The 111957-nt window shown below is 39.8% G+C and overlaps 1 protein-coding gene and 1 pseudogene across 2 annotated transcripts; one reads left to right on the plus strand and one right to left on the minus strand.

Annotated features, from left to right (window-relative positions):
- Positions 1 to 34503: 34503 nt before the first annotated feature.
- LOC110295400 lies at positions 34504 to 35587 on the plus strand (annotated as a pseudogene).
- A 1994-nt stretch (positions 35588 to 37581) lies between these two features.
- On the minus strand, positions 37582 to 103789 carry Bard1 (BRCA1 associated RING domain 1). Of its 2 annotated transcripts, XM_021165834.1 has the most exons (11): positions 103504 to 103789; positions 90235 to 90291; positions 88855 to 88997; positions 82933 to 83870; positions 75525 to 75605; positions 74025 to 74197; positions 62147 to 62255; positions 56218 to 56350; positions 55264 to 55356; positions 39594 to 39691; positions 37716 to 38208 (listed from the first exon to the last, which is right to left on the minus strand). In XM_021165834.1, exons 1-11 carry the CDS (start codon positions 103641 to 103643, stop codon positions 37876 to 37878), a joined length of 2298 nt encoding a protein of 765 aa, XP_021021493.1. In that variant the 5' UTR covers positions 103644 to 103789; the 3' UTR covers positions 37716 to 37875. The 2 variants fall into 2 exon arrangements, with proteins under 2 accessions (XP_021021500.1, XP_021021493.1); XM_021165841.2 differs by lacking the exon at positions 75525 to 75605 and having other exon boundaries at positions 37582 to 38208; positions 103504 to 103769.
- Between the last annotated feature and the right edge of the window lie 8168 nt (positions 103790 to 111957).

Below are 111957 nucleotides of genomic sequence, written 5' to 3' on the forward strand. Positions count from 1 at the left end.
TGTGAGACTATGCAGGGGCCTAGCAAACACATAAGTGGATGCTCACAGTCAGCTATTGGATGGATCACAGGGCCCCCAATGGAGGAGCTGGAGGAAGTACCCAGGGAGCTGGGGTGATCTGCAACCCTACAGGTGGAACAACAATATGAACTCACTAATATCTCCCACCCCCAGAGCTCATGTCTCTAGCTGCATATGTATCAGAAGATGGCCTGGTTGGCCATCAGTGGAAAGAGAGGCCCATTTGTCGTGCAGACTTTATATGCCTCAGTACAGGGGAACACAAGGGCCAAGGGGTGGGAGTGGGTGGGTGGGGGAGTGGGTGTGGGAGGTTGTGGGGGACTTTTGGGATAGCATTGGAAATGTAAATGAAATAAATACCCAATAATAAAAAAAAACAAATTCAATTTTGTCTAGGGCTCTAAAAAAAAAAATCTGTAATATATTTCAGGAACAATGTTAATTTCCCATTATTATCATTCCATAAGCTTAATATACCCAGAATTCTCTCTAGATTCTATTTTAGAATGATTTCCTCAGAGAAGTATGATACCAAATTGTTGTCATTAAAAAAGAAGAACCAGAAGTTTGACATACTGGTTATGTTGCTTTGGGGGTAACAGGATACTTTATTAGTTTTATTTTATTTTACTTTATTTTATTTTTTGTTTTTACAACAGCTTCAGCTGTCATAGAATTTGCTTTGTATATCAGGATAGCCTTGAACTCACAGAAATCCTCCAGCTTCTACCTCCCGAGTGCTGGAACTAAAGGTGTGTACCACTACAACCCAGCTAATTTTATTATTTTTTAAATCTTGAACACAACTGAGTCTCCATGCCTATTTCTCACTTAGGAATCTATCAGGCACACATCCCCTAAACATTGCCAGTGGCCTTTCATCAGAAGAGATTCGAGGCCCTTAGGTCAGCCAACATCCAAATTCAAGGTGACAGCTGAGGTATTAAGAGAAAATATAGACGAGGTGTGACTTCACACTCCAGTGTCTTGTTGGTTTCTGGTCTGACAGGTGTAAACACAGCGAAGGAAGATTCATTCCCAACACATAAGTGGAGCAACTTCCCTGACTTCCTGCCCATGATTCATTTAACATTCATCCTAAAACAACAATGTTTAAAGCACAGAGCCTTCTGCCTATTGCTATAAAGAGAACTGCAACTCGACAACAGTTTTCTCTTAATGTAGTCAAAAGATTTTGTGTAATTTGAGGGGAGGCTTTAATAAAAGGGCACATTGGATTATTTTCCAACTTTCAGTATTTCCTAGTCTGTTTCTATGAAATCTGAGTGCTGTCATCATCCGGACTGTTGTCATCAAAACAATTCCAGAGGGATAGACTTCTCTATGCATCTAGTGATGGCACACATGTGTGAACCAGCACAGGGAACATGAACGGGTGGCTTGTTCTGCAAGTCACTGGGTCCAGATGGCCACTCAGCCACCTCCAGAAGCCCTGCTCCCTCACACATCTGCCCCCTCTTTTTTCTTTTTCATATCCTTTATCTCAATTGTGCAGAAATAAGTTTATAAGACCTCCCCCATTAGCTTATACACTTGTTTTCATGTCATGATCCTTTCTCATGTATTCCCCCTCCCTGACCTCTAGTCACCTCTGTTGACATTTGTGAAATAGACCCTCATGACTATCTTTATGTACGTACGTGGATAGATATATAGTCTTACAATACATCAGGGGATATAGAGCTATACGGACTACTGAATTCAAGTCTAATTTTTTAAGTTATTTGGGTTTCCTTTTTTAACTTAACATTGGTTGGTTGTCCTAGCTACACTACTGTTTTTTAATGTAGTTGATTAATACTGAGGCCACAAAGTACTACCTTCATAACACAGCTTGAGTGCTGAATCTCCTGAAAATAGCCATGTATCTCACACACACACAAGTGTTCCTCCAGGGCTTCTCCTTGGGAGTTCATGACTGAGTTTCTCATGTAGAATGAGCTAGTAGGGTCTAAGAGTACATCCATATCAAAAGTCACTAGGCTTGGCATTGCATGTCCTAAGGATCTCTAAGTTTTTATACAATGGAAAGCGGCTGGTAGGATCTGAGAGTATAGCCTTATTATTGTCACCAAATACCCAAGATGTTCCCCAGAGGACTGTAGTTGAGGAAACTGTCCTTCCCTCCATCCCCATCCAAACCAAGACTGGTGACACCTAGCAAAAACAAAACAAAAAGTACATACACACAAAAATAAATATGTAAATAAAATAAAATTTATTTTATTCATTAATAATAATAGAATCAATACAAATATAATATAATAGATATGATTATAATAATACAACTGATATAATAATAATAATGTAATTAATACAACTATAATAATATAATAGATATAATACACATGCATGCATTTTGTGTTGGCCAGAGCCTACCCTGGAGTGTGGTTGATATACTACCACTCTGATACTCCATTGGAGAAAACTGATCAGCAGCAGATGGTAAGAGTAAAGTTCCTACATTGAGACAGATGAGATAAAACCCAGTCATGGTTATAACCAGAGAATAAAACTAAGCTAGAGCCTATTTAATATAGAGTCTTAGAATAAAAGAGAAGATGCCTAGCCTGAGTCCAGTGGGACAACAGTGGCTGTTATCACAGGACATTGCTTAGTCCTGACAGACAGGCTACCAGGCTCCCAGAGGAAATTCATCTGTGGGGTCATGCAGGGAATGAGGGGAGCCTGCTGTCCATAGTGCTTCAGTCTGTTTATTAACTGAAGTAGCTAAGCCTCATTATGGATACATCAAAATATGCTTGGGTTTGCTCTTTCCATCCTCAGCGTGATTTTAAAAACACCTTTTTGATATGCTAAGAGTCTCTAATGAAAATAGAAAGCATCAATTCAAAAAAAAAAAAAAAAAAGGGAGGGGAGGCTTCCATAAAGGACAGCTTTGTCTTCTGCTGTTAGTTAGCAGGTTGTCCATAGGGACTGCAGACGGGATTTTCATTCAGCAGCAGGCCTCACTAAAGAAGGCAACAACTAGGACTGACCTTGGAGAACTCAAACCTGTATTTGCCTTTAGTTTTCCATGATTTTAGAAAATTCAAACTCCAGGTGTCTGGGAGGTAATGTTAAGTGATGATGTAAGGGGAAATGGTACTGAGTTTTGGTTTCCAGAGTCCAGTGTTGCTCAATGAAAAAGCAGAAGGATCATTGGCAAATTGTAGTTGTTTCTGTTTTGTTTAGTTTTTTATTTGTGTTTTTGTTTTGCTTTGTTTTGTTTTGCTTTTTGTCTCCTTATCCCTAAGAAGTTATTTCCCAATTCTCAGGACCAATGAGAGACCATTGGTTTCTAAATCATCTGATACATAAGGACACTGGATAAAGAGCACTCGTGAGGTTTACTCATCAGTAAAAAAGTAGAAAACGAGTCTCAGTTATAACACAAGGATCACAAAAAGAAAGCACTTTGGCAAAATGTCACTCCAAAACTAGCCAGGAGAGATTAAGTGGGAAACACACACATACACACACACACATACACACACACACACACACACACACACACACACACACACACGGGGGTTTACAAAGTCCTGTGGGATAGGGATTACAATCATTGTAAGCAGGTACTCTAAAGAAGTCAAGACTGAAGAACTTGTGTACACAGGACATCATGAACCATGTAAACTCTCCCTCTTGCTCAAGCATTTTTTAAAGGGCAGTGCACCCTGATGAATGACAATCAAAGCACTGAGAAACAGAGAAATCTCTTGATGGCAGGAAATAGAAATGGCACAGTAGGAAGAGATAATGCCATCAAGAACCTCTTCGTTTGGCCCAGTGAGATGACTCAGCTTTATACAAAGACACTTGCTACCCCAGAAACCCGCGTAGTGGAAGGAGGACATTGACTCCTCCAAGTTCTTTTCTGACCCTAATTTGTGCTCTGTGGCACATACACCAACTTACCACTAAATAAGCAAATAAAGAAGACATAATAAACTAAATGTGTTGATCAATTAATTAATGTAAAAATCTCCTACTCTAGCTCCCCCTGGAGAGGGTACTCAACATTCAGAAAGAATAGTTTGCTAAGTAAAGCCAACACTGTCACTCTTCACTTAACATAGCCCTGGATTCTACACCTGTGTCTTTGTGCCACTGTACAAATTACAACTCAGTCTGTACTTTTCACCCTCCGGGCCACAGTAGTACCTCTTTGAGGGACTGCCCTTGGGTGACTAGAGTCCAATATCTGTGCATAGAGAACGTCTCAAGTGTGTGTGCCTATAATGCTGGGGCACTATCTTGGTACTGAACACACAGAGCATGCACACCAGCTTTCTGTCTGGTGTCACACAATGTGAGAACTCACAGGGTGGGGGTGAGGGAATCAGGTACAATTTAGGACTTCATCGCATGCTGTTCCTCTGCTTGAGTCTTGCATCCTATGGCCTGCTTTCCTTATTCCTTTTGTAGTTTCCAGTGGGAGTGCCTTAAATACATCACTGACATATGTAAGCATCCTTATCTCAGAGTTTCCTCTGGGGACTCCTGCCAAGACAAGGAGCCACTGAAAGGATGAAAAAACAATGAAAGGGAATCTCTCTTTGTTTGTCAGAAGATCCTTTGTTTTGGTGCATTTGAGAATAAAAATATAATAATAGTTACAGGGAAAGAACAGGGTGTTTTGGTGGGATGATCTGTGTGATATAACAATCACACACATATACACACACACATGCACACATATACACACATGCACACATATACATACATGCACACACAGACACATACACACATACACACTCACACACACACGGCACATACAACTACATAAAGAAGTTCTACCACTTTCTAAGGTGCTCACACACCAGATCCTTTTAAAGAACTGGACTGAGTGTTGAGTTCTTCATTGGGATGGGTACACTGCAGAAGTGGAGAGGTTGGCCTTGTGGTCCAGTAAAGGAGCAGAGCCGATGGACACATTTCATTCTGCTTGCACATTAAAACAAGAGTTCAGCCTGTCATCAATACAGCAGAATGGGAAAGTGACAGAAATAATGCTAGCCTAATCTGAATCTATTTGCTCTCTGCTTCCATCAACCCTTTATACAAAATGTTTAAGCCATTTGTGCCAAGCTCCACATGCTGTTACACACAATCTGACATAATTAAAACATTTCCTTTTTTCCTTTGTTCAGTGATCAAATGCTACCCTCTGTATTCCTGACTCCCCAGTGACTTTTCTCCCACCTTTCCTCTCTTTCTTTCCTTTAGATGTCCTCGCATCTTCCCATAATTGAAAGCTGATGTCATCTGCAAGACACATGCACTCTCTATTTTCAGAGGCTCTGTCATCAACACAGCTGTCTGGCATCCTGTCATTGCCCATCGCTGTCAGTTAATACAGGAACACAAACCTTCGGTGACATTATGCAAATGTGTAACCTTCCCTGGAGACTTTCTGCCTCGATGCCAGCGTCTAAGTTGCCCTGAAATAGAACATTGTCCATGTAGACAGCTGTAACATACTCGGATGTGTGTCACAAAACAAGGAAAAATTATCTTGACCTCATTTGCTAAGGGAATCTGCAATGTCTACACTCAAGTAGCATGCTGGAAATAAAGGTCTCACAAAAACAAGAACCTGACTTTAGAATTCTATACCCCCCAGCATTTAGAAGGAACATGCAGTAGAAATAAAATTTGAATCTCAGTTACTGCAATCTCCATCTCTGTTACTTCAGAAGGCAGAGTAAGTTTTCCAGGATCTGTTGCACGCCCACCTGTAAGAAGATGATGATGCTCACTTTGACCTGTTCTGGTCAAGCACCTCCCTGCCCTCCTCTCCAACCCTGTTCTTTCCTGCAGGCTCATCAAGCCAATGTACATATTCTAGATGCATTAAAAAACTAAGATGCCAAGTTTACTATGCTCGCTATTGAAGCATCACAGGAGACTTTGCTACACCTGCTCTCCATGCCCATTTAAGCTTTCAATATCCCTAGTGTTTCCCTATGTCCTAGCTTCCTTTCACTCAACATATATTTTATAACTATCGACTGTGCTCAATCACTTACTAAGTCCTAGGACAAACACAACATTAACTCGCAAATGGCCTGCTCTCAACAACCTTGGGATCTATGCAGGCAGGCTGAATGACTGAGGGACTCTACATGGTGCTGGTGGCCCAGAAGTTTTTCAAGGAAAAGCCAACATTTAATAGCAAATATAGGATGTGTAGTTATTTTCCTATTGCATTTATAACAGTTGTGTCTTAAAATTGTACAAAATATAATACATTCAAGTTCTAAAGGCCAGACGTCTAGAGTCTGCCTTGAGAAGCATCAATCCTTCTGAACCCTTGTCTCCTACAGTGCTCCCAGGATCCTTGGCACTCCTGACCTTGTAATAACATCACCCCCTCATCATCATCTCCAAGTCTGCTCTCCTGTCATAGAGAGACCAACTGGGTAATACAGAATAATATCCCCATTCAAAAACCCTTAACTAAGTAATAACTACAAAATCTCCCTTGTGTATAACATAACCCTACATTCCAAGGATTAGGGCACAGATACCTTTGGGTTAGTAGGTATCAAGTATTATTCAGCCTTCCACAGAAATATTGCATGTGAGAGAAGTAAGGACGCAAGCATGTTGCCATCAGGACATGGTGAGAAAAATGTATGTAGTAGACACCTGGAATCTCCACAGCCACTATAGGACTGAAAATATTTAAAGACAAGTAGAAATGATCAAAAAAATGTGAAGCGAGATTGTTTTCAAATTTGAATATGGCAGTGATATACAGAGTGATTTGAGATCAATCTCACTTTTAAGTATGACAGAGCCCAACAGGCACCTCCAAGGAATACAATGATCTAGTGGAGGGAGAGACTAGTCCTGGCAGCAGAATGGAGGTCACGATGTAAGGAGCCGCCCTCACATTCGCCATTACAAGATGGCGCTGATGGCACTGACACCCGTGTTCTAAGTAGTAAACAAGCAAGCTGCGCATGGGCCGGGGTAGCTTTCCACGCCATGTGCTCTGCCTTTCCCGTGACGACAACTCCGGCCGATGGGCTGCAGCCAATCAGGGAACGACACGTCCGAGGCGGAGGACAGTCCTCCATAAAAGGGATGGGGCTCTGCCATTTTTCTCTCTCTCTCTCTCTGGCTCTCTTCTCCACTGGCTCCTGATGGGGTAAGCAATAAAGCTTGTGCTGCAGAAGATTCCGGTTGCCCTGAGCGTGTTCTTACCAGGGGGGACAAAAGCGCGGGCAATATCACGAGAGCACAGGCTCCATTCTGATAGACCATTACTGAGTAGCCCTGTGCAATCACTGTACTGTAAGGTGTGGGCACAGTGGTATCACAAATCAGATTTCTCAAAGGAAGCCAGAATTGAGCATGTTTGTATAGCCTAACTTTTAAATATCAATAGCTATTCAATTGAACAAAATAATTATAATATTGAAATAGTATATCTAGGACTCGCAAGCTACCTGTGGCAATTTGTAGCCTCTGGCTCAGAGGATAGCAATGCCAACTAGTAACTTTATTTGATGCTTAGGGCTCGTATCAGCTCATAGGTACAACTGAGATCATAGGTATCATTGTCAATCTAGTCCTTAGCCTTTCTATTGATTTCTCTCTGCCACAATATTCAGCTGCATATCATCCAGTTGGGAAAATAAGACAGAGGAATAAGATGAGTGACAACGAATGGTGAGAAGTACTCTGTCAGTGAGTGTTATAGTAACAAGTGCAACAGGGCTTGGCTAAGCTCACCAGGGCTTTCTTACGTAATCTTAAATTCTACAGCAAATTTGACCATCCTATGCTATAGCCAATCCTGTTCTGGAATATTCTCATCAGTATATTTGATTCTATGAAGAATCTGTGTCCACATGTTCTGGGGGAAGCTGGGCTTCCCCTCCTTTGGGATAAATCTTTTGTAGTGTAAGTCGGTTATCACAACTGTGTTTCTCCCCACAGTGACTGGTCATCAAATTTGCCTATCAGTTCAGCTCTAACCACGGAAATGAGAAGACAACTCTGCTGTGGTGACTCGGGAACAGTTTTCAGACACTAGAATCTGCCCTGTGACATCTGAAGTTTGCTGCAGCCACCTGTGTCTATGCCAGGGCAACTGAAAGAAGAACCAATATGTTGAATTTTGTAAGGCCAGATGATAACATAAACCAAAAGTTACACACAGGAACGCTACAGAAGGTGACATGTGCTTGGTTGCTCCTCTCACAATAAGGAAAGAAATATGCTGGCTTTCATTTTCCAGAAGGAGAAAAAGGACGAGAGCAAATGAGTACAGGGAAGAGTCAAGGGCACGATGAACAGGGCTGACTGCAGAGATCTAACAATCATGTCAGCACCAATAGGAGAGGTACTAACCACAGCCTCCCAGGAAAGGGGCAAGCTATAACTGCTCTGAGCCTGGAGGCATTCCTAGGAGCATAGCCAGCCATTGCAGGAGGCTAACTGGAGATTGTTTAGTGAAAAGGAATATTTTTAAAGGAAAAGCTCACTAACTGCTTAGATGACTTCAAACAGTGTCATGCTGTGATTAGTCACATCTCCTGGCCCTGTGACTGGGCACCTGACAAGAACAACTTGAAGGAGGAAAAGATTTCTTTGCAGCTTTAAAAGTCTTATCTCATTGGTGGAGGAAGCTGTGGCAGAGATGCTCATGTGCAACTGGAAGAAAGCAGGGCAAATCACAAGGGGCCAGAGCAATGCATAACCCCAAAGACACAACCCTGAGGAAAGGTTACCTCCAGCCATTCTCCACCCTGCACAGTTCTCCAACCTCCCTGTTCAGATTCTAAGTCTTCAGTGGATGAAGCCATTCGTTCGGTCAGAGCCATCGTGATGAAACTGTCCCTGGTAACCCTGGAGAAGCGTCACAGCCAGAAGGCTTTCTGACTAATCTTCTAAGTACTTCTCCATCCACAATCAAGACTGACCATCAAACACTGAGATTCTGCTGCCTGCCAGCAAGCTCTGGAGCTAATTATCAATATTCTAGCTTTCTCTTTAACAAGTTAAGTTCTATCAACTCAAATGTTGAAATAACTATGATGATAGCAGTAAGAAATGGCACATACCACGGCAGGAGAAATGGTAAAGCAATGTGAACAAGTACCTGTGTTCAGAAGGTAAATAAGTCATGAGGTGTTCAAAATCAAAAAGAACGCTGAGATTGTGGTACAGGTCAACTATAAGAACTTAGGGGCTGGAATGAAGGCTCAGAAGCTAAGAATTCTTACTATTCTTCCAGAGGGCCTGAATTCAATTCCAGGCACCCGCATCTAGTAACTCACAACTGCTGGCAACTCCACTTTTAGGCAACCCAGTCCCTTCTTCTGTCCTCTTCTTCTCATGGTATATGGCACATGCATGCATACATACATACATACATACATGAATGCATATATACATACCTACATGCATGCATGAATACACACATACATACATAAATTACAAAATGATTTAATAGGAAACAGCTTTCATTAATAAAAATTTACTCTATTGGAATATGCCTTATTGGTCAAGTGGAAATAGTTTAGTTAAGCTGTGAAAATCATGGCCAATAGAAGGCAACAAAAGATTCCTATGAGAGAATGTGAGCACTCTGGCCACATCTTTTTATACTTGGTTCTTAAGGGGAAAGTGAGACAAGTTCCCCTCTACTTTTTATTGATAAATGGATATATGTTGTGTTTTATGTCTCCCCTGTATAGTGTGTAGTTTCTGAATGTGCTGACACTGTCTAAGTTCAAGACAGCTTTGAGAAGTTTCCTGTGCTTGAGAAGAAAGGTGTAAACTAGGTGCTAAACAAGTTTCTTAAACTTCAGACACAATACTATACAATCTACCCATTCCACAGTATCTTAGTTCTATGCTAGGAAGAGACACCAGTGTCATGGCAACATTATAAAAGAAAGCAATTAATTGGGGCAGGCTAACATTCAGAGGTTTTGTCCATTATCTTCATGGCCTGAAGCACAGAGGCATGCAGGCAGACCAAGTGCTAGAGAGATAGCGGAGTCCCACACCCAGATTAGCAGGCACCAGGAAGAGGAAGAGTAAAAGGAAAAGGAAGAGAAACTAGTCCAGGCCTGAAACCCCAACGCCCACCCCCCAGTGACACTCTTCCACCAACAAAGTTATGCCTACTACAACAAAGCCACACCTCCTAGTCCCTGTCTTGTAGCAACATTACCTAATGGCCAAGCATTCAAACCTATGAGTCTATGAGGAGGAGGGGCATTATTATTCAAATCACCATAAGCAGGTTAAGATAGAATCTGTTTTAATAATTAATTTTCCCTGGTAGAGATCAGTGAATTACCTTCTTGGGGAATTTAATCAACATGAGATATCATTTGCCTAAAGAAGGTTTCAGGTGTGTCAGAAATAATCGTAACATGAGTAAGGGATCCTCAAAGTATAGAAAGATATTGTATTTGTATGCCTAGGCATGCATTGTTCTGTCTATTCTAATACATCGCAATACATACTTGTTTGCTTGTGATGTATAGAATATGGGATGAGCATGTTCACGTTACCATATTTGTATATTTTGCTGAACTCCATCCTCCACCTCCACCCCCGGAAAAAAGGTAAGAAAAAGAAAATAACTAGCTCATTTTTAAATAGTCCCATGAGTGTAATGTAGAAGAAGATATATTTTCCTATTTACAAGTTCTTTGTACTTAATTTCTTCCTTATTATAAATTTGCCCATTTGGTAAAATTAAGTAATAAAAAATAATTAAAATTGCAACTTACAGGAATTTAAATGATTTGTAATCCCCGAGGAATTACCAGCACATTAATAAGAGCTGCATTCCAGGGAGAAGGCTTTGAATTATGTACAACTTCCACCTTGCTAACTAATTATTTCAACTTTCTTTTTTTCTTCTAACCCAGAAAATTGGGGAGAGATATCAGTGGGTTCACCTTAACTTTTCACAGAAGATTAACTCTTTTTCAAACTCCAGTACTCCTGTTAGGGCCTCTTCTTGAGTTTAAAGCTTATTTCATTGTTATAATTTAAAAAAAAAAACTGTTGACTTACTAAGCACAGCTAGTATGTGTCTGCAGAAGAAAAACATTCAATTTTATGTGTTTATATCTACCTGTAAAGAAGTGTTCAGTGTAGTAATTCTGAGTCATTATAAAACATCAATTTGGAGACCGAGGTCAGCTTATAGTAATAATTTTTATTATTTCTTTTCTCCCAGAGTCACTGCGTTGATTCTGTCTGTGGATCAGATTAATGAATATATGAAATATTATTACAGAGGAAACTGCATACAAAAATTCATTTTTCATGCAGATCCACTACGCACTTTGCTGATCTCATTACAACCGTAAAAGGCAATTTCTAGGGTTTCTGGTGCTGGTGACAGACAGTGCTGCCTGAGAAGGGAGTCAGGAGCTATGGGGAGAGGGAGTGTCTCAGGGCTCAGCCACTTCACTTGATGGTGAAGCTCTGAGTGAATCAATAGGGGCAGGATGCAATCAAGGGACTCTAAAATAATCTTCATTAGAAATGTAACATCCTCAAGGGAATTCCCTGCCTCCCAGAGGTGCTTAGCTTAATGAATGGGTTTGGACCTCCTCTTCTTCAGTGCGGTGTGAACTAACTGCAATCAGAGAAGAGTATCTGTGAAGCAGGAAATGTGTGTGTGTGTGTGTGTGTGTGTGTGTGTGTGTGTGTGTGTGTGTGTGTGTGTGTGTTGGAGGGGAGGTTCCATACTAAGTGAAATAGACCAGTCACAGAAAGACAAACTGTGATTCCATTTATATGAGAGTCTTGAAGGTAGAAAGTAGCAAGCTTTTGGCCAGAGGCTGAGAAAAGAGGAAGTGGGAAGTTGTTTAATTGCCATGGAGATTCCCTTCTGTGAGACGAAGAAGTTGTGCAGATTGTTTGTATAAAGATATGAATGTACTTAATACTATGGATGGCTAAAATTAAAAAATAATAATTTTAGGTTATATGCATTTTAACACAATTTTTGAAGGTGTAAGCAAACTTATGAAAGAACTAAAAATATTTAATCAGTAGAAAAAAAAGAACTGGGACTCACCACCTGAAAATTACTATGTTTATTTTGTGACTTTAAGAGAAATCTAGCAGCAGTAAGAACTAGCTATTGAGCTAGAGATTCTGGCCCAATACACAACAAAAATGTATACAGAACAAAGGATGAATACCTGTGGCCTGTGGTATTAATGACCTGGATCAAGGCCTTCTCTGGGAACCAGTCACAGGAAGTCCGGTCTTCAATGTGAATCATCACTGTCACTTAGCAGCTATGTCTGGGTCCAGATTAATTTTCAGTTTCTGCTTCCCCAGTCATAGGTGGCCAAAGTCTGCTCTGCAGAAAGTCTATCCTTTTGTCTGTGGCTTTAGCCCACGTCACAAGCAGGAAATGAGTAAGGCTAATTCAACGTCAGGGAGGCACTTGAGAATTCTTACTTTCACAGTGGCGTGACTAATATGCAATCAATGGTTGGCACAAAGAAAGTTGAGCTCTTTTAATAAATAGAAATATATACATAGAGCCTTGAAATATTCTGTTCTTTGAACTACATCATCATTGCCATAATCCCTACTTTTTAAAAGTAATACACTATAAAAACACAATTTACCTGCTGGAAGTTTGACCTTTTAAAGTGAACAACTTGGTGAGTTTTAGTCATCCACACCATCACAGTCATTTAGCTTCAAAGCCTTTTACCTCCTAAAACTCTTACTATCCATTAACTATCAGTCCCAACAGAGCCCTCTGCAACCCAGCTCCTGTGTCCTGTGATGACTAGTCTAGACAAATGGCTTCTTTCACTTAACACAATACTTTCAAGTTTCTTCTATATCATGGACTTCACTCTATGGCTGAATGGTTTCCAGAGCATGGATTATTATGTTTTGTTTTGGCTATTATTAATAATGCCACTATAAATATTTATGCAAAGCTTTTGTGCAGACACATGCTATCATTTCTCTTGGATTTATACCCAAGAGTTGACGAGTGTATGGTAATATTACACTTAGTCATTGTGGGAACAGCCAGGCTGTTTCTCCCCATGGTTGTAGTATTTTTCATTGTCAGCAGCAGTGGATGAGGGGTCCCACTTCGCTGCAGCCTTCACAGCTATTACCATCACTTTTGCATTCTGGGCATCTTTATAGGTCTGAAGTGGCATTTTGTTATGCTTTTGTGTTTCCCTAATAACTAATGATGTCAAACAACATCCATATACTTATAGGCCACTCATTTCTCTTCTGTGGAGAAATATCTATTCATTGCCTTTACACATTTTTATTTGGGTTATTTGTCTCTTTATTGTGGTGTTGTACTAGTTCTTTAACTGTCATAGAGACAAGTTCTCTAACAGATACACTTCAGCTTTTTTTTCCTGTTTGAGCTGTTTTTCCATCTTTTTTTTTTTTAGTACCATTCTCTAAAGTAAAACCTTTGATTTTGAAGATGTCTGATTCAACTGTTTCCCGTTTTTCTACCCCTTATGGATTTGGTATCATATCTATGAAACAGCTGCTTATCTAAAGGTCACAGGAAGTGACTCTTCTAAACCTCTATAAGGATTGTATAGGTTTGGCTCTTACAGTTAACTCTGATCTGTGTTCAGTTAACTTTTGTATTTGGGTTAAGGGAGGTATGCTACTTCAGTTTGTTTGTTTGTTTGTTTGTTTGTTTGTTTGTTTGTTTGAGACAATTATTATTATAACAGCTAAGAAGTGTCAGGGAGGTCACCATACAGCACAGGCTGGCCTCTGACTCTACATCCTCCATGCGGGGAAAGAAGCCTGTGGCTGCAGCTGCCTCCATTCTTTGCATGTGGATATCTTGTTGTTTCAGCACTCTGTTATCTAACAGTCTATTCCTGGACTTTCAAATCGATTTCTTTCTTTGTCTTTATATGACTAGTAGGTGCCCCAGATCACACCTTGATTTTATTACTAATTGACCTAATTATTGAGCTAGGTTTCCATACTTTACCAGCCTTGAACTGATAAGAGATCCGCAAGCCACCGACTCTCAAGACCTTAAACTTCCTTTTTAAATAGTTTTTCCTGTTTCTGTCATTCTAGGAATTTGTACATTTCACGTATGTTAGAAAACCTCTGTCCCGATGTGTTCACACTGCTTATCATCTCATCTCGTTTTTTGTATCTTTAGTAATCTTTTTGGCTCATGCCTAATTTTAATAGTATTCTTCTCTTTTTGCTAGTCGGTCAAAGCTAAAGTTGCCTATTTTGTTTCTTTTCGATGTGTTTCTTATTCATTGTTTCACTTTCTCTGCCACTTAGAGCCACCATTTTTTGTCATTGTTGTTGTGTTATTTCGTTGCTTGTATTAGGCTGTTTGGCTCTTTTTCCTCCCTCTTTTGCAAAGGTGCATGGTTAATATACTGAACCATTGTCTTTCCTTACACATAGGAAATCATAGTTCCAGCCTCTCAGCACTTGACTTATTGGTATTCTGTATGTTCAGTAATTAGAGTTCTCATTTTTATTAATGCCATTACCATTTAATTTGTTTTGATTTCTTCTCTGAACCCATGGTTACTCAGGAGCATACCTGGTACTGCTATTAAGTTTGGGACAAGAAGAACAAACAAAAGCTAAAAGAGAAGGTTTACTAACTTATAGTAAGAGGTAGATCTTATGTAAGACAAGACACCCATGTTCACTTTCATCTTTTGCCAAGATTTCGTTCATATTTTCACTATCTTGATATCCTGTATTTTCCTAATTGCTTAACGATTGGTACAAAAGAAGAACATATCTCCTTTTCCATACTGAGTGGACAAAGAAAAATGAAGCAAATCCACATAGTTCAACAATTTAAAATAGTCACTTTCAGAATGAGAAAAGATGTTTAGTGGGTACGTTCTGTGGTCTTGCATGCCATTTTCATTAGTTATTCTAACACCATGTGCTAATTTGTTCCTATTTTCCTTATCAGATTCTGGAAAATAAAGTCAGTTTGCATTATTTTGTCACAATGACAGACGAAGTGCCTTAAACTGAGCCTAATTCTAAGTAGTGCCACAGCCCAGGATCCTTCCACTGACCTTTACTTCCTCAGAGGCAAAGGCACACGCACACGCGCACGCACAGGCCCTGCATGACTACCTTTTGAAAGTTTATATTCAACTGGAAGGATAGCCCAGCCATGCTGGTTGTACATTTCTTAGCTTTCTTAAAGCGCCTACTGGTTTAGTATTACATTAATTTTTATCTAAATGTCCCCCTCCAAATGATGGATTTTGAAATGTGGTTCATCATCTCTATATGTAGTTATTTTCACCTTCTATTAATCTGTGTTACTATTTCCATGCTTTCAGATTTGGGGGTGGTGGTGGTGTCCCTTGATAAAGTCTGCAGCATCCTTACAAAATTCTATCTCCATTTTGTTTCATGCTATGTCCCAGTGTGGCGGTTTGAATGAGACTGGCCCCCATAGGCTCATATATATTAAATAGTTCATCCCAGCTGGTGGGGCTGTTTAGGAAGAATTAAGAGGTGTGACCTTGTTGGAGCTATGTCACTGGGGGGTGGGCTTTAAAGGTTTCAAAAGCCCATTCTAGTCCTAGTCTCTCTTTCTCTCTTCCCCACCTCTCTCTCCTATGCTCTCTCTCTCTCTCTCTCTCTCTCTCTCTCTCTCTCTCTCTCTTTCTCTTTCTCTCTCCATCTCCCTCTTTCTGACTGTTGCATCAGAGCATCAAATCAGGTATGAGCTCTCAGCAATTTTTCCAGCACCATGCCAACCTGCTCCCTGTCATGATGATAATGAACTAAATCTATAAAAGTGTAAGAAAGCCAATTAAGTGCTTTCTTTTATAAGCGTTGCCTTGGTCATGGTATCTTTTCACAGCAATAGAACAGCAACTAAGACACCTGATATATTTGAAATTTCTGATTCAGATTATCTCTATTATCTGACCTTGCATTTTTCTATTCTCATTCTTTTTTGTTACAACTGTTGGGTTTCTGACTACCTTGTTATCATAGGCTCATGCTCTCCATTTCTGTGATTAGCTCAGGGCTATTGGGTTTACTCTATCAGAAGCCATAAAGTCAAATTTTTGTTCTACCACTGAGCCCAAGTCAGACGACATGGGCAAGTTACTTTATCCTTTAAACTTGACCTCGTGTGTTTACTGTGAGATTAAACTAAACAGTAGATTTATGAAATGCTTACAAAATTCAAGCACAAAATATTCAGTATCACTATTATTTATATTAATAATGTTTTTCTGCTATTGTTAATCCATATGAAGCAGCTTATGGGTATATACTCACATACACCACACACTTTTCAATGAGTTATCATCTAGAATCTAGTAATCTAATATACACATCAAATATATATAATATATGTATATATATAAAATCTCTACATACTTAGCCATTAGCTTCCCACTGTCTGTTTTCTCATATTTTCAGCATTTGAAAACATTTTTAAAAATTAATTTTTTTCTTCCAGGCATGTCATAGTATAAGAGACTAAACTTCTGATTTGAGGAAGAGTTGTATAAACTTGGAAGGGCCTTATTCCTTAGTAAGGAAGCAAAGGTCACCCAGAGATCCCACTTACATTTAATGGCGTGTGCTTAGGTAGTTCCACATAGACTTACTCCCTCACCTCTTTCAGTGGACAGCTCCTCGCAACATTTTGATTTTGTTGGAAACATTTTTCTCAGAACTCTGCATCTTCAGAATGTTCTAAGACAGGAAGATCTGTGTCAGAAAAACAAAGTGTGCAGTCTGCAGGACACTGACTCTTCTATTCAGCCTGCGGGTAAAATGGAAGCTGTTTGTACTACCCCATTAATGCAGCTTGCCTTGGATTGTACAGTGGGGGATTAAAAAGGAAACCTTTAGAAATGAACACTAAGATTTTTTGGTTGACCAAGTTCACACTTACTTCCTTACAACCTTCCGAGTAGCAACCACTTTCTTAAGCAATTGTACCAGAATTATAAAATTTGGGGTTACACACACACACACAATCCAAGTTATGCATACTTTCTGTGTCTCGGTTGTTGATATCTTGATAATAAATATTTTGGACAAGAGGGTTTAGTCTTCATTTTCATGTATGTATCTACCTTATAGAGACTTCACTGTCTTATTTCCAACTTTTCTACTTTAAAGTTTATTTGAAGAACAATAACTTGTCAGTACTTTTTCCCAATTATAACTCTCTGTTCATGTCTTATGCATGAAATACACACCCAATAGTCATTGTAATTATGGTCATACTTAAAGGATGCTATGATCCCTGACAGAAATATAATGGAGAATAAAGCAAAGTGTGATGAGGGTTAATTTCTCTGTGATATACACAAGCATATAACTCCATGTGATATACACATGCGTACAACTCCTGTGTGTGTGGCTTTTCTTCATTTTCTTATTGTTTTAAACCTGGCCCTTGAGCAACTTTTTTTATTGTACTGAATCTTGTTTTGTTTAAATGCCAAGTTACACCTTCTACCACTTTCTTCACACTGATCAACATTATTTCATCAGATTTTTTCTCTCTAAAAATGTACAGAAATAGCTTATCTGTTAAAGTCACACCCCTATTGTACCACAGGCCTTTAATCCTTTATCATTATATGAATGGAGATTCATTAAAAAGGGGAGGAGAGAAACCATATGCACAGTTGATTATCATCTTGGACAGCTGATCTACAACTGCTCTGCAGGGACAAAATTATCCCAAGTGGATATTTTCCACCTCTCCTAAGACTCAAACCTTGAATTCAGCTCTGGATCTTGTAGGTTAGCATAACGGTTGAAATCACACAATTCTCATTAATCTACTAACACAATCATCATCATTTTCACCTTTAAATCTATTACATTTAGAGTACATATGCATGTGTGTGTGATATATCTAACAGGATATAAGTGTGGTCAGAGGACAACGTCTAGGCGTTGGTTCTGACAAAAGTAACTTTTCTTTGTCTGAAGTAATCATCATCTCAGAGACTTGCAGCTGAATAATTCAACTTTTCTAGTTCTTTCTGAATTCTGTCTGGCTAGTTCAATTCAGCTGTTCTGGCTCAAAGCTCCTCTACAAGCTGACTGGTTCAGTCTGGCTTCTCTCGGCTTCTTACTGAATGGCTCTGTTTAGAAAAACTGACTGAATTCTGGAAACTGCACTGCACTGACTATACAGACTGAAAGGAACCGAGCAGAACTGAACAAACTCAACTGAACTCATCTGCATTCAAATGAACTGCACCAAACTGCACGGACCTGATTTCAACTGAATTGTCCTCCCTCAATTAGATGTCAGTTTCAAACTTGGCTGCTTCCTTCTGCACACTGACTTTAACCTACATTGTTTGGGATTAAAGGTATATACTAAGGGGATGTCTGTATTCTAGCCAGGCCATATAGCAAGCAATCCACGGCAGTGTCTGCATTCCAGCAGGGATCACAAAGACCTAAAAAGGTCTTTGGAGACGATCCCTTGCCAGAGCAGCCATGCTGCTGGAGTAAAATTCCTCTGCAGGTTCTCTCCTACCACAATGAAGGATCCCAGGGATCAAATGTGAGTCATCAGGCTTGGCCCACTGAGCCGTCTCGACAGCCCTGTTAAGTATCTTCTAACAAAGAAGCATCTTAGCTCCTCCTACACATAGCTAGCACCCCTCCCCCATGCACACACATATACACATTGGATTATTTGAATAGGGATGTATATAGAATTAGAGTTGGTTTCAACTGCCATATAATCTAGAAATTATTTCTATATACAATCTATCATGGGTTAAACCGTGTCTTTCCCCATTGATTCAATTCAAATATTAAAACCTTTATACCTAGTACCTGAGAATGTGACTCAGAGTTGGAACTATCACCTTTCAAGGTATAACATATACATGTATATGTATATAAAATAACCCATTGCTTTTTATAATAGCCAAAAAATACGTAAAAGTATTGATGCTTGGGGAAACACAGTAAGTTAGAAATGTGGTCATTAAAGTAGGCCCTATTCTAATGTGACAGATATTCTTTAGTTCAGGACACAGTTTATACAAATTAATAGGTTTTAGTGAGACATTTTCACACGCATATAACACACCTTGATCCATGTGCCCTCACTTGTCCCTTTTACAGTTATTCCTCAGCTGGTCTTTCTTTATCTTTGATGATTTGTTTTGTTTTGGGTGGGGGGCTGTTTGTTTGGTTTGGTTTGGTTTGGTTTGGTTTCTGGGTTTGGTTTTTTTTTTTTTTTGGTTTTTTTTTTTTGTTGTTTTTGTTTTGTTTTTAAATCTAGGTTCTCTTATAGGAGATGATATGGTCATTTGTTCTTATCAGATGTTAGGACATAGGCATACAGAGGGGAGACCATGTGGTGGCATCAAAGATGTCATCTCTAAGCATGGAGAAGGTTCCAAAAGAAAGCAACACTTTGATGTCAGAGTTTTACCCTCGGGAAGTATGAGAAAATAGTGTTTTGATGTGTACACTAGCTTCTGGGTGCTACTCAGTTATGAAAGCCCTAGCACACACATCAAGAATTCATGAGCAAGCACATGTAAGTAGCAACAGGTGGTGATGGTGACTTACACTTCAAACGTCTGATTTCCTTCTAGCACTCTGTCCTACTACACAGTGTCTGCTTTGCTAATGATTCCTTTCTAAAGAATGGGTTGTTCCAGGCTCACTAATAGCAAAGGCCTTGGGTGTCCACTGATGACTCCACACACTTCCGTCTTGCATTCTGTCAAACTGTTCTGATGTCAGTAAAACCCAATGGCTCACACTGATTGCTGCTAAATTTCCTGGAATTCATAGAACAAAGTCATTTACTTTCTCAAGGGGACCCTTTCCTCTTTTTCCCCCACATGCACATTCTTGGATCCTTCCTTAGTTTCTCATTCCTCAGTTTCTTTAAGGTTTGAGAGTAAAAGACTTGAATTCTGAGCTGGACCAGTATGGGTTAAGCTGATTTTTTTTTTAACAATAATAAATGTTCCAAGTTAAGGTGGCTTATTGAAAGAGAAGCTCAACTATCTCACATAAAGGAAATCCCAGGGCTGGCAACTAGGATCTGGCACAGGGGATCCAATGTCATGGGTAGAACCTTCTTCTGTCCTCCCTCTCCATATCTGGGCAGAGTCTTGACTGACAGTTCTCAACTTTGAAGAGAAACACAAGGGAAGAGAAAATAAGGGTTCTATACTTGTCAAGATGAATCTCAGGCTTGTAATCACACCACTAATTACTGCACACACTGGGAAGTAGTGCAGACTAGCTCAGTTTCAAGCTTTTAAGTTTCCACTAAGGAAGGAAGAGAAGATGAATAGGAAGAGGCAACATTTGGAAATCTCTATTAACTGTGGAGGCAACCATCTCAAAGTTCCTGCTGGTCCACAGAATGCAGGTAAGGAATGATCCCGAATTCCCACATTCATGTCCTGTCTGTAGACACTTCAAGTTTCAAGTTTTTCTTCTATTTTTTATGTGATGATGGCAATGGTTTGGCAGCCTTTTACCTCTATATTTTATTTCAAAGCTGTGTGACAGATCAAAAGATTTGTTTTAAACATTATGCAATGAGGGATGGTTGTAGGAAAAGCCGAGTCATAAGTCCCGGCCCAATCTGACACAATTTACAGGAGGCTGTGACACATTCTCACCAGACTCGGAGCATCTCCTCCATGTAGTTGGGTGACAATTGCCATAAATTTTTTTTGTGTCCTTCCTTTTCGTTGAGACAAAACTCTATTTTCAGTCTTAACAACTCAACTGACTTTGTAGTACAGGCAACACACTATAACCTCCGAGCCTAAGCCTAAGATTTATAGTTTCTTTCTTCACTATTTGAAATATGTCTTTTTGGAACCTAGCTGCCATATTCCTAAAAACTGAATCCAGCATGAGAGGCTGTGTGGGGAAAGAACCAAGATACAAGAGGATGCTCAGCTAGCTGCTGAATGCTGCTGGGTGACACGGCACAATCAAGTTACAGATGACCCCGGCTGACACATGGAGAAGCATCCATCTGAGTTCGTCAAGATACAAATTCATGAAATATGGCACATTTCAGACACAGCTTTCTATCATCATCATCATCATCATTAATTTTTTTACAGTTCAGTTTTCCTCATCCCATTTTTCCTCCCCCATCTCCAAGAGGATGTCCCCATACTCCTCCTACATACACACTCCACCATATCTCCTCCCTCCCTGGAGCCTAAGTCTCTCCAGGGTTAGCTGCTTCTTCTCTCACTGAGGCCAGACTTGGCAGTACTCTGCTGTATATGCAGACACAGCTTTCTTATATGATAATATCTGATGAATACACTACAATGTTCAAGAATAATAAAATACAATTTAGTTTCTTCTAAGTTTGACTTATAATATTGTCATTTTGAAATAATATTTAGGCTTATTAAATCACCAGGAAATAACAATTTCCCCTCTTCAATCATCTATGAATTCCCATTGCCTTTACTAGCAGCAGACCCAGTCATTACGTAAGTATTTATTGAATAACACGATGCTTTTCAAGACACATACGTTTATAATGTCAAAAGTAAATAAGGTATAAAAAATGAGGACTTTTAGATAAACGATGTAAAATTTTCAATAAAATATTTATGCTTTTGGAAATTATTTTGAACATTTTAAGGGAATGACATTTACAGATAAAATGTTTTCCTTCAATACAAAAATGCAAGAAAAAGAAAACCACTTTTGGTAATCTCTCATTTTGTTAGTCATACTGAATTGACCTTTGATTTCTGACTACTTTTCAAAACACATTTCCTGAACCATTGTGTAGGTTTTGCAGGTTTATAAGTTCAGAGCCAAATTTGTAGTTCAAATATTTTTACCACATTGAAAACACCAAAACCTCAGACTGTAGACAGCTCTGGGAGATCTTTCTTGTGTGTTTACTTTGTGAACTCAATAGTCTATGCCATTTAAAGTCTCTCCTCCTCATTTGTAAAGATGACCAGGAATTCATGAATGATTAAAACGCTAATGCAAAGATTCATCATGTTTGTTATGCTTATATGACACAGTGTGTGATTATGAGTGTTTTAGTTAGGGTTTCAATTGCTGTGAAGAGATACCATGATCAAGGCAACTCTTATAAAGGCAAACAATTAATTGGAGGAGGCTTATAGTTTTAGAGGTTTAGTCCATTATTATCATGACAGGAAGCATGGCAGCATACAGGCAGACATGGTGTTGGAGGAGCTGAGAGTTTTACATCTTGATCTAAAGGCAGTCAAGAGAAGACTCTCTTCTGCAATGGCTGGAGTTTGAGCATAGGACCTCAAAGCCCAGCCCCATGGTGACTCACTTCCTTCAACAAGGCCACACCTCCCAGTGGTGGCACTTTTCATAGGCAAAGCATATATTCAAACCACCAGAATGAGGAAATATTCAAGAAAATATTCTCTATATTCTATGAAGGCAAAATATATTAAAGGTTTAAGATAAAGAGAATATACATCTAAGTTTCTCCTTATTCAAGTATGTAAACAATCACTCAAGAAACTAATTACCATGAAAGCACATGAAAACATGAGACAGTAGTCTGAAGATACTCAATACTTCATATATACCAAAAATATTCCAGGGTTTTTAATAGTTCAAGGAATTTATTAAAGATAGTATTGATTTAACCTACATCTATGGAATACTTGCAATATAGCTTGGGAATATTCTGATAATAATATTATAATTATTAGAAATTTACATATTGGCCTAGTGAGCTTCTAGAAGGGCTATCTGTATCCAAGATAGCAGACATCATAGCAGTGATGCCAAAATCTTTTCCCATTCTCTTGATAGCTGAAAATTGGTCTGCCTTCATCATATACATCTATCCACTGTAGGTGGGGGGTTTTGTTTTGTTGGTTGGTTTGGTTTTTCAATTTAGTCAGAATTTATAGTGAGCAGTATGTCATATGCCTCCTAGATCAATGGAGGAATCTAACTATTTTCATGTATGTTATCTTACTTCACCAAAATAACCATATGTGAGTAATTACAGACCCCTATTTGTAAAGGGGAAGGGACAGATAGCAAGAAATATTCTAGAATTTTTGTACATCAAAACTTAAGAGGGAGACAACAACAGATGAAGGGGAAAATGTCCCAACGGAGTAAATAATCCCAGTTATAATGCTTATTTTCCAATCACCCTCATTAGTGTAGACTTCAGGGAACAACTAATGGTTCTGTGGGGTATTGGTGGGTAGTACAGCTTCTTAGTCATGAGACTGCAAAAAATTCAGAATATTTCAACAATAAAGTGTGTATTAAGAAGAAAATAAACAGGAAAGCAAGGCATTTTGGGTTGGGAAGATGGCTCAGGCATTAGTGATTGCTGTGCTAGTCTGGGGGCCTGAGTTTGACTCCCGATACAAACACATAAATTGCCAGGCATGGCAGGGCTGCCTGCAATTCCAGCACTGGGGTGTGGAGAAAGGAGGAGCCCTTGATCTTGCTGGTCAGTAAGCCTAGACAAACTGTCAAGTTCCAGCTTCAACAAGAGACCTTGTCACAAAAGTAGGGTCAGGAATGATAGTGTGCTATCATGCCTTTAATCTATATACTTTTCATTCTCAAATTAGTAGAAGCAGGCTGATCTCTGTGAATTCTAGGCCAGTGTTTGTTCACATATTGAACTTCAGACCAGGCAAGAGTACATAGAGAGACCCTGTCTCAAAAAAATTTTTTTTTCATACACACACACACACAGTGGCATATACACACTATAAATGCACACAAACATGTAAACACATATATGCCACAGAAGGAGAGAAAGCCAGAAAGAGAGCAAGAGCAAGTCTCTGCAGGCCTGGGTGAGAGCAGTAAGCCTCACCCTTGCACCTCAGACACCGAGCTTCATTTGTTGCTTTGTTGGTTGGCTTCCAATCACACAACGCACCATACTGGGAGATTGATCGCAGAACCTACAACTGCTGTCTTTAAAGGGGAAGTGTAAATGTATTTTATGTTGCATTAGAAATTTCAGAATATTATAAAGGACAGGAACATAAAGTGTGGTTATTGTCATAAAACACCTTTGCTAAACCTGTTTTGGAAGAACATATATTTCTTTCCCATGTGTCCCGACTCATGTCTGCTTAGTTTACTCAGAAAAAAATAAATATTTTACAACCACCTCCTCTGCTGAACTAATACTTCAACAAAAGAGGAAAATGCATAATATTCTGCCTCATGAATCAACAATATTGCTGACTAACCTCTGATTTCTGAGTCCCCATCATTGGCAGTGACACACAAGGCAAGAGGAAAACAGAATAATGTTTTCAATGCCGAGTTCTAAACATATAAGATAAATATAAATGTCAGGCAAAACATGAAATTTGAACTTTCTTTCAGGAATGCTTGAATTTATTCTGATGGAGACGGTAATACTTGACATCTCAAAGTCTTGGATGTGGGAATGCGCTCTGTGAGTGGCAGTCACAGATCTCATTACCAGGAGACAGAGATTTAATTTAATATATCCTTGACTTTTATGTGGCAGAAATATGTAGCAAAGCTCCAAGAAATTGAGAAACATTGTACGGGCCCAATCATGCCTAGCAGTGATTTGAAATTAGGTGCGGCACAATCTGTCCTACCGTAGAGAGCACATCTACATAAATATCAGGGGCTCACGGTGACTGCAGCAGCTCTTACGTTTATAATGGCAAAAACCCTAGCAGCCAAAGCCAGCACTCAATCACTGCCACCGTGAAAGGGGCTCTACTCTGAATGGCAGGGCCCAAGTGTTCCTATCTTTGTCCAAGGACAACAACAAGAACCTACAACCTTCAAGGTAAAAGACAAAAGCAGCCTGGCCTTTAAATTGCTCTTGAAATTTTTGAATGCTTTTTATTTAGATGAAACAAATCTTGGTCTCTCTCCCCCCTGCCCCACCTTTTTTTACTTTAAGCTGGAAGGAAAATGCTGATCTTATAAAATGGTAAAAATACAAGACTTGAAATAAAATGCACACACACACACATGTCTCAACCTCCCCTCCTCATCACCAACTCCTTTTTGAGATATGAACTTGCTATAAACCCAGGCTGGCCTCCTGCCTGTGCCTTCCAAGTGCTAGGATTAATGCTGTGGATCACCACACCCAACTAAGATCTGGCACACTGAAATTATGTTTCATCTGTGTTTTAAAGAAAAGAACCGTCATAAGTATCCTTTCAACCACCTATTTCCCAGCATTATAAAGTAATTACTATAAGCAGTGAACTTGGATAGTATCAGGATGTCAACTTTGGGAACTGTTCCACAGGTGATGTCCACTTTGGTTTGGTTTTGGTTTTTGTTTGTTTTGAGACTGGGCCAATCATTGCCAGAGATTGACTACTGGGCTAAGCTGGTTGGCCAGGAAGACCCAGGGATTCCTTTCTCTTCACCTCCACTGTGCAGGAATTCCAAACACATGTTACCTTTAAAACAGAACAATAGCGTGGGTTCCTTCTGGGTATCAGACTAGGCTGCTTGTGCTCAAATGGCAAGAACTCTTCCTACTCAGCCATCTTCCCCGCCTGAGCTGGTTTTGAAACACACTTGCCTGACACTATCATCTTTGCTATTAAATATTACACAATAGGATATTTTAGTGTAACTTTAAAAAAATCATCTTGCTATGTGGAATTGTCACTCCTTTATGTCAGCCTTAGGAAATGGACTTAAAATAACTAATCTGTATTTGTCTTCCTATGAAGCTGACTTACAAAACAAATGTCAAGTAAGCCACTAGATCATCTCAATGTTAAAGAGACCCCTAAACAGCCCCTCCAGAAACCATCCAGTCTGCAGTGGCTTAGTAAAGGAATTCCTCACAATGATGTCCACACTCCAAGCCAATGGTCTGTCATCGTAAAGTAGATCTTGTCTCCTAACCAAGAGTACGGCATCAACTGCTCTCTATTCAGTGAATAGTCTGTGGCTTCTGATTGTTTTCCCTTAGACTAGATTGAGAAAAAAAAATTCCACATTATTATTTAATCTAATTCATTCATGTGGTTCATCCAGGTTAAAGAATACAGTAACAAGCAATAACTCCCTGTGTAGTCTAAACCCAGCCAGGGCTTTCTCCTATCACTTCAACTTCAGATGTGAATGTGATCTTTTCAACAAATATCCTGTCATTATTTAGAAACAGCCAAGCTCCCATTATCTCTCTTAGTTGTTTTATTGTATGTAGAATGCACATCTTTTCACTCTCTCCAACCTACTCTGCCTGAATTGGCTGCTGCCGTTCAGGTTTGCTCCTGGCAGTAGGCCACTCTGTTCTGCCACCGCTTTTGTGTGTGTTGCTGCTTCCTTGGGTATATAATACACACATTTAGTCACCATGTACACACGCATATGCCAGCCTAGCCTCCGTGCTAATTTTGTTGTCAGTCAACACTTGGCAGATGGAATGCTCATGACTTTCTGGGCAATAAGACAAAGCAATTGTTAGGTGTGGCTGTTAGAGCTCCTTTACCTTCCTCCCCTCATCCTAAGTGTGGTGACTTGAATAGGTGTGGCCCCCAGAAAGTCATGGGTTGAAATGATTGGCCATAAGGAATGGTACTACTGGGAGGAGTGTGTGGCCTTGTTGGAGTAGGTGTAGACTTTTTGGAGGAAGTGGGTCACCATCGGCAGGTTTTAAGGTCACATATATGCTCAAGCTCCACCCCACCCAGTGCTGAAATCAGCACCGTCCTGCTGCCAGTGGATCAAGACATAGATCTCTCAGCTCCTCCTCCAGCTCCACGGCTTCCAACATGCTGCCATGCTTTCCACAGTGGAATCAATCTCTGGAACTGTAAGCCAGCCCCAACACAATGTTTCCTAAGAGGTGCCGGTCGCCTTGGTCATGGGCTCTTGACAGCAAAGAAACTCTAAGGCAAATAGTTTTAAGGAACATCTGGACCAGCGAGCTACTTTCCTTTGTTGCCTCTGATTCCGACCAGCAGAAAGGAACGACGACACTACGTTCTTCTCAAAGCAGTTTATTCAGGAACCTTTCAATATCATGCATGAATCTCTCTCCAGAAATCTATCTCTCCAGGAAAAAAAAAAAAAAATCAACCCGCCCCCAATCACAATCCCTTATATATCCTCTCAACCATGCCCCATCAGCCCAGTCCACGTAACAGCAGTCCATTGGCCAGAATCATCACTTGTCATATGGTCCGATCTTGCATCATGGTGCACCTGCGCAGTTCACCCAATGGACGTGGCTTAATCAGGGTGTATGAGGAAGTCAGGTGCAAGTCATAAGACTTGGCTGCAGTCCTGGGCTCCATCTTGGGATTGCTGCCACACCCGCTCCTCACATTTCTCTAGACTTCAATTCTCATAAGAGGAAAAAAAGAAGTCCTCTACTGTTTGCACTGCATGTGATTGCCTAACTCGTGAGATATGTACCATGTTACTGATTGCCTCCTCTATTAATCTTCGAGGTCCCACAAGGTATCACCACCATCCTTATAAAGAGGAGAAAAGTGAATGCCAGGTATGAACTTACTTGCCATAATCATTCAAATGACAAGTCTTAAGGCTGGTCCATCACTAAACACCATGGCACGTGTCTATACCTCTTCTGTGCTGTCTTTGAAATTTCATTCCTCTGGCTTTTCTTTCAGTATGCTCATGTCTTCAGGGCTGTTTCTCCTTCCCATCCTCCAAAGCCTCTTCAATAGGAAATTATTGTGGATGGCAAAGGTGGGTGGTTAATATTTCAAGCTCTTGAGTCAGAGGAATTAGGCTCAACTCCCAGAAAGAGTAAGGGCAGCTCATGACCTTGGCTAAGTCGTTCCAACTCTTAGAGCCCCATTTTCTCAGTCTAAGTGGGCCAAAAGTAGTCCCAAGGAAGTGAGGGGTAGTGTAAGAATCACCCCATGAAATGACCAAACACTGCCTGATCCAGCAGCCATGGGACAAGGCAGCACTTACTACTTGCTGTCAGTGCTGTACGGTCCTTGCTTTAAGGGGCTATGTCATTGATCTCAGCTGTTTTACTAAAAGCCAAAGGGCCACTGACTCACACCAAATCTTGGAAATACACATTTTGGTACCTTGGGCAGCAATACTGAGTAAATGTTGAAGTCCTATTTGGACAGTAGTGCAGAGAAGATAAGGGGACTAACACATGGCAAATAAAAACAGGTGTGTTCCACCCCTGAAGGCAGGTGACCTGGTGGCTTTATACATGTGGGGAACTCCGAGAATCCAATGGCACACTTTCTTTCTCTGGGATGACAAAGCCAGAAAGTAACTAGAGTATGTAAGCTCAGAATTTGACATACTATTAATCAACCGGGGCTAGAAACAGCAAAGAGGTGGTTGTAGCAGGGTAGCTGGACATCTCCAAGAGACAAAAACAAGTAAGAAGCCATAGGCAGTGGCGCCAGTCTTTTGTTCACTATGTAAGATGAGGACAGAGGCAGAAACACATGTAAGGGGAAGATCGCAATAAATACACCTAGTGACAAAGTTAGCAGTATCTGAGAAAAAGACAAAGGGGAAAGGAAAACCAAGGGAAAGCACCATTTCCTGACCTGCAGCACGGGCTGAGAAGGAGCTCAGCAACGAGGATGGCTTCTCTTAAATCCCTTGTTCTTCTCTGTGGCAGCCATCAAAAATTAGTGTATCATTCTTACAGTATTGCCCAGAGGTAACCATCTGAATGTTATTTCTGTGAATTATTTATTACTCAAAACAGACAAAGTGGTTTATTGCTCCTAACTCCCACAGTATAGAGATATAATGAAATTTAAATGCTTATATGTTCATAGAGGGAACTCACAAAAGCACAAACTTATCTTTGAGTAAAGCAAAGAGCCTACCCAATGGTTCCCAAGGAACTGCAATTGCATCAGACATCAAGCAGTATATCCATTTCTATTTGTCCCCCCCACCTCCTCCTTTGAAGATTAGCTGGTCCTCTGCTTAACACTTCATCCCTAGAATGGCCAAGTCATCACTGACTGATACAGCCTACTCTTTGAGGCCCTCTTAACCAGTAACTTCTGTTCTTACGCCTTTTAAGTGCCCATCACATCCTTACGCTCAGATGGTGTATACACGCACTTTAGGAGACCTGTTGTGAATATGGCCTAGATTATAGTGAAGATTTAACATTCTCTGCATACTAGTACTGCCTAAAGGCAAGTGCTTGTCAGGAAACATGAGACAGAAAGGCTTGCTGTTGACAAGACGAACCATGGAAATGCTGGCATTTTTGTATTCGGAATACTTCAGTGAGAATTACCAGCATTTTCTGGGCAGGAAATGACCCAAGAAATTCCAACTCATGGTCTCATGTGTCATTTGGGGTAAAAAAAATGTTTGCAAAGTTTTGCAGGCAATTTGTCCCGAGACCCACATGACCATCTTGCTTGTTTTTGCAAATGTTACTTTCAAAAAGCTACGCTAACTCATTTTCAGAAAAGACTGTGCTATCATTCCTAAAGGGCAGTACACTAAAGCACCATTAAATATACAGAGACAGTAATGATGTGGGGTTTTCAGAAAAATGAAAATGGATACGAAAGGTATTGCTTGCTTCTCCAGCTGGAAACATAAATGGCATCTCAACAACTGGATATGGCCCTCAACATAACATACAATAGTTAGCCGTATCTGCAATGGTCAACCATATCTGCCAAGAGCACCAAACGACAAGCCTGTTGACTCACCCCACAAAGCTTCACGTGGAGGGAAGCAACCACCCCTTGGAATTATTTGAGGCCCAACAGTCATGCTGTGATAGAAGAATAAAAATACAGTACTCACATGAAATCCTCAGAAAAAACTAGAACATTTTTGCAGACCAAATATTTACTGATTATAATCTTCCTGATGAAAATACTGAAGGATAAACTCCAGCAAAATAGAGATATGAACCAGGTAAGAGAAAAATTCAATAGAGAAGAGAAGCAATGGGGTCCCAGGACCTGGCTCACAGCATGAAGGACAGGAGAACAAATTCACAGTCTACATGGGACAGCAGGCTCCAGAAGAGACTCTTCCAGGAAAAACTAAATCTAGGGTATTATAGCAACAGGGTTATCTTGATGAAAATTTTATATTATGAGGCTTCTTACAAAGAACTAAGAAGTTATCTAAGTTTTCAAATGGATTTTTTTTAGGTAATAAAAGTTCAAGAAAAACACAAGATTTTATCTCTCAAATGAAATTCATTCATTGCAAATAACCTGAATTACAAACGTTTCCAGTGATCTTGGTAAAAATGCCACAAAAAGATATAAATGACCTGTTGGGAAGAAGACGAGAAGGAATCTGAGTTTTCAGACCATCATGCACTAGAAGAGAAAAACCAATGGTAAAACGACAACTCCAAAAACCACAGGACAGACTTCCCATATGGGAGGTGAATACCAAAATAGTAGAGAATGGCTGTTTCTGGACTGAGGCTGCGAGAGAAACAAGAAGCATGGCTTTAGGTTAAAACTGTTAGTTCCTCCCCCAACCTCTGTCACCCAGTCTAAATTCATAAGCACTTTCGAACCATTTTAAGTGTGTACAAAATCATTTTGGTACAAAATAAATTCTTCCAACACCAACATCCTATTTTAGAAAAAACTTTCTGACACTAGAAAAAGCCAAATGTCTCATCTAATAACTATATGTGGATTCATAGAAAGTCAGAATGAATATTCAGAAGATGCATCTTTAATGTACCTGTTACAGCAAATAGCATTTGTCATTTAACTTGAACTAGTCTTCTACAAAAGCCTATTTCAAGCCTAGAGAATCATTTCAAGGTGACTAAAACAAAAGAAAAAAAGCACGTGTTTTCATCTGAATACTTAAACAACTTCTAATGACATGACCTCCCATGGTCCATCTTTGTACTTTCTCCAAAAGAACCTGATAATGTCCAGAGCAAACACTGGGTAGCTCTTTTACCAGTTAAGGCACAGCTGGCAGATTGTTTATTGTTGCCCTAACACAACAATGAGTGTGAGTTTCCAAGGTATCCCACCTGCACAGGACAAAAGGTTGTCTTGCCAGGACCAAGACCTGTGCAGTCAGATGGCTTCCTTTGGCCCTTCACTAGAATACAAGGAACCCAGCAGAGGAGACCATAGCCATGACTTGACACCTGGTACCCAGTGGGTGTTCAATAAAATACTCGATGAATCAATGCACGGATTGTTCATAGAATCAGTGTTAAGATCCTTTTCCAATCTCCTTTTAAACTATAAAACCCAGGTCTATATTTTTGAGGGAATGGATGAAATGCCAAGGTAGAATCACATTCAATCTCTGCACTAAGCTAAGCAAGAATAGTTACTGAAAGTCAATTATGCACTCATCAGGCTTCCATCACACACAGGCAAAGAGCAACAGAAACAATTCTGAGGACTTCCTTTCTAGAATTCATCCTTTCAATTGATATTAAACATCACATGCCAATCAGTACTTCCATGGCTAGAAAAAAACAATGTGGATTTACCATCAGGTTCAGGACTGCAGTAGGAAGAGAAATGCTGCTATGGGAATGGCAATGGCAAAGACTTGAGAGCACAGCATCATATTCTACGGCACACTCTTCGTTTCCGAAATGTGTCCTGAGGAATCAGACACACGCATGCGCATTTGGTTATGTTCAGAGAGATGCGGTGTGTGGGCGCGTGCCTGAACACACACACACACACACACACAACACACACTTTTGTGTTCCCAAAGGTGCTTGAATGGCAAATACAACTTGTAAATTGAGCACCATGTTAATTCCAAAAGTACACCGTGTTAAAGCGGCAGCTTGCAACTGTGGAAACTACAGGCACAAAAAGCACCTGGGCAGCTTCTGTCAACCACTTGTCTTCCTGTTCTCTCCAGAAAACTTTTGAGGGTATATGTGTGCACATGTGTAGACGTGTCCTGTCACCTCAACTAAAGACACTAGCCCCCAGTTAAGAGCCACTTTGAACTGAGAGAGCCACTTAGAACTGACTGGAGTCAAGTTTCCAGTTGTTACTATATTTTTATTTATTTGCTGTGTGTGCATACTTACCATGGTGCCCATCCAGTGGTCAAGTGGGCTCTCTCCTTCCCTCATGTAGATTCTAGGGCACAAACTCAATGTATTGTGGCTTGCATGACAAGTGCTTCACCCAGTGAGTCACCTCCCTGGCCACCTTGCTGTTGCTTGTTTTCTGTTTTTGAGACATGGTCTCACTATGCAACTTTATCTGACCTAGGGTCAGCCAATGTGAATCGGGCAAGCCTCTAAACTCAGAGACCCGCCTACTTCTTTATCCTTAGTGGTGGCATTAAAGGAATGAACTACAACCTGTTGTCATTTTTTAAATTATTTTTTTATTTATTTCAATGTGAAGAAAACAATAAATATATCAATGTAAACACACCAGAATACTTTATTTAACATATTTTTAAAAGTTTTTATAGATGAATATACTGTATGCTGACCATATTCAGCTAAACTATTTCAGTTGTACTGTCTGATTTTGTTTAGCATGCATTAGGTTAGATCAGTGTTTTGGGGTTTTTTTTAATTTATTTTTTTATTAGATATTTTCTTTATATACATTTCAAATGCTATCCCGAAAGTTCCATATACCCTCCCCCCACCCTGCTCCCCTACCCACTCATTCCCGCTTCTTAGCCCTTGCGTTCCCCTGTACTGGGGCATATAGTTTGCAAGACCAAGGGGCCTCTCTTCCCAGTGATGGCCAACTAGGCCATCTTCTGCTACATATGCGGCTAGAGACACGAGCACTGGGGGTACTGGTTAGTTCATCTCTGGGTGGTGGCCCCTATTGAGGTAGAACAGCCCTTTCACAGGGGTTATATATCAAATATCCTGCATATCAGATATCTACATTACCATTCATAACAGTAGCAAAGCCAATTATGAAGCAATACGCTTATGGTTGGGAATCACACATGATGAGGAACTGTATTAAAGTCTGGCAGCATTAGGAAGGTTGAAGACTACTGGTTTTAGATTGTTAAATTCCAGCTAATAATCCAACTTAACCAACTAGCTGCAGATGTATAAAGGAGGATTTGAGAGATTATGAGATCAGTTTGGTCTTTAAACCAAAGCATAGTGATCAATGCTTGCTGAGGTAGAGGTGGTCACAGCAAATGTGGAATACCATTTCTGCTTCACATTGTCCCAGCCCAGTCCGCAATTCCCTAGGAATCTGTCAGCCCATAGACTCCTATAGCAAATGGTGTTTTAACAGGCAGCTGTGCAGAGCCTGCCCCTAGTGAGTGGCAGGACTTTGGACAAGCCTCTGGTGTTCCCACGCCGGTATCCAACACAAATTCCACACAAGCAAGGTCGTCCCAAATGATTAAACAAGATGAACTCACCCCTCCATCTGTACCCTGTAAAAGCTATAATGTCCTGAACCTTATACCCCAAATCTAATCAACTTGTAACATAGTAATCAGTCAAGCGCACGTTAATGTTTTAAGCCTAACTTTGGCACCTGACTGAAAAAGCAAAAGATGTGCAGTGTGTTCTGTAAAGATGCTGACTTACTTTGACAGCCTGAAAATACTTTCTCCATAAAAACTGACTGGAAAATATTTAACTGATTTATAAAGAAACAGTTCAGATAGCCAATCATAGAGAGTAAACTAAATAATGATACAGCCTATTGGTGGAGGGTTGTAACCACTTGAAATTTTATATGCAATGATATAGGGAATTTTATATACAAGGTTAATATCCTAATTACGATGGCTATTGTCAGTTTTCCATATTTGTGAGCTCTGTATGCATAAATTAACAGATCCAAAACACTTAGAAAAAACATTCCATCTGTTTATATATGGGTTTGTTTTTTTTATTATTTTTCTTTCCTGTCATTATTCTCTAGCAGTACTTCATGGTACTTGTATTGGCAGGGTAGGTAGGTAGGTAGCCAGTCTAAAAACAATGTAAAGAATACAAGCACAGACATGGGCTACATCCAAACATTACATCATAACATCATTTTCTATAATGCACTTGACCATCTGTAGACTTCAGTTTCCAAGGGGGTTGTTGGGAACAAATCCCCAGTGATAATGAGGATAGACCATATGCATACCTAAAGAGAAAAGTTAACTCTATATTTCCAAATATAAATATAAATATATAAATATAAATATAAATATATTAGCGTGGCCAGGACTGACTGTGGTGAGTGGATCATGTACGTGGCTCTTACAACAATATCAAGTTATTTTTGGCACTATAAAGTCACATAAAACTTAGTTTATAAATCTAGATTTAGGACAAATTTTTCCTAAATCTAAGATTTTTATAAACATTGGCCTGAATATATGTGTGTGTGACCCGAATGAGTCGAATGCTGAAAACGGCCCTGGAGGCCAGAAGGCATCCTATGGAACTGCAGTTACAGACAGTTGGAAGTCGCCATGTGGGTACTGGGAATTGTTCCCAGAACCCTGCAAAAGCAGCCAGGGTTCTGAACCCATGAATGTCTCCACCCCATCTCCTCTTACTCTTTTTAAAATGTCTACAGCAACTACCTGTACTTATAAACACCTTTCCTGAAAAAGCCAAAGCTAATAAAGTTAAATCCAGAAAAAGACCTTGAGAGCCCACTCACAGCGCCTCATCTAGGACACATTACTGTAGCCAGCAGGTAAATGCACCCCCTCCCCGCCCCCAATGTGTCTCACAAAGTATGAACTAACGTTAGAAACAAGGTCCTCTTAGCTTTTCTTCTTTGTGGATGTGTGAAATGTACCTGTTTGTGGCACCATGCCCAAAGTGGATAGACCAGGCCCTTGTAAGGTCCTCAGTGCAGTGTGGAGGCCTAAGCTTGGATATCAACAATGCTTACATTTATGGATGAAAGTGGCTTTGTGGAGCCACACAAAAACTACAGCTGGAAGACTTCTTTCTTCACAGGTCAGGTCGAGTCTCATTCTTCAATATCGAAATAAGTCATTTTTACAGAAGATACAGATACAAGCACAAATAGTTTTAATGATTTATAAGTTTAAATACATTAGGAAAAAATAAAAATTATACACATTTCTATAGAAGAAAGTACAGCCTCAAGTGTTAAAAGCTAATATAAACCAACTGCCGATGTGCTGATGGAAGGAAAATGGTGAATACTACCAGGAAAGTAATGGGACAACAAACAGTGATGCTGCTATCTCAGAAGCAGGTCTGCTGCAATCAGAGACTGGAGTATCCCTAAATGGAGAGAAGAGCAAACAGAGCACTTGGAAGCCCTTGATGCCAAGTCTCGGCAGCAAGCAGCAGTGTGGGAAGAAAGCAGTAATGGAGCTGAAGGGTAGTGCGTGAGACAGTGAGCAGCTGCAGAAAACAAAGGCAAACAGCCTGGCAGCACAGCCACTGTGAGGACACTGATGAGCTGTCCCTAAAATGGATGCGCAACTGTGTGACTTTAGCCTTAAGCTCAGAGAGTGGGCCAAAGATGTCTCCCACTTGCGCTCCATCCTTACCTCCCTGAAGCAGCCCTGAAAAGCCACCCTAAAGAAGCAGGACATCTGCGACATCTTAACCCTACTCAATGAAGCTGTTCACATAACCGGATACGTCACGCTAAGGCAAGCCTTTTGTCTTTAGAGTTGGTCATTGTGACTGCTCATCTCCTTCAACTGCGTTCTCTCTGGCATTCAGAGAAGAGGAGGAGGAGAAAGGGGAATGGGGTGAAGTTTCAGTGTAGCTCAACCTGTGCTTTTGTGAATTATTCTGAAAATACATTTCTGTTTTGTACAATTTTTTAAAAAAATCAGCATTCAGAGCATTCAAAAATGATTCTAGTAGGAAAGAGGGGAAACCAAGAGGAGGTGAGGCAAGAGATTAAAACATGAACAGGAACCTCGAAGGCTTCACAGCAACGAGGCTGTGACCCTGGGCAGGGGTGAGACGCCACACACAACAGGAAGGAGCTCAGCGTGTATGTGAAGTAAAGGGAAAACACACCCTACACCCCAACCCCATGCCTAAATGGCTTAATTCACATGGTACCCTTCTACCCACCCCTAGATGCAGAAGGAACTGTGTGTCAAACACAGACAAAACCTTATTAGACTGTCCTGTTGATCCTGGAAAGCCAGCATGGGGAAACATTGTGTTCATGTCAACATGCCTATTGGCATGAAAAAATAGTATGTCAAAGAAGGATTTATGCAAGGTGCACTTTCAAATGATCAACAGAATCTCAAATTTTCCTAGTAAGTGGATCTTGAAATGACTGGCATCCCAGCTTCCTGGTGTTCTGAGCTGGGGCAACTCCACCCAGGGCTTGTCAAGCTGCCCCGTTCTCCTAAAAACAGAGCTGATGGTTGTCTTAGCACCTCCTTCTGCAAACCGTAGTGCTGCCAACTCTTTACCTTCTGGGATGATGCATGAAAGAATCCTCTTCTTTAAGACCATTTAAAAGTATAGACCCTGTCCACTCACAATGAGGACCTACAGAACAGGCAGGGTAAGCTGCCAGTGTGCGCATGCTCAGGGAGTGCCCCCCACGTCCCTGCTGGGGCTGCTTCTGCATCAAGAAGAAGCTCTTCTTACTCCCACTGCCTGATTTCCTGCTACAGGGTTTGTGTCGGATATGGTAAAAATGTAGTAAATCAAGCAATCTCCAACTTTTGCCTACCCACCAATCTAGAGGCTGTATAAAAAATTAAAGCTGGGTGAGATCAGGGCTAGCTTGGCTAACTTAGCAAGATTGTCTCAAAGTTGGATATAGTTCTGTAGTAGGTAATTGCCTAGCATGCACAAGATCCTGACTTCCATACCCGGTATCACAAATAAAAGGGAGGAAAGGAGGGAGGAAAAGGAAGGAAGGAAGGAAGGAAGGAAGGAAGGAAGGAAGGAAGGAAGGAAGGAAGGGAAGATGGAAGGAAGAGAGAAAGGGAATGAGGGAAGGGATTAAAACCTTCAAGAACTTATTATAGTAATTTCCAGAAAGATTTACCAAAACCAGATTGCTTATAATCTAATGAGTTAACATTTGTCAGTGTTCTAAACTGGCAAGACATTCTAAGCAGTGATGCTAAAATAAGTTACAGAAAAAAGGTGTGCACAAGCGCACAGTAGGCAGAGAGCAAATGTACACAGTGAGAGCATACTGCTGATTTTACCACTAATATTCAGTGCTTCGAATCATGATTTCCTAATGCATACACAAGACTATTTTTAAATAAAAAAACACAATGGAAAGCCAAGAAAACACAAGAAACTAAAATACAACATAAGAAAAGGATAACTCCAGATAGAGCTTTTCACCTATACTGACACATTTACATAAATGCTCTATTATCATTATAAAAAGGGCAAAATAAATCATATGATGATATTCTGTTTACTAAAGGATGCTAAATTAATAATACACCACATAGATTTAACAAGTAGTTTGATGCTATCTCACTTATTAATCTTCGACCAATGTTGATAAAGTTGAAAGACATGATCAATCAAAAAAAAAAAAAAAAACCACAGGCCACATGTAAAATAAGTTCCTAGTGTGGAACCTGTGCCTCACACATAGGTGATGAAGACCCTAAGACTTGAGTTATAGCCCCCACCCTTAAAAAAGAACAACAAAAAAATCTTAAAAGCAGTTTAGGCATCGAAATGAATTCCTAATCTACTATCAATTGTTTTATTTTGCAATTCAAAGGGGGAAGAAATACGAATGGTTCTACCTATTCATAAAAACATGAATGACCAAACATATCACAATGGCCATTGTTCTCACAAACCATGCATGTTCAACTTAAAATGTTCACCTGGTATGACATTCAGCTGTCAAGAGGAAGCAATTCAAAGGCCATTATACAGCTGATAAGCCAGGTGGAAGGAGCCATCCAGACTTTGCCCTGCCGAACCCTCTCTGGGTGACAGTTAAACAGGTCTTCATAGACGATGTACTGCGTACAGAAGCGCTGATCCGACTCAGGCTTGGCATGGTATGCAACTGTGTTGATGGTCTGAGTCACATCACTGTCCGGCTTGGGCTTCCGACTGAGGACTTTGCCTCCTGCTGCAGCAATGAGCTTAAGGAGGTCATCCCTTGGATGATGCTTGAAGTTTCCCCCCAAAAAGAAGTAGCATCCATCAAACAGCTTTGGCAACTGAAATAACAAGAAAGTAACTGTTAAAAGAAGATCAAAATATTTTAAAACACTGTCTATGAATGAAGGACATAAGAACAACAGTCGTGTGTCAGAAAGAAGCTTCCTAAATGAGGTGCTGGCATAACCTGACCATCAATCAAACTAACCAGATAAGGAAGCATACTTAGGAAAATAACAGCTTCTTACTTATGGTTTCTTTTTTTTTTCTTTTTCATTTAAAATTCATACACTGTCTGATTCCTTTTTACTCTCTTAAAATTCCAGCATCTGTCGTTAGGCATAGCAGTATACAACTATATTCCTATACTGCAAGTTCCAGGTGAGCTTGTATTATACAGTGAGTCACTGTCAAAAAACAAAACAAACAAACAAACAAACAAAAAAACGCATCTTCATCAAATTCCCTCCATTGAGATGCTTGTGTGCATGGGTAGGATTTATCTCCCAAATTTTAAGACATCTAGAGTAAGCATCAGAGACAGCAGGCTGGATTTAAACTGTAAGAGTAGCATTCTCCCCACATACAGCTCAGTTATGTTCATCTACATTCAGGTCTCTACATGTTACCTGTGGTGGTTTGAATATGCTTGGCCAAGGGAATGGCATTATTCAGAGGTGTGGCCTTGTTGGAGGAAATGTGTCACTCTAAGGGTGAACTCTGAGACCCTCCTAGCTTCCTGGAAAAGCCAGTCTTCTGTCTGCCTTCAGACCAAGATACAGAACTCTCTCACCTCCTCCAGTACCATGCCTGCCTAGATGTGTCATGCTTCGTGCCCTGATAATAATGGACTGACCCTCAGAACCTGTATGCCAGCCCCAATTAAATGTTGCCTTTTTAAGAGTTGCCTCAGTCATGGTGCCTCTCCACAGCAATGGAAACCCTAACTAAGATAAAACCTAAGGTCTCATAGGCAACCATTGTTCCAGATATGCATTGTCAGTACACAGCAGATAATGAAGTCATGGCTAAAGAGCCAATTAGAAACTGTCTTTGTCATTTCTACTATAGTTACATATATCAACAGAATAATGGAATATTGTCCATTAAAGCTGCAGTATGTGGCAATAAAGACATATGGTAACTAAATCCGAGCAGCAGCTGTAAGTCTTCTTTCAAGCTACTTCCTGTATCTGAGATTTACCTCAGATTCTGAAAGCTTTATGGGAATGTTCAAGATGCCAAAAATCCATTAACAGTATGAAATTATTACCTTCTGGATTTTACTGCGCACCGTGATCATCTTTCAGAATCAAGTGCTTGAAATAAGCACAATTAAAATTTTAATCAGTCACCTGAACTGGATGAGAGGGCAAAGTTTTCCCGATGATGATAATGACAAGAAGCCCTAAGAACAAGCAAGTAGTATGTAAAAGGAAAATACCAGCTGCTCTCTGTTGAGCCTGCTCCTCTGTGGACCTCCAGGAACTTCATACTTTTCTTCCTGCTCACGTACTTTGCTGTCCAGACAAGCTTTCACCCCTGACAAAAAATAAGGTAGAATCAAATAAGTAGCACATGAGCATATGTGAAGTCTGTCTAATTAGTCTCTTCTTTATGGCTGGCCTAAATATTCTGAAGTCTTCCAACCCCAATTATACTAAAAGAAAATATAATAAAGGGAGGGCTGGAGAGACAGCTCAGCAGGTGAACAGTATGCCTGTAAGCACAGGGAGGTGAGTCGGATCCCCAGTGGGTGTGGCAGCTTGTACCTGTGCTAGAGTTTGGAGAGCAAGCAGATCCCCCAGAGGTCAGTGGTCAGCTAGTCTAGCCAAAATGATAGCTTCTAGGAGAGAACCTATCTCAAACAAATACAGTGGAGAATGACAGAGGAAGAGACCCTAGGTCAGCCTCTGGCATCAATGCATGAACACACAAGTCACTGCACCTACACACATAGTGATATCACACACACACACACACACACACACACACACACACACACCACATCCCACATAGAAAAACAGAAAGAAAATATGAGAAAGCTAGCTTTCTATACTTAAAATAAATGGAAGAAAGCCTTCCTTCCTATGTAAGATTTTAAGCAATTAGTATGCTCAATCCAGTCTGAACTGAGCATTTAACAAATGTTGGCTCATTTTGGCAGTTACGTGTATGGTTGGTCTGTTAAAAGTCCAATGATCCAATGAGAGTGCTTTTGTCTACAGCACCTCCCTCAGCCAACCACACAACAGGACCTCAGCAGGACCTGTGAAAATAAATACTGAGCAGAGACCACAAGCTGCCTGGGAACTGACACCACTCCTGTAGAGGAGTTGGCTTGATATTCCCTGGAGAAAGAATCCTTCTGATGGACTGCACCAGAGTGTTTATAGTTTAAGCTGAAAAAGAATGAGCTATTGCTGTCTAGTGAATAGGAAATCCCTAAGCAGGGACATCAGCAGTCACCCATCCATGCCTGGCTGTATTCTAGAAATAATACGCCCAATACTAATAACAGAGCAGAATAGGACCTAAGCAGCAACATCTTACCTGTGGAGGAGAAGGGAGAGAAACAGGAGAAGGAAGAGGAGGAGTCAAAGGAGGAAGAGGAGGAAGAAGAGGTAGAGATGGTGGTGGTGGTGGTGGTGGTGGTGTGTATGTGTGTGTGTGTGTGTGTGTGAGAGAGAGAGAGAGAGGGGGGGGGGGAGAGAGAGAGAGAGAGAGAGAGAGAGAGAGAGAGAGAGAGAGAGAGAGAGAGACTGCTAGGTTTAATGCATACAACTAAGTTTGAGATATGAAGTCAAATGGCTTAGTGCTTTAGTAAAACTTCATAAACTCATAAGGTTAGCTTTGTTGCCTGTGAAAGAAAAAAAGAATTAGGAATACCACCCATCTCACCATCCCAGCCATTGTTTTTATGCATAAACTGTAAAAAATGAGGTAACCTAGACCCATAGACAAATGCCACAGATCCTCTCCTGTCAACAGTTCCTAGCCTCAGCACCTCAGATTGAACACACAACAAGTCGTAACCACAGACATCAGGAGTGTATAGACCTTAGATGGGGTGGGTGGGGGCCTTGGTAGAGACCAGGATATAAGTGCAATGTAGTGGGAATTGCAGTAACAGTGAGGAGTTCCCACAAGGAGGAGGGAGAGTGGTCAATGCAGATGGAGGAGTAGAGGTGGGGGACAAATAATGGCAAGATTGCTTGATAAAGCCTCAAGGAATCATGTTATTTTATGTATGTATATATATATATAATATATATATATATAATATATACATACATGTGTGTGTACATATATACTTTTGTACGTGCATACATAAGGAGGTTAAGCCAGTTGGGCTGATAATACTCCCCCTGAAAAACCACAGACTAACCAAACCCCCAGTGCTAGACACCAGACTCCTTCTGAGGAATATCAGGGTAGTCCAAGTGACTTTCAAAGCAATATATCAATATCCAAGCTGAATTTGACCTGAAAGTGTCTTTCCTTCAAAATAGGTTTCATGGTTCCAGAAAATACTATGCAAGTTGCCAAAAGATGTAGGCAATTAAACTACCCAGCTACAACACATATGAGCCATGACAACTACTGGCATGGCAACATATGCATAAAGGTGTCAATCGACAGCTGTGCAGTTGGACTTCAGGCCCATTCATCAGGAGGGAAACTGTGCCCAGAATTGAAAACCTAGCCAGCTTTCTGAGGCTAGTGAGGTCATGGGCCTGAACTTAATAATGAATCTTCTACCCCGGCTTTGCTCGGCCCGAGTGATTCCTTACTATATTCCAAATATGATCCTTACACCCGCAGATAAGCTCAACAAGGCTTCTCTTTACAGCAAATGAGGACAGGACCATCACAAAAATTCACAGCAGGTGACGATACAGAGATCAAGATATTGTGGTGAGCCCACGGCAACATCTACATCACAGCTTCTGCATCTTATGAGTCAGGAAAATCACAGAAGGGGTAGAAGACTCTAAGACCCAGGATCCCAGGAAGTATGCTGTCTCTTGTAGACAGCGGGCAGGAGCCATAGTACTACAATGAACATGTGAATGTGGAAGAGGAAAAGTCATGAGGTCTCACCCTAAACAAAGAATTACAGGCAACTATAGCCTACTGGGAGGAGAATCAGCATCTCCCAGGGATGAGCTTCCTAATGGGTTGATCAGCCTTGAAACCACATATACACAAACAACAAAACCCGACTTGGCAGATTCTATTTATATCTCCTTGTGCATACAGATATTTATGTGTGTATTCAACAAATATAAAAGCAAATGAGATTATCAATTGAGAGTGGGAGACATTGAAGGGCTTTGGAAGACGGTGCCTAGGAGGGGCTAAAGGAAGAAAAGGAAGAGGAGAACCAATATAATTATATTTTGAGTAAAGGCATTATAAATAAACTTAAAAATAAAGGGTCTATCACAAAACTGAAAAAAAAAATCGCAAAATGGATCTTATAATATACTATTTTCACTATAAAAACAAACTCTCCAGACCATTTTCTATTTACCTTAGAGATTACTTCACTCAAAGATGTGAGTTTTACCACTGAGAAAACAACAGAAAAAGTATGAACAATTTAAAAACAAACACCAAACAAAAAACCACTGAATAATGTTTATCCAGAAGAAAACTTTATCTATACCAACATACACTGAGAATTAGAAAGATATGCTAGAAATATATGAACATTCTAATAGGGGCACTGCCAGTGATTGGATGCCACTGAAGGACGACACCTCAGTCTGCAACTCTGCAGAGGGCCATAAGAGGCTCACTTCTGAGCAGAACTGGCCCAGAACCAAGTGTCAGTCTGCCATCAGCACCACAACTGTCCCGTATTGTGATTAAAACAAACAGAATCTTGTGAGCGTGAGAAGAGAAAAGCCATGTTGACAGGACAGAGGTGACATGTAAGACAATCCATACTTTCCAAGAGTGAGTGACAGCCCACTTTGGCATGGCCTAGACTTCGAGGCACCCATCATTAAGGCTTCTTTTCTATTACCCCAAACTAGAAAAATGATAAAACATCCATGAGTTAACCTGAACATATGGTGGAAGGGACAGAAACTGAAGATCCTGACATCTTTAACAGAAAACAAAATAAACATGGTTTGAGCTCTGGTATGGCAAGCTCATTGATAAGAAAGCAGGCGTTGCCTACTGCTCACAGCCTTCCTCCACAGGGCATCTGCAGCTGTATTGTAAACACCTACTATTTACAAACTGAATTACTCATGGCTCTGTAGAGAACACGTTGTTAAGTTTTGGTTGCAAAAACTAATCTTCAATTTTCATTAAATTTGGAAGGCTTTAACAGAGTGCTCAACTAAAGTGAATCTATCGCCACAGCTCTCTCTTCCTCTGTCAATAAATACTCCATTATAAAGCCACTTCAAAGGCTCATTTGAAATCTTCCTCATGTCAAAGGTATGAAGGATGGCAGTCCTATGGATGGATGGATGAGCTCCAGCCGAGGCACTCACAGCCATTCACAGGGGCAGAGAGAGGGCAGGTCTCCTCCTCCTCAGCAGTTTTTAGAGCCCAGGAGGACTTGCATTTCTATTAGAAAGACAGTGGTGGGGCTCAGGTCAAGGATGCAGTCAGACACAAGCACAGCCATGCCCTTCACATTCACCTTTCCCTCTTGCCCAGTCTAATTGCAAACCTTCAGAAGTACAGGTTATATCTGATTGACAGACGTAATTTAAGAAAAAACATTTCCATTACATTTCACATTTAGTTTAGATATACTAAAAGCAAAAGTAATTGGACTTTTTTAGTAAAAATATTTGAATGCATACTTATTTCTAAAACACAATTCTAGACCAATTTACCTTCATTTAAAAAAAAATGCTGCTGATACATTCTAGAAGTATTAGTGGTTTTGCTATGGTAGAGAAGATGCAAAATTTGTAGTATGGCAAGAAATTATGCACAGCTAGAGTTTTAATTCTTTCATCTAATAAAATATTAAATATTGAGAAGAAAACTAGAATATCATTAAGGAAATATAAAAAGTTGAAGTGTTTATTGTTATTTCCTTGAGTACAGATGAATTGACTATGAAGAGAAGCATACTGTTTTATTCCTAACACCTGTAAATCTTTCTCAAAACATCTCTCTCACTCATTTTCATTAGTGGAAAGCCATCACACTAACATTATTTTATGAAATCTATGGATGTTGTGTAATCTAATAATTCATCCCGGGAGCAGGATGCACTGTTATAATCCAAATGCATAAACATTGTCTAACACTCTGAAAACATTAATTTCCCACTATTTAAATAATAAAATACTAATGAGCACGGGGCCTAACCAAAGAACTTTAAAAGGAATGTATTGCTTACGGATATAAACTATATACTAATGGTTTCTGATGAAATTACAGGGGAAAAAGACAAAACCCTTCCAAGTACAATGTACTGCACTGTTTTCCTTTTAGATAGCGTTTTTAACTGTTTTAGTCATTCTTACTTACTTTGTGGGTGTGAGCATGAGTGCACACGCATGTAGAAGTTAGAGACAACTCGCAGAAGCTGCTTCTCTCCTACTACAGGGGGCCCAGGGATCAAACTCAGATCATTAGACTGATAGCTCCTCCTCCAATCCTGGTGTCCTGTTTCTCTAGTTCTAATGCCCAACGATACTGCTACAGTTCCAAGGAAAGCCCTGACAATCTTACGGATTGCGGCTACTATGTATGTTTTATTGTGTGTACCAATAGTGGTTTGGCAGACACTCCTTACCTGCAGCAGTCCTGGTCTAGAAAGAAGCTGCAAACACTGAATACGGTGACTGGAAATGCTCTGCTGTGCTCCTGGACATTTTTGTAAACTGATGAAGACTTCTTGTTCTGGGTGTTTAAAAATCACCAAAGTTCTTCCAGGGTAGCTTTCATTAGCATTGGAACTACATTAAACTTTGGACCTGAGTAAGGTTCCCCTTCCAACCGCTAGGGGGCTACTTTAAGTGTGGACTCAACAACACAATCACATGTGAGAAGCATGCTCTGCACACTCCCCTGCTTACAACGTCCAGCTGAATGGAGAAGGCACAGAATCACAAGCTTGCTATCAGCTGGGAGAATGTTCTTTTGCACCCCAAACCCTAAGGTACCCCACATGTCTACAAAGGCTTTTAAGTACTGACTTGGGGATTTTCAAAATTTTAGCATGTAGAGCAAATTCAAAAATGTAAAATCCACAAACAATAGGATTTACTGTGTGCTCTTTCCATTTCAGGAGGAGAAATAAAGCACAAAGCACTTAGCTGGTTCCAAGCCATTCAGCTGGTGTGGCAGAATGGGAATCTAAACCCAAGCCTGCTCAGCTTTCTAAAGCCAATGCATTTTACATACAAAAATATATAATTTTTTGGTATGCAAGCTAAACTTTGGACTCTAAAAGGGGTGATTGTGAATATTTCAAATGATTTTAAGCTGCTTTTAATGTTCCAAGATGTTGCATATTATAAAAAAGGAAAATGCTAGCAACTGAATACCCCATTTCTCCCAAAGCTGAGTGCTGTCAATATAATGTTTCCCTTCATTTAGGATTGTTAACGTGTATTCAAATTCAACGCTGAGGGACTAGAGAGCTGCTTCAGAGGCTTAGAGACCTTGCTCTTATTGCAGAGGGTTTAGATTCCACACCGCATCAGGCAGTTCACAGCTGCCTGTAGCTGCAGATCTGGTGGATCCAACATCCTCTTCTGGCTTCTGTGGGCACCTGAACATACATGTTCATATGTGCACATAAATAAAAATAAAATACAACAGTTAAGAAACTTCCCATAATTCCTTACTTGTATAATTATTAATTTGTTAGGTTTGCCCGTGTTTTGATGTTCAATAATCTTTTGCCCAGTTTTTAAGATTGTATCATTTGAGTCTGCTGAGCTGAAGTCCTGAATCTTATTGTTCTAACATAAATTGTTGTTTGGCATGCAATGAAGTATTTTAAATAGCATTATTTTAAATAACTGTTGGTTAAAATGCTACCTAATGTAGTTAATATTAATATATTAACTTTGGTTGGGTATGACAGCTCACATCTGGAATTTCAACACTGGGAGGCTGAGGCAGGAGGACCTGCTGTGAGTTTGAGGCCACAGTAAGTTTAAGTACAGCCTCAGCTAAAGAATGAGACTATGGTTCCAAAAAATAAGGCAGAGGTGTGTGTGTGTGTGTGTGTGTGTGTGTGTGTGTGTGTGTGTGTGTGTGTGTGTGTGTGTGTGTGTGTAATGAAGTTTCCTATACATTGAAAATGAGACTCAGACGGGCGTGGTGGTGCACGCCTTTAATCCTAGCACTCGGGAGGCAGAGGCAGGTGGATTTCTGAGTTCGAGGCCAGCCTGGTCTACAAAGTGAGTTCCAGGACAGCCAGGGCTACACAGAGAAACCCTGTCTCGAAAAACCAAAAAGAAAATGAGACTCATAACCTGTGCCTACGTCAAAATACTACCCTAGCAATAATGCTCAGTATGCTGGTCACATACTGTTTGTATATAAAATAGGAACCTAAAAGGAATTATCAGTATAGCAAAATCATCAACAAACTCATTCCTTTATATGTAAGCTATTATTTTCATTTTTTTATCAGTTAGGCATACACGTGTCCACTCCTAATTCGATCTGCAGAGCAGTACTATCTTTAGGTGAACAACTACAACAATGCCTACTGTATCAGGAGTAGCCAGCAGATACTTACAGTGGACTGTGCCTATGGGCTGCTTTATCCGGTTATGAGTTTATATAGCTTATTATTTTAACTCCCACAATGGTATCTGTTGCTTCTAACAATGTGCTGCTGCAAGTGAACAGAACAGAGCATAGACAGAGCAGGGTCTGCTAAGTACCACACTGGGAGATGGGAGATGGGAGACAGAAAACACCAACAACTGAGAAGGCAGCTTGGTTTCCTATCAGAAGGGACGAGTGCTACTGTAGTGGTTGTGCTTTGGTTCATAAAATCTTCAGCTTTGTAGTAGTTGATAAGTAGACAAGTTAGTTTTTTATTTTTAATTGGAAAAAATAAGACGAGCATTTACAAGTTGGAAAGAAAACAGATACTAATTTCCTGAAGAGCAAGCAATGTTGATGGTTGTGCTAAGTCCACAGAGAGTCTACTGTGCTGGCTTCATGTCCACACATGTTCCTCTCGTAAAGATTTACTAATAATATGTGACAACCTGACATTGGTAGTACAATGCACATAGAACTAAGCTAACATGCTGAGGCAAGTCACCATGGTGTGGTATTGTCACCAAGGGGGCTAAACACCTGGAAATACAGAGGACCATCTACGACTAGGGCCGTGTTTCAAGATCATCCTTCAAACCATTTCTGCACACGACCCTGAAGTAAGCGAATCATTTATACTTTAATAACCAATGTGAAGCACAGCCTTAAGGGACAAGAGCACAAGGTAGTATGTGCAGATTCTCTGACATTCACTTTTGCTATATGAAAAAAGGAAATCACCCTTTTTCCTGCAAGAATTAGGGAGAAAGTACCTAGAAGTAAGTCTTCATTTGTTGTCATATGATCATATGCACGAGCTGTTCTGTTTACTCTGTCCATCCCCATCAATATCTTGAATCTCTAGCCATTTCATTTGTTAATTTTCTGAGTGTGTCATGTGATACAGTTCTGCTGGACTGACATGGCCATCACCATCCTTGTCAGAGACTTGGAACACTTTACAGATTTCTTCCTTTCTATCTGTATCTTTCCCTTTTCTAGCCACTATGACTTAGTATTTTGGGAAATAAATGGTGCCATTCCATCAACATGCATTCTTGGACCATATCCTGCAATTCGGCGTCTACTGGGTTTTAACACAGCAACCTCATGGCAACCCCAAGTTCCTTTGTTTCAGTGGTATCATTGCCATCCTTCCCAGACAGAGACTCGGCTGCCTTGAGTTCAGCAATCTGTTCTTTGTGATCAGCCTTAGTTTACGTAAGGGAAGAACAGGGGCAGGAGAGGGCAGCTGTACCGGCACAGGGACTGTGAGCACTGGACACCTCCACTGCCACAGCTATCCCAAGGGTGTGCTGTGTTATCCTCCCGAGACAAGAGACTCCAAATGCAGAAATGTTCAGTGGTCAGGTCTAACTGCAATTACTGAGCTGATCAAACATTCCTCTGATATTCTCTTATTCTAGGAAACTGCTCAAGTCTCTGCCACCCAGTACCAGCTAAGAATTTGAATTAAGTCTAGAAGATATTTGAATGGCAACAAAGTCCTTTTATAAAGTTGCTATCACAGCACAGAAAACCTTTGGGAAGTTTTGAAAGCCAAGCAACATCTCCTCCTAAGGTTCCAACTCAAACACCTAGTCAGACCAAACACTACAAATCCTCATGGATTTAAATGCCTTTCCTGGGGACTCAATGAGATTAAAACTTAAATATTCTCCGACTCCTGACCATCCTTTTTTTTTAGTCTCGTTATTGAGCATGTTAAAAACATCATCTAAACAAACAGCAGCTATCTCTATTTAGAATTGTTATGTAGTATCTTGTAGTAGATCACATGATCCATTTCTTAAGGATTAAAGAGGAAAACAGTCATTTTTGAGAGATTACCCAAAAAGCACAATAAACAGTAGAAAGTACTAAGGATTCTGAAGACAGAAGGGATGGAGAATAATAAATACATTTATCCCTGCCTTCAATGGTCAATGAGTTTATGTGATCTGCTACCAAAACTGTCCACTGTCAACCTGGTTTCCCAAGTTCTAGAATGAAAACACATGTGAAGATACACTATTCAATAGATATTTTCCATAATTAAAACTTCAGTGCTTGTGAACTTCCTTTTGAGATTAATCAACTAAACAGATTCACTAAGTAAGTAATGAACATACATGAGATACTCTAAGGTGAACTTTCAGAAATTAAATGACATAGTAATATCACCAATGAAATGAAAGCATAGATTAGCCAAATATACCCAGGGTAGGGGAATGCCAGGGCTGGAAGGTGGGAGTGGGTAGGTGGGGGATGAGCACCCTCATAGAGGCAGGGGGAAGGGAGAATGGATAGGGAGTTTCCAAGGGGAGACCTAGAAAGGGGATAACATTTGAAATGCAAATAAAGAAAATATGCAATAAAACAAAAATAAGAAGATAATGGATATTTCAAAGTTTTATTTATTCCACAAAAATTAGGCAAATGGCAACTTTCCCCTTGAATATATCTGCCTCTAAAATATGATCACTTAAAAACATTTCTATTCACTAACAAATATAAAGTATAATGTATACCATAATCCCTAATCTCTATACTTACACCATTAATTTAAAAACTAGCCTTTTACCAACAACTCAATACAACCTCTTAAAATTTAATCCTTTTTGATTGAGGTTGTTTTTCAAGACAGGGTATCTCTGTGTAGCCCTGACTGTCCTAGAACACTACTCTATAGAACAGGTTGGCCTCAAACTCAAGAGATTCACCTACCTACCTCTCTCTCTCTCTAATCCAATTATTTTATAACCATCATACATGCTTATTAATAAAGCCCATGATGAGGCTATGATTTGCTACTAAAAGTTTGGCAGAAAGATCTTATATATTTCCTTTACAAGAAAAAAGCAAAATTGAGATCACAATCTTGCTTGTTTTGTCCATGAGTAATTTTCAAAGAAAATTAACTTCATAGTTCTACATGTAAACTGAGACTTCCTCGTTTACCAGAACTATACACACTTTGAATGTGTCAAGCCACTATTCTTATATGATGTATGATTTATTTCATCTTTGTTATGCTGAATATATGCTATTAAGATTTTATCTGGAGTTATCACTTCACAGGGACAAAGGAACAAGTCACCTCTGCAGACACTTTTTTAGTGAATCAGATGAAGTTCTGACCATGCCTACTATTTATGCCAGTTTTCTTTGGGCCTGATATTGTGTGATTTTTCTGTGTGCAGGAGATGCACAATCCCGCAAGTATTACTGAGCTCAAATTCATTAATGCAAAGTCATTAGGGTAGCTCTGGCCACCATGGCAAGACCAAGGACCTTTGCATACTCAGGCACCTTATAACTGTTAGGGCTACATTGGTATTTTTAAAAAGAAATTTATACTATACAGAAAAGTATTCCTTTATTCTAAACTGTTAGCCTGCATTCTTGTCTCTAACTCATAAAAACATAACTTATAGATATATCTTCATTATAGATGCATGAACCAGTGATGATCATCAATCTATATTGAGCTGAATCGTTTTTCTCAAGTCTGAGAGAAAAGGATTAACAAATGAAATAGAGTAAAAAGAAGTGCCCTGAACCGACAATTACACAGATTAATAAGGAATGCAAACACATGAACAGAGCTAAGCTATGATCTGCTGAGTGTCCACACAAGAGAAGGTTTGTCTTACAGAGAAAGCAAAACCAAACACACAAACACCGTGTCTTCACTCTCTTCAAAAGCTACAACAACACAGGTGCAGATTTTAACAAACAGTTATCCTTCTGGGGCTTCTGGCTCTTCCTAAAGAGAGAACATGGAATTTAATATTGCAGTAAGCCAACAAATTTCCTTTAAGAAACTTAAAATACTAAGTGTCACTCCACCTCAAAGCCAACAGTCTAAATAGATATGGCATTAGAATTAAGTAGGAATTTATGTCACTCGAAATGACAATAAATAAACATCCATGGAGTTCTTGACTGATTCAGTTAAAAATCAACACTCAGGCTGTAAAACCAAAGGAGTCTTTCCTGGAAAATGCTTCTACATAGGTTCTCAGTCAGACAGGAAGAGCCATTCTACAGTAGGAAGACAAAATGGGAAACCCCAGGTGACAGTTAGCTCACAGAGTGAAAGAGCAAGAGTGACCCAGTGATGAAATGAATGAAGGCTCAGAGGAGAAAAGAAACCCATTCAGGCTCTGTTGCTGCAATCCAAGCCATGCGTTGGCCCTGGCTTGTCCAGAGACAAAAACTAACCAACACATAAGTCATCATCAACATCCACTTAGTATCACAAAAGAGCAAACATCCCATCATGAAATGTATTAGTATATCATAAAAAAATTTTAAACAAAACTTGGGTATCAGTACTGACACCTATACTATGAATAATAGTATTAAAATTGTCTTATGATTGGAAATGTAATTGAGGAAATACGTAATAAAATATTTTAAAAAATTGTCTTATGTTTAAAGAACAAATTGTCTAACACCCAAAGATTCTCATGATAATTAGAAAACTTTTGTTCAGTGGTTTTAAGTCAAATATCGTTTTAAAAAAGTGTTTATGTATTTTTCTATATCTGCAATATAAACTATTATCATCAGTTGGGTAACAATTACAAATTGTTACAGTTTACAAATGGCTCCCACCATGCATGTTTTCTGTCACATAGAGGCTTTAATTTCCCTTTTTAAGATCAAAGCCCTGAACTGTCCAACTAACCTTTGGAAAAGACCAAAAAGAATGATCTCATTTTAACTGGTATTAGAAACGTGAAGGTTTCAATTCATTCTTAAAGGATGTGGATTTAATACAATAAGCACATATTCTTTTGAAAAATGTTAAAAATTAATTACAATCCCAGTACCTTGACTGTAATCTCAGCATTTATTCTCAATGCACAGGCAGGAAAACCAGGGTTTGAGGCCAGTCTGGACTATGCAGGAAGCCCATTTCCAGAAAGAAAAGCACCGTCTTTGGTAGCCGCGGCCACGTATGTTTTCTGTCACACACTGACAGTTGCCAGGAGGAAGGAAACAACTGTTTCACTCCCATGCAGGTCATACCCCAGTCCTGCTACCATACAACAGACACCTTTCCCACTTGTATTGCTTGTGTTACTGACGTCAAGTAAATTATCAGAAAAATAGGGGTTATTTGATAAAATAATTTTCTTTATTCTTAGAGAATCTTTGATGGGAGACTTTTCCGTTATTTGCTAACTTGTTTTTTTTTTTTTTTTTGGGGGGGTTTTTTTTTTTTTTTTTTTTTTTTTTTTTTTTTTTGGGGGGGGGGGGTCTATGTAGAACAGCTTGCTGGGAACCCACTTGGTAACCAAGGATAGCTCTGAACTCCAGTTCGTCTTGCCTCAGCTTTCCAAATGCTAGAATTACAGGGCTGTGCCACCATGTTCTACCTGATGAGACTTTAGGAAACACACTTTTCTGATCAGTTCTACTTTACAGAAATGTTTTAGTATCTATTTACATTTTATTAGTTGGCAAAGTTTATTGGGCAAAACAGAAATTACATCAATCTTTATAACTCTCTACAGCACTTTCAAAAGTTCACTTAAAAAGGCAACTCTAATAGAAAAGAATGACTGTTAAACTGATCATGAAGTTACTTAGTGGCTGCCTTTTTGAGTCCATAACTCAAATCACCCAGCCAATGAGTAAACAATACTAAAGGGTATCCTCCCTGCTCTTCCTCATTCAGTTCACAGAAGTCTAGAGTAACCACGTTCAACCAAGTGGGGAATAGACAGACACAGGCAGATCTCCAGACGGAAGGTGAGCCAGGCCAGCTCATCTCTGAGTGCCTGGCTCACTGAAACTCCAGGAAACTGTCTCAAAAATTATGATACCAGGCTAAGATGCCTGATGTCAAGCTCTGACTTTCACACACAAGGACACGTATACATATGATAAAAATTCCTCTTCAATTCATTTGGTTTATGGAAAATACCACCAAAAAGTTAATATTAAAGCTTATACGTAGTTATTTCATTAATAATTCTATCTGCCAAGAAACTAATTCCTACAATCAAACAAACATTTAATAAGTCATGCACCTTTATAATTAATTCTGAACGCAGTAACCCCCATCATTTTCTCTAATATATATGATTTCTAGACAATTCTGAATTTCTCTGAAGTGCTTTCCTAAATCATTGAGGTGCTTGACACAGAAAAGAGACTGAGGTATTCTGTTAGCACAGAAAGACTTTGAGAGCATATGACTTATTTTTATAAACCCAGTGACCTAGTGACTACTTAAATACTTGTCTCAGACTTTGAATTTATTTCTCTTTGAGCTCTATATTAAAAAAAAATGAATATATGAACTTCAATAAGAGATCCTATCCATCTTTTATTCTAAAAGAACCATCAGTATTAGAGGATGTTATTCACTACAGTGAGAATCACCAAATAGCACACTATTAACTCAGCCTGAGTCCATCAGTGATTCTATAAAAATGACATGGCCAAGCCATTAAAGTGACAAAACTCACATTTCCTACAAAAGGTAGGTTTTATAGACATGGATTTCCGGTACATATAATCAAATGCCAGTTCAGCAAATTCTTAAGAAACAGACTCAAAGTTCAGAACCATCAGATCACTCAAAATTCCACAGGGTTTCTTTACTGATAAGATCTTGCTATTATGAAAATTGACTAGTTCTAGCCATTGGCAATGGTTCTGGCCCAGGTATGGTAAAAAGAATGCATAATCTTGGAGGCATTTGGTGTTTTAAATGCTGAGACTCAGAAAGACTTATTACAGACAGGAAAGGTAAAATTAAGTTCAAAGCAGACATATATTGCCAGTTCACACAATTAGACCTCCCAAACTGGTTTTGACTGAGAGTAAACTATTTTTCAGACTACTGACTATTTACAGATAATGAGCAGAAAAGAGAGCATAGCTCTTATCACAGGAAACCAAACTCAAGAATACTAACTACAAGGAGGAAGTGGAAGCCAGTTTTAATAGCTGATATCTCTCCAGGTCAAATCACTTTCAAGTTTAAGTTCTTGATAATCATTCTACCATAAGGCCTTCAAAGCACAAAGCTAGTATTTTTAGTGAATTTTAATAAGTGATGTATTTCTTAAAAACAATATCCCCATTGTTCTACTTTGGTCTAACTACCATTCCAGGAGGCTACAAGTGTCCATCCAGTGTTAGCATCTAGCTCTAGCACAAGCAGCAGACCACCCCAGTACAGAGCTCCCTGTGGACAACTGGGTAGCAGGCCTGGGAAATGCTGCCCTTCAGTCGTTCCTGACATAAGAAATAGCAAGACTCCCTGTCAGTCCTCTGCAATCACTTAGCTTTCCAAAGAAGTACTGAGCAAGAGTGGTGGATCTGCCATCATATTTTAGCTAGCATACCAAAAAGTAGATCGATCCATTAGGGACCAAGGAACCAAGAAACAGAAAATAATAGCAATGGGAGGGAGTTATGAAAAAGTTTGAGAGAGGAAAGGGAGGGGAGAAATGTTGTAATTAAAGCTCAATCTCAAACATAAAAAAAAGAAAATAATTAGGAATATGCTTTCTTCTTTTAATCCTAAATGACACAAGGTTAAGTAAGAATACCATCAACTACAGTATGTAAAGGAGCCGGCAGCTCTGAGGGTTGAATGCCAACAGAGGAGAGAAACAGGGACAGTGATGGAGGCTTAGGCAATGGCTGCTGGAAACCATCCAGATCGGGTAGAATCAGTCAACTCCCCAACAGATGCCTAAAATGACTGAATCAGCCACAAGATTAAAAGATATTATATGGTTATTATTATATGGGTAATACTGTAGAAATCTTAAATGGAAAACAATAAATTAATTTCACTTCACAGATGCACAAAGCAATGCATTTAAAACATGAGTATATTTTGTCAAAAGAACCATTTAGCATTAATATGGACTATTTAGACTTCAAAGTTAACATCAACGTTTATTCTTTATTAATATGCTTGATATTATTGAATAAAGCTACTTTAAAATCAAAGCATATTTATGCACATTTATTAAAAACAAAATCTGAGGGCTGGAGAGATGGCTCAGTGGTTAAGAGAACCTATCTGCTCTTCCAGAGGTTCTGAGTTCAATTTCCAGCAACCACATGGTGGCTCACAACAATCTGTAATGAGATCTGATGCCCTCTTCTGGTGTGTCTGAAGACAGCTACAGTGAACTCATATATATATATATATATAATAAATAAATCTTAAAAAAAAAAAAAAAAGAAATCTGAATGGCACCAATGATACATGAATCTTTTTCAAAATGGTGACTAACTAACTCCAAGGACAGGAACATACTAAATAGTCTAGTAATCCTCCCAAATCCAGTACTTACAGTCAAACTTCAGGATCCAGCATCCGTTGAGAATCCCAAGCATACACTTCAGAGTACTCTGCGCTTCCTCATCAGGAACAATGACATGAGTTACTAAGATGCAAACAAAGCAATAAGGAAGACAGAAAGAAAATAATCTACCTTGTATAATCCGTTAATTCTATTTAATTAACTGACACTTTAGCACTTTAGTCTTCTTCAAAGATAAATTTTATATTCAGTATAATGTTTCTTGTATTCAGTACTTTTTAACCTGGCCATCAACATGAAAAATAAGATCATAAAACACATAAAACATAAGGGCTGGAGGGATGGCTGTGGTTAAGAGCACTGACTGCTCTTCCAGAGGTCCTGAGTTCAAATCCCAGCAACCACATGGTGGCTCACAACCATCTGTAATGAGATCTGATGCCCTCTTCTGGTGTGTCTGAAGACAGCAACAGTGTACTCATATGCATAAAATAATCAATTGTTTGAAAAAAAAGAAAGTTAAAAAAAAAAAGAAAAACAAACCATAAAACAGTATTCACAAACACAAAATTTTCAGCTACTTTCAAATGATTCATGGTATTATACTGTACTATAATTTATTATTAACAAACTCAAAAAACCTGTTCTTCTGACAGTGCTCTATCCTAAAATGTGTGTAAGGCCTAACCTTACAGTTCCTGTTGAGGGTGGAGTTGAACAGTAGAGCACCTGCCTATTAGCATGTGAACAGCCTGGGTTTCTTCCCCAGTACAATAAAAACAAGCAAAATAAATACTTTACATTTCTTAAGCATATTAAACCTATAAAGTATAGATACATTTTATAAGATGCAAACTACATAACCACAACCCAATGCTTAAAACATTAATAAATTATCAGAGGTTATTCTTTAATGGGACTAACATAAAATTGTTTTCTACCAAGAAACAATAAAAACAAAACAAAACAAAAAAACTTCCTCACCTGTACTGTCAAATTCCACACACTTTTTAGCCTTAAGAACTGTCTCAAGTTTGCTGAGCATTTTCTGCTGCTGTGAAGAAAGCCCACTGCCTATAATTACCAGCGGCCCATTCTTTCGCTGCCCAGTGTTCACCTGTTAATGAATAGGCATCATGGTAAAAACACGTAACAGAGAGAAGGCACACACTCACTAACAAGACTTCTATTTTATTAATTACCTTGTTCCAGTTATAATCCCCAGTAATTTCTACTGAGTCAGTGCCCATAAACCTAACACTCAAGGCACTTGAATAACTATTTTCTATTTATTCTCCTGCCAAGTCAATGTTAGTTGAAATAGCTTTGTCCAAACAGCAAGCTGCTTTTCCTGATGCTGAACTAGATTCACAGAGGGATTTGTAATTTCATTCTGTTTCCAGTAACCTAAAACAGCCATTAAGAATGGCCAATTTCATATCTCTTCTCCAAAGAGTTGAACCTAAAAAGCGAAAGAAAAAAAAAAAAGAACCTAAACTTGATCTATTTAAGCTAAGATAATTTTATCAGCACTAATCCTGAAGAAAGAAAATAATTTTTTAACCCTGAATCAAAGTGATGATCCTGGGCGAGAGAACTGAGGAGTGAAGAAAGCAGATGCACAAATAGGAAGGACTCCCTGTTGCTCCTGAGAAAGAACGGCTGACTTACAGAGACTGATGCTATGGGCTTAACATCTAAAGACAAATAGACAGCAGCGGTGAAGAATGTGTGAGATGTGAAGGGACGACAATTCAAAGTGGAGCACACAAAAGCCTAAAGGACAAAATTACAACTGGAGTTAGACAAAGCTGCTTGTGAAAGAGAAGGAAAGAGAGGAAACGGAACACCAGCACTCCTGTGCTAAGGACAAGATGCCACACCCACATACAACACAAGACACTGGGCCTTCCATGCACTGAGTGCAAATGTGCACTGAAGGCTGGGCTGTCAAAGGCTCTGTAGAACATGAGAGAGAGAAACAGCAAAGGCACCATCTCAGCTCAGCAACTAGAGGAGACGCTCGGTATGTAAACATTAATTTCACATCAGAATAGTGATGACTTCTTCAGACTCCCTATGCTAAGACAGTTAAGCTGTTGGTTAACTCTCAATTCATTCAAAATGAATTAAATGAGAGCTACTATATAGTAAGCACACAAAAATATCATAAGTGACAATGCTTGGCACTGAAGTTCAGCAAGGTAAGTTATTTACCCCATTATGTTTCAGATAACAAAGATTTGACTGGGGACACACACACACACACACGCATATATTATCGTATTCCCATATAAAGGCATTATTAGTCTCTTGTCAGAGAACACAGCCAAGTCAAATCTAAAGTGTAAATACTCCCTAACATGAAAATAGTTCAGAATATTTTCAAAATTGTTCAATTACAATGATATTAAAAGTCAACTGTCAAAAGTTCTTGTCCTTTAAATAAGTACCATCACGATAGCTCTGCAGAGAGTACTCAATTTATATGACTCCACCTTAGGTAAATTAGCTCTTCACATAAAACACACAAGTAAAAATTATCATTTCTAAATACAGCATACAATACTATTTGTGCCAAGCAAGGGAAGTATCAAAGTGGGTCATGCATTTTTCTATTGTAGTCTCTTTTTTAAAAATTGCATAAAGTATAAAGTCTGGTACTAGTTTCTTATAATTAAGGACTGCTATAATAAAATATAAAGTAAACAACTGCCAAGGTCACATGTCAGCTTGGGATTACACATCATAGGGACTGAGAGTTTCATTCAAGTAAGGAGGTGTCAGAACCAGGATGCTCAAATAAATCCAGAGGTAATACTCTCACTTTATAGAAACCTAGGCATTTGTTCCTTGACAATAAGTAAACTCAGTACTAAGCTCAATATGGTACTTTTGTAGATAAAATTGCTGTTATTGTTAATAAATTTATCAGACTAGTGGACTTAAAGCATCCGAAAAGGTGGCTAAAAGGGGGGCACAGGGGGACAAGGAGCTTGCAGCTAGGCCTCACTACCTGAGTCTGATCCCCATCTTAGTGGCAGGAGAATGACTGCTGTGGCCGTCTCCTGTCCTCCACGTGTGCATAGTAAGGGTGAATCTAGTCACATACACACTCACACATAAACATAAGCAAAGACAATAAAAAAAAAATCCCTAAAGAATCAGGAAAGAGTAGAAAAGATAAACATGTTGCTGTAAGGGACAGAGAAGACCCTAAGTGACATGGCAAGAAGCTTTCAGTAAAAGCAGAGGTTGGTTCTCAGCCTCAAAGCAGAGCCACCAAGTTTTACTTGAAACACAGCTTTGAATGAGACACAAAGGAATTAAACTGCATCGACTTTTCACCACCACCCTTCTACACATTCCCTGATGCAGCGCCTCAGCACAGTTGGCAGGATAAATATAACCACTCTAGACTCCACTGTCAAGCAAGTGTACATCATGTGGGGACCAGCATGCAACACACTCACCACTCTCTGGGGCTTAAAAGCCCACTCACAGAATCCACACACTATAAGTGAGAACTCAGTACTCGCCACACTGCTCTCCAGGAGAAAACCTGTTACAGGGAACAAGTCCCTGCCTTCATGCGGTTTACATTCTAACGGGGCAGACAGACAGACAGACACAAGAGCAGGAATGTGCTGCCGTTCCCTCAGCTGTAGGGTAAAGGGAACAAAGGGTGGGCAGTGAGCAGCACTGGGAGAATGCTGCTTTTAAGCAATGGTATGGAGTTGGGGCTGTAGCTCATGGGTAGACTACTTATCTAGTAAATATAAGATTCTAATTTCAGTATAAATCGATACAATCAGGTCTGAAGGGTTAAGGAAGCAAGATGTAGGAACCCTGGCTTCTCAAATCTATTCTTGGTAAGAAAATAACTTAAAGCCAGGACCTGAAAGGGAATGTATTTGATAGACTAAAGACCTAGCAAGACAGTCAGGTTGAGCGAGTGGTGTCTGATGGTGGCTATGGGCATCCATCCCAGACCTTACCTCTTAATGACTATATATGACCTACCATCTCCACTTACATAGCCTCTATCACCCACTAGGTTCCCGAGCCAAATATCAATCATTATAAGATTGAGGCAGAAGCAGATAAGTTGTAAATTCTAGGCTATCCTAGGCTACATAGTGAAGACCTATCTTGAAACAACAAAAAGACATAATGATAAACTCAATCTCACATGGCATATAGAAAGTGTATGTTTCTTAGATTTCAAAATAAAAATCTTTTCGAAGGTGATTGCCATAAGACTCCAAGAATATCATAAAAGTATCTGTATTTCTTACACATTTAAAATAATGCATGATAACAACTTAGACATACCATGTCTGGCAGGAAGTTCAAGTACAAATCAGTAAAATAAAAACCAAAGTATAAAGCATGGCAGAGCAGATCCAAGATTTATGAAAGCTAAGTTCTGTCCATTAAGAAAAAAAATGTTTAATGTCTGGTTAATAATCCTGGGCAAATCATGACCTTTCTAGGTCTCAATTTTTCCATTTTTAAAAGGAAGAAATTAAAGTGCTGACTTCTAGGTCCTTTTCATTTCCCAAACTATCATTTGGAACACATTTATCAGACTGCAGTCTAAAACAAAAGATAACGTTTCTCAGGGTATAAAGGAGACCACCCATGACAGCACCTGCGACCACGGCAGATTATAACCAGCTCAGGCTAAATCTGTAACTGAGCAATGGCATCAATCACCACTGCTCTGCCCTTTCTGGATGAGAAGGGCTCTGAAGAACAGCCATGGCTTCACTCAGCCTGACAAGACCCAACAAAGCAGCCTGGGTTGACTGAGTGGACTCTGGTAGTAGTTAGTGGGTATCACATCCCAGACATTACCTCTTAACAACTGCACATGACCTACTATTCCCACGTACACAGATTTGTTTATCAGTCACTGGCTTCCTTAGCTAGGTGTCAACCATTAAGACAATAAGAAGGCTTGGTCATAGTGCCACATCCTTCTATCCTTCGAATAAACATGAAAATAAAGTGAGCTCACTGTGTCTGTCTCTTCTCCCCATCCTCCTCATTCTCATCTCACTACCATCAACCATCATTTCAGATCCTATGAATTCTAGACATTACTGCAGCCACCTCCACTCAGCCTGAGCTGAGTCTGACTGCCAGCTCTCCTGCAGACCGTTTTCTTCCAGGTATAAACACACTGATGAGGCCCCATTAAATCTAAAGTCCCTATTAAAAAGTTATGGCCTCTCACAGGCTGATCCCAATCTAGCTTCCCACCCTGAAACTACTTAACGTTCTTTATGCTCTTCACACACTAAACATTGAGTTCTTCAAATTTCCAAGGGTTTTCTATGCCTCCATTCCTCTGAGAAGCTGAAGCAATGGGCTTTGCTGGTTTTCCGCACAAAACCCATTCTTTTCATCTTCTACACTAACAACAGTCAGACTTTATTAGGTAGTCGCCCTACAAGATCTGTCCCATCTCTATCCCTGGATACCTCAAAACCAATTTGTAGCCAGTTCTAACAAAAAGCACAAGAAAGATCTCAGCAAAGGCTCCAACAAAATGCTTTGCTGTCTTCTAGCTGGCCACTGTCACATCTGGAATTATAGCAACTATCTTACAGGCACAAGGACATATCCGTAACACCAGAGACACTAAGTCAAGGGCATCAAGTAAAGGAAAAACATGGGTCCTGAGTGCAGTCAGCAGTGCCCACGGTGGCCTTTGTAACAGACCGTGGTGATGATTACAAGCTGTCTGTTATCTTCCACAACAGCATTCGTCAGCTCTTTCCCTCAGACACTGTCATCTTCTGTGAAGTTCTTCCTGACAGCTTCTGAAGTGAGCTTGCTCCTACTGCACATGTTACAGCCTCTGCACATTTCATGAGCTCTTATTATATATTAGAATTTATAATAGACTTTTTTACATTTATATCTTCCAATTGGCTATGAGTTCCCAAGGAATAGGTCTTTCTTCCACTGTCCCTAGCTGGTACCTCTTATCTAATTCACAGGCTCACATATCCAATTACTATTTAACAGTTCCATCACTAGACGTACAACTGGATCAGAGGACAAAGGGTCTCCTCTCCCAGTACTAGGAATTGGCACCAACTACCTTATGACTCCAGCGAGACTAATTCTGCTTGTTTTCCACTCACCAGAGAATAAGTACTGCTGAAAAACACACACACTGAACCACACTACTTCTCACACACCTTCAATGCTATTCATTTAGTTAGAGTCTTATCTGCCACAACCTTGCGTGTTATTTCTTCTACTCTCCCACACTCTGCAGAACAGAAGTTCAGCCCTGTCACTCCTGCGCTGAAACTTTTCAGTGGTCTCCATTCTCAAACTCTCAGTTATTGCCAGCAGTAACAAACTCTGGAATCTTCAAGCATAGCCATTTCATCTGCTTGAGGGTCTCTATACAATGTCCGTTATGTGGCCACCTGGCTGCCTCCCTCTCATAATCTGTCTTAGTTTAAATTGTTCCTAAAAAGACCCTCACTAACACAGTGTCCTTCAGGAGCCTAGCACCTCACCCAGTTACACACTACAAAGCCATCTTGAAAGCACTTGTATATCCACTTCTGAAATGAGTGCATGTATCAATTTACATATTTTCTGACCATTTCTTCTCTACCTCTTACTGGCATGCAAGTTCCTTGAAATAAGAGTTGTTTTAGTCAAATTCATTGTTGTATGAATGCTGCCTAAAGTGCAAAGGATTCAATAAGATGTCTTGCTAGACTTATTCTGATTGTGTCTTTGAATCCATAGTAGTCAGTACTCCGGACCTGCTTAGTATTGGTGAATAAAAGCTATCTGCTAACTGGAAGTTTTCCTATTTTTTCCTTTTATAACCAAGTTCAATAAAAGACAAATGTAGCAAAGCGGACTCCACACTTACGACAGAGCACTGGCTAGTTGAGAATGATTCATTCTTCTCTGGCAGCAGCAATAATGATCTTATATTCTCATTGTCTGTATAATCCACAGGCCGCACACCAAATATGTTACTGTTAAAAGAAGTGCACATGGGTTTAAGTAAATAAAATGTGTAACTTCATTCTTAACAAAGAGTCACACTTCTAGAACTATTTTCAACATCCTTAGTAATACACAATTGTAACCAAAGTGTCAGAGCTCACTCAGTCATGAGGATCTACTACCAATGCTACTGAGTTGGGTGAGGAAGGAAAGAGGAACCCAGAGCACTCCATTCCCTAGGGACTCTGCCTCCTGGTGAGGCCCCAGGTTCTTCCTACTTCTTCCCTGCAGCCCTTTCCTTTCACCTTTTCCTACTAGCCCATCTCCTCTATAACACCTCCGACCCATAGAGCAGCTCTCTACCAGAGACTCACAGCCTCCACACTAGGCTGGGTCTCAGGTAGGCAAACTGTATCGTCCGTCTCTCCAGATTTACCTTTGGTTCCCCCTCCACCCCTCTGCAGCCTGTCTGCAGGCGTCTCTCCTCCCAGCCCACTTCATCCCTTTAGGAGTCTGGCCTCAGGCTCAGGTTCCATTAGTTCTTCCCTGTGGCCCCTCCCCTTCAGCCTTTCCTTCTACCCTATCTCCACTGCTCTGAGACCCCCACCACCAACCCACAGAGCATCTCCCTACCAGAGACCTAAGGCTAGGATCCAGAATTACCCAGACCCCAGAGCCATCACATCTGGGTCTCAGAGCCTCCTTCCAGCCGACCTCCATTACCTAGGAACTCAGCCTCTTAGTGTGGACCCTAAAACAGAGACACTGGGAGACTTGAATAGCCCACTCTTGTTAATAGAGGGGCATATATTGTCACTCGGGCCAATAGACAAAAACTAATGCCGTAGTTAAATAATGTCATAAACCAAATAGACATAGTACACATTTATAAAACACCCCACCCAAACACTAAAGAATATTGCTTTCTTCTCAGCAGCCCATGGGACTTTCTCCAAAAGTGGCCATAGATTAGGGCACAAAGCAACCAACAAATTAAATAAAAAAATTGAAATTGATATCCTGCAGTCTATCTGATTACCATGAGTTAAACCTAGATATTAACGTTAGAAACCACAGAAAGCAGACAAACTCACTAAAGCTCAACAACTCACTACTGAGTGAAAAAGATGGGTCAAGACAAACGTGAACAAAGAAATGTAAAACTTTTTACGATGGAATGAAAATAAAAACACAGCATAGGGATACAGTGAAGGCAGTTAGTTCCAAAAGGCAAGTTCACAGCACAGACTGTCTACATCTAGAGCTTGACGAGACCTTATATTAGAAACTCAGTGAACACCTGAAAGCTCTAGAACAACAAGAAATTAATACTCTAAGAGTAGAGGGCAAGGAAAAGTCAAACTCAGGCTGAAAGTGGTGAAACAGAAACAATAACAGATAAAAAGAATCAATGAAATGAAATTGAGTGGATAAGGAGATGGGCAGAATCTAGGAAGAGTCAGGGGAGGAGAAATAACATGATTAAGTATAGTCCATAAAAACAGATTAAGTAAAGAAAATTAACTTTTTAAATGAAATTTTCCATTAAGGGAGTATCGTTAACTAAATAGAACTTGCATGTACGTTTTCAGAATTCTGTATTCTGTGTATTCATATTTTTATTTCCTACTCATTAATGACCATATGTTTTTATGTGCAAACATAAACCATTTACTAGAGCTACTATAGGTGCTATTGTCTATATAAACAAATAAAAATCTAGATTATTAAAAAGAAAGCTATTCGGACCATTAGGACAAACCTACAACACAGAACAAACAACCAATGTGTGTGTGTGTGTGTGTGTTCTAGCATGCATGCACACATGGCAAGCATGCGTACTCAATCTAGTCTAAATAAATCATGGCCACTGTAGATTCTATGCTTCAGAGAACAGCTGATTAACAATCACTGAACACACACTGCTTTCCAAGTCACAGCATGTCATTCTGGAAGAGGTTTCAAAGATCATAGTAGGACTCTATTATTTCCTAGAACATAAACCAGAGTGGCAGGTTCCAATGATCTGATTAGGTCACACTTGTCTTGTATCATACTCAGTAACATTCAATACTGTCCATGCTTAATATATCCATTATAAATAATTTGTTAAAGCTATAACACTTGGTCAAACATTCCTTTTCTTTATAGTTGGAGAATATTTTTAAAATATATTTTTATATACCTATGGTATTAAGCTTTCACACTGAAGTTATCTTTTGAAATATCTTATGGGTTTTAAGACTATGGTATTTATACCTTCCATTACAGCTCATTACACACACACAGAGAGAGAGAGAGAGAGAGAGAGAGAGAGAGAGAGATACATCTCCATGGTTCAGTGCTTATCAAACATGTACAATACTCTAGACTTTATACAAAGCACAAAGTGAAAATATAGTGTGTTAAGTGGGAGCCAAAAATATTATCAAGACACTAAACCAATTTTATAAACTGAATTGAGTGTCTAAAAATGTCTTAAGAGGAAAAAGAATAAAACACTACAGGAAGAAGGAGAAGGGAAAGTGTCAAGCTTGTTGGACAAGGCACAGAAGTCACACACCAAGGATGTGAGCCTCTCCAGTAAATGACCTTGGGGAAAGCTATTATTATAATGGCATCTTGGGGGCAGAGAGCTACGAGATTAAGATAAGAAGTGAGTCACAGCAAATCTCTCATGACAGCGACTCATGACCAACAGGCTCAGGTGCTGTCATCTTTCAGCAGTGCTGAATACCAGTGACAAGCCTGCATTCTCAGGTTCCCCTTTCTGCCCAGGTCCACACCATGGACCTTGCCTTAGCAACACTCCTTCTCCAGCCACGGTAAAAGGCAACTGCATTTTAGGTTTCTGATTTACAACAATGTGGCATGAGGCACTGTTTACAGTTACAGCAGGCAATGTCACAGCAATTCAAAAGGATCCCGTCTACTCTACTGGAAATGTCCCAATTTCATACTCACATACCAACTATACTATCTCCTCATATACATATGCTATAAATGACCATCACAATGGAATTCTGACTGAAGAATCAAGATTCTACTTCTTAAACCACCAACTGCAAACATGGGTACACAAAGTCAAAGTTTACACACACACATACCAAGCACATGAGGACTTTCTAACAAGTAGATTTCAGAATTCACAGAAAGCTTAACCAAGTGAACTTTAATACACACTAACAGATGACATTAGCATTGTTATACAAACAAAAATAAGACTTCCCTATGACAACAGATAGATCAATAGATAGATAGATAGATAGATAGATAGACAGACAGACAGACAGACAGATAGAGCCGGCAGGCAGGCAGGCAGGCAAAATGGCCTAAAACAATTAAATCCTCACATTATGAAGAACTTCTTTATAAACTGTAGCAGGATTTTTTTATAAGATATGTATTTATTATATACAAATTACAGATGACATGTTCAAATACCACAGGTTCCAAAAAAAGTCTAAGCCTAGTCCTGCTTTATAGACTAAGACAGGGCCATAGAAGACACTGTCATAATTTGGTGTTTTGCTGTCAACCACAGAAATATTGAAACAGAGTAAGGTTTACAGGTAGAAACTTAAACACAACAAGCAAAGATGAGGCATATTCCACTCTTATGTGGAAATACACAAAATATGCTTTCTTTCCATAATATTTGAATGGATTAACACTTGGGTAACAGGTATAGTGTGAAAAACTAATTTAAAATTCATACTGTTCATTCGCTTTGTGTAAAATAGATATGTGAAGGAAAAGTAGCACGCTATTGCATGGTCACTAACACTGAGACTGCTAATTATAACAGTGGTAAATTAGTTATTCACCATCATTGTATACTAAAGGTTTTTTATGATTACATTAACTCAAAATAGACATAGTTTATTATTTTATTAAAAAGGACTACAAAGAGATTGCACAATGATTCCTAACTAAATATAAATGCAATATTCTCTATTTTCTGGCATGAAGCATTAGCCCTAATACTCACATCCAGAAGAAAGAATACAGTGTGTAGAACTTTTCATTCTTTATCAACAACTGCGAGCAAATACTATCTCAAAAGTATGAAACTGAAACTGATCATATATATTTCAAAGAAAAGTAATGGGGTTAATGGGGTGAAATAAAGGTAAAGAATATATACGGCAAATGAAATGGTCTTGGGCCAAGACTGGAAACTGGCATGTGGGAGATGAACGGGAAGGGAAGAGCCCGAGGAAGGAACAGCAATATGGCTGCTGAGCTAGCTGTATGCACCACATGGAAAGCAGCCTTCTACTACATGAACACATGGGTCAGTAAAATACAATGGAAGAAACTACTCCAGTATTAGACATGGGCAATGGACATTAGAGGGAAGGAGACACTACAGCTGGGAAACTGTTAAAGCAAGGGTGTGGGGGTCAGTGCAGCACCAACAATAACTAAGGTATTTTCAGGGCACAGGTTTATAAAATTATTTGTAGTTCTTGACTATATGAATAACTTCCATTTGTATCATTTCTAACCATTCCTTTAATGCCTTGTATCAAGAAAAATCTCTTAAAATTCTGTGAACTCCAAATGATCACATATAAATAATATTCTTCATGCATCAGGAATTCATCTAAAAATGCTGTCTACTTGGTTACTGAAGCATATTATATGATCATTGACCAAAAACCTATCCTTTTATTAATTTTCTCTATTGATTTGTAGCACAGTATATTAAGCAGGTTTTCCAACTTAATTCCCTCTAGCATATACTGCTTGCCCTACGGTTTTACTTGTTTAAGTGTGAGTGTGTGGGGACCAGAGCGCACGGGCTGTAGTTGGGCTTTCCCTTCCTATATGATCCCTGGGTCCTAGGGAGTGATCTCACATCAGTCAGGCCTGGAGACAAGAGCCTATACCGGATGCCATTAGCCATTTGATTGGCCATCTCCAGTGCTTTTGTTTGGTTGGGTTTTGTTTTTTAAGACAGGGTCTCACTATGCAGCCTCAGCTAATCTTGAACTCTTAAAGAGATCTACCTCTCTCTGCTTCCTTAGTGCCTGGTTTTCTCTCATTTAAATCACATTTTAGAAAATATATTTCATTTAAAATTTTTACAGAAAAAGTTAAGGATTTTACATATTTCATTTAAAATTTTTACAGAAAAAGTTAAGGATTTTACATGTTCAAACCCTCACAGAAGTCAGACATAGTGCCGCACGCCTTTAATCCCAGCACTCGGGAGGCAGAGGCAGGCAGATTTCTGAGTTCGAGGCCAGCCTGGTCTACAGAGTGAGTTCCAGGACAGCCAGGTCTACACAGAGAAACCCTGTATCAAAAAACAAAAGCAAAAACAAAAAACAAACAAACAAACAAACACCCTCACAGAAGATGAGTGTTCCTAAGCTACAGGATTTTACTACCTAACAGCTGGGGGGGTGGGGGGGGATCGGTTCTACTGAACACACTAATAGACTGTATGAAAATTAACAATACTTATGCATCTAAATGATGGCATGTGATAGAATCAATAATCATCCATGTACTTTACACACATTGAGAATGTGGTAAGCATTGCTATGTAATCAGTTTGAAAATATTCATCCATCCAACAAGGTAGGTTTTCCTCCTCTTTTCCACACTATGGAGCCAGTTACACAAAGGCACTTTCCATCTCGACAGAGCTCAATGAGAGAAGCACACTGCGCCAACTTTTCAGTCTTGTGAGACTTTCCAGACCTAGAAAGGGATACAGAGACAGAATAAGAGTCCTCCAAGCAGAGAGAAAGATGTGAGGGCACTGTGGGTTAGTCTAGGGACTCCTCAAAACTGAAAAGGGGGGAGAAGAGAGGAAACGGATGAAGAAAAGGAGTGGGGAGAGGAGGAACACACATGTGCCTAAGAAAACAAAGGTATGGAAAGCAAGAGCTACGTGTGCCTACATTTGAAAGAACAAAGCAATGGTATGAAAGGTGGACGTTTCTCCTGAAGCAACAGGCTTCAGTAGGAGGGGTAGCATGGTAGTACATGAGAGCTAAGAGCCAGGTTCCAGAGGAGCACTGCCCAAATTCAAGTTCTAGTGCTAGGATCAGTTGTGTGGCCTTTCACACAAACTACTTCAATCTCTTGTGTCCATTTCCTTACCTGTAAAGGGGGGCTGTTAGAACCTAATTTTCTATGACTACTAAAAAGATCAAATGAATTGCTGTATCATGAGTTCATAAGACAGTGGCCAGCAAATAGTACTAGCTCAGTGACTGCTAATCCTGCTAGATTTGCACCACTGAGAGACAGACAGAAAAAAGAAATAAGAAAACATGACAGGGTATACCTGGAGTGCAAATCATATTATAATTTCCCCCGCTTGATGATACATTTCACACACATTTTATAATAATAGTTTGGATGCTTAATAATGGAAAATACATTGAAGCATGATTTTTTTTAAATATTAAAATAAGAACCTTCATTTCCCTATATGGTACAATGTAAACATAAAGAGTATGAGACAGGGGCTGAAAATGCTTCTTAGCCAAGATTCCTTCCTATCATCAAGATGGATTAAGAAGGTGCCCTTCAGTTATTGAAGGGTTAAACTGAGGTGTTTACCATTTCGCTCTACCCAGAAGACAGTGTTCAGACAATAAACTCCTTTAATGTCCTTTCCCATACAGGAGTGACCTACCTACAGCTGTGCCCTGAATCAGCTGTAACAAGATAAAGTAAGGAGAGATGCAAAAACAAAATTTTTGTTTGCATATGTAGATCACCCAACATTCAAAAACATAAAGTAGGCATTTTTACTAGAACTAAACTTACAAGACATGACAAAATGTCACGAGAATGAATGAACGGAATCCTTTCTGAACAACTATAAAACTGAATCACAAAGGCTTCATTTTTTACAATACTTTGCTTGCTCTGAGCAGGCAAAAGCAATCTTTCAAAGGAGCAACATGCTTCTTTAAGGCTACAAAACAGTTATCTTTGCTGTACATGATCTGTTTTTTAAAAAATTTACTAGGGCAAGAAAACAATTAATAGGTCCAACCTTCCATATAGTATTTTTCTACTTGAGAATTCAATGTCCATCCAAGGGAAAGCTCTTAACAGGAAACCAATCACCAGTTCCAATATTTGGGAAGGAGGGATAGCGTGTAATGTTTTCAACATACTCCAAACAGTTCTAAGGTGACAGCATCAATCTCAGCTGAAGGTTTGCAAGGGGTTGTAGGAAGGCACGGAGAAAGACAAATGCAGCTTGGACAACTATCAGTGCAAAAATCACTGGATAACACGTACTATAAAAGATACATATTCTTTCTCATTAGCCAAGATTAAAATAAAATTAGTTTTCCTCTTGGACAACGAATTCTTAGTTAACAGAAGATAAATTACCCACAATTAAATACAGAGATAAATGAGAATCAGAACAAATGTGAAGTATTATGAAGTTTACACAGTACAAGTTCAACACACATTATAAAACACTCCAGCAAAATGTGACTTCAACAATGAATACAAAAAAATGAAGCTAACTCAAACCGCAATGTAAATTCTAAAGTAGGCAGACATGTTACTTCCTACCCTCTGCAATTATAAATACTTAGGGTCAATACAATAGAAAAATTCAGTTGAAGAGCATAGCTTCTGTGAGAAAAACTAGGACTAGGAAGACTCCACTGATGACATCAGTAAATGTAGAATATCAATGATACACATTTACACTGGCTATCACTAATCCCTAGCATGCCTTGCCTTATATAGATCATTTCAAGATTCCCTTCTATCCACATGCAATACGATGCCTATAAACTCAATTGCTTTGCAATATTAGATGTTCTATCCTTTCTTCTACATCTGACCTCCCATAAAGCCTCAATAATTACTTATATTGACGAGTTGTTGACTCAGCAGTTACTACCCAGTTACTAAGGTTGAAGCAGGAGGTGATTTGAGCCCAGGAGTTCAACAGAGTAGTCTGGACAATAAGCAAGACTTTGCTTCAAAAGAGTAAAAAAGATATATTACAATAGTATCAATCAAGTGTATGCCAGAACACAAGGATGTTTTGAAATGAATAAAAGTGTCATGAGAACAACAAAGTGTGCAATCATCTCATAAAGATGAAAATAATTTAATAACACAAAATATAGTTTTGTTTTTAAGAAAGGAAAAAAAAAAGACAACAGAGTCCCGGCCGGCCACACATGATACTGAGAATAAAGAACGGCTGAGTGCTGCAGACGTGGACCCCCTTTTCTTAACACTGGCACAGAAGGGGTGGCAAGAATATGGGAACCTGAAGATAGGGACAAGAGCTACAAAAATGCTATCTTCTAAGCATAGCGTGACCATGGCAAACATAAACTCAAAGGAACTTGTACATACTAGCTAATACACACTGGACTACACAAGTTGAGCCTGCACAAAAGTCAGCTAGGATGAAGAAGAGACTCACAAAGCCACCCACACCACTTACACTGAACTACTGGCAGCTAATGGATTCTGGGAAGAGGAAAGCATCCTATTCAGTTGTGCACCCACTGGTGAGCCTATCATACTCTAATGAACCCATCGCCAGAGACAGCCATCGGTCCTCGATAAACCCTGGGACATTAAGGAAGGGAATTAACAGAGGGTGTCCAGAAGAGTAACCATACCCACACAAAAGAGAGGAAGGGAGACAGGAACGGAGAGGGGAGAGAGACAGAGAGGGAGAGAATTATGTCTATTAACAAATCATCTAGGGCTGGAGAGATGGCTCAGTGGTTAAGTGCACTGACTGCTCTTCCAGAGGTCCTGAATTCAATTCCCAGGAACCACATGGTGGCTCACAGCCATCTGTAATGGGAACTGATGCCCTCATCTGGTGTGTGTGAAGACAGCTACAATGTACTCAGATAAATAAAATAAAATAAATCATTAATTCATTAGGGGATCCAGCAAACCAAATACCTAATACAGCCTTGGTACTTAGACACATCTGTCCATACACACATGCAAAACAGATTAAAAACTTCCTAAGAGCCACACAGCAGAATGCTTAAAGAAATGGGGGAAATGCTAAGTAAATGGTGACGTTTGCCAACTTACTGCAATGGGTGATTCTACTCATTTTCATTCAAAATACTAAAAGTGTGTTTTTAAAATGTGACGAAATTTTAATCTCATCCAAATACTTACTGAAAGCTGAAGAAGCATGTCTTTGCTCACTGAACACTGACTCTCTACACATAAACATGAGAACTGATTATGTTAGGTAACTGAGAGAGACTGGGAGAGCTGACATGATCCCTACCTGGTCCATAAAGCAAATAATGGAATGGGAAGACCAAAAGAAAATATACTGTAACCTAAACCTTATTGACAAAAAAGGCACCATATATAGACATCTGAAACTAACAAAGAAAATACAAATGAAATTAAATCTAAGATGGTATCAAAGGATAAGCTACTGGCAATCAGAAATGAATATTCCAGACAAAATGAAAGCACATACAAAGGGCAGGAGGCAGAGTGACCTTTTGTTTTAAGGACTTAAAAATTAAGAAAGGGAGCTGGGTGGTGGTAACACGTCCCTTTAATCCCAGCACTCAAGAGGCAGAAGCTGGTGAATCTCTGAGCTCGAGGCCAGCCTGGTCTACAGAGCAAGTTTCAGAACAGAACAGCCAGGGCTACAAAGAGAAACCCTATCTCAAATAAATAAATAACTATTTGGTCAGATTTGTATAGTGTTTATCATGACTACAAAGTTTAATTCAACATATACTTATCCAGTATGGGGGATGAATTAAAGAAAAAGAATTTGAAAAGGAAACCAACATGATACTGATAATCAAGTGAACAACAGCTCATACACAATTAACACACACAAACTCACAAACAATACAAGAGGAGAGGATTTTATGATAACCAAGAGGCTACAAAAGAAAGAATAAATGTTCACTGACAACAACCACACCATATTAAATTGACACTTCCATCTATCCGATTATCCTTTATCCAACATCAGTCTCAATTTCTCTTACCAAGTAAATCCTCCTTCCCACCTGAGCTATCTGTACCAACCTTAGACACAACACAGGAGTTACCAGGCACATGTGGCTATTTAAATTAGTAAAAATTAAGTACCTTAAAGACTTTATTTCTGAGAAGTGATTTCCAAGTGCTTCACAAATATAGATAGCTACTGGCCCCTGATTATCAGACGGTGACACAAACATTTCCTTTAATGCAGAAAGGTCTACCAGACAGTGCTTAACTACACCTAGTTGTGTCACTTTGCTAGGTCAGGCCATTCATGTCAAAATGGTACCTGATCTCTGAGAAAGTACCGATGAAGGCAGACTGGATCCCTGCCTCGTGCCCACTCCTTGTATATTAGCGAATCCTCACAGTGCAGTGAAGAATCATGGTGTACAAACCACAAGACAGGCTCTGTGTTTTGGCTCATTAATCCTCACTATGCTCTGAAGAAATAGAAAAGCAGCAGGCAGCACCATGTTTTATAGGTGAGGACACCAAAGCACAGAAATTAACCTGCCTGCGGCTATAAAGTCAATAATGGAGTCACAAATAAAAGCTGGGTTCCCTAACACGACCAGTGCTCCATTCATTAAAGTAGTCACGGCTGATTTAAGAACCCTGGGATGGAAAGCACTCTGTTTCACCTGACCCAGGCAACCAGTTGCTTTATCAAACGGCTTACTACACCCACAGGAGGGTCATAGCTATAAGGTCTGCACATAGTTATATATTACCTCTATGAGAGTCCTGTATGCAAATACAGAGACAGAAAACATGTGCATCCTCGCGTGCACACACACACAAGAGGTGGGAATATACATACATACATACATACATACATAATCTTTCCCAGAGTTTGACCCAACTACCTTATAACTTGTGCTGGGAAATTAAGAAGGGCTGATAAGTTTGCTGAAGCTAAATGTACTAGGGTATGGTATATTCTTCATTGGTAAATTGTTTTTCAACTGTGTTAAGTGGCTACCTACTAAAATTACAAGCCAGAGGATCTGCATGGTGTAGCCTTTTATCTCTCTACCAAGGGTAAAGCTTTTGTTGTGCTCTTCTGAAGCCTACAAACGCAATGAGGGCACAAAGAAGCAATTCTTGCATTTCATTTCAACTGCCTAATTAACTGAAAAGAGTAAAATAACATATAGGAAGACAGGAGCCAAGTTACAGATTAAAGATATAAAATCTGCATATGGCATTTGCTTGAGATCCTCTTGACAATAGTAATCTGAAGATGCAGCCGCCAGCATTCGCTAATGCTCCTCTGTGCCCTGACACTGCAAAACAATTTGCTCAGAGACTCATTTGAATAATGTGAAAAATCTGGGAGATAATTCAACTGCACACCCAATATCTGAATTCTTCTACACTTTAACTTTTGCTGGACTAATATGCAGAAAGGGGTAACAGAATATTTAAAATGAGTCTAAAGTATTAAATAACACAAAAAAATTAAATCAAATTTCTATTAAGTATCAAAAATTAAATATCTAATTTTCATTACATATGACTCAATCTACAGGATATAACCACTAAGTGAATTTGTCTAGAAAACCAAGGTTTGTAGATGTGCTTGAAATTGTTTCTGAAGAGACTAAGTCTTCGTGAAGTGTGTGAGTTTTGAGGAAGAGAGCATGAGTGTGGATTCACACACACACTGATCAGCACATCTAAGTTTAGCTGTGGAAGATAAGAGACCAAAATACCCACGTGGGTATTTACTGCTTCGGTACACATCACCATTCAGGAACACAAATCCATTTTGAAAATTAGATACTTACACAGCATTCCTGGAAGCACCGTGGGACAGTAACACCTTGACTATATCGATGTGGCCACTCTTGACGGCATCGTGGAGTGGCGAATCATTCTGATAGCCAGGGGTGTTCACCAGGGCATTATGCCGGAGCAGCAACTCCACTACCTTCAGGTGCCCATGACTGCAGGCTTCATGCTAATCCAAACAAAGTTTCAAATAGGGCAAGTGGGAAGAAGATGGGAAAACAGTGTGTTAATAAATACACATTAGAGAAACTAGTGGGAACCTCAAGTCGGTCAACTTACTCTTAAATAACTATTTTCTGGCTGTTGACAGACACTTATCGTAATTTTTATGGTAAAATGTGCAGTAGTGAAAATCCATGTACTCTGTGGGAAAGGACAAGCCTTGGCTCACATGCTTTCCTTGAAAAACTGTGCTTTAGAGCAACTACAGCACCTCTGTTCTCCTACACATTACAACAGTACAAAAAAGACTCCTAATGTGTAACTAGCAGATCAAACAGAAATGGGGAAGTCTCCCAAGCTCAAGAGAACTCAGTGCTTCGTCCACACCCCAAACTGCACACCAACATCTGCACCTAGTCATCCAGCAGAGCAACAGCCCAGGAGGGTTACAAGACATATAAATCTCTGCTGAGAGACATGACTGGGAACCTGGGGTCACCAATGTTCCTTTACCATGTTAGCTAGCCTGTGGAACACAATGAACTAAATCCAGATTAAGCCCTCTTGGCTTAAGAACTTGGCAAGGAGTTATTTTATATATACTATGTATTTATTTTAACATATCTATATATTATACCTTTAAGCCACTTTTGTACCTGGCCTAATGAGTCTCATTTCTATACTGAAATTCTAGTCTACAAGATAAAGGCCTCTCTTTGTACACACTTCTGGGCTGCATTCTAACCCAGTGCTTATGGTCTTCATTAACACATGTTAAAACTGTTTCCAAGTATGTTTTCCATTCTTTTTCCAGAATATTCTTCACATTGTAATCAATGCTACCAATAATAAACAGACATTTTTAAATGTTTAGGACAAAGCCTTCTACTCCTGCCTCTGTAAACGGATAGAGTGTAAAACACGATCCAAGTACTCCCTGTTAATCACATCCTATCTTCCTGACTATGCTGACCCAGGAAACCCAATCTCTGTGGTTCCAGTAGCAGGCAATGCTGCACAGCACAGCCCCATGTCTGCCATAGCTGTTACCTGCACACATGAGCTGACTTCCACCGATGCAGTGAAGCTGGACTCCTATATCTAAAGTACTCAAAAGGTAACCAATTACTTTCCTGTCACAACTGAAAAGCTAGATGAAAAATAACTTCCTTCCCATACTTGGTCAAAGCATAAATTCTTCAGACTAAAAAGAGTGTAGGTGGCAGAGCATGATATATGAACAACCACAAACCATAAACTAGAACCATAAGCATAAGAAGAATGAGCAAAACAAAGAGATCGCAAGACTGCAAAGATATACAAAGGAAAACTACCAACGGTGTCCATCCAGCATGGTCTTTAACATTTGGGTCGTTTCCATTTTGCAAGAGGTATTCAACAGAAGGTATATCACCCTGGCAGAATAAGAAAAAAAAAGAAAAAGAAAGAAAAAAATTAAAGAATATTAAAATATATCATGAATGAAATGAGGCTACTGGGGCTGTATTATAAGACTGTCTTCTTCAAGTCAAAACTATCTCTCCCTTTACAGGCTGACTACTGCTCATGAGCCAAGAATATCTGTCTCTAAAGTCCTGAGATGCCAAGGCCTTTGCTCTGTACTTGAATATTTCTAGCAGTCCATATTGGAAATGCAGTTCAAGATACAAAATGAAGCCAAAGCCTATCCTAAACTTCAAGTCATCATTTCATTTGCAAAAATGCCATTATGAACATGTATCAAAATATGTCTGAGCATTAAAATAAACAAAGCTGTTTACAGCCAAAAAATTAGCCAATAAAACCAATGTTAAAACTGCCAAAAAGTACTTACTGTTTTATTGGCCATTACTTTATTTACCCTAAGTCACTAATTTAGTTTATATTCACTTTATTTGCACCAAAGGTATCTTCATGGCAGAAGCAGTTGCGGTTTAAAATGCCAGGAAAGGGATTGAGAGAAACAGTCAAACAACACCCAAAATCAGCATTTAATTTTATCCTCTGCTTTGAAACTAAAACCATTACCCATTATCAGCTAACTGAATGGTAGGAAATACAGCTTCCATTAAATCCATGATATTCTTTACATGTCCTTCTCACTAGCTGAATACGCTTCCATCTTTCTCTAGAGGCACCCGTAGTAACTTTTCAACAATGTCTCAGACACAGGGAGGGCAGAAGGAAAAGAGCTGCAGTCATTATTGTAGTATCAGAGCCTGCTTTCAAAGGAGATGAACAAGATAGTGAAAATAAGTAAGTTAACATGGCGTAAAGGACTGGAGACAGTATTCATTCTTCCTTCAAGTTAAGACACTTTCAATTATTAAATGACATGAAAATTAAGTCTCCTTCCGATTCTGAGCCTTCTGTGTCTTCTATGTCTTTATCTAAGAAAATCCTAATACAGGTGAGTGAACTGAAGGAAGATGTAAAATTCCTTGTGTTGCTACCCTTTAACAAAGTGACCCTTGGCAAAGGAGCTAAGGCTGGGAATTGGGCTTGCATAATCTCTCTTCTCAAAATTCTGTGCATGCTACTAAAAGCATGTCCTCCACCACCTTCTAGTTTCTATTCCTCTGTCCAGAAACACAATTTCCAAACTACAAACACTGCAGGCTCTTTATCACATGCATTCCCCACCAATGTGGGTGGAAGGATCTGGCATATATCTACCATACTTGGTTACAAACTAAAGTATTGGTCAACCCACCCTTAAAGCCTTAAAAAACAAACAAAGAAACAAAAACAAAAAAAAACCCTCTAGCTATAAAACATATCACCTCCTTTTAAAAAAGCAACTTAAAGCATTAGGGAAAGTGTGACAGGATTTTCCCTGTCCAATTACATTAAAATATCAGTGCAGCAGGAGGCCTGTGATTGCACAAAGAAAAGGGAGGCGGAGCTAAGGGTTGCAAAGGCAGAGAGGCAAGAGGAAGAAGAGGGAGAAAGCAAGATGGAGACTGACTGACAGGATGATTCAGAACCAACATGGCTTTAAATAGCCATATATAGATATGATATCATAAAGGACAGAATAATCGGGATAACTTGTCTAATCTAGGTGGGCAGTTTTTATCATTATCAACTGGCGCAGAAATTATTGTATTTATGCAGTGGGATGAAGTTTGTAAAATTCCCCTAAAATTGTTATCAGTAATGGCAAGCAAAATAAAACCAGCTCTTTGAGGATAATTAAAAAAAAAAAAAAAAAAAAAAAGACAGCAAAAGCACTCATGAATTGTCAACAGGAACCAACCAAGTGGCAGCCGTAGGGACATAAACAGACTGAGTCTGTTTCCTAGGCTCCCTGCTTTGCTTTCATGTCACTTCTGAGTATCATCAAAGGTAGGGCTCTATTAATAGTCTACCCCTAAAATGTACAGCTGATTAGCAAACTGCTAGCTCTTTAGACCCAAGATGCTTTCTTCTCCCTAATACTAAAAAGTTTGTCTTATTTTCATCTTTCTACTTCATGTGAATGTAATGTCATGCACATAAATAAAATTATGATAATTAGGAGGTGTCCACAGTAACTGGATGAGTTTGCACAGATATAAAGTTTCCAGGAAATAAATTAACTTCTGCTTCTTGTTGCTTTAAATTACTTTCTTCTCTAGGAGCATTATTTTTTTAGTAGAACTCTCTCATTCCTTACAACTTAAAAGAATAATTGAGATTTCCTTAAAGCCCTGAGGGGGAAAAAAAATCATCTGAAGAAAGTATTTAGGAAGACTTACAAGAAATTTTAAATGCTTTTGGTATTTTCAAGCAATACTTTAAAGGCCCCAAAATAAAGAAGTGTGTGCCCAAGTGGATTTGTATATCTGCATCTTTGTAGTAAAAAGAAAAATTCTTCATATGGTCTCCCATACTGTGAATATGTGCATATTCCAGAAACATACAGTATGTTTCTAAAAGTATACAAACAAATTTCCTTTGCTCTATTAGAATACATGCTCCTAAAACAACACTAAAAATAAAATCTTCATAAAAACAACAGGACATTACAATTAAGTACAATAAAAGTTACATAATCATCATAGCTAAGTTTTCCATTAACACCAATTAGATGTTGTGAGTTTGAACAGGTATAGCCCCATAGATTCATGTGTTTGAATGCTTGGCTCATAGGGAGTGGATGGAGTGTGTCACTGTGGGGTGGGCTGTGAGGTCTCCTATGATCAGGCTTGGCTCAGAGTGACACAGTTCTCCTGCTGTTTGTGGATCAAGATGTTCAACTCTCAGCTCCTTCTCCAGCACCACATCTGCCTGCACACTGCCCATGCTTCCCACCATAATAATGCACTCAAGCTCTGAAACTGTAAGCCAGCCCCTATTAAATGTTTTCCTTTATAAGAGTTGTGGTCATTGCGTTTCTTCACAGCAATGAAACCCTAACTAAGACAGATGTCATTTTTAAAAGAGAAAACAAAATGACCTTTACGAATGGAGTTCTGCAATATGGTAAACAGTTCTCTGGCTTCTTAGAATTTACAGAAGAAAGTAATTTCATAAATAAATAATCCTGACAACTCAACGCTACAAAAAAGTTACTAGTATCACAAGAGCAGAGGTGGGAGACCAACTGAAGGAGTGAGATGCTGACTCCATGTGATGTTCCAGAAATAAAATCTTGAACATATCACAGATCCCTGTTTGCTTATGTGTCTTTTACTTTCTCATGACACTAGCATGAAGGAAACAAAATACTGTGACTTCGCATACAATATAACAGAACCGACTGGAAATATACTCTGAAGCAGAGCCTCTCTGTGACTATCTACTCAGAATTATAATTCATTAGATTCTCAACACCATGCCTTCAAGATGACATAGTAGCATCTATTATGTCTGCATAACATGGAATGCCAGACTCTTACACTTCTCAGAAAACCTACTTCTTGAAAGACAAATCCATCGCTTCTATGTTACTTACTTCTACAACACTATAACCAAATACCTTACAGAAATAACTTATAGGAAGAAGGGTTTATTGTGTCCTTGGGGCTTTGGTCCATTGTGGCTCAGAGGTAGCAGAGAGCAATTCATAGCATGGCAACTAGGAGGCAGAGAAGAGTAGAAATAACAGAAAAAAAGGCTAGTGTAAGATATGCCTGTAAGTACACACTGTCAATGAGCCACTTCCTCTAAAGACTGAATTATCCAATGGACTGACCATTCTTTAGGTCAGAGGCCTTCTTATCTGTCTCACACACACACAGAGGTATGCTTTGTTAATGCCATAGTGTCTCTAAAACAGAAGGTTCTACCAGGGACTGGGATATTGCTGTAACAAACCTGACCATGTTGTTGTTTAGAGGAATATGGAAGACTCTGGACTAGAAAATCAATGAATGCTTTAACAATGACTAATAGACCATCTTAGCAGGAGCCTGGATGACTGTGCAGAGGGTGATATGAAATGTGGGGGCCCAGCTTGAAAGGTTTCAGAAGGAAAGACTAGTGTTGGCTGGCCACATTGTTGTGATACACTGGCAAAAAAGTATGGCTGCTTTCTGATCTTGTCCTAAAAACACTGCAAGGGGATAAAATGGAAGAGTTTTATACATTAAGGGCACAAGCAGAGATTTCCGGATAGCCTTGTACTGACTCCTTGTGTGGTTACTAGTGATCACTATTATACAGACCTACACTGAAAAGGAGCAAGTGAAGCAAAGACAAGTATAAATCACAGTTTGAGGAGAAAACAGTGCCAGGAAATATAACCTGGGGCCATGTCTGGTGCCCAACAAGGGTTAAAGTGTTAAAGGCTTGATGCTCAATGGAATAAAGGGAGTGGTGATCTAAGGATGAGACACCATCCACATCCACCTTAATCCTGCAACCTGAGCGATTTCCTCAGCCTAGAAACTATCAAGACAAAGCTTATGTAAATGGAAGTCATTAAGAGGGTTACATTTCAGGTGGCAGAACTGGACAGCATCAGCCATAGGTTCTGGCTCAAGGAGTCAAGGACTTATGGAACCTTCCTCCTCCATTATGGAAAGCCTTTGAAGCTAGGCCTGGGGCAGACCCTGCATGCAATCCTAGGGAAGTCATTGCAAGAAGCCTGGATTGAATTGGTGACCCCAAGATGTGAAAGGTGTAGCATTATCTGGCAAGGAGAGCTGCAGACTGGGTGTAGAGCCAGTCTAAGACAGGGAAGTGTGTTGTAGTCAACAAAGCTGAAAGGAGTTGGAGATCTGAAGAGCGTCTTGACATCGGACATGGAGATTCAGAACGTGAAGTCTGGCCTGCTGGTTTTCAGTGATGCTTTGGTCTAGTATTTCTTCACTATTCCCTCTTCTCTCCCCCTTGAAATGGTAATACATATTCTGTACCACTGTATGTTGGTAGCATGTGATCTAGTTTTGGAGACTGATTTTATAAGGGATTACAGTTCAGAGAATGCCTTGACACTCAGAAAAGACCCTGGACTTTTAAACAGGGTTGAGACTGAAAGACTATGTAAAGGACATTTGAAATTGGACTAAACACACTTTCCATTGTGATGTGACTACAAGTCTATGTGGATCAGGGAGTAAAATGTATGCAGTTGAAATAAAAAAGGCCCCGACAGGCTCATATTCTCTGTCTCTCTGTGTTTCTGTATATCTGTCTCTGTCCGTCTGTCTCTTTCTGATGCCTGCAGACCTCAAAGTAAAGCTCTCAAGCCACTCCTCTAGCACATTGCCTCTAGCACAATAACTATGAACTAACACTCTGAAACTCTAAGTACACCCCCAAGTAAGTGTTTCCTTTATAAGAACTGTCTTCATCATGGTACCTCTTCACAGCAATAGAACAGTGGCTAAGAAAGACATTGGTATCAGGAGTGGAGTGACTGGGGAAGTGTTTTGTACTCTGGCTAGCCTTGCACTAGCTACATAATCCAAGTTGTCCTTCAATTCACAGTAATACTCCTGTCTCAGCTTCCTGAATGCTAAGGTTACAGGTGTGAACCACTTGACCAGGCTCTAAAAAGGGTGACAATCAAGATTAACCATCACAGGTACCATGAACTGTGGCAGCTGCAAATCCACCTATGTGCAACAATACAGCAGCAGCCTGGGACGGCCTTCCTTCTGACCTGCATAAACCCACTGCTTCCCCTTTGTTGGTTTGGCTGTCTTAAAGGTCACCAAATCTGAATTCACTGTGCCAAGAAACGCCGGTCCCTGCTCCTTGCTCCATTTTATGGTAGCTGTAATATTAAGGCCCATGCAAATTATTTCTGAAGTAGGTGGACACACAGCTAAAATAAGACTACAGAATTATAGTGCTTGGCTTCCTCATATTTTTAAATAATTCATTCTTGCTCTATATGGAAAAATTAAGGTGAGAATTAAATGAAAACCACTTCTAAGAAGGTAACAATGATGATACACCCACTGATATGTCTTCTTCCCAAATCCTATCTATCAAGTTCAAACACAAGCTGAAAGCCCAGCTATTTGGTAGAGTGCCCGAGTAAGGCCCTGTGTGTTTCCCAGAATTGTAAAAACAAACAAAAAACAAACAGGTGGGAAAACACATTCGGCTCACAATAAAACTTTAAGAGAACATGATTGTTAATTAATGATTTAAAAAACAATATAAATCAATGCATATTTAAATGTAGCAAATGAGAATAAGTCAATTAATAACAATAACAATATCAGATAATTAGGTTTAAGAAAACAAAATAGACAACTTTACTTTGGGCAAGACTCTTCAAGTAGGCAGCCAACTGAGAAAAACTTGCACAAAGTAATGATGAACACATCAATGAAGAAAAGTCACCAGGATACCATCATGCCACAATTTTTCTACCTGTTCTACTTTGGCTTTTTTCCATGCTTAGGACAACAGAATATAAGCTGCAGTTTGTGGGGGAGCCACCTGAATTCGCAAGTCGTTTTAATTGGTTTACTTGTTGTCTATGGTTATTTCTGCTCTAGAGTAATATATGGCACATACTATATAGTTTGAAAAGTCAAGAACATTTTCTCTAGCAACCTCCATAAGAGTTTATTAAGCACTGGCCTAGACACTAGGCTCTAGAGATCCTCATTAATAAAGGTAAATTTTTCTTATAGTTGGAATAACATTCTCTACCAAATTAAGGGAATGCTTGATCTGTGGTCTGAAAATTCCCAGAAGGAGAGACATAGAAACTACATCAGCCTACAATCTTACTAATAGAAAACTGAATGGAGCATAATAATTATTAACTAGATAAGTCTAGGAAACATCAACCACATTACAATAGCTTATGTGTGCATATACGTATTTTATACATATGACAAGAATGACCAAAACTATGAATTTTCTAAGTCAGGCTTAACAGAAACCAACTGAAGCATAACCAGAATTAACTCCAAACATTTGACTTACTCAGAGTAGAAGATGCCTAGAGTGTAGCTAAGGGCATGGTTCCATTGCCACAGCCTCTCTCTCACCTCCATCTTCTACATTAAGGTTTTCACGTCACTGGACGTGAAGAGGAGATGGGACCCCACCCCTTCCTCATCCCCTCTTTTTCTCATCAGTGGGCCAAGGGGGCACACATAGCTTTTGTTCCATAACACGCATCTATGATGACAAGCTCAAAGCAACAGAACCTATTGAACACGAACTGAAATTTCCAATTCTGTGAGATAAACTAAGTTTGTACTCTTATTATCTCAAGTATCTGCTACAGTAAGAGCCAAAAAGTCTGGTCTCTTTCCAAGATTTGGTTCCGAGTAGGCAGCCTACCTTAATAGAAGCAATATGAAGTAAAGTCTCTCCTCTGTGGTTTCTTTTCCTGGTTGGAACACCAGAAGACAGCTTCGCTGTGGAGGGGCTTGACATCGTTTGTCTGTGAGCTGAATTGTTCAGCAGAGGTGGGGGTGTGCCCGGTGAAAGACTAAGGGGGTCATCTGATGTGTTACTCTTTCTCCTGAGTGTGACATCAACCTGTAGCTGGCCTGAAGGCAGTGAAGAGCAGTCAACCAACACTACATTTTCTGCAAGCAATGTTGGCTCACCGATGTCTCTGCTGGTGCTCGGAATGTTGCTCCCACAACTGTTAGAAGTAGAAGTGGTAGGCCTGTGGCAGCCTTTACGATTTCCATTACTCCCTCCTGAACGAAGATCTTTTACACAGACCTTCTTCTCTGGAGTCTCTTCATTCTTGCTCACAGTGTCTGGAGACACTATATGCTCAGCCAATGGTAAAGAGACTTCAGTCAAGCTTCCAGAACATTCAGATTCTACAACAGAACCACTTGCTAATAAGTCTATTTCGCCATTTACCCATGGTCTCTCCATAACTGGTATTTGGCTACAGGAGACAACCTTCTCTTCCTTCAGCTCCTCTTTGGAATCAAATCTACTATCCTTTGTTTCTGGCCTTAAATTCCCCTCCCTGTTGATCTTAGCTACGGATTTCTTCCGATGCTTTTTTGCAGATGTTCTAGAAGCTGTTTTAGCACTCTTAGAAACAGCTACAGGGGGAGTTGGGGAAACAAATTCATACATTGAGGCTTCCTGGGCTTTGTCGTCCTTTGCCTTTTGAGGCTGTGTTTGTACTGACACTTTAGTCACAACATATCTAACCTTCTTACTTCGAGGACTAAACCACATTTTTATTGAATTCTTCTTCCTTTCTGCATCACCAAATAAATTTGCCCCAGATGTGTTGTCTTTTGAATCTGATAGAAAAAAGGAAAAGAAACATGCTATAAGGATTAATTTCTCCACCTTAACCTACCGATGAATTCGACTTTCTGTTCTCTAAGGACTGTTACGTTTTATTCCTCTACTGCTCGACCACCAATTCCTAAATGCCTTCCTTTGTCTCCTCTTTCACCTCCCATCTTACAAACACAGCCACCAGGTAAAAAGAAAGCACCCTAAGTAAGGAAGAGGAAATGGAAACTAAGTAAGTAGTTTTCAACCTTGCAGGAATGTAACACTTGACCCTGCCTAACAATAACAGCACTTGGACTATACTGTAAAGACACCACTTCTTCCTAGTGACATGGGTGAGTGCACTGAAGACAGTAAACAAATAAGGCCGGCTACAAGCAGAGCTATGTAACTGAACGAGGGTATATTCCCTAAAGCCATTGAAGTAGAGTTGTTGAGAAACCTATGGTCTATAGTGTTACTGAGACAGGATCTTGAAAATTATAAGAATGAGATGTCCATTCACAAAGAGACTAGACATCTAAATTCAACAAGGCCTTTCCTCTGCTGTGATATGTAGATTTTAAAACCAAGCCACTTGTGATACAATCTTGAGTCTAGGGAAAGGTCAAAATGAAATGTTACCAGGGATTGCTTCTTAAGAAGGCCTCAGGATTATAAAGACTTAAAGGTTAATCCTCAAGTCATCTGTGAAAAGTTGTATTTGGTTTTAATTTATTATTTTTAATGCAGATGATGACATTTTCAATGAAAAACAAGTCAAATCTTGATTTCTCCATGTTTATAATAAAAAGTAGAGCTGGGCAGCTAAAGAAAATTACACAGTGATAACAGAGTCAATTAACTAAAAACCTCAAATCTAAAACAAAACAAAAAAATACCAAATTTCAACATCAGCAGCATGTTCCCTAACTTATAAAAGAGCAAATAAACAGTGAACAACTATGTAATTTATATGCATGCAATCATTTTATTGATTTGGGCACCAACACCTTTGCCTGGAAATTTTAATCACACCACTTGGTCTAACTAAGCAAGAATAACCACAAACAATAACTGTAAATTCTGGATTTTATGCAGCATATCTAAGATGAAACTGAAAAGCAAAACAATACAGTGGCTAGAACATAAATCATATTATTAACAGCTACAACTGTTTTATGGATGAACGCTTCTAAGCTTGATAAATTATCATATTCATTTCATGAAGAAAAACATTGGTCCTGCCTCTGCATAGCAAATTTCTTAATGATGACATTAAAAAAAAAATCTTACTCTCTGAATTTAAATATTTTAGATATACTATGAAATTCAAGGAGCAGAGATACGTGTGTTACTAAGGAGCGGCATAGTCAAGGTTTTTTTGGGTTTTTTTTTTTTTCTGAAAATTTAATAATAAGCATAGAAAAGAGAAGCAATTAGCAAATGTGATCTCCCTATCATTAATCTACATCAAAGGATTATAATGATGTACACTGTGCTTTCCAAATTATTCTCTATTGTAAGTTACAATACAAAACAGAAGTTGAAAAACTGACTAGCTAGCTCCTTATTTAACAAAACAAAAAACAAAAACAAAGGAAATCACAGGGAGGCCCTCTGTATACCATCTGTGTGACATTAACACCTGAAGAATATTTATTCTGTAAGTTAAAATAAGTTAAAATGCATTTAGATTTATTTAAAGTAGCAACAGCTCCGTGGCTATCCATGTATTACGAAACACTAAGTAATCACGTCAGAAGGATCAGCATCTCTCCTAAAACTACAACAGAGAAATGCACATTGTGAGCCGTGGAAGCATAACCAAGGTTCTTTATTTGAGTGTCACCAGCACCTCCACGGTCCACAAACGTGACCAGCACCTGCAAGGGCTGTTTAATATGATAGGTTCAAGGGAAAAATAGCAACTTTAAATTTACCTCTATTAGTAGAAAAAAAGATTGTTATAAAGAATAAGGTAAAATTACCCATAAATGACCCTCAGAAAAATATGACAACCTCTTCTCTTTAAAGTACACTGAACCGAGGAAAATATGTGAGAATGTTTAGAAGCTCATCTTAGCACCTTTTCCTATAAATTGGCTTCATCTCCAATATACCATGCACCACGTCCACGAGCTGACAAGCTCTTCCTAATTACCCACCCTAATTCTAGTAATTATATAGTTTATAGTAAATGCAAGTAACAAGGGTCATTTGGAAGATAAATTATGTACTACAAATTTTTGTTTAAAGATAGAGAAACTGTGAGAGCTGCTGACCCTCCACTTGGTTCATTGTTTTCCATGTGAGCATCATCATTTGGAGTTAGTCAGGCTGCAGGAAATCACTCGGTCCCCCGCCCTTATCTTAATTAAGGTGAGATCCTGTTCTTACTACAAGGAAGAGCAACCCTCACTGGTCCCCAAGTTCTAGTTCCTTCTACTGATAAAACATTTCACCATCTACTATGTAAATTTGGTTTTAAAAGGCCTCACTAAACTAAGACAGCCCCTCATGACATGTACTAAAGAAACTATAAAGAACCGAAACAGAGGGAGCTACACCAGGGGGAAAAATCCTTAAAACTGAAAATGTGAAGCTCAAATGTCAAGCCTCCAGAACTGAGACAGGTTCTTTTACTTGAGCTGCCCAGTTTGTCACGTTCAACATGTTACAGCCATCTGCAGTGACTCAGCACACTATTCCACACTAACTGGAGACAAGTCAAGAAATTATGACTCTCAAAAGTAGACCCCACATTTCAGTGTTTGGTCAATAATCTTAATAATCAGACATACCTATAGAATCAAATGAAAGCAACTTTCAGAGATATACTGTTCATATAATTACATGACTCATTGGTTCCTCTCCATTCCCAACCCTGACATTGCCTAACCCTAACCCTAACCCTAACCCAAGGACCTTGACTAGGAATCACTATGTCAACTTAGTGCGTATGTGGGGTGGACAGAGGCTGATCAGATCATATACACAATCTTTTCAACCACTAAATACACACCATCAGACACCGTGCTTAAGGAAGAAAAGCATTCAGATGAACTAATGACATCTCCCCAATGCAGTCCTTTTCTTTTTTTAGGATTTAATTTTATCACTATGTTTACGTGCACATGACTACAGGTGCCCACGGAAGCCAGGAGTTGGACCTTCTGGACATGGAGGTGCCTGACCTAAGCACTAGGAAGCAGCACGCAGGGCCTCTGCCAGAGTAGTAAGAGCTCTTAACCTGCTGAGCCATCCCTAGCCCCTCAATACATTCTTTTCATAATCTTTTTATTGTATTATACTTTTTTAATCCTTAAAGTTATAATTTTATCATTTACCCCTTTCTCTTTCCTCCCTCCAACCCCTCCTACCTACACTCCCACCCTGCTTTCTTTCAAATTCATGGCCACTTTTTCTTTATTGTTACTCAACAGACGCAAACAGAGTTGTTATGGTTTCAGTGTATGCATTTAAGGAGTAGAAGGAAGGTCACAGTTTAATGCATAAATAAATAATATGACCTTTTTAATAGTGATAGAATGGGAGGAGGCTAGAGTAACTTTGTAAGCTAATTGTCATCTGTTATGGCTGGGCTGTTAGATACCTTGGGGATACAAAAAGGAGTAAGACTAGAAATTTACTGTAGTGAGTGGAGGGCGTTTGAATCTTAGTTATATACATATATATGTACGTGTGTGTATCTATATATACATACATATCTATCATATACATCTATACATATATATGATAGATATGTATATATCTATCATAGCTGCCTAAACAAGACCCCTAACAAATAACATCAATAGCCATGTTAGCACAAAAGGGGGAAAAGCTCACGAGCCTCAACCCTAAATAAAGAGCTGCAGGAAACCAAGGAATGCTGGGAGCTGGAGAAGTGTCTCACAGGTGCTTATGCAATGCCAAGTTGTCAGCTATGAAATCAGTGCACTCTTTGAGACTTTTTAAATACTTTTTAAAGCAAGTCCTTTATAAAATATATACACACCTGCATTCCATAAGTCACATTACTAGTATAACATATTTTATCATTAAAAATGGAGACTAGCACACAAAGATAGGATAACTCAATGTAAACACAGGTTAACTATGACTTACATTCTTAAAAATACAACCAGTGTCAGTAATACTTAGAAGATTTGCCGGTTTTTAATTTTGTTCAATCAACCTTACTAGTAGCTGACAGTTACAATATTACATCAGAATCCAAAGAACAAAAGACTTAAAAACACAAAGCTGACAATTTTATATTGCCACTACCAATCTCTCATGGCATCCTGCCAGACAGGGTCTCCTATAAACACATGCTAAAATAATATGATTTGGTCAATGAAAAGACAACTCCAACATCCAATTATGAAAATTCAAAACACTTTACTTTCTTTTCACAGCCAATTAGTTCTCAGCAGAAAGCACAATGCAAAGATATATAGTTAATATGCAGAGTCTAAGAACAATTTGAAAAACATTAACCCCTCATTTAGATAGAAAAGAAAATGAGTGTTAGATTTTTGCTCTTTCAGAATGTACACCTAATTAATTCAGTCTAGAAAGTGATCCTTACAAGAGTATTGTATTCTATCTTCTAACAGTGTAGCAAAGTGAATTAAGCACTGTTATAAATAAAATCACTCCAGCATCTATAGTCTATAGAAATTCCCCCACCTATAGAAAGCAGCCAGTGTCACCCTGAGCCTCTCTGGATTGACATCAAGAGATGCACTCCATTTCCCTTGCTTCTTATATTAACTACACATAAGACTGCAGGCGAGAGCAGCTAACTCCTCTGGACCTTAGTACCTCATCTATAAAGTTTACACTTAATTATCTCATTTCTCACAATGACTTTTAAAAAACTATTAATCTCAAAATGTGAACTATATCATTCAGAATTCTTTCTCCATTCTTTCTTCATGTGCTCGTTATTATTAATTTGTCCACTCTTTAACAAAACAATGAAGGAATATCACTCACCTTTATTGTCATGGAGCAAATTTTGAAGCTTACTATAAAGCTGGATCATGCTGTCCAACTGTCGGTTTATCTTGAGGTCTAGGATCCAGGCTGGGGTGTAACACACTGGGCATCCTGAGCCAACACAGTCACTTATACAACCACTTAAAAAAAATTCAAAGAAAAGTCAGCATAATCTGAACTGCAAACCCTAGGGAGTAGGAACAGTAGGAAAACACAGGTTGTTTTACATAGAATGGCAAAACAGTGTGCTCCGATAATATGATATGGACATATATGTATCAATTGACTACATAGAGACATTATTTAGTACGACAATCTGCCTAATTTTTCCCAACAAACAAATCTATGGCTCCAAAAAGCATAAGGAGATTGAGATGTGCACAAATACAGCCTCAGTATAAAGGAACAAAGGCCAGAAACCTCTGAATCTGTGAGCCAAATTAAAACCTTCTCCCTATTATATATGGTGTGAATCCCAAATGAGTGCTTTAGAGCCTGTGACAGGAACATACAATATTACAAGTGCGCCTGACAGACTCACTGTTACATTTGGCCCTCAACTAAGTAGTGCTATTTGGGGAGGTGGAACTTTAGGAGGTGGGGCCCAGCTAGAGAAATCACTACAAATAGGCCTTTGAAGGTTACACCTAGTGCCAAATCCCCAGTCTGTTTCCTGCCTGCCATGACAGAACATCTACTTCCACAGGTTCCTACCACCAGTGTCCTCTGTCACAAGGTGTTTGAAGGATGAACACTTCCTGCCCTTGGCTTATTACACTGACCCCAAGAAGCAAAATTAGTGTTCAAGCATCCAATAAACCAAAGCTAACCACTGTAAGTGAAGCCTGTGAAACTCTGAGCTCAAATAGTTTGTCAGGTATTCTGTCAAAAGGGTGACCAAATGGGTGACCAAAAGGGTGACTATCAAATGCCCATCAACTCTTCAAATCATATATTGTCATTGTCACCACCATGGAAAACCTCACTAATGGGCCACAAGACACTAGGTGAGAACAGATCCTCCCTCAGTCCTCAGAAGGAACAAACTCTGTCAGCATGTATCAGAACTTGACTTTCTGGCCTTCTGATCTACAACAATAAGTGTCTACTGTTGTAAGTCACTCGTGGTTGGAAACTTAAGAATTAGACTTCAATAAATGTTGAAAGATTATTAGCACAGTCATTCAAAGCAGATTTAAGACACTTGTGAATTATGTCAAAGGCATTATTTCCTTTCCAAGAACTTAGCAGTGCTCTTATGTTACCCTCTGAGCTTTCTTTCTTATTTGTAGATGGAAACAGGAATAAAGGTCAACCCAAGATAACGTGCAGATATCACAACTGCATCACAGTGTGCATCAAGCTCTAACAACTCACCTACAGAAGATGTGCTCACATCCTCCTAAGCACACGGGCTCCTTCAGAATATTAGCACTGATTGAAGAAAGGACGAGATAAGCATAAGTCACTGTTAGATATTTCATGCCCAATATTTTACAAACCCAAGACCCAACACTACCTGTTTCTCTCTTAATATTAAGGATACTTTATTCCAAAGGCTTTGATTCTGCTGGTTATATACCACATGGACATACTTGCTGAGTTCAAATAGAAATCTCCAGCACATGTTCTAGCACCTTTTATGATTTATCTGTTGAGAGCTTAGAGAAAGGACCACGTGCTCAAGCACCTCCAAAGTCTTCTTCCAAAGGATAAGGTATACTTTCCCTGACTGACTTGAAACGAAACTCATAAATCTGAAAATATGGCCTGCCATCCAAATGAGAGAGAATTTCTCAGAGTAAAGAGGAGTGCCTAACTATAAAGAATGTTGGGACAAGGAGTACAAACCAAAACTTTTCCAAAACACTAGGACATCAGGATATCTTGACCATGATAATCCATGGGTTCCCATTTAAAACCAAATCCAAGCGCACAGCATTGTTTCTTGCTATAAGGAGCCATCTACCTTTTACACAAGTTTGAGCAAATACAACATTCTTTCAATACACGGATAATTGAAGGTCTTGTTCCTTAAGCAACTGCAGACACAAATCAAGCTGGCAGTCTGGAGACTAAAGGAGATCCAATAAGCAGAAGCAAAAGCTGTCCGTCAGAACGCCTGCTCCCTCTGGAAGTCCTGGGGAAGCATGGGCTCTTACTAATACACATGCATTAAGCCCTGATGCTCAGAGGGGGAATTGCATCAAGAGCACAGCACACAAGTGAAGCCTTCAAAGGATGAACGAACACTTCCTGCACTTGGCTTATTATAACAACCCCAGGACCTGTAGGTGTTTACACCATTATTATCCAATTACCTCTGCACACAACCACATATCAGTAAAACACAGTTCTCCACATTTCTGGAAAGATCAAAAGTTTCACAGTGCACATTTTAATAGATATGAACATTAAAGTAAAATTGAGCTTTCAGGAAGAGGCTAAGAAGACAGTACACAGCCCCGTTAGTCTCAAGCTATTAAAAATGCTGCTCACTGACATTACAAAATCCATTACTTTCAAAACCTCACAAAACCATTTTTTACCATACTACATGGGATAAATTGATAAAATATAAGTTTGGTGACTCTGGCAATATGATGACTATAAACAATATTTGTGCAGCCCCTATAATTTTTATTACATGAATAGGTCAAACCTAACCTCCTCTTTCATAACTAAGAACTAAATTCTACTTGTTCCTTACAATATGAACCTCTTACACCTTTCTGAGTATCTCCTGTTGCAACATCCTGGCCAAACCCAACTCCATCTAGACTGAATACTGACCATCCTTGTAGTTCCTAGGACTCACTATTCAGCCCAGACTACCAAGCTTAATGACTCAGAGCCATCTTTACTGCTGTGCTCCTAAGATACTCATGAATGCAAGTTCATAATGCTTTGCATTCCCTGGGGCACACCTAATTTTCCTACTCTTGAGAAAGCAGAAGCAGAAGGATCCTAAGTTTAAGGATAGCTTGCACCACATAATGAATTCCAGGCCACCTTGGCCAAAAAAAAAAAAAAAGACTAACCAAAATAAGAGAGAGAAAGAAATAACTTTAAAAAGCAGTATTTCTTCACCTCTGTATCTCTACAATGATGAAATAAATGCTAAGCAGTGGCTACATGGTTATTCAAGGCTACCTGTGCTAAGCATCTCCAATGATGTGAACCTGTGACCCTCTGGCTACCTGGTCCTCAGCCTCACCCCTTCCTCCGACTTGAAGCCCTCCCTCAGCTACTCTTCATCCTGAGATGCTCTGCTATCAAGCTTCCGTATCTTCCCAGTTTTAAGTCTGTGGCAGTCATCATTTGAATCTCCTTCCTGTCACTCACAGATAAGCATGCACAAACAGACAACCAACCAACCAAAAACCCCACTGCATCTGACCTGCCACCCATTCTATGGTCTCCCCCAACTCAGCTAAATGAGCTCTACAAAGTCCCATCGTTGAAAGTCCCCTGGGTACTTTTGTTCTTCCTCTTCTCTGACCTCTCTGTGAGTTCACACTGACCTCATCTTCTCCCTGAGGCCTGTCCTGCTAGTGAGCCTGAACTTTCTTCTAGAACATCTACCTGGTTATTTCAGCACTGCCTTGGCTGCTTCACCCCCGACCCTCCATATCAGCACGTCTCCACCATGCAGTCAGCCCACAGCCTACTGGCTTTCTCTGAATTCAATGTCCAAAATCTGTTTCTAAACCTCTTATTTCCTTCCTAAGATATCTTATATAAGTTATCCTAAGATGATTCTGAATCTTTTTTATAGTTCCTCCCCTTCACCCTAGCAATGACATGCTATCATGTAATTAGCAGTGGCATAACATCTATGGGAAAGTGATGAGTAGGCCTTTTCTAATTAGTGGTCTAGACTGGATTTCTTGAGGTTGTTAACAAACGAGAAAAGATGTGGAGAATGTCAGTGAGTTCTGCATGGGTTCCGAGAAAAGGAACAGTGAGGAGAGTGTGATGGCTAGGTGGAAAGAGAATACAGCTAACTTCAAGGGCAGGTACAAGGCAGACATTGTAGGGGTAGAGTTCATCTGTGTCATAGACAGACTTCAGGGAATGGCCAGCCTCTAGTTAGGACACCAACAATGAAAGAACTTTACCTTCCATCTAAGAGATACTAACCAAAATCTTAAATGAACCCAACTTTAACCAAATTATTTCAGCTGCAGCAATTTCTGTTGGGTTACTTGTAAATAATGAACTGTCAAAACAATAAACATCCTCTAGGTAAGCTTTTAAAAGCTTCCAGAGATTAAGAAACAACACACTAGACCCACCCCAAGATCAAGACAGCCAAAGCACAGACGAACTAGATGAACTCCAGGCCTCGAGCCTTACTAAGGAGGAGCTACAGGAGTTCTCTAGGGAGAGAATGATTTGGGGGATGGCCACTGGTAGACTTCCAGTGCTCCAGTGGATGGCCCCACACCCATTCACATAGGGCAACACTAATGAACTTAGTATGTTCAAAGAAAAAAAAAAAATTCAAAGGCAATGTTAGGAGCAAGGTGGGTTGGGAGACTATAGGAGGAACTGCAGGGGATAACTATGATCATATTTCATTGTATACATGTATGAAATCCTCAAAATTAAAGAAAAAATGTTTACAAAGTAAACCAGTTTTGCTGCCATAAAGGCCCCTGGATGAAGCTATTTGAACATTTCAAAAAGTAAAAAAGAAATACAATTAAAATGTCATATATATTGTTTAAAAAGAAATCAGCACGGAATGTAGACTTAATAATGGAAAATTACTTTGTACTTTGAGTGTACTGGTAACCTTCTACAGTACAAGGTTAATAGAAAATAAGAAAATTCAGCTTTAAGAGTAAGAAGTAAGGAAATAGCATCTAAACTAAAATAAATAAATAAATAAATAAATAAATAAATAATAAATAAAAAACCTGGAAATGGGGATATGCTATTGAGAAACCTAGAGGTAAAAAAGTGAACTGAACCCAAGCTATAGACCTCAGGAGTGGTGGGAGATGAAGAATGTATTCCCCACAGCTTTCGCCTTTGCCAACTATGCTCATACACAAGCATTTAAAGTCATGGAAAAATACTCATTCCAGCACTAGTTGTTACTGCAGAAGACCACAAGCAACTTAACTCTTTACCAGGAAGGTCACAGCTACTATGAAGGCATACACAGAGACTCTCTTAAAAGATGCACAAGAAGCTGATGATCATGAGTTACCAGACAAGACTCAAATTTACCTAACATTCACTCCTTCAGGGGTATTAAAGTAAACACTGTTAGACTGCAATGTCCTTCAGAATCTGGTAACAGTAAAGTCACGCAGTGTGACCCTTCTTGTTGCTCCTCAGCATAGCTCTGCTATGGTTGGGCCAGTGTCTATGACAAATACTACTTAGCTTCTATCCAGCTCCAGCCCCACAGCTTTGCCTGGCCTGTTCTCCAAGCCTAGACCACACTTTCTTCTACATAATAAATACGAAGGCCTAACATGCTTGACACTACCTAAACACTACAAAGGGAACATAATAACAATGGCACTAGTAAACAAATAAGCAGATTTTAGTTCCATCCCAGGACCTGATGCAATTACCAGGCACATGAAGGACACTAAGCTGGCTAATTCCTTCCTAAGGGTCTTAGACTCAAGTGGGGTATTATATAAACTATTAAGGCCTAGGCAAAATATTAAGACCTAAATGGAACGTTAAGGCCTACATAAAATGGTAATGCCTAGGTAACTATTCCCTAGCTAGCCTGTCATGTTGTTCTGTTACTAATAAAATAAGAAAACTTTCTCATATGTTATGTCTGCTATTATTAGAAAACTTTCTCATGCTCAAGTTGAGTACATAGTCTGTTATGTTCTGAACTGCTTTGTATAGTTAGTTACCCACAATAAGCTCAGGCCCAAACAAACCACCCAGCAGCACTTCCTGCACCTGTGTATAAGCTTTTATGGTATAAACTGCCACTAGGATGGATCCCAACCTAAGAGAGGCACCTGCACCACCAATAGAAGAAATATCTGGAATAAGACTTCCATTTTGAGTAGTGGTCAATTAAAGTTTGGTAAGACCTCCCTGGGAACTGACCTCCTACTTGGCAGAAAGAGACATGAACATGGGTAACTGACATCCTGGTTAGTAAATTAAGACAAGTTCCACCCTAGTAGAGAAGTTAAGACAAGAACACTAGACAAGGCAAGTCTCCTGCCACAGTTGAATACCCCAGCCAATGGGAGCAGGATAAATGTACAACAAAAGACGTGTTCCTAAGGAATCCCATCCCTAACTCCTGACTGGTGGATAACTTGGCACAGATGTTTGTAGATCCCAGGCTTAAAAATCCTATAGAATTTTAATTCAATTCCAGAATCGGGACCATGGCCCTGGTCATTCAGTCTTGGGATGTATGCTAAATAAACTACCCCTGTCTGTCTGAGATTGGGGTTCATGTGGTTTGTGAGGCAATTCCTGGACCCCAACATAAGCAAATTGACTTAAAGAAGATATAAGATATTCTAATATTCCAAAGAGCAGTGATGACATCTAATTGGGGCTCTGGACTTTAATGCTAAAAACAAATACTTTTTATTTTACCTGCCAGATTCTCATTTCTTCCACATGAGACTTGAAAATTGTTTTGAGTTCCCTGACCCCTTTTATCCACCTAGCATGGATGGCAATAACCCTCAGTGGATGAAGCAAATGAAAGGTCATGCAAGTTCTCATTTATATTAGCATTTATACTTCACCCTTACTTTATTTTCTATGATATTTAAATATACTAGAAAAAATGCAAAAAAGGCCCTTCCTTGATAAGATATTTAAAATTAATACTCTACCCTTACTTTATTTTCTATGATATTTAAATATACTAGAAAAAAATGCAGAAAAGGCCCTTCCTTGATAAGATATTTAAAATAACTCCACACCTTTAAAAAAAATTCAGCTTTACAACTCTCTTAACTACACTTCTCTGTGTAGTGGATTTACCAAGACCAATGCATTATAACTTTGAAACAAACTAAACAGTGAAAACAAGCAATTCTAAAACAATTCTACTGTTTTAGGGTTTCTATTGCCATGACAAAAAACACCATGACCAAAACACAAGTTGGGAGGAAAGGGCTTATTCTGCTTACACTTACACATTGCTGTTCATCACCAAAGAAGTTAGAACATGAAAACCGGTCAGGATCCTGGAGGCAGGAGCTGATGCAGAGGACATGGAGGGGTGCTGCTTACTAGCTTGCTCTCCATGGCTTGCTCAGCCTGCTTTCTTACAGTACCACCCACTCAGGAATGGTACCACCCACAATGAGCTTGGCCCTCTCCATCAATCACTAAGAAAATAAATGCCTTACAGACAGATATTTTTTTAAGGTGTGTGTGTGACAGAAGAGGACATCTGATCCCATTATAGATAGTGGTGAGTCACTATGTGGTTGCTGGGAATTCAACTCCAGACTTCAGGAAGAGCAAGCAGTCAGTGTTCTTAACCTCTGAGCCATCTCTCCAGCCCCACAGCCAGATCATAGAGAGGCATTTTCAAATGAGGTTCTCTCACCTTTCAGATAATTCTAGTTTGTCATGTTGAAACAAAACTAGCCTGCACACCTACTGATAACGTTTTCTTTACAAAGGAACACTGAATTCAACTGAGATTATACTAATGAAGCAGAAGTATTTAACTGAATGGCGCTCCTAAACTCCCAAGAGGTACTAACTGCTAGTTAATATTAGCTGGAACAAGGACTCCAGTGCTCTTAAATTGTAAGGTATCCTCAAGGTATTTTTAAGTTACAGATCAGTGTGTTTAACATGAAATTGTACAAACTTCCCAAGCTAATTAAGCAACTTGTCACATTTCCCTTTAAGAGAAGGAGAGAAAAGATAAATGAGTAATACTTGATTCGTTTGGTTTAGGTTTTATGTTTGGGTGTGTGTGTGTGTGTGTGTGTGTGTGTCTGTGTCTGTGTGTCTGATGTTCAGGTTAATCTCAACTCATAATGCTCCTGATTCTACCCCGTTTGGTGATCACAGACATGAACTACCAAAGCCCAACTAAGTAAGCATTCTATTCTTTGTGACTATTTTTTCCCTTTTATTCAAAAGAGATTTTATTTCTCACATAGTATGTATGATTATGGTTTCCCTCCCTCTACTCCTCCCACTTTCTCCCACCTCCCTTGTCATCCAGATCCACCCCTTTCTGTCTCTCATTAGAGACAAACAGGCTTTTAAGGATGATAATAAAGTACACTAAAGCAAAACTAATGTATCAGGATAGGACAAAATAGAGCCCAAGAAAAGGCACAAAGGAAACTTACAGATGAAGAGACCACTTGTTTGCACCCAGGAATCCCATAATAAAGACACTAAACTGGAAGCCATAGTAACACACAAAGGACCTGGTACAGACCAGTACAGGCCCTGTGAATGCTGCTCTATCTGAGTTCATGAGCTTTGCTTGTGTTAGTTTAAAAGGCCTTGTTTCCTGGTGTCCTCCATCCCCTCTGGCTCTTACACTCCACCATAGGGTTCTCTGAGCCCTAAGGGGAGAGATTTGATGGAGACATCCTATATAGAACTGGGTGATCTGGCTGTGTGGGTCTCTGTATTGTTTCCATCTGCTGCAGAAGAAAACTGCTCTGATAATGGCTGAGCAAGGCACTGATCTGCTTCCCTGGCTGGAGTCTCTCTGTGACTATTTTATATGTCAGATTCAGGTAAATCACAAGGGAAAACTTTAAATTTGTATTTAATTGCTTAGTGTCAGCAAATGTCAAATGAGACAATTATTCCAAAAGTAAATGCACAACAGAATTCTAGTAATGACTAATTACAGTAGATCATATCCTAGGAGAATCTGTCATAGAAGCCCCAAAGACTATCATGTAGATGTGACCAGTGTTGAGTCTGTCTTCTATTCCCTTTTCTCCAAAGTAAAATAGCTAAGCAACCGCAGCTCTGCCGTCTTATTAAGCTTCATCCCTTTCACCTGCCATTCTGGATTTCAAGGCTCACACTTAAGTGTTCCTTTCTTCTCTTCTCATTCCTAGAAACAGACCAGTCACATGCAAGTAACCCTCAGATATCCATTGTCATTCTCTAATGTCTCCTCTGAGCCCAGACCAGCTTACCAGTAATGCCTTCACTTGTGGTATAAAGAACAGAATAAAGGCATCCAGCTGTGCTCAGTATCTCACAGGGGCAAACCCAGCACCAGGGAGGCTAAGGAGAGAGAATCTGGGAGTTTGAAATCAACCTGAGCAACAGAATGAGACTCTGTCTTAAAATTAAATAAAATAAAAGACGTCCCCTGCATTTGACAAATTTCTGTAGAAGTCACAAGCCCTATCTAACAACACCAGCTGGGCCTTCACCCATAATAGGACTGCATGTATGGTAGTTTTAACTCTGACTCTCAGAAATCAGACTGACCTACATGTACATCTGCCTTGAGGCCTTAACCACCATTCAGTATTGGTAATTAACACTGGAAACCAATACAGGATTCTCTTTGTGCTCTTGGTGACTTTAAGTAGGTCATCTTGGCATCACCACTTTGAAGCTGGGACATACTTGACCTAATTTTTTTCATTCATTATTTTAACACTTGGAAACATTATATTTGGCACTGTGGCTAAAAATGTGAGCCTGTCTTTATGAGAACTATACCATAATTGAAGGAGGTAGACATCAAGCAAATAAGTAAAGTGGCACATAAATAAATTCCATGAATAAAGAAATTCTAGACTGGAGGATATGGACACTAACAATCTGTGCCCCCCTCTTACATAGATGTTAATTTTTATTAAAAGCTGTAAACAATGCTAATAATTATGAAGTCTGAATACTGGAGACAGCTTTAAAAGCCAATTCAGTTATATTCATCATTTACTAGCTAAGGACATAGATTTCAGGAAAGCCATATGAATAGCCCTCCTTGGGAAGCTAACTGTGCTAATTGTTTTATTTGTATGTTTTAACTGTCAATTAGAAACAACCTAGAGTTACTTGGGTCAAGGGAACTTCAACTGAAAAACTGCCTTAACAGATTGGCTGTGTTGACTGACAACTGATGTGGAGAGCCCAGGCCACTGTGGGCAGCACCCTCCCTAGGCAGTTGGGCCTGGGCCGGATAAGCAAGACTGCTGAGCTCTAGTTAGAGAGCAGGCAGTATTCCACAGTTTCTGTTTCAGTTCCTACTTCCTCCTTCCTGTTTTCAATTCCTTCCCTGGTCTCCCTCAGCGACCCTTTCCTAAAAGTATAAAGTACAAATCCTTTCATCCCCAATTGCTTTTGGTTATGGTGTTAATCACAGCAACAGGGAAACAAACTAGAATAATAATTATACAAACTAACAAATAAACTAATAAACTTGGTTTTTAGGATACTTGTCCCTCAAGATCTAATTGGTTTTAAGTCTTAGACCATTTAACCCACTCCCTGTTTATTCTAACATTCCTAGCTTAGTCATTTGCTAATATCACCAACACCACCACTGTGACCAATTAATAAAAATGTACCCACATCTCAAAGGTCTAACTGCAAAGCCTAAGAACTTTGCTTCACCATACAGACCTAAGCAACGTTGTTTCCTCCACATCTCCTGGGTCTTCCTAACTTACCCTAAACTGTGTATCCTTTGTACTCCTTAAAATTGAGCACATATGCCTTACAGGGAGAAAATGCATTGCCGCTTGTATGCCTCAGTGACTTCTTGTTCTAATGAACCAGTGCCACAGCAAACCAGAGGGAGCAATCATCCTACTTAAGGATCACTGGCCTGTAAGATCACTCTGAAGAGTCAAAACTCCTAAAGAGGCAAAAGCGAAATGCTTAGAGCAGGAGACCTGTGCTTTATTTTAAGAACATCCATCCATAACATGGGTACAAAGGGCAATTTTATTAACACTTAGAAAACAAGGAAGTGAACAAAGAGTAGTAACCCTGACCCAGGATCTGAAGCTAGCTGGAATGCAGTGGCAGGCGTCCATCCATCTTTTATTTGTACATATACTTGTACGAAAGCTGGATACATGTGTAGTATATGCACATATGGGCACATACAGAGGCCAGAGACTAATTAGAATATGACCCTCAATCATTTCACCTAAGTTTCTGAGATAGTCTTTTACTTGAGATAACCATTTCAGCCTGGCTGCTGACCAGCAAGCCCCTGATATCTACCTGTCTCCTATAAACCCCCACACTGGGCTTACAGAAGAACACAGCAGCCTCACTTTTACATAGACACTGGGGATCTGAATTCAGATCTTCATGCTATTTGTTCAAGCGTTTGCACAGCAAACAGTTTAACCACCGAGCAACCTCCCTAGGGCCTAGAATCCATTTATAATGCTTTGGTCCCAGCACTCTCAAGGCTGAGGCAGGAGGATCCCAAACTTACCACACATACATGATGCATTTACACATGTGTGTACATACACACACACACACACACACACACACATATATATATATATACACAAATATAAACATAATGCACATATGCTTTTAAGTTTTTATATGTATATACACATATATAAAATGAATTTATCTTTTAAATAACAATGATATTTTGAAAAAAACCAACTATCTTCAAAGTTATGATTTTCTTAATCTTCTCTAAAGTGATATAAAAAGCACAAAATAAAATTAGCATAAAAAGCCCAACCCTCCTCACTCCAAAAATATGCCAAAAAGTACCTAATTAATTTTAATTCACAAAACAGCATCCTAGGACACCTGGCTGCACTAACAGGGCAGCTCCTATCTGCATTTCCTGCTTCCTTTAGGAACACACTAGTTCTCTGCTTTCTGCCAGCCTCTCAAATAATAAGGTCTTCCAGCTTCCTTTCCCCCAGTCCTTAAATAGCTTCTATTTGGTTGTGAGGCTTGGTCCTACGGTCAGTGTCACATCTGGCCTCTTCAACATGTTCACCAGCTTCACCTTGAAGCCAGAGTCATGTTATAAGGTCAGGAAATGATGCCCTGTAACATAGCCAATCCACTGCAGGAGCAAGCCATGCCTGCTACAAAACAGATCCAATGTGCTACACAAGACAGCTGACAGCTGGGAACAGCAGAGAGATGGCAGCTGCAAGCTGAATGTGAGGGTAATCGGGGTGATCAGCAGCCTACTGGGGAGAGCTCTGAAGCTCGGGGAAAGGACGCACATGATTTCAAATAAAATGCCACTCTGGGTGATGATGAGCTGAAGCAAGCAGCAGACAGACTGTCCAGGGTTGCTCTCCTCTAGAAAGCAGGAAGGGAGAGGCAAAAAGAGCTTGAGAGACAGCAAAGCCAGGAAGAAAAGCATTTCCCATATGACCTAAACCATGTCCTGTGTGATGTAAACCAGTATAACCAAAGGGTCTTTAAACTTAAGTTTGCTTTCTTAAAACTGAGTCTGAGGCTGGACATGGTGCATACATCTGTAATCCTAGTGCTAAGGACACTACAGCAGAAGGTCACTTAATTTAAAGATAAGATGGGCACAAAATATGTTCCAGGCTAACCCAGGCTATGGAGCTATCTGTTGTATCAACAGAAAAATAAAAGAAAGAAGGAAAAAAGTTTGGAAAGTTGTTGCCTCTGGTCCAAACCAAGCCAAAACAGCCTGCTTTCCCACAGCCCTTTGAACAAAGAATATTTTTATACTTTCGGTTTGCTTGGTTTTCGAGACTGGGTCTCATGATGTAGTCCTGCAAGCCAGGAACTCAATGTAGACCAGGCTGGCTAAAAACTCAGAGGCAACTGATTGTAACTGCCTCCAGAAAGCTGAGTGTAAGGGCATGAACCACCCACTCCCAGCCTTTTAACCCTTTTAAAGGAAGTAGAGATGATTTGTGACTGAAAAACCTAAGTAATATTTATTGACACTTCACAGGGAAAAATTAATTCAAAGTCCTATATGAGCTTATATCCTCTAGTAGTTAAAATAAACTCATTTAGCAGAGTTTAATAAACTGAAAAAAAGAAAAACAAGAGCACAGGAATCTCATATTCTCTGGACAACTGGATGTGACATAGTACAGCCTGAGCCTAATTACTATTACCTTCAGGCCCTTGACTCTTATGGCAAGCTCACTTAGTTTAAAAGAGCTGGCAGTTGGTAAAAAGGGAAACTGGTTGTTTAATTTTAGAACAATCTACAGATTATTCATGTTACTTTACCTAGTTAGTCTCTTCCAAATGGTTCAGCAAGCAGACTAAATCATTTTCTCATCACATCTTTCTGTGACCATTTTGGATAGTCACCACAGGAAACAACTTACATGTATGTAATTTCTTCTTGGGATCCCTGAGGCAGGGTGACAGAAACATGGGAAGGAAGCTTTGCTCACGAATGGGCTCTCCATACTCGGAACACTGTTTGGTATGTATTCATTACATGTTTATTATCAAATTTTAATATTAGCAAATTAATACGTGAATGAGCAAACCATTATTACTGAGGTACAGAGAAGACCAAAGATGTGGCTGGAACCTGAACTCATGTGGTCTGACATATTCTAAGTGGAAGAATATGTGTTTCCATCTGAGTTTAACTGTGGTTCAACTATTTAAAGCAGTGGTTGGGTCTCAACCTTCCCTGATGCTACAACCCCTTCAATATAGTTCCAAACGTTGTGGTGACCCTAAACCATAACATTCTTTTCTTTGCTTCTTCATAACTGTAATTTTGCTACTAAGCTGGGTCTCAGTTCCTAAGATCTAAATGTGTTTCCCAGTGGTCGCGACCCACAGATTGAGAATCGCTCGCTGATTTCAACATGTGCGTCATCACTGTCCTGCTACTGCAACTAGAAGTTGAGTTTCCAATGTATGTCTATGCCCAGGATGATCCGTATGCTTTAGGAAAACACAAGCAGAACTCAGACCGTGTTCATGCTAACAGAATTGCCACTCTCCTAAGAAATACAATGCCGTTCTTTCAAATATTAAGCGTTTGTAAAGAAGAATAATTTAACGTAAGTAGCAAAGTTTGTTGTCAGTTAACTTAAAAAAAAAAAAAAAAAAGTTGCAGTTAACACTGTATTTGTAGTAAAGACTGAAGGCTTAACATTCGCTACTGCCAAAGAGAAAAATGGGGAAAGACGTATACTTGGTAGTATTCGATAAACAGCCTCAGGTAAGAAAGTACCACTCAGGAGTGCATTTCAGACTGAATAAAATTCAAGAGAGGGCATGTTGGAGGATCAGTGGTACAGGGCCATAGTCTTTCAATCAAACTAAGTTAAAATTGCGATGCTCAACAAACTGCCATCGCCAAACTACCCGTAACCAGGTCCCTAGCCTCCTATTCCCCACGCCGAGCCTGCTATTAGAGAAAGGACCAAAAGATAAGCCTCACAGGGGCTGTTGTGCCCCGCAACCAACGGACCGCCTTCCCAGAGGACCGAACTCCAGGACCGCAGCAGCACAAGCCCAACCCAGCTCCGAGCGTCACCTTCCGGGAGGGACCAGAGAGCTGCGCTTTGAGCCACGCCCCGAAGGCAGTTCTCCCGCGAAAATTCGAAAAGTGCCGTTTGAATCCTCTTCGCTGCAGGTGGCTGGGAAGCCACTCAGAAAACTCAGGAGTGGGACACGAAGGGACAGACGACACTAGATCGCCAGGCCGGTCCTTACCAGCGGGAGCAGCGCAGCAGCTTCTCCAGGCGGGCAAGCGCCGCGCGGCTGTGGGCCCAAAGCCCGTCGGTAGCCGGCTCCATGGCGGGCACGGGAGGAGGCTGGTTCCCAGAGCAGACCCTCGGAGGCCGGCGTGGCATTCCCACAGAGGAGGGGAGGTCAGGTTTGCTCTCGCGCCGCACCCCGCTGGTCACCGCCGGATCCCGCTGCGTGCGGAGTCTCAGAATCCGTGGGACGCCTCGGGCTCGGAGGCCGAAACGCGGTAAAACTCCCAGAGATGTAAGGACTCGGCTTTAGGCCACGCCCTCAAGGCCTGAGGGCGGGGCTTTAGTAACGCGGTCCAAGTTCCGGAAATGGAGAGGCGAGGCTTGAGAGGCCACGCCCTCAGGAGGTGTAGGGCGGACCGCGGAAATCAAAGTGCCAAGGCGCGGGGTTGAGAAGGCGTGGGGGAGAAGTCACCTAGGCCCTTGGCCCTAGGAGGCGGGGCATAGCGCGCTCAAACTTCCTGAGCGGGTAACTGAGCGGCAGGGCCTCAGGCCACGCCTTCAAAGAGGCGGGGCTCCCCACGGGTTTCAGTCCCACCCCCTCTCAGTTTACTGAAACTGTTTGCTTACCCGGAAGTTGGATTCTAACCCTCCCATAGCCTCAGGAGCTCGCCGCTGAAGCCATCAACAAAGAGTGGCATTCAAGCTACTGTTGAACTTGGACAACCTTTTCCCATGACAATAAAAGTACTACCCTTTATATAAGAAAGTTCTCTTTTTCTCCTTGCTGTAGAATATAAGAACCCCCTAAATACTAAGTTTCAATTTCACTTTTTACTAGCTGTAAATATCCGACCAAGGTCATCTCTTAGAAGTTCTGGTGTGCTTTTAAAATATGATAAATTGCATAAAACGTTTTTGTTTGCTAGATGGTCTACCCTCCCCGGGGATTTTTTTTTAACGGCGTCTGTTTGCCAAGCTAGTTTAAACTGTGAAGCTAAGGGTGACCTTGAACTCCTCAATTTGCGATCCTCCACCTCCTGCGGGATAGGGGATTACAGATATGCACCACCACGCCCAGTTTAGATGGTGCTGAACTGAGTTTAGAGCCTCCTTTAAGCTAGAAGTATTCTACCAGCCATATCCCTAGACCCTCCTGCGGATCTGAATATTAACACTGGGCAAGCGCAGCACGCCCTCTCCACAGCTTCCGACCTATGAACACATTCTTGCACATCCCCTTTTATTTCTCTGTCTCTGCTTAACCGCCCCAGCTGCCTCTGTTTACCTCAAAGTTGTTCCTTCTTACTGGAATCCACACATCTGCCTAGATTGCCTCCCATCCTTAGGCCTCACTAAAGATATACAAAACATTACCAAACACAAAATTAGTCTTGGCACTACTCTGATTAAACTCTAAAGGTGGAAAGGCCTGGAGTAGGCACTCCTTTAATCCCAGCACTAGAGGCATGGGAATGGAGGGAGGGGGCGGGGGGGGGCGAGCGGGGGGGGGGTTGGTAGAAGAGCAGGTGGATCTCTGAGTTCAAAGCCAGCCTAGTCAACAGAGTTCTGAGACAGCCAAGACAAACCCTATCTCAAATAAATAAATATATAAATAAATAAATAAATAAATAAAACTCTAAAGATATTTCTTTGATGAGATATGAGGCCTATGCCAACCTGGGAGAGCATGCCATTATTCTCCCGTGGGGCTTTTCTTCATCAAAAGCCTAGGTTTGGCTGCCTCTGGGCTTTTACACAAAGACTCACTTTGGAACCTGGAATTTTCCTCTTAGGCAGTACTCCTTCAGATCTCAGCTCAAACATCAATGCTTGAAAGGTTTTCCTGATCCTGAATGTAGAGTCTCTCAGGTACTTTTAACCTCACAGTTCATAGCATGCACATTTATATGAGCATTTATAGAGCCAGGATGGACATGTAGTATAAAGCTCTAAATAGAGCTGAGAGTTTGAGTTCTTGGACTCTTATATATCGCAAGTGCTTCACTTAATTATCTGACTCAAGCCTCCTATAAATACTACAACTTGAGGCTAACTCCAGTGTGGGACTGAACCAATGTGTCTGCCCCAAGTTCATGAATGGAAGCTCTAGCCCCTAATGAGACAGCATTTGGAGGCAGGGCCTTATGAAAGCACTTAGGTTTCTATGTGAGGTTTTGAGGATGGAAGTGATGAACCAGCATGCCTCCATCTTAGGCTTGAAAGCCATCATCTTACAGTAAAAACAAAAGTTCATTCCTGATTATGATTAATCTTCCATTTCTCAAGGATTGGGATATGCCCAGCCAGGAACCTTTCTTGCAAATGGTTCTGTACTGGCTGTTCCAGGAATCAGGAATCGTGCTTTTGTTTCACAAAGTTATAACCATCTTGCAACCCTACCTCTGTTTCAGGAGGTTGTTATAACTGACTGCCTGTTGTTATGTCTCCTTTATGACCACCTTGCAATCATGTCTTTGTTTCAGGAGGTCATTATGACTGATGTGGTAGGCTCATTTTCTGCCCCTGTAAACTCCACCTACTTTTCTTCCCAAATCTCCCATTTGAAAAGCCCTTACCCCTGAGCTATAAAACCCTTGTCTTCCTCACTTCTAAACTGACCTCTCAAGCCCTACCTCCCGTGGACGTGGACGAGAGTACAAATGCTTGCTTGCTTAATTCCTTGCTTGTTTTAACTAGTTTGGCCATGGTGATTTGGGCTCTTGGTCTCTCTTCTCTTATCTCTAGGAACCACAGAAACCACCATAATTGTCAGCCGAGGAAGAATTATCTCACTTTCTATCTTGTAAGAGTGCAAAAAGTGAGCAGCCCCTCACAGTGAGAACCAACCATGGCATGCTGATGCTGATCCTTGGATGGCTGTGGTACATTCTTCATGTTTTTTGTCACCAAAACTATAATTTTGTAATAGCAGTCCAGCCGAACAAGATCCTTCATGAAAAGAAGCATTTAACATGTGGTGCATCTTGACCCAATTAATTGTTTTAATTAATCTTTATTTCCAGTACTCTTTTTTGTCTCAACTTAAGTAGTTCTGCTACATCACAAAGGCCCAGCGAGTTTCAGAATCTAGTAGGAAAAGTAGATAAACAAAACAAAAATCTAATCCAACCCCTAACCCTACCTCTACCCCCAAGTGCATGCTGGGTGGTACTCTACCACCGAGCCACACCCTAACTTCTCCCTTTTGGTCTCATAAAGCATTCTAATGAGACCTTAACACAAGATAATTTCATGAGTCAGTCCCATTACAATCTCGTACGAACATGTGACCTAAATCAATTTTTAATTTTTGAGATAGCATTTGCTGTGTAGCCCAGGCTGATTAGAACCCTTCACCCTCCTCCCTCAGCCTCTTGGGTGCTATGATCATGGAATTTGATCAGATCTTCAGCTCTCTAAACATTAACTTTATCTGGAAAATGGAGATAATAAGTCATGTAGATTTTTTTATATTTTCACAAGAGCCTAAGTATGAATTGCCTGTATTGATAAGCATCCAAGAAATAGTAGCACTGAGTCCAGTCACATAATTTCTATAGAACAGGGAACACATTTATCAAATGCTTTTTTAATTATGGCACTACTTAACTGTGATCAGAGTAAATGAAAATTTCACATTTATAAACTACTTTGGGGACCAGATGATTGCAATTGGCCCATTTCTTCTATACTGTAGAAGCCATTTTGACCCAGGTGCAATGGGTTCTCTCTTGGTTTCCTGTTTTCATGGCCCTGATACCTCTCCCAGGGCTCACATTACTCTTGGGAGCCGTTTAAGGACAGTGATAGTAGACTTAAAAGAATCATCAAGATTGTCCTCCTGTCTGCAACAGCCCACCCCCTCCCTTCCAGCTTACGCTGCTTCACTGAAGGCACTAGCGCATTACTATTACTGGAAAGCAGCTTCTCATCTCACCCATAAAGGAGCTAACTCTTCCAGATGTGTGTGTGTGTGTGTGTGTGTGTGTGTGTGTGTGTGTGTGAAACATAGACATCCTTTTTTAGGATGAGGTGACCAATAATTGCAAAAATACTAATTTTGGGATAGTGGTAGAGCCCTTCATAAAACCTATTCCACCGACAACAATAATGGGGGTAGCAAATGAATACTGAAATTATCCTCTCAGGCTGGGAAAATCTGTACAGAAATCCAGTCCATCAATAAGGTGTTACTAACGCCTTAGTTCACAGCGTTCTTCAGTTTAAAGGGGCTAAGTGGTTTCCTATTTGCTTTCCAAGTTTCTTCCTAAGAACCAATTGTTCATACAGAAATTTAGACTTGTTACTCCATTTCTCTCTGCATGTATTCCCCAACTAAGTAGTACTCCAAAGTTGCTGAGACCCTCAAAACTATTCCTGCTCCCCTAAATGAACACTCTGTTCCTAGGAGGACTCTGAGGCATACAAACTGTTTGCTTTGATCTATTTACCACTCCTGTGCCCTGCCACTCCGCACTTTCCCCACAGGCCTTCAGTTCTCCCCTGCAGTGCTTCTCTACACAGAGACATCTCAGCCTGGATCTTCCGGTTCAATGTCACGTAAAGGTTTGTTGAAAGTTGTCACAGCACTCTTACTTTTCTTTGCCTGTGTTGTGAAGGGTTTTACATATAGTAAAGCTTTCTCAGAGCTATGTAGATAAGCATATATAACAAGAGAAATGAAATCCCCAGACTTTCACCTATTTTACAAATCCCTGCCCTCAAATTAATTCTTCTCTGCCTTTCCATTATGGAATCATGCAATAGGTTCAACCACTTTGATATTTTGAGAGTACATTTTCTTTGTTCAATATAAATTTTATTTGGAAAGACTTTTATGTCTTTACTCTCAGTGCTGGGAGGCAGAAGCAGGCAGATCTCTGAGTTTGAGGCCAGCCTGTTCTCTTAGAGAGCTTCAGGACAGCCAGGGCTACACAGACAAACACTTTTTTAAAAAGACAGGAAGGAAGGAAGGAAGGAAGGAAGGAAGGAAGGAAGGAAGGAAGGAAGAAAGAAAGAAAGAAAGAAAGAAAGAAAGAAAGAAAGAAAGAAAGAAANAAGGAAGGAAGGAAGGAAGGAAGGAAGAAAGAAAGAAAGAAAGAAAGAAAGAAAGAAAGAAAGAAAGAAAGAAAGAAAGAAAGAAAGAAAGAAGAGAAAAGAAAAGAAAAGAGAAAAGAAAAGAAAAGAAGAGAAAAGAGAAAGAAAGAAGAGAAAGAAAGAGAGAAAGGAAGGAAGGAAAAGAAAAGAAATCCAGAGCTTTAAAAAAAAGTCGTTTGAATGCAATTGATTAGGAGCGCAATCAAGTATGTTAATTAATGAAGTGAAATGAACTAACAACAAAATTTAGGATCATGGCGTCTGCTGTTTGCATCTGATTGAGCTGTGTGCAACTGACTGAGCTGTGTGTAACTGACTGAGCTAGGCTTCCTGCATAAAAATGCTATTAAAATAAGCTAAAGTAATATGCTTTCTGCCAGCTTGTCTCCCTCTGGAATCCAATGTGGCATGATGATTAAGAACACAGAGCTTGGAGCCAGCCAAGCTGGGTTAGAAGCCCAACCCTGTTATTTTCTAGGACCATCTCCTTAGGCCCATCGTTTTGCCTTTTTAGGATGTCTTTTCACCTTTTGTAAAATTCAGATTCATTTATATCAGCCTCTGAGCCAGCTCTATAGTTGAGTGCAGAAGTACAAACTTCACAAATATGAAGTCCCACTTCAGATGGAGAGGGGCAGGGAAGACTGAAAAACAGAAGGAAGAAGGAGCTGGAGAAGAGAAGGTAGAGAACAAAAAGAAAAGAAGACAAGGAAGTACTGACTTCATACACATACAGTTGTTGAATCACAGACTCTGAAACTGTCGGAAGCCATGAGTATAGAACCATGGAGCCCCCTTCACCATGGATGGTATGGACACAGACAATTCAAAGTTAACTCAAACTCTGCACTCAGTATATTTCCCTCACATTAAGAACTGGTTATATTATCATCGAATTAAACTATGCCAGGTATATATACTGATCATTTCTTTTATGAACGAATAAGGATTCTATGCAAGATCCAACTCATTCTATTAGAGAGACTCTTGCTATAGCAATTCCTTTGCAAAATGGTGCAGTCGTTGTGAAAGGAAGACGAGATGATTTAGTGATCAAAGCACTTTTAGGATCACCTTAAATAAAGCAGCTACTGGGTCCCTAGGATTCCATGGCTTGTCCTAAGGACATGATAGTAAGGATCTTTATGACTGCGTTGAATTAACTCGAACACCTTTTGTTTATAACACTGTGTTGCTCCTTCATGAGGAAAGCACCCCCAGCAATTAATGCTAGTTTTTCCTATATACAATACACAGACTTTTATGCAGAAGACACACCAGCAGGATGAAAATTAGTCAATATCCACCATCCATGGATATCATAATGATTAATGCGGATCTCCTCTTGATCCGTACAGTTGCGCCTGTATATATTGATCAAGATATTGGCCGCAGCGGACTGTTTGCATAACTGAATGCTTTTGACGGGCTACAGTCTCCTTGACTTGCACATACAGATTAGGTCTCAATGTCAGGTAGACCTTGGCATTCAGTGAAAAATTACCCAAGGCAGTAGAAGCATCCAGTTGATGTTTTGAGATAGCTTTTGGAAGGATGGAAACAGCACTTTTGTGGGCGCTCCCACTTAGCTGTCATAGGATCAAAAGCAGCTAGTCTAAAGGCATAGCTAACCACAATAGGCCCCTCTAGAAATTATCTGTGAAAGGCTTCTGTGTAGCTTCAGTACTTCCTGGTCACTTGCAAGTTCCATCTGACGCAGATAGCTCATTGGTCATTGCTTTTTGGTTCAACAGATGTCACACTTCGGCCCATTCCACTGCAGTTTATTACTTGCTATTTTTAAGGAAATACCTCAAGAGAAACCCCCATCCCCACCCCTTTTCGGTACAGTGTAATTACTGAAGCCCATAAAGCGGTTATAGCAGGAATTTATCACTTTCAGGTGGAAACACTCCCAGCCAAATAAAAGATACAGTAGCAATGCCAGAGGCAATTTATAACAGGCTCACTGACATTTCATGTTGAGAAGCCCCACCACTGAATAAGCATTAAGTCGTAAATCTCCGTAAATGTGATTAAGGCAAGCAAGTTATTCTTTGAGGGGACACTGTAATAAAAGAGAGCTGTGATGCAAAGCCGGAAAATTCTGTTGACAAAAATCACCAAAAACAGCTGTCAGTAAACTTTAAAAACAGCTTGTTTAAAATTCTGTTGGAGTCCAGCAGCTGTTTGTTTACATGTAAAATGTTCATTTAGGAAATGAGCACTGGCCTTACTTGGGGTTCCATTGTACTTCAAAATCCTGTAACCAACTTAATCAAATTCAGGCAATGATTAAAATTTCATTTAAAAGACAACTGAGAAGTAATCAATAGATTTGAATATACCTCAGAAACAATGTGTGTTCAATAAATATGGGAGGAAATGAACAAATGACTATATGCCATTAACATAAATGCTGTGAAAAATTATAAATGGCATTTCAGCTTTCTTATTATATATACTATGTTGGGGATTATGCCTTGTTTTGTTGGATTCATTTCATTAGTATTGGTAGAAGTCTTTAAAGTCCATTAGGCTGTATACTTAGAGTTTAGAAGTACCCACATCTCCTCACTTTATGTGAGATTATTAGATCTCACCTTGATCTTACTGTATATGCCTTTATTTAGTGACCTTTCTCACTACCTCAAACAATGCCCTACCTATTTTTTTTCATATGAAATAAAAATAATAGAAAATACCCCATCCCTAGTGTATGGATTAAAAAAGCTGATACACAGTGCCGTGTTTGCATCAAAATGTTATTGATACATTCCAGCACTTAGAACCTTAAGATCAAGAATTATAAAATAAGGCTGGGCAGTGGTGGTGCATACCTTTAATCCCAGCACTTGGGAGGCAGAGGCAGGTGGATTCCTGAGTTAGAGGCCAACCTGGTCTACAGAGAGAGTTCCAGGACAGTCAGGGCCACACACAAAAACTCTGTCTCGAAAAACAATACAACAACAACAACAACAAAAACAAAAAAATAATAAAATAAAATAATAAACCTATTCTTTTGTACGAAACTAAACAAATTAATAATAATAATAATAAAAAGAACAATGAAAGGAAGCTATTATGTCAGCACTCACCTCTAGTCCCAGCTACTCTAGAATATGAGACAGGAAAATCCAAGTTTAAGATCAACTTGGAGCATATAGAGCAGTCTGGGTCAGCTTGGACTCCTCAGCAAGGTCCTGCTTCAAAAACAAACTAAAACAGAGCTGGACTGGTTGGCACACATCCTTAACCCCAGCACTGGGAAAGCTGAGTCAGGAGGATCACATGTTTGAAATCAGGCAATAGTGACCCCATGCAAGCACAGACATACATACATATATATATATATATATATATATATATA

This window comes from Mus caroli, chromosome 1, assembly GCF_900094665.2.
Source record: "Mus caroli chromosome 1, CAROLI_EIJ_v1.1, whole genome shotgun sequence".
NCBI lineage: Eukaryota > Metazoa > Chordata > Mammalia > Rodentia > Muridae > Mus > Mus caroli.

Excerpts from the sequence above, each read along its gene's own strand:
- Bard1 (XM_021165834.1), bottom strand. The coding sequence starts at position 103,643 with ATGCCACGCCGGCCTCCGAGGGTCTGCTCTGGGAACCAGCCTCCTCCC. Across the intron at positions 88,998-90,234 it reads TGTGAGCACATCTTCTGTAG|TGGTTGTATAAGTGACTGTG; the intron begins GTGAGTTGTTAG and ends ATTTTTTTTAAG. Across the intron at positions 39,692-55,263 it reads CTGGATCCTGAAGTTTGACT|GGGTGAAAGCTTGTCTGGAC; the intron begins GTAAGTACTGGA and ends ATTTTTTGTCAG.